The sequence below is a fragment of the Anolis sagrei genome, chromosome X (genome assembly GCF_037176765.1).
Source record: "Anolis sagrei isolate rAnoSag1 chromosome X, rAnoSag1.mat, whole genome shotgun sequence".
Classification (NCBI taxonomy): domain Eukaryota; kingdom Metazoa; phylum Chordata; class Lepidosauria; order Squamata; family Dactyloidae; genus Anolis; species Anolis sagrei.
The window spans coordinates 58,313,280-58,457,458 of record NC_090034.1 but is presented as its reverse complement, the minus strand read 5'-3'; the positions used below and the strand labels follow the sequence as shown (position 1 = coordinate 58,457,458).

Below are 144,179 nucleotides of genomic sequence, written 5' to 3'. Positions count from 1 at the left end.
AAAGATAATCAATGATCTTCAAGGCAAAACAAGTGACAAAAATCCATGAAATAAGGCACAAGAATCCATGAAACAAGGCAGCATGAAACACCCGATAACACAAATCAGGAGCTTGGCAAAAACTTGGTACATGAAACTAAGAACACTTGAAAGCAAGACTGTCATGAAATTGCAATGTTGACCCAACTGAAGCAAATCAATATAAAGCTTTTCCAGATCTCAAAACTGAAAGGAAAGCATTTCTCTTGACCTTACACCCAGATAAGAGTTGCTTATCTCTCTTGTCCTGTAAACGAACAGATCTTTGTGCCTGAGTACTCTTGTCTCTGTTTACAAAAGGCTTGCTTTCTATCTAAGCTCTCATTAACTTGACTCACATTAACTTCTGGACCTGACAAATCATCTTCAGACAGTTCCTCTGAGAAAGACTGTGAAGGGCCTCTCCCAGGAATATAACCTTGTGAATCTTCCAGAGACAGCTCCAGCCTCTCATCTGAGCTTAACTCAGGCCCAGGCAAACCCTCACCCCCACTGCCAAAAGGCCCAGGCCCACCATCAGCAACATCATACCCATTCCCATCATGAACATCAGACACAATCACAGGCTGAACAGGCTGGCTTACAACAGGTCCCTGTTGTACAATGACAATAAGGTTAGCCTATTATTCTATTGTATTTTATTAGACTCCCTTTGGCAATCAATGCTGGAGTTTGCTCCAAAGGAAGAGACCCCACAGAGACCTATGGACGGGTGGGAGGGCCTTACCAGCTTTTCTGCCTCCAGCAGCCCTTTCAGGAAGTCCACCTTGCGGGAATATTCATTCAGCACCTCTGGCGCGGGTTTGCTGCAAGGGGAACATCAACATTCACTGAAAACGGAGCCAAGGGTATGCCTTCCATTCCCCAATCCTCATGAAAGGGAAAGAGTTGGGGGACCAAGAGACCACACAATTCAGCTAAAAAAGGCAGCCCAGAAAAGGGATGATAGCAGATGTAAAAGATCTATTGAGCCAACTTCTCCCTCTCTCTGAGCCTGAGCAACCTGATAGGGTTATCAGTAGAAGGAAGGAAGAAGAGAGCCATGGATGTTGCTTAGAGCTCACAGAAGAGGCAGAATTATTATTATTAGTAAGCTTAGGAGACAGAACAATATTATTTGGCTCTCCTTATGGCTCGAGGTGGGGTACAATGTGTAGCTAACAAATAGGAGGCTCTCTGCATGCCCCAATAATCATGGCAGTTGAGGGATTCTGGGTGTTGCAGTCCCAAAAAGAGCTGTCTTCCCCCTAAGATCTGACCATGTTTGAAAAGACTCACCTGGAGTGATTCTTCAACGCAAGGAGCATTTCCTCCAGGGCAGCAACGTACTGAGGAAAAAAGAAAAAAGGCCCTGAGCCAAGGTTTCCCTGACCCTACGGATGGGAATTGCCATGGGAAAAGCATGCTTCCCCTCCCAGCATTATTATGGGATTGTGGAAGGAAATGTTCCAGAACCTTAGAAGGATTATTACTATTATTATTTCTTCTTACCAGCCTCTCCTCATGGTTCCCCTCATTTCCTATTATTATTATTATTGTTGTTGTTGTTTCTGATCTGGCTCTCTCCAGAATACTTATCATCTCCTATTATTTTTATTACTGATCTTCTAATATTAGTATTATTATTACCCGCCTCTCCCCATGATTCTCATCATCTCTAATTATTATTAATAATCTATTATTATTATTATTATTATTATTATTATTATTATTATTAACCTGCCTCTCATTATTTGTTACCCGCCCTTCCTCATGGCTCTCATCATCCTTTATTATTATTATTATTCTATTATTATTACGATTATTACGATGATGATGATTATTTTTATTTCTAAACTGCCTCTGCTCATGGTTCCCATCATGTCCAATAACAATAACAAAAGCAATAATTAATCTCCAGATGGCCTTTGGGGGTCCCTTGCCACTCTTAGGATTCGGTGTGGATCTCATGGTTCCCATCACAGTTAGGAAGTTCAGATGGAATCTCCTTTCTTGTAGTTTGAAGCCATTGTTCTGCGTCCTGGTCTCCAGGGCAGCAGAAAACAAGTTCGCTCCCTCCTCCCTATGACTTCCTCTCACATATTTATACATGGTCCCATCTTCTCCTCGAAGAGGCCCTATCGCCTCTTTGTTGTTCCTTTTTCTACTGACATAAGAAGCCCGTTTTATTATTTTTAATGCCCTTGGCAAACTTGAGCTCATTTTGTGCTTTAGTCTTGGGAACCTTTTCCCTACAGGAGTTGGCTATTTGTTTGAATTCTTCTTTGGTGATTTCTCCCTTTTTCCACTTCTTGTGCCTATCTCTTTTAGAAGTTCTTTGGACATCCATTCTGGCTTCTTTGCACTTGTCCTGTTTTTTCTCTTTGTTGGCACTGTTTGCAATTGCGCCTTGAGTATTTCACTCTTGAAAAACTCCCATCCATCCGTTACTTCCTTTGTCTTTTAGTATCTGAGTCCAAAGAATGCTGCTCAGTATTTCCTTCATTTTTTGGAAGTCAGCTCTCCTGAAATCCAAAATGCAGGTTTAATTTGTCTTGGTTTTGGCCTTTCTTTGTACTTCAAACTGCAGAAGCACATGGTCACTTGCCCCTAAGGATCCGACCACTTCAACTGCATCAATCAGATCCTCCGCATTTGTTAGGATGGGATCGAGAGTCGTAGATTGAAGGGAGAGGTTGACTCTAAGGTGGAATGCATCCAGAGGGCGACTCAAAGGATATAGGGTCTGGAGAACAAGCCCTATGAAGAGTGGCTGAAAGAGCTGGGAATGTTTAGCCTGCAAGTTAGAAGGCTGAGAGGAGACATGATCAGGGCCAGGGATCTAGATGTGAGGGGAAGTCATATTTATTTATTTATTTATTTTATTTACTTTGCTTATATACCACTGTTCTCAGCCCGGGGGCGACTCACAGCGGTGTACAACATAGAAAGAACAAGGTTCAAAATTCAAGACACAATCTAAAATATCAATCTAGCAATAACCAAAAACATCATCATCAAAAACATCAACAATATCAATAATACAAAAAGCCATTCACGTCGTGTCATCATTTAACCACAATCCAGTATCATTTTCCATTGTTCCATTCCTGTCGTCATTACCAATTATTGCACTTCTTGTTCGAACGCCTTCTTGAACAGCCAAGTCTTTAATTTCTTGCGGAATATCATCAGGGAAGGAGCCAGTCTGATGTCCACAGGAAGGGTGTTCCACAGCCGAGGAGCCACCACCGAGAAGGCCCTGTCTCTCGTCCCCGCCAGGCGTGCCTGTGAGGCAGGCGGGATCGAGAGCAGGGCCTCCCCGGACAATCTCAAAGTCCTGGTGGGCTCGTAGGCCGAGATGCGGTCAGATAGGTATCTTGGGCCGGAACCGTTTAGGGCTTTATAGGCCAACGCCAGCACCTTGAATTGAGCCCGGTAGCAAATCGGCAGCCAGTGGAGCTGGTACAACAAGGGCGTTGTATGCTCCCTGCGTCACACTCCTGTTAGTAACATGGGAGGAGGGAGCAAGCTTGCCCTGGAGACTAGGACGCAGTGGAATAATGGCGTCAATCTATAGGAAAGAAGGAACATGAGGAAGAACTTCCTGACTGTGAGAGCTGTTCAGCAGTGGAACTCTCTGCCCCAGAGTGTGATGGAGGCTCCTTCTCTGGAGGCTTTTAAACGGCGGCTGGATGGCCATACGTTGGGGGTGTTTTGAACACGGTTTTCCTGCTTCGTGGCAGAATGGGCTTGGACTGGATGGCCCACCAGGTCTTTTCCAATTCTATGATGCTATGACAATATCGTATTGGTCGCCCCAATCCCTGAGGAATCTCCATTTATTACTAATCTCATATTATTATTGGTATTGTTGGAGCCCCCGGTGGCGCAGTGGGTTAAACCCCTGTGCCGGCAGGACTGAAGGTCGCAGGTTCGAATCCGGGGAGAGGCGGATGAGCTCCCTCTATCAGCTCCAGCTCCTCATGTGGGGACATGAGAGAAGCCTCCCACAAGGATGATAAAAACATCAAAATCATCCAGGCGTCCCCTGGGCAACGTCCTTGCTGACGGCCAATTCTCTCACACCAGGAGTCACTCCTGACACGACAAAAAAATTGGTATTATTATTATTTCTTATCAGCCTCCCCTTATAATTATTGCTTCTCCCCTTACTGACATTCAACTTAGGAGGGTAATGTGCGCATGCGCACCGTGTCTGATTCGAGGGTGCCATGTGCGCATGCGCCTCGTTCCCTCTCGCTCCCATAGCAACCGCTCCCATAGCAACCGCCGGACCAACTCAACCCGGCGGACCTTCTCCAGCCGCCATTCTTCCTCCGGGTGGCGCCGCTCCGCCGCCAGCGCTTCGCAACGGGTCAGCAGCCGCACCAGCTTCAACTCCGACCGAGGCACGGGAGACGCGGCAGCCATTTTTGGGGACAAGTGGCTTCCAGTTTGAGGTTTCTGCTTCCGTTTTGGGACTGCCGCTTCCGGTTTTGTGATGCTACTTCCGGTTTATCTGTGACTGAAAGCGGTGAGAGCGTCGTCGTTGTCGTCCCTAGGCGGAGCAACTGGTTCTGGAGTTGCGCGCGCAGCCTCCTGTCTCTTCCGGCGCGGACCTCCATTGCACGGTGATAGAAGGTGAGTCCTGCGGAGGGGGGGAAACGGAATCGGCTGCCATCCTCGCTCGGGAGGCGGCTTAGCCTCCGTCCCAGGGCCCGGGGAGATGCAGCAAAGGCCCCTCTCGAGGGAGAGACCGGCCTCGAAGCGCTTCAGCGCCGTGAAACGGGCCCGTGTGGACACTCGCTCTTAGGCCAAGGCGGGAGAAGGCAACCAATCCTAATTGCCTCGCCGCTCATTCTGAGGGAGACTACGACCCCCAGAACCTCCCAAAAAGAAAAGCAGGGATTGGTTGGCTTTTGGGAGATGGTCCTGTTTCTGCCCGGCCACGCTGTAGGACCCATAGGATTGTTACTATCAGTACTATTACTGGGGAAGATAGTCTTTTGATTCTGTTCCTAGAATCCTAGAGTTGGAAGAGACCTGGTGTCTAGATCCAGGGAAGTCATGCTACCCCTCTATTCTGCCTTGGTTAGACCACACCTGGAATATTGTGTCCCATTCTGGGCACAACAAATGAAGAGAGATATAGACAAGCTGGAAATGTGTCCTGAGGAGGGCGACTAAAATGATCAAGGCTCTGGAGAACAAGCCCTATGAGGAGCGGCTTAAAGAGATGGGCATGTTTAGCCTGAAGAAGAGAAGGCTGAGAGGAGATATGATAGCCATGTATAAATATGTGAGAGGAAGTCACAGCTTGTTCTTTACTGCCACTTTTTTTCTGCCCTGAAGACTAGGACGCGGAACAATTGCTTCAAATTACAAGAAAGGAGATTCCATCAGAACATGAGGAAGAACTTTCTGACTGTGAGAGCTGTTCAGCAGTGGAACTCTCTGCCCCGGAGTGTGGTGGAGGCTCCTTCTTTGGAAGCTTTTAAACAGAGCCTGGATGGCCATCTGTCGAGGGTGCTTTGAATGCAATATTCCTGCTCCTTGGCAGGGGGTTGGACTGGATGGCCCATGAGGTCTCTTCCAACTCTGTGATTCTATGGTGGGCCATCCAGTCCAAACCCATTCTGCCAAGCAGCAGGAAAATCGCATTCGAAGTTCCCCTGCCTGATGGCCATCCAGCCTCTGCTTAAAAGCCTCCAAAGAAGGAGCCTTTGCCACATTCTGGGGCAGAGAGTTCCACTGCTGAACAGCTCTCTTTAAATATGGAAGTTCTTCCTCATGTTCAGGTGGAATCTCCTTTCTTTCCTGTTTGAAGCCATTGTTCCATTATGTCCTAATCTCCAGGGCAGCAAAAAAGGAAGCCTGCTTCCTCCTCCCCAGGACTTCCCCTCACACCTTGATCCCTGGCCCTCATCATGTCTCCTCTCAGCTTTCTTTTCTGCAGGCTAAACATGTCCAGCTGTTACTTAGTTCTATTTTATTTTGATACAGCCAATAAGCTAATCAATAAAACGTATTCCTATTCTTTGTTGATCATTCGTTTAGTCATTTTCGACTCTTCGAGACTTCATGGACCAGCCCACGCCAGAGCTCCCTGTCGGCCATCCATCCATCTTGCCCTTGGTCGGCCCCTCTTCCTTTTGCCTTCCACTTTCCCCAGCATAATTGTCTTCTCTAGGCTTTACTGTCTCCTCATGATGTGGCCAAAGTACTTCAACTTTGTCTCTAGTATCCTTCCCTCCAATGAGAAGTCGGGCTTTATTTCTTGAAGCATGGACTGGTTGGATCTTCTCGCAGTCCAAGGCACTCTCAGAACTTTCCTCCAAATTCCTATTCTATTTTATTATTATTATCGGCGGCCCTTGCAGTCTCTTTTATTTCTATATTATTATTATTAAATATATTATGTATTATTACTATTATTATTGGGAAGAAGGTCCTGGCATTGATAGCCCTTGGGCTCTCTCCTCATTCTATTATTTTTGTTATTTTTATTGTTATTATTAAATCTATTATTATTATTATTATTATAAAGTGCAGGCCAATCACCACTGGGACCACCATTACTGGCTTGTGCCAGAGTCTTTGCAGTTCTATGTTGTTGGGGAAGAGGGTCCAGGCATTGATGGATCTTGGGGTGCCTTTCATTCTATTACTATTATTAAATTATTATTGGGGAAGGAGGTCCTGGCATTTATGACCCAGGCCTCTTTTAAATACATTATATTATTATTATTATTGCGATTTTCTTGCAACAGCTGAGGATATGAGCCATGGTTTCATCAGCTTCCTTGCACAGTCTGTATTTTGGGCCATCCACTGATTTCTCGATCTTGGCCTTAATTGCATTTGTTCTGATGGCTTGCTCCTGGGCAAGAGCGTCCTTACATAAATTACCCTTGGAGTCTCTTTTAACTTACTACTACTAATTATTATTATTATTGGGGACTGCCCGACTGCTCATGGGAGGGAAGGATATTAGAGGCAAAAATGAAGTACTATTGCCACATCATGAGAAAACAGGAAAGCGTAGAGAAGACAACGATGCTGGGAAAATGTAAAGAAGAAGAAAGAGGGGCCAACCAAGAGCAAGATGGATGGATGGTATTGAAGTGACTGGCTTGACTCAAGGAGCTGCTGGTGGTGACGGCCAACAGGGACCTCTGGCGTGGTCTGGACCATGAGGTTACAAAGAGTCAGAAGCGACTGAATGAATAAAGAACAAATTACTGGGGAAGAGTGTGCTGGCAGTGATGGCCCTTGGAGTATCTTAAATCACTTATTTATTTATGTACGACATTTATATTCTGCCCTTCTCACCGCGAAGAGGACTCAGAGTGGCTTACAAGTGATACATACATACAATATATTATATTACTAGCATAGCACAGTATTAGTATTATTTATTCCCAGATTTTACTACACCACTAAACTGCAATATTATTAGTAGTATTACATGTAATATAAACTATAAAATTATATTATTATATTGAATTATTTATAGTTTTATATTATATTACAATATTTTGATCAATATATGTACATACGATATATTATAATTATTAGCATAGCAAAATATTATTCTATATTACTGTATTGTACTATACCACTATAATGGAATATTATTAGTAATATTTAATATACAATTTTATTATTAGTAGTATTATATTCTATTACATTATAATAATATTATTATAATGATATTTATGTCTTGCCTTTCTCTCTGTAGGGACTTCAGATCAATAGCTAGCAACATCATAACAATGTAAATTTATTCAAAGACAAAAAATGTAAAGAATGACATTGGTGGTGGGTGGATACAAACTTCCAATGCAATTAAAAGAGGCTCTCCTTTCTCCCTCAGCCATGGCGATCCGCTACCCAATGGCCGTGGGCCTCAGCAAGGGCCACAAGGTGACCAAGAATGTTTCCAAGCCCCGCCACTGCCGTCGCCGTGGGGTGAGTAGGGGGTGAAGGAAATATATTTCTTTAGGAAAAGAGAAGGATAATCTACTAGCAAATTAGCCTGTTTAAGAACTCAAAGCATGTCTCTTTACAGTATTTCCTGTTTGAATGTCACTCTATTTATTTATTAATTATTTATTGATGTATTTTATTCCCGATATTTCTATCCCGTTCCTTCTCAGCCCTCGAAGGGGGACTCGGGACGGCTTACATTTAGCAGCAATTCGATGCCACTACATATAACACAGCAATATAAGAACAATTAAAACAATAAGTAAAACGTTCATTAAAACAGTAAAAACAGTATTAATAGCCATATCATCATTCCAGTCAATTCCATATCCAATTTCATGTCCAAAGTGCTATGTATGTCAGTTGTCCAAAAGCCTGGTCACAGAACCACGACTTCAATTTTTTCCTAAATGACTGGAGGGATGGAGCCAATCTTATTTCTGTAGGAAGCGAGTTCTACAGGCGGGGCACCACTGGCCAATACTTTACTAATTGAGTGGGGTCCAGTGGTGGTTTTTATCAACAGCGGTTTTATAATGCTATGGAATAATGATTCCATAGCACTTTGTTCTCCAAATCACTTTACATTTTTTAGGTCTGCTTGTATGTTTTCCACAAATTCCCCATCACTTTTTCGCCCATGTTCCAGCATTATTTTCATTTTTAATTTTACATTTGGCCTTCCCACAGTTTTAATTGTGTGGTTTTATTGTTAATGTTGGTCTTATTGTTAATGTTGCATTATTTTATTGCCCATGTTTTATTTTAATTGCTTGTATTGTTATTATTGCTTGTATTGTTGTATTTGGGCTCGGCCTCATGTAAGCCGCACCGAGTCCCTTGGGGAGATGGTAGCGGGGTATAAATAAAGTGTTATTATTATTATTATAACCGCCTGTTTTAGGCTGGCTGGAATTCTGTCCTTCTGTAAGGAGGCATTAACCACCACCTTAACCCACTCTGCCAAACCCCCTCTGGCTTCTTTCAACAGCCAGGATGGGCAGGGATCCACAGAGATATAAACCCCACTTGCCTAGTTTCCAACAGACCTCACAACCTCTGAGGATGCTTGCCATAGATGTGGGCAAAACATTAGGAGAGAACGCTTCTGGAACATGGCCATACAGCCTGGAAAACTCGTAACAACCCATTATACAATTTAATACGTCCCTGTGTTACATTGGACATACTAAATATGTCCGTCTTAATTGGGACTTATTTTTGGGGTAAGGCTTCTATTACAAGCTTCATGCTAGTGTTTATTTTCTGGTTAAGTGTCATTTCCAGGGAAACTTAAATACTTCAGCTGTGATAACGAGAGGCATGGGGACACAGCGAATATTGTTATATTATTAGTATATTTTTATATGTAATGCGGTTTTTGTTCCTTAGTTATAAATGTTATTTCCCAGTTGGTTCTATCATAGAAACATGGACAAAGTTTATTAAACTGAAAAAAGTTTGTGTTTGTGGGAAGGACATCCTGCAGCACATGTTAGCAGTAGTATTTCAATGAATAATCTCATCATAGAGTTTCAACCTACTGTGTCGCAGCCATAAAAATGAAATTTCTGAAGTAGAATAACTAATTTCAAAGTAAGGACCACACAATTAAACAGGAAATAACACTTTCAAACCAGGAACAGAAAAAAATGAAATTTTGTTACATAGTATATAACTATTATTATTATTATTATTATTACCCTCTGCTCCTTTCAGTTTGAGGCAGAGCATAATATAGTTAAATACAGCTATAAAATCACATTTAAAAACATACCATATTTCATCTCATAATAGACGCACTCCATTTTTGGGAGTGGTGAAATTTGTATGATTGTGTTCCTCGCACAATAGTCACAAAGCCATTTAGGGCTGGTTCCTCCTTCCTTCTCTGAAGAATTAAACAGGAAATAACACTTTCAAACCAGGAACAACATTTGTAATGAGCAGGAAGGCCAGGGAAAGTCCATCTGGTTTGTATCAAATCTGCTTTTAAAGAGAGAGGACTAACCGAAACCCCCTTTTCTTTCTTTCCTGCCTAGCGCCTGACCAAGCACACCAAATTTGTCCGGGACATGATCCGGGAAGTGTGCGGCTTTGCTCCTTACGAGAGGCGGGCCATGGAACTGCTCAAAGTCTCCAAGGACAAGAGGGCCCTGAAATTCATCAAGAAAAGGGTGAGTCTCCTTCTCAGGAGGTTTCCGAAGGAAGAGGATGGTTCTGCCGGGGGGGGGGGGGGGGGGCTCGGATTGTGTTCTTCCTGCAGGACGGGATGGACCACATGTAGGATTCGGTGTGGGTCTCATGGTTTCCATCACCTCCAACTATTATTATTATTATTTGTAACCAGTCTCTCCTCATAGTCCCCATCATCTCCAATTTATTGTCTTACCTATCCTTCCTCATCGTTCCCATCATCTCCAATTATTGTCCATATTATGTCTTACCAGCCCTTCCTCATAGTTCCCATCATTCTCCATTTATTATTATTAATCCCATATTATTTGTCATTCACCCTTCCTCATAGTTCCAATCATCTCCAATTATTATTACTTGAAATCATTTATTGTTGTTATTTTTGCTTACCAGCTTCTTGTGGTTCCCTTAAATCTCAAATTATGATGATTATTATAACTGCTTCGAGCCCACTTCAGGGGAGATAAAGTGGGGTATAAATAAATATATTATTAGTATTATTATTTCTTACCTGCCTCTTCTTGTGGTTCCATCATCTCCAATTAAGCTGCTAATAATAATAATAATTATTATTATGATTTCTTACCTGCTTCTCCTCATGGTTCCCATCATCTCCAATTATTATTTCTTATTTCTATTGTTCTATTAAGATTTCTTACTACCTATAATAATAGGGTGGAATCCAAGGTCTTTATCTCCCATTCTTTGGAGGAAAGACAGGATCGAAAGGCAACGTGGGGAGGGAGGCCCCCATTCAACGGTGTTCTTTCCCAGAATCTTTAGCTCTCCTCTGTAGCCCTTCTTCGTTCATTCATTCTCACCCCTTCTGCTTTCCCTTCTTGCAGGTGGGGACCCACATCCGGGCCAAGAGGAAGCGTGAAGAGCTCAGCAACGTCCTGGCTGCCATGAGGAAAGCTGCAGCCAAGAAGGACTAAACAAACCCTCTGGCTCCCTCCACCTCAATAAAAGTTATTTCCTGAAAGAAAACTGTGAGCAGTTGTCTGTTAAAAAAACAAGGGATCCTCCTGGAGTAGCTTCCTCCGTGGAAGCTCCATCCATACATGTTTGAAGTTGTAGATTCCCTATTTTCAGTTGCAAGCACCCCGCTGCACAATGAAGCCATCCCATTTGCACCATTTAGAGCAGGGGTCCACAGACTTTTTAAACAGAGGGCCAGGTCACAGTCTCTCAAACTGTTGGAGGGCCTGATTATAATTTGAAAAAAAAAATGAATGAATTCCTATGCACACTGCACGTAGCTTATTTGTAGTGCAAAAAACACTTTAAAACAATACAATAATTAAAATGAATAATTGTAATAAATATAAGCTTACTAGTATTTCAATGGGAAGTGTGAGCCTGCTTTTGGCTGATGAGATAGGACTGTTGTTGTGTGCTTTCAAGTCATTTCAGACTTAGATTGACCCTGAGTGAGGGCTGGGTAAATGACCTTGGAGGGCCGCATCCGGCCCTTAGTTTGAGGACCCCTGATTTAGAGCAAAGGAGGCTTGTCGTTTGGGGGGAAATTAGTCTCTTCCTCCATAGAGACATATTGGTGAAGTTGTCAGCTAAGTTATGGGTTGCTGGTTGCAAGACTTATACAATAAAACTGTAAATCTTTTAAGACTAAAAGCTCAAAACTATATAAAACAATACAATGCTGCAGTAAAAAAGGACACGTACTCAGCAGCAATCAGTGGTGGTGGTGGTGATTATTATCATCATTATTATTGAGGAAGTGTGTCCTTTGTGTCCCTTTTAACTATTATTACAATGTTCCATGCTACTTCACGGTTTGCTTTTAACAGGCTCGCTGTTTTGTGGGTTTTTGAAAATATTAATATAAAATATATACGTCCAGTGGAGCCAGGGACCCCGGAAGTGTGTCAGCCTGATGTGCAGCAGGGAAGGCCTACCTCCCTGGCCTGCTGCTGCCTGCATGGCTCCAGAGGCTCTGCCGGGGTCTGCAGAGGCCAGGCAGGTAGGCAGGCGCCCTTGGGATGGGCTGGGAGGTGGGTAAGGAAGCGTGGGTAAGAAAATAATATATAAAATATAAAAATAAAAACGTAATGTTCGTTTGTGGGATTAACAGAACTCAAAAACCACTGGATGAATTGACACCAAATTTGGACACAAGACAACCAACCAAAGCAATCTATGTCCTTCACGCAAAAAAAAAAATTAACTGGAAAGAACTTAAACCCCCCACAAAGCTAAATGACTATACAACATGGAGATACCTCCGCTGGGCTGCTGGGAACTCACATGGGAGGGATGTGTGTGTTCATGTGCACACCTATATGCACACACACATATATCTACATACTTCAACTCCCAGAAAGCTCACCCATACTGAGCTATGGGAAGGAATTCTGGGAAAGATGTCCAGTATTCAAAGAAAGGACAAAAACAGGAAATGCACGCTTTGTGAGTTAGGAAAGGCTGTCCAGCAAGGCGCAATCAAAACACTCCCGAAAGATGGCCATCCATTTCTACTCTATAGCTACCCTGGGCTATAATATATCTACAATAATAATATCTATACATCTATCACAATAATATCTATAGTCTATAACGACAATATCTACATGTCTTAGGCAGAAAAAACGAAATGCAAAGATACAGAATGGGGGACAATGCCTGGCTTGAGAGCAGTACGTGTGAAAAAGATCTTGGGAGTCCTCGTGGACAACAAGTTAAACATGAGCCAACAATGTGATGTGGTGGCAAAAAAAGCCAATGGGATTTTGGCCTGCATCAATAGGAGCATAGTGTCTAGATCTAGGGAAGTCATGCTCTCCCTCTATTCCGCTTTGGTTAGACCACACCTGGAATATTGTGTCCAATTCTGGGCACCACAATTGAAGAGAGATATTGACAAGCTGGAATGTGTCCAGAGGAGGGCGACTAAAATGATCAAGGGTCTGGAGAACAAGCCCTATGAGGAGCGGCTAAAGGAGCTGGGCATGTTTAGCCTGAAGAAGAGAAGGCTGAGAGGAGATATGATAGCCATGTATAAATATGTGAGAGGAAGCCACAGGGAGGAGGGAGCAAGCTTGTTTTCTGCTTCCTTGGAGATTAGGAGGCGGAACAATGACTTCCAACTACAAGAGAGGAGATTCCATCTGAACATGAGGAAGAACTTCCTGACTGTGAAAGCCGTTCAGCAGTGGAATTCTCTGCCCCAGAGTGTGGTGGAGGCTCCTTCTTTGGAAGCTTTTAAACAGAGGCTGGATGGCCATCTGTCAGGGGTGATTTGAATGCAATATTCCTGATTCTTGGCAGGGGGTTGGACTGGATGGTCCATGAGGTCTCTTCCAACTCTGATTCTATATCTATATGTCTATAACAACAATATCTACATGTCTCTAATAATATCGGTATGTCTAATAATTATGTCTATATGCCTATAATAATATCTATAGTTAGGTAAAGGTTTCCCCCTGACATTAAGTCCAGTCATGTCCGACTCAGGTGTGGTGCTCATCTCCATTTCTAAGCCAAAGAGCCAGCGTTGTCCGTAGACACCTCCAAGGTCATGTGGCCGGCATGACTGCATGAAGCGCTGTTGCCTTCCCACTGGAAGGTAACCTATTGATCTACTCACATTTGTATGTTTTTTAACTGCTAGGTTGGCAGAAGCTGGGGCTAACAGCGGAAGCTCACGCCGCTCCCCAGATTCGAACCTGCAACCTTTCGGTCAACAAGCTCAACAGCTCAGCGGTTTAACCCGCTGCACCACTGGGAGCTCCTTAATATCTATATGTCTATAATAATATCCATATGCCTATAATAATATCTGTCTGCCAATAATATTTATACATCTTTAATAATAATACCTATATGTATAATATATATGTCTTATATATGTAAGTATGTATGTATAATAATATGTATGCATCTATAATAACAGCTATATAATATCTATAATAATAATTTTATCTATAGGTCTGTAATAATATTCATACATCTGTTGCCTGTTTTTGCTTGAAAGATAATTTAGCCCTGTGCTCCTTCTATTTTTTATCAGTTTTATATTAATTCATGCAATAATTTTGATACAAAATAATTAACATCTATAATAATACCTACATGTCTTTAATAATAATATTTGTGTCTATAATAATATCTATATGCCTATAATATCTATACGTCTATAAAAATAATAACAATAATAATATACCTATATAAAATCTTTGAACTGGGTTATATGGCAGTGTGGAGTCAGGTAACCCAGGGCCCTTCCACACATCCATATAACCCTTTGGCCTCGAGGAGACTGAAATGGGCCTATATTAGGTTGAGACTTTGCCACTTCAGTTGTGTATTGATAGCTTAGAAACCAGCTCTTCCTCTTTTCTTTCTTTCCCATTTCTCCACAACGGGCACAGCAACGCGTGGCTGGGTACAGCTAGTAATGTATAAATATTAAAATTAATATGGCGTTCCTACTTCGCGGAGGAGCCCCCGGTGGCGCAGTGGGTTAAAGCACTGAGCTGCTGAGCTTGATCAAAAGGTCGCAGGTTTGATTCCGGGGAGCGGCGTGAGCTTCCGCTGTCAGCCCTAGCTTCTGCCAACCTAGCAGTTTGAAAACATGCAAATGTGAGTAGATCAATAGGTACCGCTCCGGCGGGAAGGTAACGGCGCTCCATACAGTCATGCCGGCCACATGACCTTGGAGGTGTCTATGGACAACGCTGGCTCTTCGGCTTAGAAATGGAGATGAGCACCACACCCCAGAGTCAGACACGACTGGACTTAATGTCAGGGGACTACCTTTACCTTTACCTTACCTACTTCGCGGATTTTCACTTTTCCTGCATAATGGCAGAAGGGGGTTGGACTAGGTGGTCCTGGAACAGAACCCTCGGGATAAGTGAGGGAGCACATTATTATTATTATTATTATTATTATTATTATTATTGAGGCTAGATGCCCATTTTTTTGGACCTGCTTTGATGGTGCTCTTCCTGCACGAAGGCAGAAGGGGTTGGACTGGATGGCCGTTGTGTTCTCTTCCAAATCTATTGTTATTAATATTATTGAGGCTGGATAGCCATCTGTCAGGCGGGGGAGTGGGGGGGTGCTTTTATTGTGCTTTTCCTGCATAATGGCAGAAGGGGGTTGGATTAGATGGCTTTTGAGGGTCCCAACTCAATAATATTATTGAGACTGGATGGCGATCTGTTGGGAGGGCTCCGATTGTGCTTTTCCTGCATAGTGGCAGAAGGGTATTGGATTAGATAGCTTTTGAGAGTCCCAACTCAATATTATTGAGGCTGGATGGCCATCTGTCGGGAGGGCTTTGATTGTGCTTTTCCTGCATAATCGCAGAAGGGGGTTGGACTAGATGGCCTTTGAGGGTCCCAACTCTATTAATATTATTGAGGCTAGATGGTAATCTCTCAGGGGTGCTTTGATTGTGCTTTTCCTACATAATGGCAGAAGGGGGTTGGACTAGATGGCCCATGGGGTCTCTTCTGACTCTATTATTAATATTATTAAGGCTGCATGGCTATCTCTCAGGGGTGCTTTGTGCTTTTCCTGCATAGAAGAAGGGGGCTGCACCAGCTCTATTATTAATATCATTATGACAGAAGGGGGTTGGACTAGAAGGCCCATGTGGTCTCTTCCAACTCTATTATTATTATATTGAGGCTGAATGGCCCATCTGTTGAGATTGCTTTGATTGTACTTTTGCTGCATAGCAGAAAGAAGGGGGTTGGACTAGATTGCCTTTGAGGGACTCTGACTTTAAGGCCAACCTTCAGAACCAAACTTGTCATCCAAAATACCATAAATCAGGAAACAACTCGAAGGAGGCACACAGCAAATAGATTTCTCCTTTATCCGCACTTTCGCTGACCCGATCGCGCCGGAAAAAATACTTTTAATTGGTTCATCATCATTTTGGGTGCAAAATGCATCAAAGGCAGCAGGAAACCGAGCCCAAAGCCAGGGTCCTGAGTTCCGTAGCAACAGAGCAGTCCTTCTCCGTTGGAAGTGTGGCCTTTTTCTGACTCAGGACACGCTCGCAATGCGGGAGTCCGTCTTTGGGAAAACAATGTCAAAGATCTGGTCATAGTGCTCCACAAAGTGCACTTCCAGTCCTTCTGTGATGAAGGCAGCCAGGTCGGAGAAGTCCTTCTTGTTTTCTGAGGGGAGGATGATGCAGGAAACACCGGCACGCTTGGCCTGGGAGGGAGGGAGGAATGAATGAAGAAAGAGGATAAATAGATAAACAGGGACAGGGATTATAAATGCTAAGACATTTGGAAATAAATTTGCCTCTTTGGGTAACCATATCAAAACAATGACTTGAATTACTGAAGGTCAGGTTTTATATGAGGCTGGAATATTACATCAAGACGCCCACTGCAGTTGCTGCCTCCTTAGGAGGTTTTGGGGAGGGTGGACCACGGATGATGGGGTTCGCAGTACTTTCATCTACACACAGACTATTGCGAACCCCATCAGCCATGGACCTGCAACAAGCTTGGCAAGCAGACCCCCCCCCCCCTTTATGACCCACTTTACATCCTGGAAAGGTTTTGGGGAGGATGGACCATGCATGAAGGGATTTGCAGTACCTTCACCCACATACAGAGACTACTGCAAACCCCATTAGCCATGGATCTGCAACAATTTCTAATGGGTCCATTCATAACATCCAAAAACAAACAATGCAGTTGGAGTAGCAGTTTAAAAATGTCCCTGTTCTGACTAATATATAAATTCAACTTCAGAGCAAACCTACAGAACCGATCCTGTTTCTAACTGCCTTGAGGGAGGCTGGGCTTCTCCTTACCGCAATGGTCTTCTCCTTGATGCCTCCCACGGGGAGGATCTTCCCAGTCAGCGAGACTTCCCCTGTCATGGCCACGTTCTGCCGCAGGGGCCGGCCCAAGGCCAAGGAGAGTAGAGCCGTCACAATGGTGCAGCCGGCGCTGGGCCCATCCTTCGGGGTGGCTCCCTGTGGGGGAGGACAAGGGCAGCCTTGGTGGTGAGGCACCCCGAAGCCACAAAGCTGGGAACATAGACCTCAAGGGCCATACAGAGGCTTCCCCGAAAACAACTGGCTTCCAAATCATCTCCCATCCTTAAGGGCCCAAAGCTTGGTCGCCTTCACCACTGGTGTCTGGCGAATTCCACTGCCCAGGGGTGTCTTGTCAGAAATACTAAAAATTACCTAGGTATTTTTAATTACAAATATATGAGGGAAGCACTGAAAGAGTAAATAGGCTGAAGCCTGTTAGAGTAATTGGGCCAAAACGAGTGTTGTCGTGAGGAGAGTCAGTAGGCCGAAGCCTGCTAGAGTGAATGGGCCAAAACTAGTGTCGTCCTGAGAAGAGTGAGTAGGCTGAAGCCTGCTAGAGTCACTGGGCCAAGGCTAGTGTTGTCCTGAGGAGAGGGAGTAGGCCGAAGCCTGTTAAGAGTCACTGGGCCAAGGCTAGTGTCATCCTGAAAAGAGTGAGTAGGCCGAAGCCTGTTAAGAATCACTAGGCCAAGGCTAGTGTTGTCCTGAGAAGAGTGAGTAGGCCAAAGCCTGTTAAGAGTCACTGGGCCAAAGCTAGTGTCGTCCTGAGGAGAGGGAGTAGGCCGAAGCCTGTTAAGAGTCACTGGGCCAAGGCTAGTGTCATCCTGAAAAGAGTGAGTAGGCCGAAGCCTGTTAAGAATCACTAGGCCAAGGCTAGTGTCGTCCTGAGAAGAGTGAGTAGGCCAAAGCCTGTTAAGAGTCACTGGGCCAAAGCTAGTGTCGTCCTAAGTAGAGGGAGTAGGCCGAAGCCTGTTAAGAGTCACTGGGCCAAGGCTAGTGTCATCCTGAAAAGAGTGAGTAGGCCGAAGCCTGTTAAGAGTCACTGGGCCAAGGCTAGTGTCATCCTGAGGAGAGTGAGTAGGCCGAAGCCTGTTAAGAGTCACTGGGCCAAAGCTAGTGTCGTCCTGAGGAGAGTGAGTAGGCCGAAGCCTGTTAAGAGTCACTGGGCCAAGACTAGTGTCATCCTGAAAAGAGTGAGTAGGCCGAAGCCTGTTAAGAATCACTAGGCCAAGGCTAGTGTTGTCCTGAGAAGAGTGAGTAGGCCAAAGCCTGTTAAGAGTCACTGGGCCAAGGCTACTGTCATCTTGAGGAGAGTGAGTAGGCCGAAGCCTGTTAAGAGTCACTGGGCCAAAGCTAGTGTCGTCCTAAGGAGAGGGAGTAGGCCGAAGCCTGTTAAGAGTCACTGGGCCAAGGCTAGTGTCATCCTGAAAAGAGTGAGTAGGCCGAAGCCTGTTAAGAGTCACTGGGCCAAGGCTAGTGTCATCCTGAGGAGAGTGAGTAGGCCGAAGCCTGTTAAGAGTCACTGGGCCAAAGCTAGTGTCGTCCTGAGGAGAGTGAGTAGGCCGAAGCCTGTTAAGAGTCACTGGGCCAAGACTAGTGTCATCCTGAAAAGAGTGAGTAGGCCGAAGCCTGTTAAGAATCACTAGGCCAAGGCTAGTGTTGTCCTGAGAAGAGTGAGTAGGCCAAAGCCTGTTAAGAGTCACTGGGCCAAGGCTACTGTCATCTTGAGGAGAGTGAGTAGGCCGAAGCCTGTTAAGAGTCACTGGGCCAAAGCTAGTGTCGTCCTGAGGAGAGCGAGTAGGCCGAAGCCTGTTAAGAGTCACTGGGCCAAGACTAGTGTCATCCTGAAAAGAGTGAGTAGGCCGAAGCCTGTTAAGAGTCACTGGGCCAAGGCTAGTGTCGTCCTGAGAAGAGTGAGTAGGCCGAAGCCTTTTAGAGTCAGTGGGCAAAGGCTAGTGTCATCCTGAGGAGAGTAGGCCGAAGCCTGTTAAGAGTCAATGGGCCAAGGCTAGTGTCGTCCTGAGAAGAGTGAGTAGACCAAAGCATGTTATAGTCAGTGGGCAAATGCTAGTGTCGCCCTGAAGAGAGTGAGTAGGCCGAAGCCTGTTAGAGTCACTGGGCCAAGGCTAGTGTCATCCTGAGAAGAGTGAGTAGGCCAAAGCATGTTAGAGTCACTGGGCCAAGGCTAGTGTCGTCCTGAGGAGAGTGAGTAGGCCAAAGCCGGTTAGAGTCAGCGGGCAAAGGCTAGTGTCGTCCTAAGGAGAGTGAGTAGGCCGAAGCCTGCTAGAATCAGTAGGCCAAGCTACTGTCATCCTGAGGAGTGTGAGGTAAACCGCCATGTGAGAGAAGCTTTGTGTGAGACAGCTACAGTGTTAAGGCTGCTGTGTACAAAGCTACTATGTGTTTTTTTATTTGTGTTATGGAGCCTTGTTCTTGTAAATAGTTCAACTATATTATTTTACTACAAAGAAAAGTCTCCTTTGGAAGGGATAACACTGGTCTTTTAATCACTTTGGTCTACAGGTGCTGGGTCACGCTGCTGCTGCTGCTAAGTTACTCTGCTGTGCATTTATGAGGAGGGTCTTTTCTTATTAAGTCCCCTTGTCCTACAGGTCTTACCTCGGGGACGTGGAGGTGGAGGTGGGAAGAAGCCAGGAAGTCATTGCTGGGGTCGCGGCGCATGAGGAAGGCCCGGGCGAAGGTGTAGGCGATCTTGGCGCTCTCCTTCATGACGTCCCCCAGCTGTCCCGTCACCTCCAGGGAGCCCTCCTTGCTCTCCTTGTCCCGTGGGCGGCGCAAGGAGGTCTCCACAAAGAGGGTGGACCCACCTGGGAGGGAGACAGAGAATCATAGAATAATAAAAGCTGTAAGAGACCGCATGGGCCATCTAGTACATAAGGGAACCCTCAGTCACCACTTCCACAAACAAGACCCTACCTCGAGGTTTGAATGATACTATTGGGGCCAGAGGATTTAAAATGTCAATACCTGGATCCATCAGAGCAAATATGTACAAAATGTTCTACAGAAGCTATTGTATAACCCCAAGTGTACTGGAGTCTACACTTGTCAAGATGCCCAGATGTTCATAACAAAACCAAGGGGAGCAAGGTAGCTGTGCGATCACTCATAGTGGTGGGTCATTAATTAACGTATTATTACTATTATTGTTAAAGAGGGAACAGTGGAAGTCCCTGTCTCAGAGTGTTGTGGAGGCTCCTTACTTAGATGTTTTTAAACAGGTTGGATAGCCATCTGTCAGGAGGACTTTGACTGTGCATGGCAGGGGGCTGGACTGGATGACCCCTGGGGGTATCTTCCAATTCTATGGCTTACTATTATTTGAAACAAAACAAGATGAGTCCATAGCAAACAAGATCACTCTGCTGGCCGTTGTATTGGATCACACGTCGGACACTTCCCAAGTGTCTAGGACTGTGTGATGTATCAGCAAATAATGTGTGCAGATCTCTTTTGCAGCTGGCAGATGGTAATCTTGTCAGCGCCGATTGTGTTTAAGAGCAGGCCAAGGTCTTTAGGCACTGCACTCAGTGTGCCGGTCACCACTGGGGCCACTGTATAATTATTATTATTATTATTATTATTATTATTATTATTATTATTATTATTATTATTATCCGGGGAGAGGCGGATGAGCTCCCTCTATCAACTCCAGCTCTTCATGCGGGGACATGAGAGAAGCCTCCCACAAGGATGATTAAAAAAAACCATCAAATCATCCGGGCGTCCCCTGGGCACGTCCTTGCAGACGGCCAATGCTCTCACACCAGAAGCAACTTGCAGTTTCTCAAGTCACTCCTGACACGACAAAATATATTGATGGCCCTTGGGGTCTCTTTTGTCATCATCATCATCACCACCACCATCATAATTAAGGAAGAGTGTCCTAGCACTGATGGCCCTACTGGCTGTTAGGAATTGTGGGAATTGAAGTTCAAAAAACCTGGAGGACCCAAGGTGGCCCAGGCCTGCCCTTTGACTTGGGAACGAAACACCACTGCCTTCCCCAAATCCCAGCTTGTGGAGCCCTCTGTGTGATGGATAAATATGAAATGTGGGTTTGGTATGAATGGATTGGTATTGAAGAAGTATGAATGGGGCCTAATTGGGCTGAAGACACAATCCTAAATTACAGAGGCCTGGAAAACAACAACATTGCTGAACTGTAATTAAAAGTTGCTGATGAGAACTGTGACAATGATTAACTGTTGGCATTGCTGACTTGATTATCTCTGTGGTGGAAAATAACACGTTTACATTGTCAAAGACAAGGCTCCCCCAAACCTCTCCAGGACATAATCTGCTTCTTTCTCAGGGAAAGGATGAGTCTTGGAAGTTTTAGAAATACTGGAAAACTGTCCTAAGTGCAGGTGTTCTTCCCCAGGAGATGGAGGAAGAAAGATGATGTATACATGTGATGAATGAATGTTTATATGTGTAAGTATGACTGCTGAATAATTGTAAAATCCCCTTTATTTGTTAGCTGTAGTTTGTTTGTGTATCCAATGTAGTTATATAGAATCTGTATATGTAATGTCATTCCTTGTGCAAAAGGGTAAAGGTTGTTCTGAAATACCCTTTCACACTGAAACTGCAATAGAAAGAATACTTGTTTAAAAAATATTCACGACACCAGCTGCTCACCCATGGCGGTCCAGGCGAGGCCCATCACGACCCCTGGCGGGGTCAGGTCGTACATGCGGTCCACCGTAAAGATGGGCTTCCCCACAAAGTCCTGGAGGTTCTCGGGCGTCACCTCCACCTTCTCGGCTTCACCGCTGACGATCTTGTAGGCCGACTTCCGCAAGACCTGTGACCAGCCATATGAGGGAGAAAGGAGGGAAAGGAAGGAGGCCAAAATGAACAGATGTGAGATACTCTACTTAGGAAGAAAACATGAAATGCAAAGATACAGAATGAGTGACGCCTGGTTCAATAACAGTCCATGTGAAAAAAATCTAGGAGCCTTGGTGGACAAGTTGAAACTGAGCCAAGAGTGTGATGCAGCAGAAGCCAATAGGAATTTGGGCTGTATCCAAAGGGGTCTAGTGTCCAGATCAAAGGATGAAGTCATGGTGCTTCAGTATTCTGCTTTGGTCAGACCTCTTTACTTGGAATATCACTGGGTCCAATTCTGGGCACCACAATTCAGGAGGGACATTTATTTATTTATTTATTTACAGCATTTATATGCCGACCTTCTCACCCCGAAGGGGACTCAGAGCGGCTTACAAGATATATTTTCATACAATATATTATATTACTAACCGTCCCCTGCCACGCATTGCTGTGGCCCACATGGGGGTTCAGTGTGGGAGGTTTGGCCCAATTCTATTGTTGGTGGGGTTCAGAATGCTCTGTGATTGTAGGTGAACTATAAATCCCAGCAACTACAACTCCCAAATGTCAAAATTCTATTTTCCCCAAACTCCACCAGTGTTCACATTTGGGCATATTGAGTATTTGTGTAGAGTTTGGTCCAGATCCAACATTGTTTGAGTCCACAGTGATCTCTGGATGTAGGTGAACTACAACTCCAAAACCAAAGGACACTGCCTACCAAACCCTTCCAGTATTTTCTGTTGCTCATGGGAGAACTGTGTGACAAGTCTGGTTCAATTCCATCGTTGGTGGGGTTCAGAATGCTCTTTGATTGTAAGTGAACTATAAATCCCTGCAACTACAAATCCTAAATGACAAAATCAATTTTTAGAGTGAAGAACATACATTGGGTTGTTAGGTGTCTTGTGTCCAAATTTGGTGTCAATTTGTCCAGTGGTTTTTGAGTTCTGTGAATACCACAAACGAACATTTTTATTTATATAGATTAGCATAGTACCGTGATGGTGAACCTATGACATGCGTGTCAGCAGTGACACACATGGCTATTTTTGATGACACATAGTACAATATCAATATTATATATTACTATATTGCACAATACCATTATATTGTAATATTATTAGTAATATTACATGTAATGTAAATATATAATTATAATATTGTATTATTATTACTAGTATTATATTGTATGACATTATATTATTATAAATATATGTATACACAATATACTATATTATATTATTAGTAAAGACAAGACAACTCTAGGATTCTATATTATTATTATTATTATTACTACTACTACTACTATTATGCAGAGGCTGGATGACCATCTATTGGAGGTGATTGGCAGAAGGGGGTTGGACTGGATGGCCCTTGGGGTCTCTTCTAACTCTAGGATTTGATGAGTCCGGGATCATCCCCCATACGTACCTTCTCTACTTGCTTCTGGAGGTTTCTGACGCCACTCTCCCGGCAGTACTGTTTGATCAGGACAGTCAGCACCTCCGGCGTGATGGATGCCTTGCTCTCGTCTAGGCCGCACAGGAGTCGGGCCTGAGGGACCAAGTAGCGCTGCGGAGAGGGAAGACACAGAGGTCAGAGATGAGGACAAACCCCTTTCCTTAGTCCTACTCTTTCATATCTTCAGAAAGCTCAAGATATCCTTAAGGATCTATCTCATCCTGGATATTCTTTTGAATTGTTACTATCTGGCAGACAGCAGAGAATGATAAAAACAAAGATAAATAGGCTGAGGAGGAGCTTTGATTCTATATTGAAGATTCTATATCTATATCTATATCTAAGATTTCACACCCATGTAGCATTACGGGGTTGTGCAAGAGTAGTCCCATCATTTTATGCTATTGCTCCCTCAACGTTCCTGTCCCTGGATCCCCCGCCCCCACAAAGGTTTATTTCTCTGTCTCTCTATGAGTTCTCCCTTACAAACAGTTCTGCCCCTTTATCTCACCCTGAGTTTTAAAATCATTTTATGTACATACGGCCCGCTCTCTGTCATTATGTTTGGTTTCTATGTCTTGTTTATATTGTTTATATGCTTTGATGTTTTATACTTTATTGTTATGTTGTTTATTTTACAGCAATTTGTATTTTTGTACTGTAATTTGTTGTTCGGGCTTGGTCCCATGTAAGCAGCTCTAAGTCCCCGTTGGGGGAGATGGTGGCGGGGTATAAATAAAGATGATGATGATGATTATTATTATTACATCCATCCATTCACCAACACATTTCCGTTCTCTATCTATTCATCCATCCATCCATCTATCTATCTATCTACCTATCTATCTATCTATCTATCTCCCTATCCATCCATCCATCAATACATTTCTCTCCTTCTCTCCTTTTCTTCACATTTCTTTCTCTATGAAGCTGTCTGTCTGTCTGTCTATCTATCTATTTATCTATAGATCTATCTATCTATCTATCTATCTATCTATCTATCTATCTATCTACCCATTCATTCATTTATTCATCCATTCACCAACACATTTCTCTAACACTTTATCTATTCACCTATCTATCTGTCTATCTATCTCCGCACCCATCCATCCACCCACCAAACAATACATTTCTCTCCTTCTCTATCTCATCACCTGTTTCTTTCTCTATGAATCTATTTCCCTACCCATGCATCCACAAATGCCTTTCTCTCCTTCTCTCTCTTCACCTGTTTCTTTGTCTATGAATTGATCTATCTGTCAACTTGTCTGTCTGTCTGTCTATCTATCTATCTACCTAGCCATCCACCAATACATTTCTCTTCTCTCTTTCTATCTCTTCACCTGTATATTATCTATCTATCTATCTATCTATCTATCTATCTCCCCATCCATGCATCTACCAATACATTTCTCTTCTTTCTTTCTATCTCTTCACCTGTATATTATCTATCTATCTATTTATCTATCTCCCCATCCATGCATCTACCAATACATTTCTCTCCGTCTCTCTATCTCTTCACCTGTTTCTTTCTCTATGAATTGATCTGTCTATCTATCTATCTATTAGGCATGTGCAATCCATGGTTCTAAAGTACTTACAAAACTAAAGTTCTGGTGGTGAAAACTAGGGGGCGCTGTTGCTTTGCTTCTACAGTGTTGCTAAAGTTCTGGTGGTGAAAATTTCAGCACTCTAACAAAACTTTCAAAATTTCATTATTATGCCATTATTGGTGATTTTTATGACAGAACCTATTAGGAACTGTCATTTATAATGAAATTTTGAAAGTTGTTTTAGAGTTCTGAAAGTTTCACCACCAGAACTTTAGCAACACTGTAGAAGCAAAGCACCAGCGCCCCCCTAGTTTTCACCACCAGAACTTTAGTTTTGTAAGTACTTTAGAAGCATTTAGAACCATGGATTGCACATGCCATCTATCTATCTATCTAGATCTATCTATCTACCCATCCATCTATCCGTTTACCAATACATCTCTCTTCTCTCCCTATCTATTCACCTCTCTCTTTCTATTTCTCTCTCTCCATCCACCCACCAATACATTTCTCTCCTTCTCTCTCTCCCTCTCTCTCTCTCTTCACCTGCTTCTTTCATTATCATCTACCTCTTTATCCACCAACCCATCTATCTGATCATTTCTCCACCCATTCACCAACACATTGGCATTCAGGGCTGTGCAATGGCAATTAGAATGTGGAAGGCTGGGTGCTTTGTTTTTGTAATTCCTATATATTTAATGCATATTGGGAGTGGCATTTAATTTACAAAGACAATAAAGTTATTCTGTTCTGTTCTGTCTGCCTCATTCCAAAAATCCTACTCTGCTACTCTAAAACCCCGCCCTTCGTCTCCAGCCTGCTTTCTCCTCTGCATTGGTCAGCTCCAATGCCTGGGAATCTTCATCACTTAAAGGTAAATATCAACATTCAAATTTGAGCTTTGGAATGCATTAAATGGCAGAGCAGACCAAGGGGCCTCACCTCCGCAATGGCCAGCTTCTCCTGCGCTACGTATCCCGAGACGTTGATCATCTCCATCCGATCGCGCAGGGGCTCCGGGATGGTTTCGGTTACGTTTGCTGTGCAGATGAAGAGCACCTGAAAGGTGTTAGGGCATGTAAAAATCAGTTGGTGAGTGCGTTAACTGAAAAATGCAAAGCACTAAGCTGCCTGGTTGGGCTATGTCTGGGGAGCTAGCTGAGCCTGAGAGTTTTGGCAACAGTTACAATATCTAGACTTGAGCTGTGCAGGAGCTAGCAGAGAGAGAGTTTTGAGTTCTTGCTTCATGAGCTGCTGGAAGAAGATCACCCACATGGACACCATTTTGAATCTCAAAGGACATTGCGTGAGTCAATGCAACTGTTCACATGACTGTATCTATGTTGCTCTGCATTACAAAGAGTAACTTGTTCTTTACTGATCATCTTTTCTTTCTCTGGCAAGACAGTGTGTAGACTGATAAAACGTGAACTACACATAATTTTCGTTCGGCAAATCACACTGATTTCAATGGAGCATATTTGCAAGTAAATATATTATTTCTTCTCCAGCTATCACAGTGTTCAGAGCCCTGGACAACATACATTTATTGCCTGATTTCAAATAAAATTGCTTTCTAAAGCAATCATCTGGTTTTATCAGGACCAGCTAACACTCCCAACAAAGCATTCCCCCAGGCAGGAAGTAGTCAGGCTCTGAAGCTACAAGGCCATTAAATGCTAATCAAGCTGGCCAACTGCAACATTCACACTTGCCTGAAGCAGACAAGAGTTCTTTCTCCCACCCTAGACATTACTCCACAGACATATAAACCTTACTTGCCTAGTTTTCCAACAGACCTCACAACCTCTGAGGATGCCTGCCATAGATGTGGGCGAAACGGCAGGAGAGAATGCCTCTGGGACATGGCCACACAGCTCGGAAAACTCACAGCAACCCAATTATTACTGTTAATGGGTGGCTTTATATACCAATTGTTATGTTATAATGTGTACATTTTGGAAATAAAATAATCATAATTAGAAAATGTAACATTATTGCTGTTAATGGGTGGCTTTATATACAAATGTTAGAATGTGTACACTTTGGAAATAATAATAATAATAATAATAATAATAATAATAAGTGAAGCTGATGGAGAGAAAAAAAAAGAAAAGGCAGCATGAAACCCCTCAAACCACCCCCAGAACAGAAACAGGGCTGGTTTGAGGGACCCCAAAGGTCATGGAATGGAGATAGGTGGCCCCATAAGAGCACAAGGCGGGAAGGAAGGCCTACCTTGGAGAGGTCCACAGGGACGTCGAGGTAATGGTCCAGGAAGTTGGCGTTCTGCTCTGGGTCCAGCAGCTCCAGCAGGGCAGAGGAAGGGTCCCCTTGGTAGCCGCGGCCAATTTTGTCCACCTACAATATGGAGAAAAGATCTGCAGATGATACAACTGTGGTGGGCTTTACCTCTGAAGGGGAGGAGTCTGCCCACCAAGATGAGGTGGATAGGCTGCTCTCATCCTGCAGTGACAGGATCCCCCGGTGGTGCAGTGGGTTAAACCCCTGTGCCAGCAGGACTGAAGATCAACAGGTCGCAGGTTCGAATCCGGGGTGAGGCGGATGAGCTCCCTCTATCAGCTCCAGCTCCTCATGCGGGGACATGAGAGAAGCCCCCCACAAGGATGATAAAAACATCAAATCATCCAGGTGTCCCCTGGGCAACGTCCTTTCAGACGGCCAATGCTCTCACACCAGGAGTCACTCCTGACATGACCAAAAAAAAAAAAAAAACCCTGCAGGGACAATAATAATTGGCTTCTCAACATCAATAAAACCAAGGATCTTATAATAGACTAGCTGTACCCGCCACGAGTTGCTGTGGCCAACCTTCCCTCCCTCGTTCTCTCCTTTCTTTCTCTCCTTCCTTCCCTCGCTCTTTCCTTCCTTCCCTCTTTTTCTTTCCCTCCTTTCTTCCTTCTCTAGCTGTTTCTTTTCTCGCTTCCTTTGCTCTGTGGTTCCATCCTTCCTTGTCTCTTTCCTTCCTTCCCTCCCTCCATCTCTCTTTCGTTCCTTCTCTCCTTCCTTCCATTTCACTTTTTTATTTCCTTCTCTCCTTCCTTCTCTACCTTTCTTTCCTTCCTTCTCTCCTTCTTTCCCTCTTTCCCTCCCTCCTTCTTTCCTTCTCTACCCTTCTTTCCTTCCTTCCTTCTCTCCCTCCTTCCTTCCCCCTTTCTGTGTATGTGTTTTGTGTGTGTATATGCATATATGTGTGTTTGTGTATATATATGTGGTTTTGTGCATGCGTTGTAATGCTTTTTTTGGGGGGGTGGCTTTATAAGTCCCTTCTGCTGTGTTTTTCAGTGTTTTTATGAGTGATGGCCACTCGTTGGCCTGAGAGTTGTATTGTGTCCAAATTTGGTGTCAATTTGTCCAGTGGTTTTTGAGTTATGCTAATCCCACAAACGAACATTACATTTTTATTTATATAGATTAGAGAAGGAATAGATCGGAAATTCAACCTATAAATGGAGTTCGAGCGAGGGGCCAGTTTTAAGTCCTTGGGTGCTACATTGTTCAGAAAGACTTGCAGCTGCGTTGGTGAAGAGGGCCCAGCAGAGATAGTATCATTTATCCAGCTATTCACCAATACATTTCTCTCTTTCTCTGTATCTCTTCACCTGTGTCTTTCTCCCTCTCTATCTATCTATCTATCTATCTATCTAACCATCCACCCACCCACCAATACATTTATCTTCTCTTATCACTCTCTCTCTTCACCTGCGCCTCTATCTGTCTGTCTGTCCGTCCATCCACCCGTTTCTCTATCTCTTCACCTGCACCACTATCTATCTATCTATCTATCTATCTATCTATCTATCTATCTATCATCTATTCATCCATCCATCCACCCATACATTTCTCTATCGCTCTATCTCTTCACCTGTGTCTTTATCTATCTATATACCTACTGACCTACCTGTCTCCCTATTCATCCACTCACCAGTATATTTCTCTTTCTCTATCTTTTCACCTGTGTATCTATCTATCCACCCATCCATCCACCAATACATATTTTCTCTATCTCTTCATCTGCGTCTTTCTCTATCCATCCACCCATACACCAAATTTCTCTATCTCTGTATCTTTTCACCTGCATCTTTCTCTACCTACCTACCTACCTACCTACCTACCTATACATCTATCCATCCATCTATCCATCCATCTATTCATCCACCAATACATTTCTCTATCTCTTCACCTGTATCTCTTATCTACCTACTTTCTTACCTGTCTCCCTATCCATCCAATCACCAGTATGTTTCTCTTTGTCTTTTCACCTGTGTCTCTATCTATCCATTCACCAATACAATTCTCTATCTATCTCTTTACCTGTATCTTTCTTTATCTAGCCATATGTTCACCAATACATTTCTCTTCTCTCTCTTCACCTGTATTTCTCTATCTATCTATCTATCTATCTCTCCATCCATCCATCCATTCACCAGTACATTCCTCTCTTTCTCTGTCTCCTCATCTGTGTCTCTATCTATCCATCCACCAATACATTTCTCTTCCCTATCTATCTCTTCACCTGTGTCTCTATCTATCTATCTATCTATCTATCTATCTATCTATCCATGAACTAATACATTTCTTTCTTTCTCTATCTCTCTTCACCTGTGTCTTTCTCTATCATTTACCCATTTATCCATCAACCCATCTATCTGATAATTCATCCGTCCATTCACAAATACCTTGACTTTAGGGGCTGTGCAATAGCGATTAGAATGTGGAAGGATGGGTGCTTTGTTTTGTAATTTGTGCATATATAATGTGTATTGGGGGTGGCATTTGATTTCATCATACAATGCACAATGACATATCGAAGACAGGCCTCAACGGAGTGCTCAAGGAAGCCCTCAAACCGCCCCGACCCTTTGGGGTCTTGTGTTGCCACCGCTTTACCTCATCAATCAGGATGAGGGGGTTCTCCGTCTTGGTCTTCTTCAGGCACTGGATGATCTTTCCCGGCATGGCGCCCACGTAAGTCCGCCTGTGAAATCCAAAGAGAGGCCACACTTGAGGTTTCCGGAGCTGGCAGAAGGGGGTTTCATTAGGTTCCCCACTAACTATAGAAGTTTCTCAACCTAGGGGTCGGGACCCATAGGGGGACGCGAGGGAGGTTTCACCAAAGACCATCGGAAAACACATATTTCTGATGGTCTTAGGAACCCCTTTGGCGGAGAAGGCTCTCCCGCCTGTCCTTCTCTTTCTTTTTGATGTTGGTAAATTGCAACTCCCAGAATTTTTTAAAAAATTATTTGGGTATTGGTGCCAAATTTGGTCCAGTGAATGAAAATACATCCTGCATATCAGATATTGATATATAATGATTCATAACAGAAGCAAAATTAGTTATGAAGTAGGAATGAAAATAATGTTATGGTTGGGGGTCCATAGGATGGGAACCACTGATCTATCCAATCTATCTAATGTATCCTATCTATCTATCCATATCCTATCTATCTATCTATCTATTTATATATCTATCTAATCTATCCTATCCTATTCTATCTACCTATCCCACTTCTATCTCTTGATCACACAACATGAATGAAAATACATCCTGCATATCAGATATTGATATAAGGATTCATAACAGAAGCAAAATTAGTTATGAAGTAGGAATGAAAATAATGTTATGGTTGGGGGTCCACAGGATGGGAATCACTGATATATCTAGTCTATCTAATGTATCCTATCTATCTATCCTATCCTATTCTATCTACCTATCCCACTTCTATCTCTTGTTCTCACAACATAAAGAGACAATATAATTCCAAATTCATAGCATTTGGCACAAGAAGGATGCAAAGGGGAGGGAAGCGCCCACACTTGACTCGAGGTGGGAACACGTACTCGGCACTGGAGGAAAGTGTTGCTCGAAAAAGGGCTGTTTTTAGGGCACAAATGCCAGGAAAGGAAACAAATCTTTCCTATCCCCGAGTTAGGGTTTTACTTTAAGAAGGACAATCACAAACACGCCCAGGACAGGTTCTCAATACAGAAAATCAACTCCATCTGTGGTTGGATGCAGAGTTGTGGGTCAATGCCATGGGTCGACTCTACTATCGGTGAGGCTAAAACTTGGATCCAAAAAGCTATATTGTTCTCAACGGCAAGCAAAGGAAGTTATTGGCACACAGACCGGTGGCTGGTTGTCACACTCCATTGCAACTGATCGCCTTGAGGTTCATGCACTCCAGATCCCATAATCGCAGACCACTGGATAAGAAAGTACCCACCAACAAAGGAGAGTTCACCACCAAAGACCTCACCTGTGCCCTTTGATTTCGGCCACGTCCGTCATACCGCCGACGCTGAAGCGGAAGTATTCCCGGTTGAGGGCCCGGGCGATGGAGCGAGCGATGCTGGTCTTGCCGACCCCCGGGGGCCCATAGAAACAGAGGATCTTGCCCTGTGTGGAGCCCCGCAACTGGCTGACAGCAATGAATTCCTGCAGGAGGAAAGGCCAGAGCTCAAGAGGAAGAAGAAAAAGCAGAAAGGGAGCTCCTCCGCAAGAAGGTAGAGAGAGCATCTTAACACACATGCCTTTTGATTTTAGCCTTGCTACAGATGCAGAGAGAGGGACTTGTCTGACTGACAATGCAACCTTGGTCTTTTTAGGCCTGTTATGGTTCTCTGAGACTTCAAAGGAATGCCTTTATAGGAATCCATGTCACGGATGGAAATTACAACCATCTGGCATCATCAAGGCCGAGAAAGGAGAGGAAGCCACAAGTGTTGTAGCCTGGTCAGATTCAGAGTGCTCAGAAGATGAGGAAGGAGATGCTGGGATAAATTCGGAGGGCCCAGAGGAGGGTAGAAGTGGCCTGGAGAGAGTTGTTTTGAAATCTCCTGGCAGTTCTCATGAGACTGGAAAAAGCGATATCAGTTCTCATGAGAACCTGCCAGAAGTGCAGGCTGAGAGAAATGTGGGGAACACATGTTTTTCCAGATCCAGGCGCTTCGAAGGCAGAGCGTACAACAAAGACAGACGACTCTCTTTTCTCAGAGGCTTAGAGATAAGGAGAGGAAAAGCAGGTGTGTGAGCAATGATGTCATGGGACCGATTGAGGCCACACATAAAGTGGATTCTGCTGGCACAATTTTTTGTGAGAGCAATGTTGTATTCTCGGTTCTTGGTCCTACGTTTTTGGAATTCATGTTTCTAAGTTTGTTCCTGATTCTAGTTCATGTGTGGCATAAATTGCCTGCTTTGTATTCATGCTATCACGTTTATGGATACATCTGTGGATTGACTCTTGCGACTGTATTTGAAAGGATTCTGGACTCTTGGCTATATTGGAAATAACTTTTGGAACTTTCTCTTTTTTAGATTTGCTTATTTTTATATACTCTTCTCTAAATAAACTTATATGGACAGAGTGTGGTTTGAGGTGAAAAAGTGTTTTAGGGCTCTAGTGCAATAGCAACATTTGAAGAGTTGTGATGTAGACAGCTAAAGCTGGGAACATAGGCTCCTTCCACACAACTGTATAAAAATCCAACACTGAACTGGATTATATGGCAGTGTGGAATCAGATAACCCAGTTCAAAGCACATATTGTGGATTATCTGCCTTGATATTCTGGGTTATATGACCATGTGGAAGGGCCCTTAGTGACATGGGAACATAAACGAGGGAGTTGGGATGAGAGGGAGGGAAGAATGTTGCTTGGGGATATAGTCATGCTCTTCATGCCAAATCCTCAGAAGTAACTTTCTCTCTGAGCTGTATTGTTCTGGAAATGATGGAATCTATTTCAAGCCCTTATTGAGAGTAGGTTTCATCCTAGAGATCAGCAGTTCTTGACACATCCAAAACTCATTCCGAATACAAGAGATCCAGTCCTGTTTCTATACCTTCTCTATATCAGTTCTCTGTTAAAACTGTCTGTTAGTATACACTCTCTGACTTGAATGCATTTGAGGAAAAGTAGGATAAGAATAAATAAAGTTCTTCTGACATCTACTGCATTTGATGGGGACTGTGCATTACCAGACGTTCACGCTGTACTACTTATGTGATTTCAACTGTGTGCCTTAATGCAGGCTGCCTCACTCTCCTAAGAACTGTATTCAACGGAATGAATTTGTTAAGATCAGTCCCTAACGGCTTGATAGGTGCCTGGTCTGAAGAGGAGGACTGCAGGAACCCATCTGACCAGACTACATACAGTGATACCGTGACTTAAGAGGTTAGTGTGTTCCGTGACTGAGCTCTTAACTCAAAACTCAAAGCATATTTCTCCATTGAAATGCTATTAATCCCTTCTGGCCACCCAAAACCCTGCCCTATATTTTTGTTATTTTTTTTAATAAGAATATGTACTTTATATCTCCCTACCTCTCTTGCTCTCTCTCCATCTCTCTCTTCATGACGCCAAACAGACCAGGAATAAAAGCCACACAAAATAACAGACCTAAAATTCCTGAAATCAGACAAGAGCAAAGCGGACAGCAATTTCCCAAAGCGGACAAGAGTACGAGGCCTGGAGGCTGCTCCCTTGAAGCCCGAAATCCCTGTCCTCTCATGCTCTTGCTCCCTCTGGTCCTTGCTCTTAACTCAAAATACTGCTTGTATGTCAAAGCGAAACCCAGGCCAAGCAATGGCTCTAAATTCAAAACACTCTTAAGTTGGGATGCTCTTAAGTCGAAGTTCCACTGTATATACCTAAATGCCAAACCAAGGAGGAAAGCTTCAGAGGTGAGGGATGGACAGCCAGCCATTCCCATCTGGCTGTCCAAACATGATGGGAGTTGGGCCTCGAGAAGTGACCATATGCGCCTTCACTGTGCTTTCCTGTCCCAGAGCTCCCTGCCCACGGACTCCCCTCACCAGCACTCTCTTCTTGACGTCTTCCATGCCATAATGGTCCTCCTCCAGGACGGCCTGAGCGCGGACCAGGTCCAGGTTCTCTTCGCTGCACTTGCCCCACGGGATGGACGTCAGCCAGTCCAGGTAGTTGCGGGTGACGCTGGAAGAGACAAACCCATGTCAGTGTTGAGACCAGGAAATGTAAAGTGCATTTCACACAGACGACGAAGTTGAAGAATGGGTTAGAAGGAGCAGGAAGGAGAAAGAGTGAAGGAATGTGGGAAATGTTTTCTCGCTAAGTATTACCAGGACAAGGCATTTGGGTGAGAGGTAGAGAGTTAACCCGACAGTGATGGAAGAAGGAAGAAAAGTGCAAAGGAAATGTTTTCCAAAACACAATTGTTTTCAGAACACAAGGATTGTTTACAGAAGAAAGAAAGAGAAATGCTGAAAGATAGAGTTGAGAGAGAAAAGGCTGAGAGGGATAATTACAGACAGGAAAGAGGGGGAGAAAGGAAGATTTGATTTGCATGTGTGCATCAATCTGAGGCTATAAAACCCATGATGCAGAAACTGTCAAACATGGCACTATCTTGATGCCTTCTTGGCTTGACTTGATTGCAAATCACTCTGTAGAATTCTGTAGAATTAAACTATTGTATTTTTAATCTCGATCGTAGTCTTTGATCGGGAAATGAAAGAGACTAGAGATATTGGGACGCTGTGCATCAACACTTTTGGTGCCCGAACAGGGACCCGAGAAAATTCTCAGTCTTTCCCTCAAGAAGACTCGAAGTGGCTTAATTTAAAAGCATCCGCATACAATTTAAAATATACAAATATGCAAACATTAAAATAGAATCAAATATAAACAGTATTACAAAATTCAGTTAAAATCCATTAAAACATAACAAAAGTTAACATTTTAAACGTATAATAAAAATTAATGAGACAAAAAAATCTTTAGCCCTCCTAAAGCATATTTCTGTATGCTACACAGTGAGTTTCTGCTGGATATGAGTTCTGGGCACTCTGCAATATTTTGTTAGCATTTCCCTAACCGATAGTTAGCTCAGTAGATATAATCATCATCATCATCTTTATTTATACCCCACCTCCATCTCCCTGATGAGGACTCGGGGCAGCTTACATGAGGCCAAGCCCAACAACACGATACAATAACTAAAATCAAAACACACACAATAACAATAAGGCATGTACTGTTATCTTATTCCTCCTACAGTGGCTTTCAACATACTTTTACCCACCCAATTCTCCAAAGAATTTCTGGAAGAACTGATGAGTTTTACATACACTATTTTCTGGCAGGTCAGAATCCAATGGCAACAGTTAAAGTGGCCAATTTTTTGCTGACAAGCATTTGCTTGTTAGCAAAAAATGACATCATAAACTTAGGGGATTTTTTGTTGTTATTATTCATTTGTTCAGTCGCTTCCTACTCTTTGTGATGTCCTGGACCATTCCAGGCCAGAGCTCCCTGTCAGCCGTCACCACCCCCAGCTCCTTCAAGGTCAAGCCAGTCACTTCAAGGATACCATCCATCCATCTTGCCCTTGGTCGACCCCTCTTCCTTTTTCCTTCCATATTCCCCAGCATCATACTCTTCTCTAAACTTTCCTGTCTTCTCATGATGTGGCCAAAATACTTCATCTTGGCCTCTACTATTCTTCCCTCCAATAAGCAGTCAGGCTTTATTTCCTGAAGTATGGATTGGTTGGATCTTCTGGCAGTCCAAGGCACTCTCAGAACTTTCCTCCAGCACCACAGTTCAAAAGCACCTATCTTCCTTTGCTCAGCCTTCCCTATGGTCCAGCTCTCACATCCATAGGTGACTACAGGGAATACCATGGCTTTGACTAGGCGGATCTTCATTGTCAGTGTGATGTCTCTATTTTATCGAGATTGGTCATTGCTCTCCTCCCAAGAAGTAAGTGTCTCCTGATTTCCTGGCTGCAGTCTGCGTCTGCAGTAATCTTTGCACCAAGAAATACAAAGTCTGTCACAGCCTCCACATTTTCTCTTTGCCAGTTATCAATCATTCTGGTTGCCATAATGTTGGGTTTTTTTTCATGTTTAGCTGCAGCCCAGCTCTTGCACTTTCTTCTTTCACCTTGATTAGAAGACTCCTCAGCTCCTCCTTGCTTTCGGGCATCAAAGTGGTGTCATCTGCATATCTAAGGTTGTTAATGTTTCATCAATTCTGACCCCAGCCTTGCATTCGTCAAGACCCGCACATCGCATGATGTGTTCTGCATACAAGTTGAATAGGTTGGGTGAGAGTATGCCATATGCCTTTCTCAATCTTGAACCAGTTTCTTGTTCCATGCTCAGTTCTGACTGTTGCTACTTGGTCCTTATACAGATTCCTCAGGAGAGAGACAAGGTGATTTGGTATGCCCATACCACCAAGAACTTACCCCAATTTATTATGATCCACACAGTCAAAGGCTTTAGAATAGTCAACAAAACAGAAATAGATGTTTTTCTGAAACTCCCTGCCTTTCTCCATTATCCACCGGATATTGGCAAGGGAATTTTTACCTGTATTTAATTTTATTTTTATATAATCTTATTAATTAATATTCTCCTTTCAGTTCTCTTTGTTTTACCTGATCTATTGATTGTAATACATTAACTGAGGGTAATTTTGGGGGCGCAGATACCACCACACTGGCCACTCACTGGCCCAGATACCACCACACTGGCCACTCACTTGAATTCAGAGGAGTGATTGTCCAGGAGGCCCAGCTTGTTGAGCTCCTCATCGATGACCTCCATGACATGCGGTGGCACCAGTAGCTCCTTCAGTCGCTCCCGGAACTTCTCCTCGATGGCATCCTTGTCCTCCTTCTCCAGCCCCAGTTCCTTCTTGATGATCTTCAGCTGCTCTTGCAGGAGGTACTTGCGGTGTGTCTGCTTGATCTTCTCCTCTACCTGCCGGAAGGGGGGGCGGCAGTTGTGAGCAATCCTCCAACATCCACAACGGACCCCCAATCCACTCCCATAAGGGCGGCTGTTGTCTGCACAACCACTGCTTGGGTTCTCTCACCTCTCTCCCGAGGCGCTGCTGGAGCTTGCTGAGCTCGTACTCCTTCTTGAGGAGGGAGAGGGCTTTGTAGAGCCGCTTTGGAATCTGAGAGAGAAGGAAACGGGGAGAAAACAAAAGTCACCTCAGAGCCATCCACCACCTGGATCTGAAGGGCTGGGGGCCTGCCTCTCTTCTGTTGTTGGATGGGTTTGTGAAATGATGTATAGTTTCCAAATCACAACCTCCCTGAACCACTGCAAGCTGGATAGCAAGTGTTCAGAAGCAAGCAAAACACAGCAGAGTCATTTCACAGCAAAAACATGCTTCAGCCTGCGTTCAACTGCCAGCATCGGACCTTATCTACACACACTGTTTAGTAAACCCACGGATTCAGAGGCTTTAATCTTCACCATTGCAATACATACTAATGTACAAGCAGGATACACAGGTCCACTTGTACTTCCAAACAATGAGTTTTCAAATAATCATATACAACACAGGTAGATACTCACACTGAGTTACACAGGAGAGAGAATGATGGATTCTTTCATCCTCCTTATATTGCCACCTGTTGATAGGTTATCAGTAAAGGACAACCCCTTTGCAATGACACTGGCCAATGCAACCCCTTTGTAATAACCCTCACATGTCTATGGCTATGGCTCAGCCATTACCATATTCCTTTAGGGTGACATCATGACATTTCACACTCATACCCAGGTACTCTCAATTTTCCACATGTTCATCAAACAGTATTTTACGTGACTAGAAATGCTGTGCCATTTCTATCTAACATCTTCTCCCCCTCCTTACGTTGGTCTCCTCCAGGATGTCCTGCAGCTCATGCGACTCAGCCCCTGTCAACGCGGCCCCCATGTCGCTCAGGTAGATGGGGTTGTCGACCACACGCTGGCCCGCCTGCATCATTTGGAGCACAGACTCCCTGCAAGGAGGGGATGCAAGTCAAAGGGGGGCTGGATATGGCCCAACAAAATCTAATACCATTATTATTACTACAGCCTACCCACTCCACTCTCTCATATACAGAGATACCTTGAGTTAAGAGTTTAAGTCATTCCGTGACCAAGCTCTTAAGTGAAGTCACTCATATCACAAATCAAATTTGCCTCATTGAAATTCTATTAATTTGTTCCAGTCCTCTGACCTCCCCTATTTTTGTTACATTATTTTAAATAAGAAATTGTACTTTGTAAATAACTAATTATGTATCAATGACCTCCATGACATGACATGTTGCATGCACATTCACATGCAACAATAAAAAAGTCAAATTTAAAATGGTAGAAGCACAAAGTTGTGGCAAGTGAAGAAGAAGCAGACACATCCTTTTCTTCTTCCTCCTGTCCTCCTTCTAGCCTCCCTCCCTCTTTTGCTCTCTCTCCCTTCAAGAAGTCAAACATACCAGGAATAAAAACCATACAAAATCAACTAACCCAAAGTTCCTCAAAGCAGGCAAGAGCAAAGCAGGCAGCAATCACCCAAAGCGGACAAGAGCATGAGGCCCGAGACCCGGAGGCTGCTCCTTTGAAGCCTTAAAGCCCTGCACTCTTATGCTGGCACTCTCTTTGGCGCTTCCTCTTAACTCAAAATGCTGCTCATATGTCAAAGCAAACCAGGGGTTGAGCGACAGCTCTTAACTCAAAATGCTTTTAAGTTGAGACGCTCTTAAATTGAGGTTCCACTGTATGTAATATATTATACAGAAGATATAACACACACAGAGAGAGTAATCAACCGAACCCTAATAGGCCCATCGAGAGTCAAATGTCACCCCATTGATTATTTATTTGACACACAAAGAATGATAGAGGCCTGCCATTCCTGGCAAGAAGGAAAACATACCTGTACAGAGGATTCAAGGCAATTATGTCCCGGATCGTCTTGACGATTTCCGCTGTCAAGGCCTGTGAACAAAGACACCAAGGACACAAATCAGAGGGAAGCTGGGAACGGAAGGAATGATGTTGCCTTGTAAGGGGGCACTGTTTTCAAGGCTATTTTAAGTGCCTTTATTATATTTGAATCTGTTTTTACCACGCGGTTAATATCCATTCTAAATAAGCTGAAGTGCCTCTTCTAAGGTTTCAATTATTGCTGTTGAGAATTTTATATAAGTATATTCATGATTAATTATGAAATAAGGATGACGAGACACATCTCAGTGACTGATATAACCATGAAGTAAACTCAAAAACTGTGGCACAGACACTGAGAATTGGGAAGCTCTGGCCCTTGAGCATGCTAACTGGAGGTCAGCTGTGACCAGCAGTGCTGTGGAATTTGAAGAGGCACGAATGGAGGACAAAAGAGAGAAGCGTTCCAAGAGGAAGACTTATCAAGCAAACCTGACCGGGACCGCCTTCCACCTGGAAACCAATGCCCTCACTGTGGAATAACATGCGAGTCAAGAATAGGGCTCCACAGTCACCTACATATCCACTACCAAGACACCGCACTTGGAAGGCCATCATACTCGGATAACGCAGGATCGCCTAAAGTATGTAACAACTATATAGCAATCTCAGTCAGCAGAGATGAAATAATGTAATAGCTGATTGGTCAATAATTGTATAAAATGGGGGACAACAAATGTAAGCCCCCCTGCCCCCCGCCGGTGGGTCAACATTGCTGTAACACCAGTCGGTGTTGTTGGTGTTTTGTTGGGAGATACATCAAAGCATTGATTGTGAATAAAATCAAAGGAGAGATCGTGTCATTATACAGACTGTTTTCATCTTGCTGAACTACAAGAATGATATAGTCTTTCTGTTTTGAGAAAGATACTACTGCTGTCTTCATGTCTGCTGTTCATATCAGGCAAACTCCATATTTGCCAAGAACCCGAGTTATGTATACATGGACTACATCTATATAAATAAAAATTTAATGTTTGTTTGTGGGATTAACGTAACTCAAAAACCACTGGACAAATTGACACCAAATTTGGACACAGTACACCTATCAGGCCAACAAGTGACCATCACTCATGAAAACACAGTGGAAGAGACTTGAAAAGCCAATTTTTTTTAAATACATTATAACGCATACGCAAAACTATATATACACATATACACAAATATATACACACACACATATACACACACACAAAACACAGGCTGGGCCACAGCAACGCGTGCCAAGGAACGGCTAGTGCCAAGATAAAAATACCTAACAAGTACCAGGACCGATCTGAAGCCAAATGATATTCTGGCACCTTTGCTGGAACTCGTTCCGCATTTGGCTCTGCCCAGCACTAGGCTTCCCCAACCCTAAACCAAAGAATGGCTTCATTGCTATGAATCTGGCTCAAGGAGGAGCTCGAGGAAGTCCCTGCCAAGCTTCAATGTGATGAGTGCATTGATTGAAATTGTATGACTGGGGTCTTGCTAAGGGCCTATTAAGGAATGGCAAAGATGATGACAGCATCCTAAGAAATCTGGAACCTCGATAAAATAGTGAAGAGTAGAGACATCACACTGGCAACGGAGATCCGCATAGTAAAAGCAATCGTATTCCCCATAGTCACCTACAGATGTGAGAGCTGGACCATAGGGAAGGCTGAGTGAAGGAAGATAGATGCTTTTGAACTGCGGTGTTGGAGGAAAGTTCTGAGAGTGCCTTGGACTGCGAGAAGATTCAACCAGTCCATCCTCCAGGAAATAAAGCCCGACTGCTCATTGGAGGGAAGGATATTAGAAGCAAAGATGACGTATTTTGGTCACATAATGAGAAGACAGGAAAGCTTAGAGAAGACAATTATGCTGGGGGAAATGGAAGGAAAAAGGAAGAGGGGCCAACCAAGGGCAAGATGGATGAATGGTATCCTTGAAGTGACTGGCTTGTGACGGTCGACAGGGAGCTCTGGAGTGGGCTGGTCCATGAAGTCACGAAGAGTCGGAAGTGACTGAATGAACGAACAACAAAATAATAAATGTAATAATAATAAAAATAGACTAAAATAGAATAAATAAATAAATAAATAAATGGTCCACAGAATGGCTGTGGTGGCCAGTAACAGACTGCAAGATGGACAGCAGGGTTTTGGATGCGGCAGCACTTACTTTATTGCAGCTGTGGCAACAGGCAGGCATGGGTGGTGGCCATGCCAGGCAGCGGCATGCACTGGGCCTTTTGCTGGCTTTAGTAGCAGTGGCGGCAGCACCAGAGCCTCGCTTGTGGGCTCTACTACCACCGCTCATCCACCGCCTCCTCTTCCTCCCTGGCCAGCTGGCTGGAGGAGCAGTGGTAGTGGCAGCAAAGGCAGCGTCAGAGACTCACCTGCGGGCTCTGCCGCCGCTGCCGCTCAGCCTCTGCCTCCTCCTCCCCCCTGGCCAGCTGGCTGAAGGGAGGGGGGGGAGCGGCAGTAGCAGCAACAGCAGCAGCACCGGAGCCTTGCTTGCAGGCTCTGCTGCCACCACCACTCATCCTCTGCTTCCGACTCCACCCTGGCTAGCTGACCGAGGGAAGGGGGAGGAATGGCGGTAGTGGTGGCAGCAGCACAGGAGCCTCACTTACAGGCTCCACTGCCACCGCTGCTCATCCTCTACCTCCTTCTCCTCCTCACTGGCCAGCTGGACGAAAGAGCAGCGGTAGTGGCAGCGGCACTAGATCCTCACTTGCAGGCTCCAATGCTGCCGCTCATCCTCTGCCTCGTCCTCCTCCCTGGCCAGCTGGTCAAGGGAATGAGGAGGAGTGGAGGTAGTGGCGGCAGCACCGGAGCGTGGCTTGCGGGCTCCACTGCCGCTGCTACCGCCACTCATCCTCCTCTGCCTCCTCCTCCTTCCTGGCCAGCTGGCTGAGGGGAGGGGGACGAGTGGCTGTAGCGGCAGCAGTGGTACCAGTGCCTTGTTTATGGGCTCCACTGCCGCCGCTGCCACCCGTCCTCTGCTGCTTCTTCCTAGTCAACTGACCAAGAGGCGGAGGAGGGGCAGCGGTAACAGCACAGCAGTGACACTGTACCCTGGCCTGCAGGCCCTGCTGCCACCGCCACTACTCCTCCTCCGGCCTGCTCCGCATGGAGGCGAAGGCCGGCCAGCTTAGGCGCTTTGCCTCCAAGCTCCGCTGCCCAGCTTGACTCGATTATAAGCCAAGGGAGGCTTTTTACAGCACAACAAAGGGCTAAAAAACCCGGCTTATATTTGAGTATATGCAGTACAGTAGTCTTCTTTGAACAATAACATATCGGATTTACTTACATACTTCTTGTATATGTTCAGTATACAGTCACATAGTCTTTAATAATAATAATAATAATAATAATAATAATAATAATAACACTTTATTTGTACCCCGCTACCATCACCCCATGAGACTCGGTGCGGCTTACATGAGGCTGAGCCCAAATACAACAATACAAGCAATAATAACAACAATACAAGCAATTAAAATTAAAAAAACATAGACAATAAAATATCCAACAATTAACAATAACACAACACACAATTAAAAACAGTGAGAAGGCCAAATGTAAAGTTAAAATTTGGAAATGATGCCGGGACATGGGCGAAAAGGTGAAAGTGTCGTTTGTGGAAAACGTACAAGCAGACCTAATATGTAAAGTGCTTTGGAGGACAAAGTGCTATGGGATCATTATTCTGGGAAGGCACACTGGAACAACCACATCTTCAAACTCCTCCTAAAGACTGCCAGAGTTGGGGCCTGCCTGATGTCCTTAGGGAGTGAGTTCCAGAGTCGAGGGGCCACCACCGAAAAGGCCCTCTCTTTCGTCCCCACCAAATGCGCCTGCGATGCAGGTGGGATCGAGAGCAGGGCCTCTCCAGATGATCGAAGAGATTGTGTGGGTTCGTATACAGAGATGCGGTCACGCAGGTAGGCGGGTCCCAAACCGTTCAGGGCTTTGTAGGTAAGAACCTGCACCTTAAATTGGGTCCGGAAAATGAATGGCAGCCAGTGGAGCTCCTTGAACAGGAGGGTTGACCGCTCCCTGTAAGGAGCCCCAGTTAACAACCTGGCTGCTGCCCGTTGGACCATCTGGAATTTCCGAGTCGTTTTCAAGGGCAGCCCCACGTAGAGTGCATTGCAGTAATCCAGTCTAGAGGTGACTAAGGCGTGGACCACCTTGGCCAGATCCGCCTTCCCGAGGTACGGCCCCTCCCGGCCACCACCGATGCCTGAGCCTCAAACGTAAGTGAAGAATCCAGGTTGAACACTGTGAAAGCCACCCACTGCATGGCTATCAGCCTCCTCCCAGTAGACTCATATCAAGGAAAGGTTTCATGGGAACCACTACTCCTCTAAATATTCCTCCACCAACAACAGCCTCTGGGCAGCTAAAGCAGGAAATCCCAACTGGATGGCCCCCCACGAGAGTCTTCCTCTAGTTGCAAACCAAGAATGAGCAACTTGGAAGTCCCTGAAAAGACTCAGAAGAGGGCAGATCAAAAGACAATATGGCTAAATGGAACGACCTAGAAGAAGCCTCCACCTTGTGCAATTGTGGAGCAGAACAAACAACTCAGCATCTGTAATCTTGCCCATAATGCCCTGCCTCATGCACAGAGAAAGAACTGTTTCAAGTTATAGACAATGTGGTCACTGTTGCCCATTTCTGGTCTAAAATTATTTCGCTTCTTGTTCTCCCCTTGTTTTACCAGTTTTAAACTTATTTATTTATGCAATGCTTTTGACAAGAAATAAATAAAAATAAATAAATAGTATCTTACTATAAATAAAAAGTATTTTTAAAAGAACATTTTTAAGGTTCAAAACGTATTCATGGCATATTCTAACCCATCCCAAACAAACGGTAGACTGTCTGACCTTGACTTCCTCGTTGACCTGGAATTCCTCGTGGGCCACGTTGTCCACTTCCACCATGAGGACTTCCCCCGGGAGGGCCTCAGGTCCCTCCAGCAGCACTTCGCTCGGCGGGGCCTGTTCCTGGCTCTCCGATTGCTCCCCAGCCTCCCGTCTGGTGCGCTTGGGCTTCCGTCGGCCCTTGGGCTTGGGCTCCGCAGCCTCCTCGGCCTCCACATCCAGCTGCCGGTTGATACGGATCCTGGGAGATGAAACATGTGCATGTTACGTATTGTCAAAGGCTTTCGCAGCCAGAATCACTGGGGTGTTGTGTGGTTTCTGGGATTTCTGGCCAATGTGTTCTAACAGCATTTTCTTCTGATGTTTTGCCTCCATCTGTGGCATCTGCAGAAAATCTGATGGCGGTAAGGCAAGTGGAGTATATATATCTGTGGAATAATGTCCAGGGTGGGAGAACCATTGTCTATTACCCAAGTGTGAAGGGTGTAATTAGCAAGCTTGGTTTGCAAGTGTCTGAGTCCGATCCCTCCATTAGCATGTGAGTAACTGAAATGACTGCATAGTCCATATTAAGGGCATCTGCCTTTGTTCCCTTTGAAGTGTTTACTGCTTGGAGACATCCTTTGCCTGGGTGGTGTTCATTAGCCTCTCCCCGGATTCAAACCTGTGACCTGTCGGTCTTCAGTCCTGCCGGCACAGGGGTTTAACCCACTGCACCACCGGGGGCTCCTATAACAAGATTAGTACACAGCAAACAAGATCACCCTTAATTGCTTGCTGCCTGGAGAGACAATAATAATAACAATAATAACAACAACTATTATTATTATTATTATCATTATTATTATCATTATTATAGAAGTAGCCTGGGCTTTGTTCCCTTTGAAGTGTTTACAGCCTTGGAGACATCCTTAAGTTGGGTGATGTTCACTAGCCCTTGATTGCTTGCTGCCTGTAGACATAATAATAATAATAATTATTATTATTATTATTATTATTATTATTTTATAGAAGTAGCCAGGCCTTTGTTGCCCTTGAAGTGTTTCCTGCCTGGAGACATTTTTTGTATGAGTGGTATTCACTGGCCCTTGAATACACATATTTAAAAGATACATACATATTTTGTCTCTACGGGACCCTTCAGTTTACAATCTCTAACATTATTGAAAAGAGATAATTCACATTTATTAATCAGACCCCCTAGCCTCCTTTGCTATCTACCAGGAGGGCTTTGAGTCTGTGTTCCTTTATGGCAGAAGGGGATCCCTTCCCAATGCTATGATTTACCTTCGGTGGCCCATGACGATCATCCGCAGCCGGTCACCGAGGTCCTGCATTTCGTGGATCTGAACAAAAGTCCCCGTGTCGTAGACTTCGTCCAGGCTCTCCACGACATCTGATTCATTGCTGGCAAGAGAATCAGAAGAGAATAACAACAGAGGATCCCAATTTCCCCCAATTATATTAGCATGTCATGCACCTTCAAAGGAATGACTTCAGATGAATCCATGTCACAGATGGAAATTTACAACAGTAGAGGGATTACATTCAATGGCGCACTAGATTCGAGGAAATATGAGTAATTTTCTCTCCAGCCTGTATGGATCTGGATAATAAAGGAATCTGTTTCCAAGCTTTGCTGCTGAGTGGATTTCATCCTAGGCATGTACAGAGCAGGACATAGCATTTGATTTTGCCATGTGGAAAACGATGGGACTCTAAAAAATAGCCAGGAGGCCTCCCTTTGAGCGGGAGAAAATGTAATTTCATGAGAGAAAGGCCAAGCACCATTCCCTCCATGTTCCCAGGGCTGTATTGGTGTCCGTCCTTCTTGAAAAGGATGAGGCAAACTTACTTATCGTCCTTCTTCAGGAAGACGCCTGCATAGGGCTGGGCCAGACTGACCTTCCTCCTCAGCAGCTCCACCAACTTTTTGTTTTTCACCTGAGAATCAAATAAAAACACATTTGTGAGATGGATGCAAAGAAATGGGAAGCTTCAACTCAGGTCTACCCTTCCTCAGAAAAATAAGCCAACCAGCAAAATAAGCTATACACGTAATAAAAGTGAAAATATGCCTCTCTGTGTGTGGCTGGGGTGTCCACTTACACAGATAAGCTCCTGCCCCCACAAACAGCTATAGCTCCCACTCCTCAGGAGACACCAGTGGCCCTCCCTCCAATGACATTGCAGGTTATAAGCGCACCATGAACATGTCCAAGAGCCCTGCCAATGTCCTCCACAAACACCAAACTGTCCACCACCCAAGGGAAGACTTTCATACAGGGATCATTCCATCATAGATTTTCTGTTTTTCCTCCACCACAGACAACCAAGTGTTTCTGACTCTCTCCAGTCGTGTGGAATTTGCATGACCCTCCCCACTGCCTCTCCCTTAACTTTTCCCTATTCTTTTCTATGGCACACAGCAAATAGAGGAATTGCTCAGCAACTAAACATACTAGAGAGGTTTGAGGAGAATTCACTGTAACTCCTCCAATGATGGACCTGGAGCTAATAACTTGGCACATGGCACTCCCATGACCAACAAAACATACTGGAGGGCTTTGGAGGGATTTATAGAAGTTGTAGTTCACCTATATCCAGAGCGCACTATGAATCCAAAGAAGATGGATCAGGACCAAACTTGGCATGCACATCCGATATGCTCAAATTTGAATACTGGTGGGTTTTGAGGGGAATTGGCTGGGACATTTTGGTACTGGGATTTATAGTTATAGCACTGTGAACACAAAGACCGATGGATCTGGACTACACTTGGCATACATACCTATTATTATTATTATTATTATTATTATTATTATCTTTATTTGTACCCCGCTAGCATCTCCCGAAGGACTCGATGCAGCTTACAAAGGCCAAGGCCTCAATACACAACATAACAATACAAAACCTAAAGCAAATTAAAAACAATTAAAGCAATATAAACAACAAGCAATAAACAATACACTAAGACACAATAAAACTGGGCCGGGCCAGAGTAATGGGTACAGAATTAAAAGTGATGGTGTGACATGTGGTATATATAATATGCTGAAATTTGAGCACTGGAGGGGTTTGGGGGGATCTTACCTTCCTTTCTGGGAGTTGTAGTTTACCCACAACCAGAGAAACTGTGACCTCCACTGATGATGGACCTGGACCAAACTTGGCACACAGAACCCCCATGACTAATGCAACCTACTGGACAAGTCTGAGTGGACTGACTCAGAATAATGGGAGTTGTCGTTCACCCTATAGCCAGAGAGCACACTGAACAACAATAATGATGCACCTAGAGCAAATGTGCCCAACATAACAAACTTTAAGTACTGATGGAGTTTCTTAGGGTTAACCAGGCATGATGTGAGTTGTAGTTCACCCACAACCTTATGCATTTTGTACAATTAAAAAAACTGGGTTTTTCAAATAACACGGCCAACGTCGGGTACCCAAGCTAGTATAATAATAATAACAATAATAATAGATACATAGCTGCTTGGAGTATCCTTTGGAAAAGATAAAGTGAGGTATAATAATAATTATTATTAATATTAATATCAATAATAATAATAATAATAGATACATCACCACTTTGAGTCTCCTTTGGGAGAGATGAAGTGGGGTATAAATAATAATAATAATTATTATTATTATTATTATTATTATTTTGTGTCAGTATAATAATAATGATACACACCTGCTTGGAGTCTCCTCTGTGGAGAGAAAAGGCGGGAATAATAATAATAATAATAATAATAATAATAGATACATAGCTCCTTTGAGTCTCCTTCAGGAGAGATAAAGCAGGGTATAAATAAATATAATAATAATAATAAATAGACATAATAATAAGAAATATTATAAATTATAATAAATATTATAAATAAACATAATAATCTCCTATGAAGGCTAGCACAACATAAAGTAACTTTCTCCTATTCTAAAGTAACCTCGCCCCACATCAATGACAATGACATTAACAATACTCTGCTTTCCTTTCTTCATAAATACACCTTGCTTTTTTCTCTTGACGATGACAATGAATACATATACGTATGTCCTGATTTTCTCTCTATTTATGAGAATTATTATTGTATTGACTTATACCCTGCTTTTCTCTCTTGATCGAGACCCTTTTCCGGATTTTTCTGAGGGAAAAATTAAAAAAAAGTGGGGAGGAAGGCCTTTTGTGACATTCCGCAGAATCTTTGAGAATTGTTCCATTCATTTGGCCCTTTTTTTAGCAGTTGGAAAAATACATAAATTTGAAACCAAGTTGACAAAGATAACCTTGGGTTGAAGAGGAGAAGGTCAGCAGTCACATTTTCCTCACAAATATAGAAAACAAAGAAGCAATTATTGGTTCGGTGAAGCCAACGTCTCTCCTCAAAGGAGGAGCAAAGGGCAACGGAGATGATGAAACAACACTGAAATCTCAATCAATGACTAACTAACTTGGGAGTCAATTCTAACATTGATGAGACCACCAGAAATATAGAAGGATATCTTGGTACTTCTAAGGATGAAAGGAGCTTATTACAAAGAAAAATGCTCTTTGGAGAAAGGAGGAAAGATCTGAGTTCCAAAGATCTCTATTTCAGCTGTTCTAAACTGCCAAAAGTCCTTGAAGAAGGAGAGAGGAATGAAGAGAGGAGCTCTAGAGACGTCAGTTTTATACTTTGTAAACTGCCTTGCTTTCGGGGAAGGAAGGATGAGCCACAAAAGGCTCTGCAACTATTATGCAAGGAACACAAACATATCAATTTCCCCAACCGAAAAATAGGGGTGAGACTATTATGTGATGGTGACTATTACACAATGTAACAAAATATGAAAACATTTTCTGGTTTGAAAGTGTTATTTCCCGTTTACTTGTGCGGTACCTACTTTGAAAGTAATTGTCATACTCCAGAAACTTTGTTTCTGTGGCCACAAACTACGTTAAATTGGTCGAGACTCAATAAGATATTCATTGAAAAACTAGAGCAAAATCTCCTGCAGGATGTCCCTCTGCCAAAATAAAATTTATGTCGTTTAATAAACTTTTTCCATGTCTTTAATGATAGAACCAATTAGAAAATGACATTGATAACTCAGGAAGAAACAAATGTGTTACATGGTGTAATTTGACAAATTCCATGACTGAAGGCCACAGAGAGAGAGAGAAAAACAAGGCTCAAGGACTAAGCAAAATCTGATACTGTGGGCAGAAAGCTCCAGTTAGAATGAATCCTATCCAAGGTCTTTGTGCTCAAATCCTTGAGATGTTCAGTTTGTATTATTATTGTTGTTGTTGTTATTATTATCATCTTTGTAACTATGAATGCATCTATCTATTCATGTAACTACATATGCATCGTTCGTTGCAACTATCTATCTTTGCATCTATTTATATCTATCTATACATCTACCTATCTGTGCACCTACCTATCTCTGCATCTATTATCCATCTATGCATGCATCTATCTACCTTTCTCTGCATCTATCCATCTATCTATGCATGCATGCATCTAACTCTGCATCTATCCATCCATCTATCTCTGCATCTATCTACCTATCTATCTCTACATCTATCCATCCATCTATCCAGCCATCAATCTATTGCTGCATCTATCTATCTCTGCATCTATCCATCTATTTACCTATCTGTTTCTGCATCTATTTATCTCTGCATATATCTATCCATCAGCCTATCTATCAACCTATCTATCTCTGCATCTATACATCTCTGCATCTATACATCTTTTTACCTATCTGTCTCTATATTTATTTATCTCTGCATCTATCCATCCACCTATCTGTGCATCTATCTACCTATCTAGTTCTGCATCTATCTATATCTGTCTATGCAACAATCTATACCTCTATCTATCTGTGCTCCTATCTGTCTGTGAATCTATTATGCATCAATGCCTGCATCTACCTATCTCTGTATCTATCTGCTATCTATCTGTGCATCTATTTTTCTCTGTATCTATCTATCTCTGCATAGATGCAGAGATTTTGGCCTGCATCAATAGGAGCATAGTGTCTAGATCTAGGGAAGTCATGCTACCCCTCTATTCCGCTTTGGTTAGACCACACCTGGAATATTGTGTCCAATTCTGGCCACCACAATTCAAAAGAGATAATGACAAGCTGGAATGTGTCCAGAGGAGGGTGACTAAAATGATCAAGGGTCTGGAGAACAAGCCCTATGAGGAGCGGCTTAAAGAGCTGGGCATGTTTAGCCTGAAGAAGAGAAGGCTGAGAGGAGATATGATAGCACTGTATGAATATGTGAGAGAAAGTCACAGGAAGGAGGGAGCAAGCTTGTTTTCTGCTTCCTTGGAGACTAGGACGCGGAACAATGGCTTCAAACTACAAGAAAGGAGATTCCGTCTGAACATGAGGAAGAACTTCCTGACTGTGAGAGCCGTTCAGCAGTGGAACTCTCTGCCCCGGAGTGTGGTGGAGGCTCCTTCTTTGGAGGTTTTTAAACAGAGGCTGGATGGCCAGCTGTCAGGGGTGATTTGAATGCAATATTCCTGCTTCTTGGCAGGGTGTTGGACTTAATGGCCCATGAGGTCTCTTCCAACTTGATGATTCTGTGATTCTATGCCCCAGGAGTGTGGTGGAGGCTTTGAATCAGAGGCCATCTGTCAGGGGTGATTTGAATGCAATATTCCTGCTTCTTGGCAGGGGGTTGGACTGGATGGCCCATGAGGTCTCTTCCAACTCTTTGATTCTATGATTCTATGGGATCCTGTGGAGCCACTCACCTCGAGAATCTTGATAAAGCGCGGGAAGACGGGGTTCCTAGCCACGGCGACGAGGGGCACCTGTGGGACGTGTTCGGGGACCATGAGGGGCGCCAGCGCCGTCACGACCGGAGGGGTGCCATCGCCGGAGCCAGCGCCCTCCCCTCCGGATTCGCTCCCCTCAGGCCCGTCCCCGGAGGAAGAGGAAAAGGAGGAGGCGCCGCGGGAGAGCAGGAAACGGCGCGGAGAAGAGGCCCACTCCGCCCACGGGAGCCTGGGGCCTCGAGTCAAGGCCAGCCGGCCGCGGCAAGCTCGTAGCGGGGAGGAGAAAGGCGGCGCTCGCCCGCAGCGCCACAGAAGACGGAGCGCGCGTGCTGCTGAGGCAGCAGCCGCCGCCATCTTGCCGGCGCGCGGAATGACAAAACTGCGCTGCGTCGGGACGTCATCACGCACGCTGACGCCGGGAGTCAGGCAAGCAGGCCGACTCGAAAGCAAACTGGCGTCAGACGTCATCACGCACGCATGACACTAGATTTGCTTTGACCACTTGGAGTGCCTCTGGTGTGGCTGAGAGAAGGTCCTCCTCCATGGGGCATGTGGCAGGGCTCAGGCTGGTAGGTGGCCCGTGGTTTGCTCTTCTCCACACCCGCATGTTGTTGACTCCACTTTGGAAGCCCCATTTCCGAAGGTTGGCCCTGCCCAGCCTTCTGTGTGCCCAGGAGGGAGTCTCTCATTTGATTGAGCTTCCAGGTTTTAGCCTGCCACTTTTGGACTCTCGCTTGCTGAAGTGTTCCTGTGAGCGTCTCTGCAGATCTTAGGAAGCGGTGACCAGGGGAGCATTCGCACACCTAAAACTTGTGTGCCAGCTGCGCCCGTACCTTGGGAAGCCTGACTTGGCCACGGTATTATTATTATTATTTATTTACAAGGAGAACCCGGTGGCGCAGTGGGTTATTTATTATTATTATTATTTACCTTATTTATATACCGCTGTTCTCAGCCCGAAGGCGACTCACAGCGGTTCACAACAAATACAAACAGCAAAAATTCAGTGCTACAGTATAGAAACAGTTAACAACCTAACACATTACACAATTAATAAACAGTTACTACAATACCCATTCACTGTCGTCTCGTCATCAAAAACATGTTCCAGATTCGTCATCCATTGTTCCATTCCAGTGTTCATTAACCAATCATTGCACTAATTATTCGAACGCCTGCTCAAACAGCCAGGTCTTTAGGACAATGGGTTTATATATCTGTGGAATGGCTGGGGTGGGGCAAAGAGCTTTTCTCTGCTGGAGCTAGGTGTGAATGTTTCAACTGTTGTAATTTTAGAGTGAACAAAATCTGGCTACCAGTATTAAAAAAACTCTAAAATTACAACAGCAAAACAGCAGAGAGGAAACAACCAGGTACATCTTAACACCTCTCAACAAAAGATTTTCCCAGTCTCAGCCAGGCCTTCAAATGCTAATGAAGGTGGTCAGTTGAATCATTCACACCTAGCTCCAGCAGAGAAAAGCTCCTTGCCCCACCCCAGCCATTCCACAGATATATAAACCCATTGTCCTTATTCCAACAGACCTCACTACCTCTGAGGATGCTTGCCATAGATGCAGGAGAAACGTCAGGAGAAATGCCTCTAGAACATGGCCCTATAGCCCAAAAAAACCCACAAGAACCTAGTGATTCCAGCCATGAAAGTCTTCGACAATACATTATTATTATTATTACTATTATTATTATTAACTTTATTTGTTTCCCGCTAGCATCTCCCGAAGGACTCGATGCGGCTTACAAAGGCCAAGGCTTCAAAACACAACATAACAATACACAACCTAAAGCAAATTAAAAACAGTTAAAGCAATATTAAACAACAAGCAATAAAACAATACATCAGGACACAATAAAACTGGGGCCGGGCCAGAGTAATGGGTACAGATTAAAAGTGCTGATGTGACAGGTGATATGTAAGGATTATAGGGTAAGTGCAGTGTGCCAGCAATTTTAATTTCTAATAAAGTGCTTCTGGGACTTGTTGGAGTTTTCCTATTCTGGAAAGGCACATCGGAACAGCCAGGTCTTCAAGTTCTTTCTGAAGACTGCCAACGTAGGGGCCTGTCTAAGATCTTTGGGGAGGGCGTTCCAAAGTCAGGGGGCCACCACAGAGAAGACCCTGTCCCTAGTCCCCACCAAACGCGCCTGCAACGCAGGTGGGATCGTGAGCAGGGCCTCTCCGGATGAATGAAGTGAGCGCAAGGGTTCATAAACGGAGATGTGGTCACGCAGGTAGGATGGTCCCAAACCGTTTAGGGCTTTGTAGGTTAGCACCTGCACCTTAAATTGGGTTCAGAAGATAAATGGCAGCCAGTGGAACTCCTTGAACAGGAGGGTTGACCTCTCTCTGTAAGGAGCACCAGTTAACATCCTGGCCGCTGCCCATTGGACCAGTTGAAATTTCTGAGCCGTTTTCAAGGGCAGCCCCACGTTGATGGGAGTGAGAGCAGGGCCTCCCTGGATGATCTTAAATTGCGAGGTGGGACATAGGGGCAGATGCGTTCGGACAAGTACGCTGGGCCTGAACCGTATAGAGCTTTATAGGTCAAAATCAGCACTTTGAATTGGGTTCGGAGATGGACCGGCAGCCAGTGGAGCTGGCATAGCAGGGGGGTGGTATGCTCCCTTTATGCTGCCCCAGTTAGTAATCTCACTGCCACCCGTTGAACTAACTGAAGTTTCCGAACCGGCTTCAAAGGCAGCCCCACGTAGAGCGCGTTGCAGTAATCTATTCGGGATGTAACCAGAGCGTGGACCACCATGGCCAGATCAGACTTCCCAAGGGTTACTTTTAAAAAGTCAAATTGCAATTGTACAAAATACATAAGGTTGTGGGTGAACTACAACTCATATCATGTCAGATTAACCCCCGAAACTCCATCATCACTTAAAGTTAGTTATGTTGGGCAAGTTTGCTCTAGATGCATCATCGGTGGGGTTCAGTGTGCTCTCTGACCGTCGGGTGAACTACAATTCCCACTATGGTGAGTCAGTCCCCTCAAATCCCTCCAGTAGATTGAGTTAGTCATGGGGGTCCTGTGTGCCAAGTTTGGACTAGGTCCATCATCGGTGGAAGTCAGTTTCTCTGGTTGTGGTTGAACTATAACTCCCAGAAAGGAAGGTCAGTTTCCCCCCAAACCCTTCCAGTAATCAATTTCAGCATATTGGGTATGCGTGCCAAGTTTGGCCCAGATCCATCGGTTTTTGGGTTCACAGTGTTCTCTGGATGTAGGTGAACTACAACTCCTCCAAATCCCTTCAGTATGTTTTGTGTGCCAAGATTGGTCCAATTCCATCTTTGGTAAAGTTCAGAGTGCTCTTAGATTGCAAGTGAATTATACATCCCAGTACCTACAACTCCTATAAATCATGGTGAATTCTCCCCAAAACTCTCTAGTATGTTGAGTTGGTGATTAATTCCTCTGTTGTGTGCCATAGAAAAGAATAAGAAAGGGTTGAGAGGCAGTGGGCAGGGTCATGCAAATTCCACACCAATGGAGAGAGTACGAAATACTGGGTTGTCTGTGGTGAAGGAAACACATAAAATCTGGATGAAGTTGTGCCTTCTCTTGGGTGGTGAGCAGTGTGGTGTTGGTGGAGCACATTAGCAGAGCTCCTGGACATGTTCATGGTGTTCACTATAACCTGCAGTGTCATTGGAGGGAGGACCATTGGTGTCTCCTGAGTAATGGGAACTATAGCTGTTTGGGAAAGTCTATTAAACTGCAAAAACTTTGTTTCTGTGTGCTGTAACACATTTTGTGGTACTTTTTCAACGAACATCTCAACTAATACAACATAGACTGTGGGACAAAAACGGAAGTTTCTGGAGGAGAACTACTTTCAAAATAACGACCGCACAACATAGTTAAATACATCTATAAAATTACATTTTTAAACATACCATATTTAATCTCATAATAGTCACACACCCTTTTGGGGGGTGACAAAATTGGTATATTTGTGTTCCTCACATAATAGTCGCAGAGCCATTTGGGGCTGGTTCTTCCTTCCTTCTCTGAACAATGAAACAGGAAATAGCACATTCAAGCAAGAAACAAAAATGTTTTCCAATTTTGCTACATAGTGAAATAGTCTCAACCCCTTTGTTTTATGAGTGGGGAAATTGACATTTTTGTGTTCCTTGCATAATAGTCGCAGAGCCATTTGTGGCTGATCCTTCCATCCCCCAAGGATTCCAATGTTTTTGTGTTCCTTGCACAATAGTCACAGAGCCATTTGTGGCTGATCCTTCCATCCCCCAAGGATTCCAATTTTTTTGTGTTCCTTGCATAATAGTCGCAGAGCCATTTGTGGCTGATCCTTCCATCCCCCAAGGATTCCAGTGTTTTTGTGTTCCTTGCATAATAGTCACAGAGCCATTTGTGGCTGATCCTTCCATCCCCCAAGGATTCCAGTGTTTTTGTGTTCCTTGCATAATAGTCGCAGAGCCATTTGTGGCTGATCCTTCCATCCCCCAAGGATTCCAGTGTTTTTGTGTTCCTTGCATAATAGTCACAGAGCCATTTGTGGCTGATCCTTCCATCCCCCAAGGATTCCAGTGTTTTTGTGTTCCTTGCATAATAGTCACAGAGCCATTTGTGGCTGATCCTTCCATCCCCCAAGGATTCCAATGTTTTTGTGTTCCTTGCACAATAGTCACAGAGCCATTTGTGGCTGATCCTTCCATCCCCCAAGGATTCCAATGTTTTTGTGTTCCTTGCATAATAGTCGCAGAGCCATTTGTGGCTGATCCTTCCATCCCCCAAGGATTCCAGTGTTTTTGTGTTCCTTGCATAATAGTCACAGAGCCATTTGTGGCTGATCCTTCCATCCCCCAAGGATTCCAATGTTTTTGTGTTCCTTGCATAATAGTCGCAGAGCCATTTGTGGCTGATCCTTCCATCCCCCAAGGATTCCAATGTTTTTGTGTTCCTTGCACAATAGTCACAGAGCCATTTGTGGCTGATCCTTCCATCCCCCAAGGATTCCAATGTTTTTGTGTTCCTTGCATAATAGTCGCAGAGCCATTTGTGGCTGATCCTTCCATCCCCCAAGGATTCCAGTGTTTTTGTGTTCCTTGCATAATAGTCACAGAGCCATTTGTGGCTGATCCTTCCATCCCCCAAGGATTCCAGTGTTTTTGTGTTCCTTGCATAATAGTCGCAGAGCCATTTGTGGCTGATCCTTCCATCCCCCAAGGGATGGAAGGGACTGATTCTGACAAATCCCCAGTCTCATCAAGAGACTGGGGATTTCTCAGAGGACGAGGGGGATGATGGGTTTCTAACTGAGGATGTGTGTGATCGGAGTGCATTGCAGGCCTTAGATCAGTGTAGGCTGTTAAAGATGAGACAGAGGATGTCTTGGATTCCAATGTTTGTTCCTTAGCAACAGGGAAAAGGGAAACTGGTGAAAGGTCCATTTATCTTGGGAATCAGCCTTCAGCTGAGGGGAGTTTTCCCATGATATCAAATTAGATCTCCAGACGGAGGGAGTGAAGGATAGAATAATTAGGCATTCAGAGAGACTCCCATGAGAAATCCTTGAAACCTAGATTTGTGAGGCATGATCTTATGGCTTCTTGGTCAGGCTTGGGCTTAAATTAAGTGATGATTACTTGGTGTCTCTCAGAGCAGACGTCGCCAAAAGATTTGAGTTTCCTGTCTCAGCGCTCAAGCTCATGATTCAAATTTCCTGTGTATGCCTATGTTCCTGAAAGAGATTTGCCTTGGAAAAAGTTCCAGCTTTCATAGTTATAGATTTCTGCCTGTGATCTTGGCTTCCTTGATTTCATGTACCTTGCCGTTTTTGGACTACTGCTCTTTCGTATATGAACTACTGTTATTTTATAGCTCATTTTCTACTGCTCCTTTGGAAAATTCCCTTTCCCCCTTTGTACATGCTTTTCTTAATAAACTGATGTAGACCATCCTCTAACAAATTGTGAACATCCTGCAGCTCCTCCATGACATGATGGCAACAGTCTTGGACAGCAATGGCTCCCAAAGCGACCCATTTAAGGTGGAATCAAGTGTCAAACAGGGATGTGTTATTGATCCAACTTTATTTTCCATCTTCATCGCTATGATGTTGATAGGAAGCTTCCCACTGGAGTGGAAATCATCTCTCGGACAGACAGCAAGCTATTTAACCTCAGCAGACTGAAAGCCAAAACCAAGGTTACAACATCTATTATAGAACTCCAGTATGCTGATGACAACATCATCTGTGCGCATTCAGAAGAAGACCTACAAGCCACTCTAAACACCTTCACAGACGCATACGAGCAGCTCGCCCTGTCATTAATCATCGAGAAAATCAAAGTGCTATTCCAGCAGTCACCAACCAGTCCCTCTCCAATGCCAGAGATACAGCTTAATGGTGTAACATTAGAAAATGTTGACCATTTCCGCTACCTTGGCAGCCACCTCTCCACCAAAGTCAACATTGACACTGAAATTCAACACCCCCTGAGCTCTGCGAGTGCAGCATTTTTCCAAATGAAGCAGAGAGTGTTTGGGGGCCGGGACATCTGTAGGGAGACCAAGGTGCTTGTTTATAAAGCTATTCCCCTCCCAACCCTGCTATACGCTTGCGAGACGTGGACTGTCTACAGCCGTCACATGCAACTCCTGGAACGTTTCCATCAGCGCTGCCTCCGGAAAATCCTGCAAATCTCTTGGGAAGACAAGCGGGCAAATGTCAGCAAAGACCACCCTCATTGAAGCGATGGGCCTCCGCCATCAACTCCGCTGGACCGGCTACTTTGTCCGGATGCCCGACCACCGTCTCCCAAAGCAGTTGCTCTACTCTGAACTCAAGAACGGAAAATGGAATGTTGGCGGACAGGAAAAGAGATTTAAAGATGGGCTCAAAGCCAACCTTAAAAACTCTGGCATAGACACTGAGAACTGGAAAGCCCTGGCCCTTGAGTGCTCCAGCTGGAGGTCAGCTGTGACCAGCAGTACTGTGGAGTTTGAAGAGGCACGAATGGAGGGCGAAAGAGAGAAACGTGCCAAGAGGAAGGCACGTCAAGCCAACCCTGACCGGGACCGCCTTCCGCCTGGAAACCAATGCCCTCACTGCGGGAGAAGATGCAAATCAAAAATAGGGCTCCACAGTCACCTATGGACCCACCAACAGAACACCGACCTTGGAGGACCATCATCCTCGGACTACGAGGGATCGCCTAAGTAAGTAAGTGGTGTTGGGTGAAAGTGTCTCAAGGCTAGAGTGCAACACTATCAAATGGAGGTCTCTGGAGCTCCATTTTTCTTCCTCCTTCTTCAAGGCTTTACGGCAGTTTAGAACACCTGAAATGGAGATCTTTGGAACCCAGATCTTCCCTCTTTCCTCCTTTCTCCAAAGAGCTCCATTTCAGATTTTGGAAACGGTCCTTTCTTTCTTAGGAAGGAGGAAGAAAGGAAGAGCAGAGCTCCAGAAACCTCGATTTTATAGTTTTCAGACTGCCTTGCATTCAGAGAAAGAAGTAGGTAGATAAGTCAGAGAGAATCAGCTGCAAATGGCTCTGTAGTCTGTTTAAGGCTGGATAATCCCTCCTTCTCTTCCTCCTCCCCATTTAAAGTTAAAGCATTTTAATTTTTTTGAAAAAACACACAGAAACTAGAGAATCAACTGCTATATTTTTTTCCTCACGTAATAGTCGCACCCTTTTTGATGAGAGAAAAGGGGGGAAAGTGCGACTATTATACGATGAATACAGTATTTTGTTGGACTCCAACTCTGTGACTATGATATTCATATTGAAATATGGTCCTGAAGAGCAAAGTAAGACAAATAACAACAAGCCTAATTCAATGTTCTTGAATTCTGATATCCAGTTTTAAAATCTCACTTTATTCTTTATCACAATCAGAGCTGTTTCAAATAGAAATAGAGGGAAGAAAACATAATACGGAGGTGGTCTGTTCCATAAGAGTTGCTCTTGTTCTTACAATGCAAATAAATATTGCTTGGGAAAAGAATACACAAAGGCAATGGAGGCGGCTCAGTCGCCGAGCATCGACTATCATGGACTGCATTGTGAGCAAATAATATACTGTGTTGCTTTGGAACAAAGTCCTAATACCTAAAGGCAGAGCAATTCCTAGAGTGGGAAGGGACCCCTAAGGGCCATCCAGTCCAACTCCCTTCTGCCATTAAGGAAGACACAATCAAAGCCCTCCCGACAGATGGCCAATGGCCACCCAACCTCATAGGCATTACAAAGCTCATGGAGAGTAATAGGGCTATGGAATCATACAGTCCTAGAATTGGAAGAGACTCCCCAAAGGCCATCCAGTCCAACCACATCCTGCCAAGACACCATGAAAGCCCTCCCGACAGATGGCCACCCAGCCTCATAGACATTACAATGTTCGTGGAGAAACAGGGCTGTGGAATCATACCATGCTAGAGTCGGAAGAGATTCCCAAAGGTCATCCAGCCCAACATCCTTCTTCCGTTGAGGAAGACATAATCTAATTCCTCCTGACAGATGGCCATCCAACCTAATAAGCATTGGAAGGTTCATGGAGAAAATAGGGCTATAGAATCTTACAGTTCTAGAGGTGGAAAAGAAACCAGTTCAACCCACTTCTGCCTTTTCTGGACACCATTTGATCCCTCCCGAAAGATGACCATCCAACCTCATAGACATTAGAAGGCTCGTGGAGAAATAGGGCTATAGAATCAGACAATCCTATACTATGAGACTTTCCAAGGCTTGAAAATAACCTCCACCTGTGCAATTCTATATGTGTGTGTGTGTGTGTGTGTGTGTGTGTGTGTGGAAGTGCTTTTATTTCATGCACTTATGTGTAAAGCCAGGATTCTCACCCTTTGGCCCTACCAACAAATACATGGCATGCCTCTCCCCCAGGAAGCATGGGGAAAAGGCACAGAAGAGGAAGGAGCAATCCCAATCCTGCTGAATGGAGCATCCATGGCCGAGAGCAGTCTACCCCAAACTCCGGATGGTTCATTCGCTTACTATAAGGATACTCTGAAGAGCATCTCTGCAAAGAACCAACCCTTGAGATCCCAACAAAGGCACCCCTGTTAACCCCAAAATCGGCCCCATTTTGGCTTGGCTTCCTTATAAGTGCTATAAAGAGTGTTTGAAACCATTGGCCACAAACAATAATAATAGTAATAATAATAATGGTGATAATTATAATTGGCACAAGGTTTAAATAAGTCGGGACGAGAGCAAAATTTCTGTCCCAGGATTTGGGGTTTCATTTCCCTCCTCTGGCTCGTTTCGGCTTTTTTGCAGCAGCGTTCAAGGAAGAACAAAGAGAGATGCGGGAAGGAAATGGGCTCATTCATTCGTTCAGCTTCCTCTCTCTTAAAAGTCATGGTGCTTGGAGGGATGGCGCCCAGCCCGTGTCACATGGAGGTCTCGCCGCCGAGGGGCTTGTGGCCGTCGCTCTCCTGGTAGATCAGGTGGTAGGGCTTCTCGTTCTCCTCCAGGACTGAGTTGCTGAGCTCTGAGTCGTGCAGCTCCAGCTCATGGCGGGACAAGTGCTCCACGATGCCGGCCCCCAAGGAGTCCCCCAAGACGTTGATGGTGGTCCTCAGGCGGTCTCTATGAGGGAAAATGGGATTATTATAGCATCACGACCATCATCATAATCACCACCATCATTGTCATCACTATCATCACCATCAGCACCATCATCATTGTCACCACCATCACCGTCATCACACCATCACATCACCATCGCCACCGTCGTCATCATTGTCATCATCGTCATCACCAGCACTATCATCACCACTGTCACTAGCACCAGCACGATCGTCACCATCATCATCAGCACCATCACCACCATCACTGTCACCAGCACCATCATCACCACCACACTGTCACCATCATCATCATTGTCATCAGCATCATCATCAGCATCACATCATCACCACCACTATAATTGTCACTGACACCAACAGCACCACCATCATTGTCACCACTGTCATCACCACCACCATCATCATCGTCACCACCACAACCATCATCACGATCATCACCAGCACTATCATCACTGTCATTGTCACCACCACAACCATCATCATCATCATCATCACGATCATCACCAGCACCATCATCACCATCATAGTCACCACCACAACCATCATCATCATCATCATCATCATCACCATCATCACCAGCACCATCATCACCATCATAAGTCACCACCACAACCATCATCATCACGATCATCACCAGCACCATCATCACCATCATAGTCACCACCACAACCATCATCATCATCACCAGCACCATCATCACCGTCATAGTCACCACCACAACCATCATCATCATCATCATCACGATCATCACCAGCACCATCATTATCACCATCACCATGTAGCCACCTCAAGCCATGAGGAGAGGTGGATAAGAAATACAATTATTATTATCATCATCCATCACTACCACCACCATCATCACCATCACAGTCATCACCATCATCATGTAACCCACCTCTAGCCACAAGGAGAGATGGGTAAGAAAATAAATTATTATCATAATCACCATCACCACCATCATCATCACTACCATCGTCACCATCCCTCAATCAGGTTTAGGACTTAAAATATGTGATTTGTTGTGTGGCTTGGAATTGTAGAATCACACTTACAGGAACCAGTCCACGGCCATGATCAGTGTGATGTCTTCGGTCGGCAGCCCCACAGAGGTAAGCACAATCACCATGGTCACCAGGCCTGCTTGCGGGATGCCGGCTGCCCCGATGCTGGCCGCCGTGGCCGTGATGCTGCGAGAGAGGAAAAGGGGTTGTCAGACAGGGACCCCCAAGCCTGTCTTTTAACACATTTATTAGCTTACAAACTTGGCCTTGCCTAGGCGGGATCGAGAGAAGGGCCTCCCCAGACGATCTCAAGGTCCTCGTGGGCTCATAGGCCGAGATGCGGTCCGAAAGGTATTTTGGGCCGGAACCGTTTAGGGCTTTGTAGGATAACACCAGCACCTTAAATTGGGCCCGGTAGCAGATCGGCAGCCAGTGGAGCTGGAACAACAAGGGCGTTGTGTGCTCCCTGCGTCCCGCTCCAGTTAGTAACATGGCTGCCGTGCGCTGGACTAGCTGAAGCTTCCGGGCCGTCTTCAAGGGCAGCCCCACGTAGAGAGCGTTGCAGTAGTCGAGGCGGGATGTGACCAGAGCGTGCACCACCGTGGCCAAGTCAGACTTCCCAAGGTACGGGCGCAGCTGGCGCACGAGCCTAAGCTGTGCAAATGCTCCCCTGGTCACCGCTGAGACCTGGGGATCCAGGCTCAATGATGAATCCAGGATCACACCCAAGCTGCGAACCTGCGCCTTCAAGGGGAGTGCGACCCCATCCAGCACAGGCTGTAACCCTATACCCTGCTCGACCTTGCGACTGACCAGGAGTACCTCTGTCTTGTCTGGATTTAATTTCAGTTTGTTCGCCCTCATCCAGACCATTACAGCGGCCAGGCACCGGTTCAGGACCTCGACAGCCTCCTTAGTAGCAGGTGGGAAGGAGTGACAGAGTTGGACATCATCTGCGTACAGATGACACCGCACCCCGAAACTCTGGATGATCTCACCCAGCGGCTTCATGTAGATATTAAACAGCATGGGGGACAATATAGAGCCCTGTGGAACCCCACAAGTCAAAGGCTGTGGCGTTGAACAGGAGTCCTCCACTAACACCTTCTGGGTACGACCCTCCAGAAATGACTGGAGCCACTGCAAAGCAGTGCCCCCAAGACCCATTTCCGCAAGGCGCCCCAGAAGAATACCGTGGTCAACGGTATCGAAGGCCGCTGAGAGGTCCAGGAGCACCAACAGGGACATACTCCCCCTGTCTAGCTCCCGGCGCAGATCATCCACTAAGGCGACCAAGACCGTCTCGGTACCATGTCCCGGTCTGAAACCAGACTGTGCCGAATCCAGATAATCCGTGTCTCTCAAGAATACCTGGAGTTGTGAGGCCACCACGCTTTCCATGACTTTGCCCAAGAAGGGAAGATTGGAAACAGGCCAAAAGTTGTCAAATTTAGTGGGGTCCAATGATGGTTTCTTCAACAGCGGTTTTATAATAGCCTGTTTTAGGCTCGCTGGAATCTTGCCTTCCCGAAGGGAGGCATTAACCACCACCGTTACCCACTCAGCCAATCCCCCTCTGGCCTCCTTCAGAAGCCAGGATGGGCAGGGGTCTAGGATGGACGTGGTGGGCCTCATTCCTCCAAGTATCTTGTCCACATCCTCGGGCTTCACAAACTGAAAAGAATCCATCAAAATAGGACAAGCAGGTGCTCGTGTCACATCCTCGGAGACTGCATTTAACGTGGTGTCCAGCCCAGAACGGATCAAAGCGACTTTGTCTGCAAAGAACCGAGCAAAAGCTTCACAGCGCGTGACCGAATTGTCAGGGCTCCCGCCTGAGGTGGCGGGAGTTAAAAGACCTCTGACAATCCGAAACAACTCCGTCAGACGGTTTTTTGCAGACGCAATAGTGGCCGCAAAGAAAGTTTTCTTTGCGGCTTTTATTGCCGCGGCATATGCCCTTAGAAAGGACACAAACCGTGCTCGATTTGGCTCGCTTGGGTCCGAGTGCCACACGCTCTCTAGTTCCCTCTTCCTTCGCTTCATCACTGCCAGCTCCTCAGTAAACCAAGGAGCTGGTTTAGCTCGGCTACTTGAGAGGGGACGTTCCAGAGCGATCATGTCAATTGCCCTGGTCATCTCCCCATTCCAGAGAGCGACCAAGGCCTCGACATGGTCACCTACCGAGGTGGCGGGAAAATCCCCAAGAGCTGTCAGGAATCCATTTGGATCCATAAGCCTCCTGGGGCGGACCATCTTAATGGGTCCTCCACCTTTGCGGAGGTTAGGGGGCGCAGTGAGTCTAAATCTGATCAGGAAGTGGTCGGTCCATGGCAACGGAGAGATGGACAACTCCTCCACACCGCCACCCTGCTCCCATCCCTGGCAGAAGACCAAGTCCAATGTATGTCCAGCACAGTGGGTGGGGCCAGATATTTGTTGGGACAGCCCCATGGTTGCCATGGCAGACATGAAGTCCTGAGCCGCTCCTGTGAGGGTCGCCTCGGCATGGATGTTGAAGTCCCCCAGCACAAGAAGCCGTTGAGACTCCAACGCCAGGCTCGAGACTACCCCCGCTAGCTCAGGTAGGGAGACTGTAGTGCAGCGAGGTGGACGGTACACTAACAGAATCCCTATTCTGTCCTGGTCACCCACCCTCAGGTGAACGCATTCAAAGTTTGTGGTCTGCGGGATGGGGCTCCTGGTCAGATGGATGGAATCTCTATAGACCACTGCGACCCCGCCTCCCCGTCCTCCGGATCTCGGTTGGTGCTGTACGGAGAAGCCTGGAGGACAAAGCTGGGTAAGATTTACACCTCCAGCTTCATCCAACCAGGTCTCCGTAATGCACGCCAGATCTGCCCGCTCATCCAGGATTAGGTCCTGGATCCAGGTCGTTTTTCCGTTGACAGATCTGGCGTTCAACAGTACCACCTTCAATCCAGAGGGCCCACTCACCTGGTTACACCAATTTACCTTAGGAGACCGGTTGGGAGTTGTTAATGTAGATAAGTGGTCCGAATTAGGCCGAATTTGAGGTCTCCTTTTTCCGCATCTCCCCCTCCCCACCACGACCTCTATGGGGGCCCCTCGGCTAGTGGAACACCTCCCCTCCTCCATGCCGCAGTCCAAAACCAAGGTCTTAGTTTCTGTTTCGCTAATTGTTTGGTTTGTTGGCCCTTGCTAACTCCCTTGCTTCCCTTTCTCCCCCCTCCCCGCCTCATTATTGTTCACAGGCTCCAGCCCACTTCCTCCCTTGTCCCTTCCACTGGTCAACAATAACAGGGACAATACAAATAGGGGGATGGGGAACCACATGGATAAAATAGAATCAGATGGGGATAAGCGAACCAGCTACAACAGTTAGATAGTTCATAAAGTGCAAGAGTCTTAAAGTGCAAGCCTACCTTCTTTCTCTTTCCCTCCCTTCGCACCTTTTGCCCTTCTCTTATTTCCTTCCAATCTTTCCCTTATTTTCTTCTTTCCATTCTTTCCTTCTCCTTTCCTTTCTCCCTTCTCCAGAACTCAGAAGGAATACTTTCTCTCTTCTCCACCTCTGAGCGGTCCAACCTCACATTGTCTCCATGTTAACATGGCTCTCTTTGCGGTCTTTCCTTCCTTCTCTCCTTTTACTTTTGTTCCCTCGTTCCCTACTTTTTCCTTTCTTTCATGCTCTTTTTCTCTTCCCTTCCCTTTTTACTTCTCCTTCATTCCCTCCTTTCTCTTTTGTTCCTTCCTTCTCCTTCCCTCCTTTTTCTTTCCTTGCTTACCTCTTTTTTCCTTCTCCCTCTCTTTTCTTCCCTCCTTTTTCCTTTCTTTCACATTCTTTTTCTCTTCCCTTCCCTTTTTAATTCTCCTTCATTCCCTCCTTTCTCTTTTGTTCCTTCCTTCTCCTTCCCTCCTTTTTCTTTCCTTGCTTACCTCTTTTTTCCTTCTCCCTCTCTTTTCATTCCTCCTTTTGCCTCCTTTTCCTTCCCTCCTTTTTCCTTCTTTCTAATTCCCATTTTCTCTTTCCACCCCTCCTTTTTCCTTTTCCTTCCTTTCCTAATTTTTCTCTTTTGTTCCTTCCTTTCCTCCTTTTTTCCTTCTCCCTTTCTTTTCTTCCATAGTTTTTCCTTCTCCCTTTCTTTCCTTCCCTCCTCCTTGTTCCTTCCTTCCCTCCCTTTTCCTTTTCCCTTTCTTTTCTTCTCTACTCTTTCCTTTTCAATCCTTCCTCCTTTTTCCTTCTCATTTTCCTTCCTTCCCTCCTTTTTCGTTCTTCCTTTTCTTTTCTTTTCTTTTCTTCTCTTCTTTTCCTTCTCCTTTTCCTTCTTTCTTGTAGGTGAACTACAACTCCAAAACCCAAGGACACTGCCCACCAAACCCTTCCAGTATTTTCTGTTGGTCTTGGGAGAACCGTGTGCCAAGTTTGGTTCAATTCCATCGTTGGTGGGGTTCAGAATGCTCTTTGATTGTAGGTGAATCACAGCAACTACAACACCCAAATGACAAACTCAATTTTTTTGAGTGAAGGACATACATTGGGTTGTTAGGTGTCTTATGTCCAAATTTGGTGTCAATTCGTCCAGTGGTTTTTGAGTTATGTTAATCCCACAAACAAACATTACATTTTTATTTATATAGATATGTATCTATTTATGTATGTATATTCTCCCAATATGGGGGAAGTGTGCCATCCCAGGGTGTACCCCTAAAAATTATGAGTGGATATCCTCAAAAACCCTTCTCGGGAGGACAATGCTGCTTCTTAACCCCATCAAATGGTAAATACCCCAAAACAGGAGGTTCTCGGCTAACTGGGACTCAAGCAGTTGGGACCTGCAAGACAACTGAAGCAATAATATTCCACACCCAAAACAAACACCTACCTTATGGTGATGATTTGCCCGAAGTCGAGCTCATAGTTGTTGACTTGTGCGATGAAGATGGCGGCCAGGGCCTCATAAAGTGCGGTCCCATCCATGTTGATGGTGGCCCCGACAGGCAATACAAACCGGGTGACCCTTTTGTCCACCCCGTTGTTCTCCTCCAGGCAGCGGAAGGTGACCGGCAGTGTGGCCGAGCTGGGAAATGACAACAGGACGGTGTGGTAAAGCAAGTATTTGAATGGGAAAGCTAATAATCTGCAGTGACCCAAAATGACTTTATAGTAAATGTAAGTGTTTGAGCTAGAAAAGAAGCTCAAAAAAATGAGTAAGTAAATAAAACTTGCTTGCTATTCCACCCTATCTCCCCATGGGGATTCAGGGGAGCAGGATTATTACAAAATAGAGAAACCACAAAGCATGATAATATGGACACTTTGGCAATCGAAGTGAGGATCAGTTGATCCATGAACTAAACTCTGTAAATGGATAAATGGAGGACAGCAGGGATGCCTCCTTACTGGTTCAACTGCACCTGGGAGATTGTCCCTTCGACATGATAAATTTATTATTATTATTATTACTACTACTACTACTACTACTACTACTAGCCGTCCCCTACCACGTGTTGCTGTGGCCCTGTTTGATGATTTGGAAAATAAAGTAATGAGAAAGTGTTGGTTTAAAATAGATGTAATTTCTTTATGCTTGTGGGTAAACAGTATTTTATTATGTTTTCTTGCCCTAGTGAAGGGAGTTGAACTGGATGGCCTTAAGTCTTTTCTTTTGGTCATAGGGGTTCTGTGTGGGAAGTTTGCCCCAATTCTATTGTTCGTGGGGTTCACAATGCTCTTTGACTGTAGGTGAACTATAAATCCCAGTAACTACAACTCTCAAATGTCAAGGTCTATTTCCCCCAAGCTCCATCTGTGTTCCTAGTTGGGCATATGGAATATCCGTGCCAAGTTTGTTCCAGATCCATCATTGTTTGAGTCCACAGTGCTCTCTGGATGTAGGTGTACTACAACTCCCAAACTCAACGTCAATGCCCACCAAACCCTTCTAGCACTTTCTGTTGGTCAGGGGAGTCCTGTGTGCCACGTTTGGTTCAATTCCATCACTGGTGGAGTTCAGAATGCCGTTTGGTTGTAGGTGAACTATTTATTTATCGTGTCATCAGCAACCATTGTATTACAATTCTAACAGAGCAAAACAAACACAGAGATTAAAAAGAAAAAGAAGAAAAAAAGAAGAAAAAAAACCACACAGATTTTGTAAATTTGGTATTTGGTTAAATGTCCTTTGACCAGTATCTGGCCACTTGGAGTGCCTCTGGGGTTGCCGCAAGAAGGTCATCCATCGTGCATGTGGCAGGGCTCAGGGTGCATTGCAGCAGGTGGTCACTGGTTTGTTCTTCTCCGCACTCGCATGCCAAGGATTCCACCCTGTAGCCCCATTTCTTAAGATTGGCTCTGCATCTCGTGGTGCCAGAGCGCAATCTGTTCAACTATAAATCCCAGGTGAACTATAAATCCCAGCAATTACAACTCCCAAATGACAAACTCAATATTTTTTTAGTGATGGCCACTCCTTGGGTTAGTAGGTGTCTTGTGGCCAAATTTGGCGGCAATTTGTCCAGTGGTTTTTGAGTTATGTTAATCCCACAAATGAACATTACATTTTTATTTATATAGATTATGTTTATTTATATCCCACTTTTTCTCTCCATACGGAGAACGCCACAAATGACAGAATTGGGGGAAACTTCCCACACAGAACCTCCATGACCAACAGAAAATACTTAAGGCCATCCAGTCCAACTCCCTTCACCAGGGCAAGGAAACGTAATCAAAGCCCTCCTGACAAAGAGCCATCCAGCCATAGATATAGATAGATAGATATGATTCACACACACACAGAGATATAGTATCATTGATTTGAAAGGGGCCCCTAAAGAAGGACAATTCTATGTTGCATGTTCCAGAGTGGGCAAACCAGACACTCTCCACATCAACACAGACAAAGAAACAAGAAGAAATATTTTTAACCCACAAGCATTACATATATTAGAAACCAACACTTTCTCATTACTTTATTTTCCAGGTCACAAGACTGGGCCACAGCAACGCGTGGCAGGGGACAGCTGGTTCATTAAAATAATGTTTAATAAAATAAAATAAAAAATAAAATATTAAATTATTTTCAAAATAAAATAAATAATAAAATAAAATAATTTTTCAAATAAAATAATATGAAATATAATAATGATGATAATAAAATAATATTAAATTATTTTGCAAATAAAATAATGTGAAATAAAATGAATAAATAACTAATTAATTAATGTGAAATAAAACAATAGTATATGACATTTAAAAATAAAATAAAAATAGGAAAAAATGAATAAAAGATAAAAAAAATAGATGAAAAATAACAAATAACATGAAATTATTGTATAAATAAATAAAAGAATAATATTAAATAGATAATATTACATTATTTGGAAATAATAATAATAATGTAGCCAGGATAAGACAACTTCCTGCATTATGCACAGGTTTCAACTGATCCTGTACCTATTTTGCAATGTTCTTACACCTTTGTTCATATCCATCTTGTATCGCACATTGTACTACGTTTTATCAACTATTAATCTGTTTGCAGTTGTGCATCTTTTTACTGCTGAGCCAACTGGTTCTCTGAACTGTAATAAAATCTGATTGATCGATCGATCGATCGATTGATTGATTGATGAGCCCTAGAGCAGAATCCTCACCTGGAGGAGGTGCCCATTGCAGTAACCAAGGCCTGCAGGAGCCCAGCCACGAAGCGCCAGGGGTTCTTGTGGGTGATGACAAAGAAGATGAGGGGCAGGACGCAGAGGCCGTGGATCAGCAGCCCCACAATGACCGTCAGTGTGTACATCCCCAGCTGGCCCCCCATCACCGTCAGGTCCTCCATCTCCAAGATCTTTCCGGCGATCAGGAAAAGGATGCCAATGGGGGCGTACCTGCCAGGCAAGAGCAGTCATTCCCAACATCATCTATCTGTCTCTGCATCCATCCATCCACCCACTCACCCACCCATCTATCTCTGCATCTATCTATCTATCTATCTATCCATGTAACTCTGCATCTGTCTGTCTATCTAATCCAATGATGGGCAACCTTTTGAGTTTGGTGTGTCAATACTCGCCAAAAAACCGAGCATAACTCGAGTGGGGTGTCACTTCGAGAAAACCCATAATTTCATGGTATTTATAGTTTAATAAGAAAAAATATATTATTGTAATATATAACTGTATTTAATAAACCAAAAACTAATTATTTAAGTATATCTCGGCATTATAGAAAAATGCTGGTGTAGGAGCCGAGGATGAAATGTCCTTCTTGGGATGCGGCCCCATCTTCTCTGTATGCGGCCGCATGCGGCTGTGTGTCATCGAAAATGGCTACGTGTGTCAGTGCTGACACACGTGTCATAGGTTCGCCATCATGGATCTTATCTATCTATCTATCTATCTATCTATCTATCTATCTATCTAACTCTGGCTCTGTCCGTCCGTCCGTCCGTCCATCCATCCATCCATCCATCCATCCATCCATCCATCTATCTATCTATCTATTTCTGCCTCTATCTATCTGTCTGTCTGTCGATGTATCTATGTAACTGTCTATGCATCTGTTTATCTGTGCATCTATCTACAGTATATTTATATGTGCAGCATATTCACCTATGCATCTATCTGTGCACCTATCTGTCTTTGCATCTACCTATAATAATAAATAAACTTTATTTATACCCCGCCACCATCTCCCCGATGAGGACTTGGAGCGGCTTACATGGGGCCAAGCCCGGACAACATATTACAGCAATAAAATCAAAGCATAAAAAACAAATAACAACAACATCATCAAAGTACATTAATAATAATAATAAGAAAAAGCAGTCTTAAAATAACATTCTAATAAACACAATCACGATAGCGATAACGATAACAATGGGCGGGCCATATGTACAGGATAAAACAATTTAAAAACTGTGATGAGATAAAAAAGGAGCTAGACATAAACTTAAGTTTATATCATGAATACTTATGGATACTAGAGTGGATGAAATTAAAAAATGAGAAGTTACTCTCCCTAGAAGGCTTTGATTTAAGGGCAGGATGGCACTCTTATGTCTGGTATAATCGTGAGAAGAAGGAGAAAGGTTTTGGCAATCACTTTATAAGATCGGCGCTATTGAGGACATGGTTAAAGTATAAAGAAAATTTCTACTCGGAATATCTCCCATGGAAGAGAAACAGAGGAGACTGCTAGGTTGGATGTTATGGCCAACATATAAGGATTTATTAATTAATAATACAACAACCCTAAAATCTTATGAAAATATTAAAAAAGAATTTAAAAATATTACTTGGCTACATTATATGCAAATAAATGATTATTATAAACAAGATAAAAAGGTTGGTTTCAATTTGAAAGTCACAACCTGAGACAAAATCCTTCAAACAGAGAAAAAATTAATAACAAAAATCTATGACAAATTACTGGAATGGTCAACTGAAACTGAACTAATAAAAAAACTGCATGGTTAGATGGGCAGAAAATATAAGAAGACCTATTAATTTGAGAGAATGGCAAATAATTTGGAATAAGAAGTTAAAATATACATATGCAATGGATTTAAAAGAAAATTGGCTTAAGATGTTTCATCGATGGTATGTCACACCAAAAAAAATAGGATTAATGTATAAAAATATGGACAAAAATGTTGGAAATGCCATGAGGTAAAGGGTAGTTTCTTTCATATGTGGTGGTCTTGTAAGAAAGCTCAAAATTATTGGAAAAATATACATGAAGAAACACAAAAAATATTGGGAATATCTTTTCCCAAGAAAACCTGAATATTACTTATTAAATATTACAGATTCAGATCTTATTTTAAATCCAAACATGGATATTTTATTTACTTATATCTCGACGGCAGCAAGGATTTGGAAAATGGACAATATTCCGGAAACAGAAGAGTGGACAAATAAGCTGCAGGAGATCAAAGATATGGACAAATTAACCTTTTTTTTTTAAGAAGAGCTTGGGAAAACCGATAAAAGAGACAAACCAGTCATCGTGTGAAAAGTATTTAAAGGAAAGAAGTCAAGAGGACAAATAATAACAAAATTATTCTCGAAATTTCCTAGATATATGAGGTAGAAGAAAAAATCTCATAGAGAAACAAGAAGAGACAATTCAAAATTGAAAAAGCAGAAATATAAGCAAAGACACCGAATGGAAGTCAAACAAATCTTATGTGTTTTGTGTCGTTTTTGGTGTTCTTTTTGGTGTTTTTTGGGGGGGTTGTGTTTTTTGGGGGGGGTTGTTCTCTCTTTTTTTCTTTATAATGATTTCTAAAATTTCCTACTATGTTCCCCCACTTTCCCTATAAATCTTTCTTTTTAAAGTATTTATAAAACTTAATATAACTGGATTCAAAAAAAAGTTGCAAGACATTTACGGGGATTTATAAGGTTGAACTTCCTATTTGGGGGGAGCGAACTCCAGTAACAGAAAAGCGTTGAAGGGTGCAAAATGTCATGGTGTGCACCTACTCACCAAAGGCGCAGCGGAAGAGCATCTATCTATTCCTCCCTCTAATCTACCTATGTATCTCTCTCTCTCTCTCTCTCTCTCTCTCTGCATCTACCTATCTATCCATCCATCCATCTATATTTGCTTCTATCTGCCTATGTATCTATGTAACTCTCTGCATCTATCTATCTATCTATCTATCTTTGAATCTATCTATCTATCTATCTATCATCTATCTATCTATCTATCTATCTATCTATCTATGTAATTCTCTGCATCTATCTATCTATCTCTGCAGGTATCTATCTCTCTTTTTCTGAAGGGGAATGGACTGCGTGTCACATGAGGCTAACTTCCAGTTCTAGGACCCTATGGTCCTATAAGGCACAACACACAAGCCTCTGTGTGTGTGTGTCTTCCCTAGAGTTGGAAGAGACCACATGAGACATCTAGCCCAACCCCCTTCTGCCTTCATGCAGGAAAAGAACAATCAAAACACCCACAAAAGATGCCCATCCAGCCTCTGCTTAAAAGCCTCCAAGGAAGGAGCCTCCACTACACTCTGAGTCAGAGAGTTCCACTATTAAACAGCTCTTCTTACAGTCAAGAAATTTTTCCTAATATTTCTCCTTTCCTGTCATTTAAACCCATTGCTTCACTGGGTCCTAGTCTCTAGGGCAGCAGAAAGGAAGCCTGCTCCCTCTTCCTTATGGCATCCTTTCACATATTTATACATGGCTCCTCTCATGTATAGGATAATGATGATTATAATCATAGTAATAATAATAATATAGTAAATCTATCTTCCTGCCTGGCATAATAATAATAATAATAATAATAATAATAATAATAATAATGATGATGATGATGATGATGTAGCAAATCTATCTTCCTGCCTGGCAAAAGGGTGTTGGCCTGGATGGCCCTTGGAGTCTCCTCCAGCTGTACGAGCTGATAATTTTAAAGCATTTAACGCTTCTCCTCCTGCTGTCACAAGAAATTTAATATGCAGATTTGATAAATGTGGATTTGTTATATGATATGATATGAACTGAATGAAAGAAATGAATGAGTGAGAGCTAATAATTTTGAAGACACCATTCTAAAAGAACAAGGCCTGCAATGACTAACTCTACCTGCATGCTGGATTGTAATTAAAAGTTGCTAATGAGAACTGAGAAAAATAAACTGTAATAAGAACTGTGACGGTGATAAGATAAATGTTTACATCTGTTTACATCTGTCAACATTTGCTGACCAGAAACCAGATTAACTCTGAAGGCTGTGAAAGACAATGCTCTTTCAAGTCAAACCCAGAACACAATAGTTAAGTTTTGGTGTTATGGAAGTTTTGGAATTGTGTGTTGGCAGGCTGCAGGGAAAGCAGGGTCTGGCCTAAGAGATGTTCTTCTCCAAGAGACAGCAGGAGAAATGGTGATGTATGCATGAGGATGAATGCATGTTTATATGGGTGTGAATACTGAATTAAAATATAACCTTTCTTTGTTTGTTAGGCTATATAACTAATGTAGTTACATAGAATCTGTACGTCCAATGTCGTTCTTTGTGTAAAAGTTCTGTATAATTTCTGATATAACCTCTCACACTGGGAATCGCAATAAAAAGAACCTATGCTTTAAAGTTATTGTAAAGTTATTCGTGACACTGCTCACCAGATGATGACGGAGACCATGCGCAGGATGGCTTCGTTGAGGCAGTCAAAGAACTCCCGCAGGGCCTGACCCTTCTGCTTCATGTTCCCAATGACCAGCCCAAAGCATATGGAGAAGACCACCAGGCCCAGGGCGTTGACCCCGTTGACTGACCCCGGGCCGGGCACCACCTCCTCCTCCTCGTGGGCCACCCCTGCCGCCCCCCCAGCCAGCGCCTGCGTCACGTTGCGCCAGACAGTCGTGGCCTCCTCCAGCAATGCCGGAGTGGAGGAGGAGGAGGCATTGAAGGCACCGTTTCCGAGGCTGAGGTTTTGTAGCAGCGGAGGACGAGGAACAGCAGCAGCATCTGAGAGGCTTTTCCCAGCAGTCCGGTTGACCAGGCGGAGACTGTACTGCGTCTTGTACTGAAAGGGAATGTTGGGAAATCACCCTTCAAGCCACCCAGAGCATTTGTCACTCTGATTAAGTACTGTTATTTCATCGCATAACACTATAATTAATGTGTAGTAAAGGTAAAGGTTTTCCCCTGACATTAAGTCCAGATGTGTCCGACTCTCCAGGTTGGTGCTCATCTCCATTTCTAAGCTGAAGAGCCAGCATTGTCCATAGACACCTCTAAGGTCATGACTGCATGGAGCACCCTTACCTTCCCACTGTAGTGGTACCTATTGATCTACTCCCATTTGCATGTTTTTGCACTGCTAGGTTGGCAGAAGCTGGGGCTAACAGTGGGAGAGCATGCCTCTCCCCGGATTCGAACATGAGACCTTTCAATCAGCAAGTTCAGCAGTTTAACCCACTGCGCCACCGAGGGCTTCTAATTAATGTATATAAACAATATAATAATTATAATATAATAATTATTATAGTGTAATATATTATATTGTAATAATGCCATTTTGCCCAAAAGATGCCTGTCAAAGATATGGGCGAAACGTCAGGAGAGAATGCTTCTGGAACATGGCCATACAGCCCAAAAAACTCACAGCAACCCAGATAGATAGAGATAATACTATATAATATAATATTTTATTTTAATTAATGCATATAAATAATATAATAATATAATAAATTGTTACATTATATTATATCTATCTATCTGGGTTGCTGCGAGTTTTCCAGGCTGCATGGCCATGTTCCAGAAGCATTTTCTCCTGACGTTTCGCCTACATCAATGGTAGGCATCTTCAGAGGTTCTGTTGTGTGTTGGAAACTAGGCATGTGGAGTTTTTATCTTTGTGGAATGGTGTCCAGGGTGGGAGAAAGAACTCTTTGTCTGTTGGAGGCAAGTGTGAATGTTGCAATTGGCCACCTTGATTAGCCTTTATTGGCCTTGCAGCTTCAAAGTCTAACTGTTGCTGTCTGGAGGAATCCTTTGTTGGGAGGTTGATATCCTCCTCATTTGAAGTTAAGGCATTTTGGTTTTTTTTTTTTTAATGGAGATAAATTCCAATATTTTTTTCCTCATGTAATAGTCGCGCCCCCTTTTTTGATGAGGAAAAAAGGGGGAAAGTGTGACTATTAGGTGACTATTAGTAGTCTGTCTGACACAAAAAAGCTAGCCTGCCATCCCTGACTATGATATTCATATTTATTTATTTATTTATTTACGACATTTATATGCCGCCTTTCTCACCCCAAAGGGGACTCAGAGTGGCTTACAAGATATATATATATATATATATATATATATATATATATATATACACACACACACATACAATATATTATATTATTAGCATAGTACAATATCAGTATTATATATTACTATATTGTACTATACCATTATATTGTAATATTATTAGTGATATTACATGTAATATAAAATATATAATTATAATATTGTATGATTAGCATTAGTATTATATTGTATTACATTATAATATTATAAATATTATATGTATATACAATATACATATATTAAATATGGTCCTTAAGAGCAAAGTAAATAAGCCTAACTCAATGTTCTTGACTTCAAGTTATATCATGTTTTAGGGAAGGCAACATAAAGCAGTCTGGATAGGACAAGAGGAGGAAGAAGAAGAGGAAATGTGAGCAAATGCAACCATTTCCTTACCTGTCTGAAGCAGGCTTCTACAAGGTTGGGTGGAAACATGTTCCTATAAATCAAAACAATTAAATGCAATTACAACGTTTGGAAAAAAAGGTATTTTAGTCACTTTTTTGTTGTTGTTCTCTTTTGTTGCCTAAAGATGAAACAGAAATAGATATGGAGAAATCGATATTTCAATTATATATTTAAAAGATTGTGAGGGTGTTCAACTAGAATGCCATTAGATGTAGACGTTGATGTGCAATGTCCTCAAGGGGAGAAGCATGGTGTTGGTTAAAGTTGTTATAGAGGATATATAGAATTTTAAAATAATATTCTACTGGAATGTTATTAGATGCAGGAGGGAAGAGTCACAAAGAGAGCCATGTTAAAATTATTATTATATTTTATTATTATATACTATTATATTATCATCATCACCATCATCTTTCTGAAATTGTAACCAGAATTATTATTATTATTATTATTATTATTATTATATTACTTTATTGTGTATATATAGTTATAATTATCACCATCATCTCTTAAATTGTGGTGCCTAGAATTATTATATATTATTATAATATTTTATTACAGTATCTTATTGTTATTTATTTTAGTATTATATTTTATTATTATAGATATGATATTACTATTATTTTATTTTTATCAACATCTCTCTTAAACTGTGGCCTCCAGAATTATTATTATACATTATTGTATTTTATTATTATATTATTATTATATTTTATATATTTTATATTATTATATTATTATTATAATCGTCATCATCTCTCTTCAGTGGTGATGTCCAGAATATTACTATATTATATATTATTGTATTTTATCATAGTCTATTATTATTATTATTATTATTATTATATTTTAGTATTACATATTATTATAGTATATTATAATGACATTATCATCATCATCATCTCTCTTTGTGGTGTCCAAAATAATAATAATAATTATTATTATTATTATTATTATTATTATTATTATTATATTTTTGGTTTTTTTGGTCGTGTCAGGAGCAACTTGAGAAACTGCAAGTCACTTCTGGTGTGAGAGAATTGGCCATCTGCAAGGACATTGCCCAGGGGACGCCCGGATGTTTTGATGTTTTACCATCTTTGTGGGAGGCTTCTCTCATGTCCCCGCAATGGAAAGCTGGAGCTAATAGAGGGAGCTCATCCATGCTCTCCCCGGATTCGAACCTGCGACCTGTTGGTCTTCAGTCCTGCCGGCACCGGGGTTTAACCCACTACACCACCGGGGGCTCCTTATATTGTTATTATATTTTATATGTTATTATATTTCATTGTTATATATTTCATTATTGTTGTTATTATTATATTATTATTATTATTATCATCATCATCATCCTCTTCCATTGTAGTGTCCAGACTACTATATAATATATTATTATCATATTTTATTAAGGTATTTGATTATTATGATATATTTTAGTATTATATATGATTATATTATATTATAATTATTATCATCATCTCTCTTAAATTGTGGTGTCCAGCATTATTATTATATTTTATTATTATATTATAATTATATGTTATATATTATTGTTATATTTTATTATAATATATTATTATATAATTGTTATATCATCATTATATTATTGACTAGAATATAATTAGATGTAGGGGTGCTTTGAATGCGATTTTCCTGCTTCTTGGCAGAATGGGGTTGGACTGGATGGCTCATGAGGTCTCTTCCAACTCCAGGATTCCAGGATTCTATGCAGAGGCGCCAAGGGGGGGAAGTGAGGTGCACGTTCCCTCAGAGATGGACTAGATGGCCTCTTGGGGGCCCTTCCAGCCCTATAAGCCTAAGAATGGCATGGAAACGCCTTGGGACCCCAAACAACCATCTCACCGGATGAGGTCCATGAAGGCATCGGTGGTGTGGACTTGCTCGATCTTGCCTTCGCGATGGAGCTTCTCCTTGCTGCCTTTTCCTGGGTGGATGATGAGGACCATGAAGATCCCAATGAAGACGGCAATGATGGTGGTCATCATGTAGTAAATGACGGCCCGCATCCCCATCTTGCCCGAGGCACTGCCGTCCAGGGAAGCCATACCTGGGATAAAAAGCCAAAAATGATTCCTAAATGTTGGAAGGGAACCCTAAGAGCCATCCAGTCTGACCCTGCTTCTGCCAGTCCAATCCACAATGGCCACCCAGCCTCAAGATAGAATATTTGGCGGCCCTTTGGGTATGTTATTTCATTTTTTTAAATTGGATTGTATAAGTAGATTATAACATGATGATTATTGATTGATTGATTGGGTGATCCCCAACCCATCTAAAACACAGACATGTGCCTTTCATCTCAAGAACAGAGAAGCATCCCGAGCTCTGAAAATCACCTGGGAAGGAATCCCACTGGAGCATTGCAACGCACCCAAATACCTGGGAGTCACTCTGGACCATGCTCTTACCTACAAGAAGCATTGCCTGAACATCAAGCAAAAAGTGGGTGCTAGAAACAGTATCATACGAAAGCTGACTGGCACAACCTGGGGATCACAACCAGATACAGTGAAGACATCTGCTCTTGTGCTGTGCTACTCCGCTGCTGAGTATGCATGCCCAGTGTGGAACACATCTCACCACACTAAAACAGTGGATGTGGCTCTTAATGACACATGCTGCATTATCACGGAGTGTCTGCGCCCTACACCACTGGAGAAATTACACTGTCTAGCCGGTATCACACCACCTAACATCCGCCGGAAAGTGGCAGCCAACAGTGAAGGGACCAAGCCAGAGACATCTCCAACTCATCCCCTGTTTGGGTATCAGCCAGCACGTCAACGACTTAAATCCAGACATAGTTTTCTAAGATCTACAGAGACACTCACTGGAACACCTCAGCAAGCGAGAGTCCAAAAGTGGCAGGCTCAAACCCAGAACCTCAACCAATGGCTGATACCAGATGAGAGACTCCCCTCCTGGGCACACAGACGACTGGGCGACTTGGAAGGCGCTGAACAGACTGCGCTCTGGCACCACGAGATGCAGAGCCAACCTTCAGAAATCGGGCTACAAAGTGGAATCCTCGACATGCGAGTGCGGAGAAGAACAAACCACAGACCACCTGCTGCAATGCAACCTGAGCCCAGCCACATGCACAATGGAGGACCTTCTTGCAGCAACACCAGAAGCACTCCAAGTGGCCAGATACTGGTCAAAGGACATTTAATCAACTACCAAACTCACACATTTTGTATTTTCTCTGTTTGTTTGCTTTGTTCTGTTAGAAATGTAATATAATTGACTGGCTGCCCTGACACGAGAAATAAATAAATAAAATATTGAGTAATTAATGCAAAGTATTGAATAGACCATATGAATGAGATACTATGGATACAATATAGAAGTCCAACCTGTGATGAGACTGGAGACAATGAGCGGCAGCACCAGCATCTGCAGCATCCGCATCAGGAGCTCCCCGGGGAAGGAGAAGTACTTGATCTGCCGGTAGCTCATCCGGTACGGGCGCAAAGCCAGTGCCAGCGTCACACCTGCGCCCAGGAAAAAGGGAAACCATCATTACAGTTGTGTCATGAAAAGGCCCTTCCCCACCAGACCTCAGTCTCTCTGTGGACAACAAGTGGAATGTGAGCCAAGAGTGTGGATGCAGCAGCTGGAAAGGCCAATGGGATTTTGGGCTGCATTCAAAGGAGTCTTGCGTCCAGATCGAGGGAAGAAGTCCTGGTGCCATCCTCTCTGACTAACAGACCTCTTGACCTAGAATAAGACTGTGTCCCATTCTGGGCAAAGCAGTTCAAGAGATAATGATGATGATGATGATGATAGCCTTATCCACTTGGAATAAAACTGTGTTCAATTGTGGACAGCACAATTTAAGAGAGTTAATAAACTGCTTTGAGTCCCCCTAAGGGTGAGAAAAGCGGTATATAAATACTGTAAATAAATAACAAATTAATAATAATATCATCATCATCACCATCATCATAGTAGTAATAATAATGTAATCATATTATTTCTACTACTAGAAGTAACATGATTACTTACTACTATTACTACTACTACTACTACTACTTATTATTATTAATATTATTCAGCTGGAATAAGACTGCGTCCAATTTTGGACACCACAATTTAGGAGAGATAATGATGATGATATAATGATACTACTACTGCTAATGATAATAATAATAATAATAGACTTATTCACCTAGAATATGACTTCATTTAATTCTGGGCAGCACAATTTAAGAGATGATGTTGATGATAATAATGATAATAATAATAATAATAATAATAATAATAATGTAATCAAATTATTATTAATAATAATAATATTAATATTCTTATTCAGCTGGAATAAGTCTGCATCCAATTATGGGCACCACAATTTAAGAGGAATGATGATGATGATGATGATGATGATATAATGATATTACTATTACTACTACAACTAATAATAATAATAATAATAATAATCATCATCATCATCATCATCATCATCATAGACTTATACACCTGGAATAAGACTGTGTTCAATTCTGGGCAGTACAATTTACGAAAGATGACGACGACGACGACGATGATGATAATAATGTAATCATATTACTACTAATACTAATAATACTCTTATTCAGCTGAAATAAGATTGTGTCCAATTCTAGGCACCACAATTTATCCACCTGAAATAAGACTATGTTCAATTCTGGGCAGCACAATTTAAGAAAGATAATAATAATGATATGAGGATTTAAAGATCGAACTGCAAAGACTCTGGCACAAGCCAGTCAAGGTGGTCCAAGTGGTGATCGGCACATGGTGTGCAGTGCCTATAGACCTTGGCCTGCACTTAAACACAATCGACGTTGACAAAAATTACCACCTGCCAGCTGGACGCATTATTCGCCGATACATTTCACAGTCCTACACACTTGGGAAGTGTCCAATGTGTGATCCAATACAACAGCCAGCAGAGTGTCTGCTGTGGACTCATCTTCTTGTGTTTATAATAATAATAATAATAATAATAATAATAATAATAAGTATTGTATTATCCGGCTTTCCTCATTAATTTTGTCAGCACTTATTGTTTTCAAGTGAAGGCCAAGGTCTTGAGGCACTGCACCCAGTGTGCCAATCACCACTGGGACCACCTTAACCGGCTTGTGCCAGAGTCTTTGCAGTTCGATCTTTAAATCCTCGTATTGTGTCAGCTTTTCTAGTTGTTTCTCTTCAATCCTGCTGTCACCTGAGATTGCAACTTCAACGATCCATACTTTATTTTTTAACATGATCACAAGGTCAGGAGTCTTGTGCTCCAAAATCCTGTCTGTCTGAATTCGGAAGTCCCAGAGGAGTTTGCTGTGTTCATTTTCCGTAACCTTTTCAGGCTTGTGATCCCAGCAGGCAGATGTGATTTGTGACACAAGTTCCAATGGATCATCTGAGCAACGGTGTTATGCCTCTGCTTGTAGTCTGTCTGCGCGATCTTCTTGCAGCAGCTGAGGATGTGATCTATCGTTTCTTCTGCTTCCTTGCAGAATCTACACTTGGGATCTGTCGTCAACTTTTCAATTCTCGCTTTGATGGCATTTATTCTAATTGCTTGTTTTTGGGTTGCAAGAATCAGGCACTTGGTCAACTTTTTAAAAGTTCTATTTGAAGTGACAGCTCCCCTGGTGGCCGGAATTTGAAGCATACCCTCATGAAGCTGGAAAGTTAATACTTATTTATTTATTTATTTATTTACTTTGCTTATATCTCAAGCCCGAAGGCGACTCACAGCGGTTCACAAACAGTAAAAACAGTAGAAACAGCAGTGGTTCCATACAACATATAACAATTGACTTAACACATTATCCATAAATTACCAATAAGCAATTACAATGCACAATTATTACAAAAAACAACCGTACCCAATCTTCTCATCATATACGTCTGTCTATATATGTTGCGTGTCTATGGCATTGAATGTTTGCCATGTATACGTGCATTGTGCTCCACCCTGAATCACCTGCGGGGTGAGAAGGGTGGAATATAAATACTGTAAATAAATAAATAAATAAATAAATAAATAAATAAATAAATAAATAAATATTTGTGAGCCACAGCCATGTTTTTTCTTTGTCAATTTGGCTCTCAATTTTTCCCAGGAACTGTCCATGGAGTGCCTTCTTTGGCCAGTTTTCTCATCTGCTCTGGATTGTGTTTTAACAGTATTCCCTCTTTGTCTTTTGCACTTTAAGCAGTTTTCTACTATTGACTTCCCTCAATGTTGGTTCTTAACTGTCTTTCACATAATCTGCCAGTGTTTGTTTCTCTTCTTCTACCATTTGCTTCATTTGCAGAAGCCCTCTTTTTGCCTCCTGATTTCTTGGCCAGGTAAAGTCTGTCGACATCACTACGCAGGTGTAATAAGTAGTGGATGGTCATCCGTTTTGTTGTTTTTCTGACCCGATCATCCAGCTCTGCCTGTGTCCAGTTCACAATTCCAGCAGTGTATCTGATGACAGAGATGGTCCAGGTGTTGATAGTCTTGAAAATATTTCCGCCATTTAATTGGCTCTTCAAAACCTTTCTGGCCCTTTGGACATATTCTTTGGTGACCACATTTTTCACATGCCCATGCTTGATATTGCCCAACTGTAGTATGTCCAGATATTTATAGGATTCAGGCTGATTGCGTTTTATGGTTTGCCCATTTGGCATCTCTATGCCCTCACTGTGAATAATTTTCCCTTTGTTTAATGCCACTGTGGCACATTTGTCTAGGCCGAACTCCATACTGATGTCAGTGCTGAAGATTCCTACTGTGTTGCTCAGCGACTGGATTTCAGTTTCTGATTTTCCATAAAGCTTTAGATCATCCATGTATAGCAAGTGGGAAAATTTTGGTGAATTTCTTGCCATTTAGTAGCCCAGGTTTGTTTTCTGTAGAATTACTGACAAAGAGATCATTGCAATGATGAACAACAGTAGTGACGGTGAGTCGCCCTGGAAAATTCCTCTCTTGATGTTAACAGTTCCATAGCTTTCGTTGCCCACAAACAGCTCAGTTTTCTATTGTTTTATTAGATTTTCAGTGAACTTTCTAATATTTTCACAAACCCCGATGACATCTAGACATCCAACAATGTGGCAGTGAGTCAAATTTTTTTGTAATCAAGCCAAATTGTATAGAAGTTTGTTTCATGGTATTATTGTTGTTGTTGTTGTTGTTATTGCTATTATTATTATTGATTTATTATTGAGGCTGGATGGCCATCTGTTGGGGGTGCTGTGATGTGCTCTTCCTGCATGAAGGCAGATAGGGTTTGGACTGGATGGACCTGGAGGTCTCTTTCAACTCTATTATTATTATTACCAACAACAACAACAATAATAGCAATGTATTGTCGAAGGCTTTCATGGCCGGAATCACTGGGTTGTTGTAGGTTTTTCAGGGCTATATGGCCATGTTCTGGAGGCATTTTCTCCTGACGTTTCGCCTGCATCTATGGCAAGCATCCTCAGAGGTAGTGAGGATGCTTGCCATAGATGCAGGCGAAACATCAGGAGAAAATGCCTCCAGAACATGGCCATATAGCCCTGAAAAACCTACAACAACCCAATAATAGCAATAATAATAGAGTTGGAAGAGACTCCATGGGCCATCTAGTTCAACCCCCTTGTGCCTTCATGCAGGAAAAAACAATCAAAGCCCTCCCAACAGATGGCCACCCAGTCTCTGTTTCAAAGCTTCCAAGGTAGGAGCAGCAATGTGGCTGCACCACTGGGGAGGTCATAGTTAAGTAACCTGATTATGATCCTTTTCTGATTTCCCTTTGCAAAACGTTTTCCCCGTGGACACACGTCACGCCAAAGCAACCCATGACCGGCTTAATCCCTGGCAGAGCAATCCTTCCAACCCCAAATGAGGCCTCGTTAGCCGGCCGCTCCACTTCTGCCAGGTCAGAGACACAATCAAAGCCCTCCCAAAAGAGAACCAGCCAGTTTTTAAGCATGGATTTCCAACTCGTGCCAATGGCACCTATCTGTCTGTGCACCTATCTATCTACCTATCTATTTCTGCATCTGTCTGCCAATGCATCTATCTGTCTGTTGTTGTTGTTGTTGTTGTTGTTGTTGTTGTTGTTGCTGTTGTTGTCCAAGTTCTTGCTTAAAAATCCCCAGAGAAGTCTATTCTACTGTGGAACAGCTCTCACTATCAGGAAGTTCTTTCTAATGTTTAATATGTAGTCTCTTCTCCTGTCGTTCTAATCTGTGCCCAGAACAACTGAAAGGAACCTTCCTCCCCCTTCCATGTGACCAACTTTCCAATAATGGAAAAATCACCTTCGAGGTGCCTTCTCTCAGGCTTCTCCTATTGACGCAGCCGAGAAAGGTATTTGCCTTTTCAGCTGCAACATCACCCTGTTGGTTCCTGTTTGATTAAGATTCCTTTCATAGAATCCTAGAGTTGGAATGAACCTCTAAAGGCCATCTAGTCTAACTCTCCTTCTGCCTTCATGCAGGAAAAGCACAATTAAAGCACCCCAGACAGATGGCCATCCAGCCTCAACAACAATAATATGGCTTTTGTTCGACTAAGACCCCTTTCATAGAATCCTAGAGTTGGAGAGGACCTCTAAAGGCCATCTAGTCCAACTCCCTTCTGCCTTCATGCAGGAGAAGCACAATTAAAGCACCCCAGACAGTTGGCCAACCAGCCTCAACAACAATAATATGGCTCGTGTTCTACTAAGACTTCTTTCATAGAATACTAGAGTTGGAGAGGACCTCTAAAGGCCATCTAGTCCAACTCCCTTCTGCCTTCATGCAGGAGAAGCACAATAAAAGCACCCCAGACAAATGATGATCCAGCCTCAACAATAACAATAATATGGCTCATGTTCGACTAAGACTTCTTTCATAGAATCCTAGAGTTGGAAGGGACCTCTAAAGGCCATCTAATCCAATTCCCTTCTGCCTTCATGCAGGAGAAGCACAATTAAAGCACCCCAGACAGATGGCCAACCAGCCTCAACAACAATAATATGGCTTTTGTTCGACTAAGACCCCTTTCATAGAATCCTAGAGTTGGAAGGGACCTGTAAAGGCCATCTAGTCCAACTCCCTTCTGCCTTCATGCAAGAAAAGCACAATGACGATCCAGCCTCAACAATAATATGGCTCATGTTCAACTAAGACTTCTTTCATAGAATACTAGAGTTGGAAGGGACCTCTAAAGGCCATCTAATCCAACCCCCTTCTGCCTTCATGCAGGAAAAGTACAATTAAAGTACCCCAGACAGATGGCCATCCAGCCTCAATAACAACAACAATAATAATAGAGTTGGAAGAGGCTCCATGGATTATCTAGTGCAACCCCTGACATTCCTACCGGCTGTTAGGAATTATGGGAATTGATGTCCCATACACATGGTGCCAGACAAACAAGGACACCCCCTTATTTGTCTTGGCCCCAAAGGGGACCCCTTTGTTACCTAGCAGGACAGCAGAGATGGTGAGCAGGACGAAGGCGTTGCGGTGGAGGCAGGCCCGGAGGCCATCCCGTGTGAAAAGGCCCATACGCATGCGCTTCCGGGCATGGGCGGCCCGCTTGCCCAGGGCATGGCGCAGTCGCTGGGCCCGTCCTCCAGAGCCCAACCGCTTGGAGGAGCCCTCGTTCAGGAAGAGGCTGTTGGCATGGCTCTGGCGGTCACCCATCGTTGGGCTCAACATCCTTCGGCCGCCCAGAGAAGCTGCGGAAAGGAAGAAAGAGAAAGAGACGTCACCAGCAGTGCCAACTCAATGGGATTGAGTGCTGCAAAGCTGGGACTTAGCATGCCCCGCGTGACCCAGAAACACAAGGAGGGTGTTGTGTTGGGACGGTAGAGGCCAAAAGGCCTTTCCTGGCACTTCTGCCCAGTAAGCGGCCCTTTTTCGGACAACGCCAAGTATGTGGTCCCTCCTCGAGACCAATGTGGGCACTTTCTTCCCACGTGCATCTCTCTTGTGCTAAATGCTATGGATTTGGAATTTTGTTGTCTTTTTGCATTGTGAGATCATGTGGATAGATAAGATAGGATAGATTAGATAGATAGATAGATAGATAGATAGATAGGATAAATTAGATCAATAGATTACATGGATAGATAATATATGATAGATTTGATAGGTTAGATTATAGATAGGATAGGATACATAGATTAGATAGACAGGATAAATTAGAAACAGATAGAAAGATTGGATAGATAGATAGATAGATAGATAGATAGATAGATAGATAAGATTAGAGATAGATAGATAGATAGATAGATAGAGAGATAGATAGAGAGATAGAGAGATAGATATGATGGATCAGGCATCCTCAAACTGCGACCCTCCAGCTGTTTGGGTCTCCAACTTTCAGAAGCCCTAATGAGCTTGTTCAGTTTTCAGGAATTCTGGGAGTTGAAGGCCCAAACAGCTGGAGGGCTGCAGTTTGAGGATGCCTGTGATAGATTATAGATGGACAGATAGATAGATAAGAGATAGATAGGTAGATAGGCTAGATTAGATAGATTAATAGGTTAGATTAGACAGATCGATAGAGTAGATTAGATAGATAGGTTAGATTAGATGGATAGGACAGATTTTAAATAGATAGATAGATCGATAAAATAGGATAGATTAGATTAGATTAGAAACAGAAAGATAGCATATATTAGATAGGATAGATTACATAGATAGGATAGCATAGATTAGATAGGATAGAGGATAGATAGATAGACAGACAGACAGACAGATAGGATAGATTAGATAGGATAGCATAGATTAGATAGGTTAGAGGATAGATAGACAGACAGATAGATAGGATAGAATAGATAGATAGAATAGCATAGATTAGATAGGATAGAGGATAGAATAGAATAGAATAGAATAGAAAGATAGATAGATAGGATAGATTAGATTAGATAGATAGGATAGCATAGATTAGATAGTATAGAGGATAGATAGACAGACAGACAGACAGAAAGATAGATAGGATAGGTTAGATAGAAAGGATAGCATAGATTAGATAGGATAGAGGATAGATAGACAGACAGATAGATAGGATAGATTAGATAGATAGGATAGCATAGAGGATAGATAGAATAGATAGATAGGATAGATAGATAGATAGATAGGATAGGATAGGATAGGATAGATTAGATAGATAGGATAGCATAGATAGGATAGAGGATAGATAGAATAGATAGATAGATAGATAGATAGATAGATAGGATAGAGGATAGATAGATAGATAGATAGATAGATAGATAGATAGAATAGATAGATAGAATAGATAGATAGGATAGGATAGGATAGATTAGATAGATAGGATAGCATAGATAGGATAGAGGATAGATAGATAGAATAGATAGATAGATAGATAGATAGCATAGGATAGATTAGATAGATAGGATAGCATAGATAGGATAGAGGATAGATAGATAGAATAGATAGATAGATAGGATAGATAGATAGATAGATAGATAGATAGATAGATAGGATAGTATAGATAGGCTAGAGGATAGATAGATAGATAGATAGATAGATAGATAGATAGATAGATGGATCCATAGATAGGATAGATTAGATAGATAGGATAGCATAGATAGGATAGAGAATAGATAGATAGATAGATAGATAGATAGATAGATAGATAGGATAGATAGATAGATAGATAGGATAGGATAGGATAGATTAGATAGATAGGATAGGATAGATAGGATAGAGGATAGATAGATAGAATAGATAGATAGATAGATAGGATAGGATAGGATAGGATAGGATAGGATAGATTAGATAGATAGGATAGCATAGATAGGATAGAGGATAGATAGATAGAATAGATAGATAGATAGATAGGATAGATAGATAGATAGATAGATAGATAGATAGATAGAGGATGGATAGATAGATAGATAGATAGATAGATAGATAGATAGATAGACAGATAGTTAGATAGGATAGATTAGATAGAAAGGATAGCATAGATAGGATAGATAGATAGAATAGATAGATAGATAGGATAGATTAGATAGATAGGATAGCATAGATAGGATAGAGGATAGGATAGATAGGATAGCATAGATTAGATAGGATAGAAGATAGACAGACAGACAGATAGATAGGATAGGTTAGATAGACAGGATAGCATAGATTAGATAGGATAGAGGATAGATAGATAGATAGATAGATAGATAGATAGATAGATAGATAGATAGATAGACAGACAGACAGACAGACAGATAAGATAGATAGGATAGCATAGATTAGATAGGATAGAGGATAGATAGATAGAATAGATAGATTGATTGATAGATAGATAGGATAGATTAGATAGATTGATAGGTTAGATTAGATAGGCTAGATTATAGATAGATAAGATTATAGATACACAGATCAGCCACCTAGATTAGATAGATAGGTAGATAGATTAGATACAGACAGATTAGATAGATAGACAGAAAGATGACATAGATGACATTGATCGATCGATCCATAAGCAGATAGAATAGATAGAACAGATTAGATAGGATAGAAATGATAGAAAGATAGGACAAATTAGATAGGAGAGAGCGGGATAGGATAGATAAATAGATAGTTTCGTTATTGATTAGTCCACTGACCAAATCAACAATAAAAGACAAACCAAAAACAAAAAGTACACACAAATAGACACGAATCACTATCCTCAAACTCCACTAATAGTTAACAAAAATAAATTAAAACTCAATAATACTGGATTAAATAATAAATTTGGTAAAATGAGATTAAATTACAAGATGAAAGCAGGGAGAGGAGAGTGACAGGTTTAAAAGAATCTGCCGGGGATAATAATAAATAACAACCATAATTAGAATAGGGGTAAATCATTGCAAACAGTGGGCTCCTTGAGACCGGAGACTGGCGCTGCATCTATACGGTAAAATTAATGCAGTTTGATGCCACTTCAATGGCTATGGCTCAATGCGATATATTCACAAGATCTTTCCGACCAAAAAGTAATGGGAGTCCACAGCATTGAGCAGTCGAAAAGTGGGACCAAACTGCATTAACTCTACAGTGTAGATGTCCTCCTGGCTTTTGATTGTACTTTGTGGGATACGTGTGGGTCCATTAATAACCTATCTAAAAATAAGCCTGCACAGCTAAGCATTGCATAGGAATACTATATGGGATTGAGGAAGGGAAACTTGTCAAGACGCAGAGAAATTCCCTTTTCGTCCCACAAAGGTAAGAATAAATAATAATAACAATATAATAATAATTATTAATAATAAATATAATAATAAATATTATATTATTACAATTTAGTATTATTATTTGATACATAAGGAGCCCCCGGTGGCGCAGTGGGTTAAACCCCTGTGTCGACAGGTCGCAGGTTCGAATCCGGGGAGAGCGCGGATGAGCTCCCTCTGTCAGCTCCAGCTCCTCATGCGGGGACATGAGAGAAGCCTCCCATAAGGATGGTAAAAACACCAAAACATCCAGGCGTCCCCTGGGCAACGTCCTTGCAGACAGCAAATTCTCTCACACCAGAAGCAACTTGCAGTTTCTCAAGTCGCTCCTGACACGACAAAAAAAAAAATTGATACATAACAAGATTCGTATACAGCAAACAAGATCACTATGCTGGCTTTTGTACTGTGATCTTGTTTGCTGTATACGAATCTTGTTATGTATATAATAATAATAATAATAATAATAATAATAATAATAATATAATTAAGAATAAATATAATAAATATATTATAACATATTGTTATTCTTATTAGTTGATATATAACAAGATTAGAATGCAGCAAACAAGATCACTATGCTGACTTTTGTACTGTGATCTTGTTTACTGTATACGAATCTTGTTATGTATATAATAATAATAATATAATTAAGAATAAATATAATAAATATATTATAACATTGTTATTCTTATTATTTGATACATAACGAGATTAGAACGCAGCAAACAAGATCACGATGCTGACTTTTGTACTGTGATCTTGTTTGCTGTATACTAATCTTGTTCTGTATCTAATAATAATAATAATAATAATAATAATAATAATTATTATTATTATTATTATTATAGCAGCTCAATATTACACATATCTGATGCTATGGATTCGATGCCCACAAAGGGAAGAATCAATTATTATTATTGTTGTTATTATTATTATTATTATTATAGTTATTATTATTACTAAAGAATAATAATAATACATATTAAAGTGTATTAAATATTTGAATAGGATCCGACTGATAATCTTTCTACTCCCTTGCCTCCAAAGGAAACGATCAAAAGGGTCCGTTCCGCAAATAAGAAAACTGAGACCTAAGGAAAGAGACGAAGGCATTTGGGGATACAAATGCCAACTCTCCACGCAAGCCGAGAAGTATTTATGAAAGCAGCTGCCGGGAGGGAAACTCGCCTGCTCGGCCAATGGGACGGGAAAAGCCTCCCCCCCAAAAAGTCTATGGAGAGAGACCCTTGACCCACCTGGCACCGCTCTCTGCCTCTCTGCCCTCCTTCCTTGGGGACCGTCCTCAATTCTTCTGGCAAAAAAGAAAAGAAAGAAGGGATTAAAGGTATGTTTGGAGGGGAGGAGACTCTGGCGGGTACCTGTGCCCAGATGCCAAAGCCGGGATTAACCCCCTCCTGGCCCACCTCCCAAAGCCAGCAGGAAAAACCACCACCTCCCTCCCTTAGGAATAGGAAGGGGAGCTTGGGTTGGAAGGGACACCTAGAGGTCATCTAGTCCAGCAGAGGAACCCACCCCTGGGAGCTGGACATCTAACAATCACACGACGGTAACAAGCCACTCATAGCACTTTTCACTCTGATGGAGTATTGTATGTTATCGCATAATATAACAAATAATAATATTCTATTCTATATCTATATATATATAAATGCTCTGTGCATAATGAGTACCTTATAAACAAAAGAACCATTGAACGAAATCACACCACATTTGGCAACAAAACGTCTCACTACACAAGGAGTGACCATCACTCAAAAAGTTATGAATTTGTCATTTGGGAGTTGTAGTTGCTGGGATTCATAGTTCACCTATAATCAAAGAGCATTCTGAACTCCGCCAACGATGGGATTGAACCAAACTTGGCACACAGGCCTCCCATGACCAACAGAAAATACTACCAGTGTTTGGGCATTGACCTTGAGTTTGGGAGTTGTAGTTCACTTACATCCAGAGAGCACTGTGGACTCAAACAATGATGGATCTGGATCAAATTTGGCACAAATATTCCATATGACCAAATATGAACACAGATGGAATTTGGGAGTTGTAGTTACTGGGATTTATAGTTCACTTACAATCAAAGACTATTCTGAATGAACCCCACGAATGACAGAACTGGGGCAAACTTCCCACACAGAACCCCCATGACCAACAGAAAATACTTAAGGCCATCCAGTCCAACTCCCTTCACCAGGGCAAGAAAACGTAATCAAAGCCCTCCTGACAGAGAGCCATCCAGCCATAGATCTAGATAGATATACATGATTCACACACACACAGATAAAGTATTATAGATTTGAAAGGGACTCCTAAAGATGGACAATGATATGTTGCATGTTCCAGAGTAGGCAAACCAGACAATCTCTACGTCAACACTGTCAAAGAAACATCAAGAAATACTGTTTACCCACAAGCATAAAGACATTACATATATTAGAAACCAGCACTTTCTAATTACTTTATTTTCCAGATCACCAGACTGGGCCACAGCAACGCGTGGCAGGGGACTGCCAACAATGGAATTGAACCAAACTTGGCACACAGGACTCCCCTGACTAACAGAAAACACTGGAAGGGTTTGGTGGGCATTGACCTTGGGTTTTGGAGTTGTAGTTCACCTACATCTAGAGAGCACTGTGGACTCAAACAATGATGGATCGGGACCAAACTTGGCACGAATATTCAATATGTCCAAATATAAACACAGATGGAGTTTGGGAGAAATAGACCTTGACATTTGGGAGTTGTGGTTACTGGGATTTATAGTTCACCTACAATCAAGGAGCATTCTGGACCCCACCGACAGAATTGGGGCAAACTTCCCACACTGACACCCCCAGGCGTCCCAAACCCTAGGTTGAGAAATGCTGCTTTAAGGCCATCCAGTCCAACTCCCTTCACCAGGACAAGAAACCATAATCAAAGCCCTCCTGACAAAGGGCCATCCAGCCATTCACACACACACACACACATATGTATATGACAGATGCAGTATCCAAGATATGAAAGGGACTCCTAAAGAAGGACAATGATATGTTGCATATTCCAGAGGAGGCAAACCAGACAACCTCCACATCAACACTGACAAAGAAACAACATGAAACACTGTTTACCCACAAACAGAAAGACATTACATATATTAGAAGCAAACACTTTCTCATTACTTTATTTTCCAGATCACCAGACTGGGCCACAGCAACGCGTGGCAGGGGACAACTAGTCCATAATAAAAGTGGAAATGTGTATGTATGTGTGTGGCTGAGGTGCCCACTTCCACAGACAGGCTCCCGCTTCCACAAACAGCTTTAACCCATAGTGCTGAGAAGCCACCAAAAGCTCTCCCTCCAATGATATTTCAGGTTATAGCGAGCACCATGAACATGTTGCCCAACCCCTGCCAATGTCCTCCCCAAACACCATACTGCCCACCACCCAAGGAATGCTTTTATTTGGGGACGATTTCATCCTAGATTTGACGTGTTTCCTCCACCACAGACATCCCAGTGTTTCTGACTCTCTCCATTGGTGTGAAATTTGCATAATCACACTCACTGCCTCTCCCTTAACCCTTTGCTCTCTTTTCAATTCTGTCTGCACAACAAACAGAGCAGAACTGATCAGCAACTAAGCATACTGGAGGGAGTTGGGGGATTGTCTCCACATGATGGAAGTTGTAGTTTGCCCTGCATGAAGCCAGAGCACTGTGACCCCCACCGATAATGGACCTGGACCACGTTTGGCACATTGACAATGGACCTAGACCACATTTGGCACACAGAACTCCCATGACCAAAGCAAAATACTGGAGAAGTTTGGGGGGATTTATAGTTGTTGAAGGTACTGGAATTTAAAGTTCACCTGCAATCAAAGAGCACTCTGGACCCCACCGATGATAGAACTGGACCTAACTTGGCACACAGAGCTCCCAAGACCAACTGAAGTACTGGAGAGATTTGACAGGACTGACCCACCATGGTGAGAGTTGTAGTTCATCCTGTAGCTGGATATCACACTGAACCCCACCCATGATGCATCTAGAGCAAACTTGCCCAACATGACAAACTTTAAGTACTGATGGAGATTCTCGGAGTTAACCTGGTATGATGTGAGTTGTAGTTCACACACAACCTTATGCCTTTCGTACAATTAAAAAAATGAATTTTTCAAATAATCCAGGCAACGCTGGGGACCCAAGTTAGTATGTAATACAACACGATGTTAACAAGTCACGCATAGCACTTTTCACTCCAATGGAGTACTGTATTTCATTGCATAATATAATATAACAAATAATACTTAGAAAATATAACTATATAATCTATATAAATAAAATTGTAATGTTCGTTTGTGGGATTAACATAACTCAAAAACCACTGAACGAACTGACCAATTTTGGACACAATACACCTATCAGGCCAACGAGTGACCATCACTCATTAAAACACTGAAAAACACAGCAGAAGAGACTTAAAAGGGAAAAAAACAAAAATACATTACAACGCATACGCAAAACCACATATAAACACAAACACACATATATATACACACATATATGCATATATACACACACAAAACACATATACACAGACTGTGCCACAACAACGCGTGGCAGAGGACAGCTAGTGATTAATAATAACATAACAATAACTAATAATATAACAATATAATAATATAACAACATGATGTAGCACTTTTCACTTAGATGAAGTACTATCGTTGATCACATAATATATCAAATAATCATATAATTAATAATCATATAATTAATATAATTATAACATCATAATAAGAAGTGATATAACATTATAATAGTAATAACAATACAATGTAATATAACAACAACACGATGTAACACAATGTAACAAGCCACCTATAGCATTTTTCACAACGTCTGAGGATGCTGGCGAAATGTCAGGAGAGAATGCTTCTGGAACATGGCCAGACAGCCCGAAAAACTCACAGCAATCAATTTTTCACTCTGAAGAAATACTGTATTTCATAACGTATCATATAAAAAACAATAATTGTATAATATAACAATATAATAAAAATAATATCATTATAGTATAATATAACAAATAACAATTATGCAATATAATATAAAAATAAAATAATAATATTGATGATGATGATGATGATAATAATATTAATTGAATTGGAAGAGACTACATGGGCCATCTAGTCCAACCTCCTTCTTTCTGCCAGGCAGGGAAAGCATAATCAAATCCCTCCTGACAGATGGCCATCCAGACTTTGTTTAAATGCTTCCAAAGAAGGAGCTTTCACCAGACTCTGAGGCAGAGAGTTCCACTGCTGAATGGCTCTTCTTACAGTCAGGAAGTTCTTCCTAATGTTCAATGGAATCTCCTTTCCTATGAATTTAACCCATGGCTCTATACTGTCCCAGTCTCCAAGGCAGCAGAAAGGAAGTATTCCTCCCTCTTCCTCATGACATCCGTTCACATATACATACATGGCTCCTCTCATGTCTCCTTTTCTCCACCTCCTCTTCTGCAGGCTAAACAGACCCAGCTCTTTATGAGACTCATTAGAGGGATTATTCAGGATCTACAGACCTTTGATTATTTCAGCCACCCTCCTCTGAACATCTTCCAGCTTAAGAGTAGTAGTAGTAGTTGTTGTTATTATTATTATTAGAAACACAACAAGATTAGTACACAGCAAACAACATCACTATGCTGGCTGTTGCATTGGATCACTATTATTATCATCATTATCTTTCTTACATATCATTTTATTACATATTATTATATTACATATTATTATTATTATTATGTGCTTTTCTGAATAGAATAAATATTTTAAAAAGGTAGATTTATTACATATTATATTATTATTATTATTATTATTATTATTATTACATATTATGTGCTTTTCTGAATAGAATACATATTTTAAAAAGGAAGATTTGCGTGAAACCCTAAGGAATGGATTGACAACACATTGGATAGGATACCATACTTATTACATATTACTTTATTATATTACATATTTATATTACACATTACTAATATGTAATATAAATATAATAATAACATGTAATAAAATAATAAGTATAATAATAATAATAATATATTACTATTGTATTATATTATTATTATTATTATTACTATACTTATTATTTTATTACATGTTATTATTATATTACATATTATTATATATAGTATTATTATATTGCATATTAGGTCCAAGCTTTAAAAGTATTTGTTCCATTATCTACTGTCTCAAAGAGGAGAAATTATTATATTGCACATTATTATTTAGATATTATTATTAAATTATTATACTACACATTATTACTTATATATTATTATATTATGAAATTATATTAGTATTATTATTATTTATATATTATTACATTGCATATTGTTATAATTTATATATTATTATTACATTATTATATTACATATTATTATTTAGATATAATTACATTAAGATATTACTTATTATTATTTATATTATTATATTATATTCTTATATTACATATTATTAATAATAATAATATATTATAGTATTATTATCTCTCTTAAATTGCTTTGCCAGAATTGGTGATATTCCAGGCAAAGAGGTCTGACCAAAGCAGAATAGAGAACCACCATGACTTCTTCCCTCGATCCAGACATTATTCTGCTTTGGATGCAGCCCAAAATCCCATAAGGCAGTATGTGGCAGTCACGTTAGAGACACTATGTGCAGACCCACTCTCCCCACTGGCTTTTGCCCCCCAAATGCCACACAAAAGCCCTTTGCAGACAGGACAACACTCACCGGGGTTCCCCTGAATCTGTAATGTAAAAGGGCTCTGCGTCGTTGTCAGTGTCCCCGAGGCGCCTGGAAAACAAAGCAGAAGAGAACATGAAACGGTGTCAGCAGAGGAGAAGAAGAAGGAGAAGAAGCGTGGCATCAGTGCGCTTTGAGCGTGGGAGGGGGAGATGGATGTGCCCAATCTGCGCTTTCGGAAGGGAGCCGTTTCCATGGAGGAAGGGAAGAAGAGAGCCCAACACAGAGAGATGCAGATGGGAAAGATTCCCTTCCTTCCTTCCTTCCTTCCTTCCTTCCTTCCTTCCTTCCTTCCTTGCTTTCATCTTTCCTTCCTTCCTCCTTTTCTTCCTTCCATCCTTTCATCTTTTCGTCATTCTTTCCTTCCTTTCATCTTTCTTCATTCCATCCATCCATCTTTCCTTCCTTTCTTCTTTCCTTCCTTTTTATCCTTCCTTCCATCTTCCTTTCATCTTTCCTTCCTTCCTTCCTCCTTTCCTTCCTTTCCTTTCTTCCATCCTTTCACCTTTCTTTCCTTCCTTCCTTCCTTCCTTCCTTCCTTCCTTCCTTCCTTCCTTCCTCTTTCCTTCTTTCCTCCTTTCCTTCGTTTTCTTCCTTCCTTTTTCCTTCCATCTTTCCTTCATCTTTCTTTCCTTCCTTCTTTTCTTTAATCTTTGCTTCATTCCTCCCTTCCTTCCTCCCTTCCTTCCTTCCTTCCTTCCTTTCATCTTTCCTTCCATCCTTTTTTCCTTTTTTAATGTTTCTTTCCTTCCTCACTTTCCTTCCTCCCTTTTGTTCCCTTCCTTTCATCCTTCCTTATTTCCTTTCATCTTTCCTTCCTTCCTTCCTTCCTTCCTTCCTTCCTTCCTTCCATCCATCCTTCCTTCCATAGGCACGTGTTATTGTTGTCGAGCACTGCCCCCCCCCCCCCGGAGTCAAAATATTAAATTTTCCAACTTAGTACTACAGCGGAGAGTTCTGCAGGTAATGGGAGCTTGGAGTTTCCTTAACTGGCTTTGCCAAAGGTCCAGCAGCAGCTACTAGAGCCTAGGATGCTTTTCGAAACAAACTCTCCCTATTTGAATAGTGATATTGTTACCTAACCCTTATAAACATGAACCTTGATGTGTTCCCCTCTACATCTGCTTCTTTGTATCTCTGTTTGTCTCTTGGGTCTTTTCCCTTTGCTTTCACTCTCCGCAGCCAGCCCTGGTGGCTACATGGCCCTCAGAGTAGGACTCTCCTTCCCATTTTCCTTGTATTAACCTCACCTAGACCCCACTAAACCCTGTGTCATCTCGTCTCCCTCGTGGATACCCAGACACCCATTCGCAGGGTTCCCCTCGGTATCCACAGACCCTTGTGTATGTATTTAAGTCGGCTTGAGTCACCTTCGGGTTCGAGAAAAGCGGGGTAAAAATATCATAAATAAATAAATATGTTATATTTTGTACCTTGATATAAAATCCTTTTGGAGACGTTTGCCCCCGACCAAGTCCTTGTGATGAACTTTCGCCTACATCTCCTGACCTGGGAATTCCATTCAGCTGTTCTTCCTGAGCATCATCTACATATGAAGGACTCAAGCACCCATCACTCTCGGTCCAGTCCATCTATACTGGTCCCATAGACCCCCGACTGTTCAAAGGACAACAGGATCCATTTGCGGGGCCAGCAGAGAGTGTTTGAGGACCGGGACATCTGTAGGGATACCAAGGTGCTTGTTTATAAAGCTATTCCCCTCCCATCTATAACATCTGTTATAGAACTCCAGTATGCTGATGACAATGTCATCTGTGTGCATACAGAAGAAGATCTACAAGCCACTCTAAACACCTTCGCGGAAGCATACACGAAGCTTGGCCTGTCACTGAACATCGAGAAAACCAAAGTTCCAGCAGTCACCAGCCAATCCCTCCCCAATGCCACAGATACAGCTTAAGGGTGTAGCATTAGAAAATGTTGACCATTTCCGCTACCTTGGCAGCCACCTCTCCACCAAAGTCAACATCGACGCCGAAATACAACACCGCCTGAGCTCTACAAGTGCAGCATTTTGCCGAATGAAGCAGAGAGTGTTTGAGGACCGGGACATCCATAGGGATACCAAGGTGCTTGTCTATAAAGCTATTGTCCTCCCAACCCTGCTATATGCCTGTGAGACGTGGACTGTCTACAGATGTCACATGCAACTCCTGGAACGATTCCATCAGCGCTGCCTCCGGAAAATCCTGCAAATCTCCTGGGAAGACAAGCGGACAAACGTCAGTGTGCTGGAAGAATCAAAGACCACCAGCATTGAAGCGATGGTCCTCCGCCATCAAGAGAGAAACATGCCAGGAGGAAGGCGCGTCAAGCCAACCCCGACCGGGACTGCCTTCCACCTGGAAACCAATGCCCACACTGCAGAAGAAGATGCAGCGCAAGAATAGGGCTCCACAGCCACATGCGGACCCACAAGGAAACCCATAATGGAAGACCATCTTACTCGTCCAACGAGGGATCGCCTAAGTAAGTAAGTAAGTAAGTAAGTAAGTAAGTAATTCCCCTCCCAACCCTGCTATATGCCTGCGAGACATGGACTGTCTACAGACGTCACATGCAACTCCTGGAACGATTCCATCAGTGCTGCCTCCGGAAAATCCTGCAAATTTCTTGGGAAGACAGGCGGACAAACGTCATTATGCTGGAAGAAGCAAAGACCACCAGCATTGAAGCGATGGTCCTCTGCCATCAGCTCCGCTGGACTGGCCACGTTGTCCGGATGCCCGACCACCGTCTCCCAAAGCAGTTGCTCTACTCCGAACTCAAGAATAGAAAACAGAATGTTGGTGGACAGGAAAAGAGATTGAAAGATGGGCTCAAAGCCAACCTTAAAAACTCTGGCATAGACACTGAGAACTGGGAAGCCCTGGTCCTTGAGTGCTCCAGCTGGAGGTCAGCTGTGACCAGCAGTCCTGCAGAATTTGAAGAGGCACTAATGGAGGGTGAAAGAGAAAAACGTGCCAAGAGGAAGGCGCGTCAAGCCAACCCCAACCGAGACCGCCTTCCACCTGGAAACCAATGCCCTCACTGCAGGAGAAGATGCAGATCAAGAATAGGGCTCCAGTACACTGATCCTCTCCAGCAAAGGATCACCGCCTTGTCGGGGCGCTGGAGCTTGAGCACCTCAATGATGTCATGAGCAAAACCATGAAGGGCCACCCAAGACGGGACGGTTGTGGCAGAGAGGTCAGACCAAGCGTGATCCCTGGGGAAGGCAATGGCAAACCACTCCAGTATCCTTGCCAAGAAAACTAAATGGACCAGTACAACCAGAGATATGTCGATATGCCATTGGAAGATGGGACTCCCAGGTCAGAAGATGGCCAAAATGCTACTGGGGAGGAGCAGAGGATAAGTTCAACTAGCCCCAGATGTGATGACGCAGCTAGCTCAAAGCCGAAAGGAAGGCTAGCGGCCGACGGTACTGGAGGTGAACGACGAATCCGATGCTCTAAAGATCAACACACCATAGGAACCTGGAATGTAAGATCTATGAGCCAGGGCAAATTGGATGTTGTTATTGGTGAGATGTCAAGACTAAAGATAGACATTCTGGGGGTCAGCGAACTGAAATGGACTGGAATGGGCCACTTCACATCAGATGACCACCAGATCTACTACTGCGGACAAGAGGAACATCGAAGAAATGGAGTAGCCTTCATAATTAATAAGAAATTCGCTAAAGCGGTGCTTGGATACAACCCAAAAAATGACAGAATGATCTCAATTCGAGTGCAAGGAAAGCCTTTCAACATTACAGTGATCCAAATATACGCCCCAACCACAGCTGCTGAAGAAGCAGAAGTAGATCAGTTCTATGAGGAACTGCAGGACCTACTGGATAATACACCAAAAAGAGACATTATTTTCATTACAGGAGACTGGAATGCCAAGGTGGGAAGTCAAATGACAACTGGGATCACAGGCAAGCATGGTCTGGGAGAACAAAATGAAGCGGGACGCAGGCTGATAGAATTTTGCCAGGAAAACTCGCTGTGTATAACAAACACTCTCTTCCAACAACCTAAAAGACGGCTTTACACATGGACTTCACCAGATGGTCAGCACCGAAATCTGATTGACTACATCCTTTACAGCCAAAGGTGGCGGACATCCATCCAGTCGGTGAAAACAAGACCTGGGGCTGACCGTAGCTCAGATCACGAACTTCTTATTGCCCAATTTAGAATAAAACTAAAGAGATCAGGGAAAATACACAGACCAGTTAGATATGATCTCACTCACATTCCGAGCGAATATACAGTGGAAGTGAAGAACAGATTTGAAGGACTAGATTTAGTAAACAGAGTCCCAGAAGAACTATGGACAGAAGTCCGCGACATTGTTCAGGAGGCGGCAACAAAGTACGTTCCAAAGAAAAAGAAAACCAAGAAGGCAAAACGGTTGTCTGAGACACTGGAAGTAGCCCAAGAAAGGAGGAAAGCAAAAGGAAACAGTGATAGTAAGGGGAGATATGCCCAGTTAAATGCGCAATTCCAGAGGTTAGCTAGAAGAGATAAGGAACTATTTTTAAATAAGCAATGCATGGAAGTGGAAGAAGACAACAGAATAGGAAGGACAAGAGACCTCTTCCAGAAAATTAGAAACATTGGAGGTAAATTTCAGGCAAAAATTGGTATGATAAGAAACAAAGATGGCAGGGACCTAACAGAAGCTGAAGAAATCAAGAGAAGGTGGCGAGACTATACAGAAGATCTGTATAGGAAGGATAATAATATTGAGGATAGTTATGATGGTGTGGTGAATGAATTAGAACCAGACATCCTGAGGAGTGAGGTTGAATGGGCCTTAAGAAGCATTGCTAACAACAAGGCAGCAGGAGACGACGGGATCCCAGCTGAACTGTTTAAAATCTTAAAAGATGATGCTGTCAAGGTGATGCATGCCATTTGCCAGCAAATATGGAAAACACAAGAATGGCCATCAGACTGGAAAAAATCAACTTATATCCCCATACCAAAAAAGGGAAATGCGAAAGACTGCTCCAACTTCCGTACAGTGGCCCTTATTTCTCATGCCAGTAAGGTAATGCTCAAGATCCTGCAAGGAAGACTCCAGCAATACATGGAGCGAGAGTTGCCAGATGTTCAAGCTGGGTTTAGAAAAGGCAGAGGAACGAGAGACCAAATTGCCAATATCCGCTGGATAATGGAGAAAGGCAGGGAGTTTCAGAAAAACATCTATTTCTGCTTCACTGACTATTCTAAAGCCTTTGACTGTGTGGATCATAATAAATTGTGGCAAGTCCTTGGTGGGATGGGCATCCCAAGCCCCCTTGTCTCTCTCCTGAGGAATCTGCACAAGGACCAAGTAGCAACAGTCAGAACTGACCACGGAACAACAGACTGGTTCAAGATTGGGAAAGGCGTACGGCAAGTCTGCATCCTCTCACCCAACCTTTTTAACTTGCATGCAGAACACATCATGCGATGTGCAGGGCTGGATGAATGCAAAGCTGGGGTGAAAATTGCTGGAAGAAACATTAATAACCTCAGATATGCAGATGACACCACCCTGATGGCCGAAAGCGAGGAGGAGCTGAGGAGCCTTCTAATCAAGGTGAAAGAAGAAAGCGCAAAAGCCGGGTTGCAGCTAAACGTCAAAAAAACCAAGATTATAGCAACAAGAATGATTGACAACTGGAAAATAGAGGGAGAAACCGTGGAGGCTGTGACAGACTTTGTATTTCTAGGTGCAAAGATGACTGCAGATGCAGACTGTGGCCAGGAAATCAGAAGACGCTTACTTCTTGGGAGGAGAGCAATGTCCAGTCTCGATAAAATAGAGACATCACACTGGCAACAAAGATCCGCCTAGTCAAAGCCATGGTATTCCCTGTAGTAACCTACGGATGTGAGAGCTGGACCTTAGGGAAGGCTGAGCGAAGGAAGATCGATGCTTTTGAGCTGCGGTGTTGGAGGAAAGTTCTGAGAGTGCCTTGGACTGCGAGAAGATCCAACCAGTCCATCCTCCAGGAAATAAAGCCCGACTGCTCACTGGAGGGAAAGATACTAGAGACAAAGTTGAAGTACTTTGGCCACATCATGAGGAGACAGCAAAGCCTAGAGAAGACAATTATGCTGGGGAAAGTGGAAGGCAAAAGGAAGTGGGGCCGACCAAGGGCAAGATGGATGGATGGCATCCTTGAAGTGACTGGACTGACCTTGAGGGAGCTGGGGGTGGTAACGGCCGACAGGGAGCTCTGGCGTGGGCTGGTCCATGAGGTCACGAAGAGTCGGAGACGACTGAACGAATGAACAACAACACACTGATCCTGGAAGACGATCCTACTCGGCCAACGAAGGATCGCCTAAGTAAGTAAGTAAGGCTCAGTCACCTGGACATTACAATACCATTCATCACCTGGCATGACTACCAGTACACCAGGAGGTCATGTCCCGTTGTCCCACTCTGACATTTCCCCTTTCCCAGGAACAGACTACATCATCCTGTCAACATGGACACTATTTCTGCTTTTAGACTCAATGGACAGCAGTGCCAGAGGCGCTGGACCCCTTCGCTGGAAACTCGTATCGCTGTTATCCTTACAATAAAATGCATGGGACTTGATAGCCCCTCTTTGTTCCATCTGTCATTGGGACAAAGGTGATTCACTCAGAACTCTTTACACTCCTTTTGTCTCTAAGCTTTCCTGTCTTCTCATGATGTGGACAAAGTGCTTCATCTTGGCCTCTACTATCCTTCCCTCTAATGAGCAGTCGGGCTTTATTTCCTGGAGGATGGACTGGTTGGATCTTCTCGCAGTCCAAGGCACTCTCAGAACTTTCCTCCAGCACCACAGCTCAAAAGCATCTCTCTACCTTCACTCAGCCTTCCCGAAGGTCCAGCTCCCACATCCAAAGGATTACACTGTATAAAATATGTTTTGCAATGTTATGGTGTCTCAGCTTCCTTTGGCGGATTACCGTGAGCTGACATCACTTTCAGATGATTGAATAAAACACCTTGGTGGCTTCTTCTTCAACTTGGTGAGATTTCTTCATTGGGGAACATTGGGCTTCTTTGTCTTGCCAGGCACACAGAGCTACACGGTGGATACCAGTAAGCTCTTATCAGGACTTGGTATCTGTGCTTCGAGTTTCGCTATCCGCAGCACGGATCTCACTATCCGCAGCCACTTTAAATTGCTCTATTTTATTATAAGTTGCAGAGACAAGGGATCATAGAATCATAGAGTTGGATGAGACCTCTTGGGTCATCCAGTCCAACCCGCTGCCAAGAAGCAGGAACATTGCATTCAAAGCACCGCTGACAGATGGCCATCCAGCCTCTGTTTAAAAGCTTCCAAAGAGGGAGCCTCCACCACACTCCAGGGCAGAGGGTTCCACTGCTGAACGGCTCTCACAGTCAGGAAGTTCTTCCTAATGGAATCTCCTCTCTTGTAGTTTGAAGTCATTGTTCCGCATCCAGGGGCGGTTCAACCCATTATGCAAACTAAGCATTTGCAGTATAGTTGATTTTGCCCAGGGGTGCTCTGGAGGCGCTCTTGGGGGAAAATAGATCTTGACATATGCGAGTTGTAGTTACTGGGATGTATAGTTCACCTAAAATCAAAGAGCATTCTGAACTCCACCAATGATGGAACTGAACCAAATATGGCACACAGAACTCCCATGATGAACAGAAAATATATATCAGTGATTGGTTGGGGGGCGCCAAAATACTGTTTGCTTACAGAGGGCCGCCTCTGTCCGCGTCCTAGTCTCCAGGGCTGCAGAGAACAAGCTTGCTCCCTCCTCCCTATGATTTTCTCACCTATTTATACATGGCTATCATGTCTCCTCTCAGCCTTCTCTTCTTCAGACTAAACATGCCCAGCTCTTTAAGCCGCTCCTCATAGGACTTGTTCTCCAGACCCTTTATCATTTTAGTCGCCCTCTTCTGGACACATTCCAGCTTGTCAATATCTCTATTTACTGTAATTGTGGTGCCCAGAATTGGACACAATATTCCAGGGAAGGAAGGATTAGGAAGGAAGGAAGGAAGGAAGGAAGGAAGGAAGGAAGGAAGGAAGGAAGGAAGGAAGGAAGGAAGGAAGATGCAATCTTGCAATGCAATGCAATGCATTGCAGTGCAGAATATGCCATAGACACGTGTTATGAGTTGCAGAGACAAGGCAAGGAAGGAAGCAAGGAAGGGGATCCCCTAAATAAGCAATCTCGCATTGCATTTTATTGCATTGTTCAATTCAATGCAATGCAATAAAAGCCATTGGAAGAAACCCCCCTTTCTCTTTTTCTTATCTGGGCCACGTGGAGAGGCTTTTTGTCCACGTGGGAAAAGGGAGGAGAGAAAAAGGAAGAGAAACCCACAAGTACAACATAAAATCCATTCACTTACCTTGGAGGGAAGGAAGGAAGGAGGGGGTCCTGATCTAGGGAAGGAGGGGAGGGGGATTCTGGCGCCTCCTCTGCGCGCGCCCCCCGAAGTCCCCGCCCACCTGGAACCCCAAAGCCCGCCCCCTCCGCGGGTCGCCATGGAAACACACCCCGCCTCCTTAAAAATTCAACACCTTTTGGGGGGGCTTCCAAAGTCTAAATGATAGATAGATAGGTAGGTAGGTAGATAGATAGCACAGCATAGATAGATAAAAGGATAGAGAGAAGGAGATAGGAGAGATTGATGGCTAGGATAGCATAGATATATAAGTGTATACATAGAAAGATAGATTAGATTGATAGCACAGAATAGATAGAATGATAGGATAGATAGAGGATACAGAGATAAATTATGGATACTCCACCTCAGACATCAGAAGAGCTGCAAGACCGAGAACAAGCAGGAAAAAAGCCAATGGGATTTTGGCCTGCATCAATAGGAGCCTAGTGTCTAGATCTAGGGAAGTCATGCTCCCCCTCTATTCCGCTTTGGTTAGACCACACCTGGAATATTGTGTCCAATTCTGGGCACCACAATTCAAGAGAGATATTGACAAGCTGGAATGTGTCCAGAGGAGGGCGACTAAAATGATCAAGGGTCTGGAGAACAAGCCCTGTGAGGAGCGGCTTAAGGAGCTGGGCATGTTTAGCCTGAAGAAGAGAAGGCTGAGAGGAGATATGATAGCCATGTATAAATATGTGAGAGGAAGCCACAGGGAGGAGGGAGCAAGCTTGTTTTCTGCTTCCTTGGAGACTAGGACACGGAACAATGGCTTCAAACTACAAGAAAGGAGATTCCATCTGAACATGAGGAAGAACTTACTGACTGTGAGAGCTGTTCAGCAGTGGAACTCTCTGCCCCAGAGTGTGGTGGAGGCTCCTTCTTTGGAAGCTTTTAAACAGAGGCTGGATGGCCATCTGTCAGGGGTGATCTGAATGCAATATTCCTGCTTCTTGGCAGGGGGTTGGACTGGATGGCCCATGAGGTCTCTTCCAACTCTTTGATTCTATGATTAGATAGATAGATAGATAGATAAGAGGGTAGAAAATATATTAGATTGATTCAATAGTACAAAGATAAATAGAGAAGGGGATAGATAGACAGACAGACAGACAGACAGATAGATAGATTAGATTTATAGTATAGTATAGTATAGATTGATTGACCGGATGAGTAGATAGATAAGATAGACTAGACTGAAAGCATAGGAGAGATAGATGAATTGATAAGATAGATAGATAGATAGATAGATAGATATGAGGATAGATAAATTAGATTAGATTGATGGGATACATCAACTGATTGATTAGATAGATGGATTCAATAGTATAGATAAATAGGAAATTGGATAGATAGATAGGATTGATAGCATAGTATAGATAGACTGAGGGACAGGATGAGTAGATAGATAAGAGGATAGGTAGATAGATTAAATTGATAGCATAGGATAGATAGATGAACGGATAGGAGGGATAAGATAGATAGATAGATAGATAGATAGATAGATAGATAGATAACAGGATATATTAGATAAATAGATAAATTAGATTGATAGCATAGGATATCTCAAATAGAATGGATTAGATTTTGGTTTTGGTCGTGTCAGGAGCTCAAGTCGCGTCTGTTGTGAGAGAATTGCCCGTCTGCAAGGACGTTGCCCAGGGGACGGCCGGATGATTTGATGTTTTTATCATCCTTGTGGGAGGCTTCTCTCATGTCCCCGTATGAGGAGCTGGAGCTGATAGAGGGAGCTCATCCGCCTCTCCCCAGATTCGAACCTGCGACCTGTCGGTCTTCAGTCCTGCCGGCACAGGGCTTTAACCCACTGCGCCACCGGGTGCTCCATGAGGATAGATTAGATAAATAGATAGATAGATTAGATTGATGGCACAGGATATTTAAATGGATAGGATAGATAGGTGTGTCCCTGTTGGTTCTCTTAGACCTCTCAGCGGCATTCGATACCGTTGACCATGGTATCTTTCTGGGACGCCTCGCAGGAATGGGGCTTGGGTGTACTGTCCTGCAGAGGCTCCAGTCCTTCCTGGAGGATTGCTCTCACAAGATGTTGTTGGGGGACACCTGCTCAGCCCTGCAGCCTGAGTAGGCCAAAGCCTGTTAGTGGGCCAAAGTTGCATCACCCTAAGGAGAGTGAGGAGGCCAAAGCCTGTTAAAGCCAGTAGGCCAAAGTTACGTTACCCTGAGGAGAATGAGGGGGCCGAAGCCTGTTAGAGCCAGTGGGCCAAAGTTGCGTTACCCTGAGGAAAGTGAGGAGGCTGAAGCCTGTTAGAGTCAGTGGGCCAAAGCTAGTGTCGTCCTGAGGAGAGTAATTAGACCGAAGCCTGTTAGAGCCAGTAGGCCAAAGTTATGTTACCCTGGGGAGAGTGAGGGGGCCTAAGCCTGTTAGAGCCAGTGGGCCAAAGTTGCGTTACCCTGAGGAAAGTGAGGAGGCCGAAGCCTGTTAAAGCCAGTGGACCAAAGCTAGTGTAGTTCTAAGGAGAGTGAGGAGGCCAAAGCCTGTTAGAGTCAGTGGGCCAAAGCTAGTGTCATCCTGAGGAGAGTGAGGAGGCCAAAGCCTGTTAGAGTCAGTGGGCCAAAGCTAGTGTCATCCTGAGGAGAGTGAGGAGGCCAAAGCCTGTTAGAGTCAGTGACCAAAGTTGCGTCAACCTGAGCAAAGTGAGGAGGCCGAAGCCTGTTAGAGCCAGTGGGCCAAAGCTAGTGTCGTCCAGAGGAGAGTGAGGAGGCCAAAGCATGTTAGAGTCAGTGGGCCAAAGCTAGTGTCGTCCAGAGGAGAGTGAGAAGGCCGAAGCCTGTTAGAGCCAGTGGGCCAAAGCTAGTGTCGTCCAGAGGAGAGTGAGGAGGCCAAAGCATGTTAGAGTCAGTGGGCCAAAGCTAGTGTCATCCTGAGGAGAGTGAGGAGGCCAAGCCTGTTAGAGTCAGTAAGCCAAAGCTAGTGTCATCCTGTGGAGAGTGGAGGCCGAAGCCTGTTAGAGCCAGTGGGCCAAAGTTGCATTACCCTGAGGAGAGTGAGGAGGCCGAAGCCTGTTAGAGCCAGTGGGCCAAAGCTAGTGTCATCCTGACGAGAGTGAGGAGGCCGAAACTTGTTAGTGTTAGTTTGCCTCAGTGAGAAGACTCCTCAGTCTGTGTGAGGAGGCCTCTCTATGAGGTAGTTCTCACAGTATGAGGAAGGCCTGATAGGAGAACGCCTGGTATGAGAGAAAGGCCTGAGTGTAAAGCTGTGTGTAAAGCTACTATATAAAGCTCTTGTGTAATTTCAGTGCGAGAGGAGGCTCTGTGAGAGCGAAGCTGTTAATCTGCATGAGGAAGAAGTCCAGCATGGAAGTAAAGAAGGCAGTATAAAGGACTTTATTTGTGTTGTGGAAACCTTGTTATTATAAATAGTGCAAATATGTTATTTTACTACAAATAAAAGCTTTAACATTGGTGTGTGTTTTTTTGTTCTTTTGGCGACCGGTGCTGGGTCACGCTGCTGCTAATAATCTACTCTACTCTATATTTATGAGGGGGGTCTTTTGTCAATAAGCCCACTCACCCAAGAGGGACGCAGGTTCACAGCTTGGGAGTCCTCCTGGATTCATTGTTGAGCCAGGAACCCCAGGTCTCAGCGGTGGTCAGGGGAGCTTCTACACAATTAAAACTTGTGTGCCAGTTGCACCCGTACCTTGGGAAGCAAGACTTGGCCACAGCTGTCCACGCTCTGGTTACATCAAGAATAGACTACTGCAATGCACTCCATGTAGGGCTGCCTTTGAAGACTGTTCAGAAGCTTCAAGGGGTCCAATGGGTGGAAGCAAGGCTGCTCAATGGAGTGACGTATAGGAAGCATACAACTCCCCTGTTACGTCAGCTCCACTGGCTGCCAGTCTGCTACCGAGCGCAATTCAAAATGCTGGTTTTGACCTCAAAAGCTCTAAAGGGCTCCAGTCCAACTTACCTGTCTGAACTGGTTAGCGAGTTAAGATCTGTGGGGAGGCCCTGCTCTCAGTCCCACCCCCATCACAAGCGTGGCTGGTGGGGATGAGAGACAGGGCCTTCTCTTGTGGAACTCCCTCCCCAATGATATCAGACTGGACCGTCATTCCTGGTGTTCAGGAAATAAAGTTTTATTTATCGTATCAGAAGCGAACCAAAGGTACAGTTGTAATGTATTTAAAAAAACAAAGTTTAAAAAACTTGGCATTACACTAAATGTCCTCCAACCAGAAGCTGGTCACTTGGAAAGCCTCTAATGTTGCTATAAGAATGTCCTGTATGTAGCAGGGCTCAGACTGCATTGTAATGGGTGGTCTGTGGTTTGCTCTTCTCCGCTCTCGCATGACATGGCCTCCACTTTGTGACCCCATTTCCTAAGGTTGGTGCTGCATCTCATGTTGTCAGAGCATAGTCTGTTCAGCACCTTCCAAGTCGCCCAGTCTTTTGTGTGCCCAGGAAGGAGTTTCTCATCCAGTCCCAGCCATTAATTGAGGTTCTGAGTTTTAGCCTGCCACTTTTGGACTCTCACTTGCTGAGGTGTTCTTATGAATATCTCTGTAGATCTTAGAAAACTATTTCTTCATTTAAGGCAGTGGCATGCTGGCTGATATCCAATTAGGGGATGGACTGGAGATTACAGGTTGCTATTTCCCGATGGATATCAGGTGGTATGATACTGGCTAAGCAGTGTAAATTCTCCAGAGGTGTAGGGCGTAGACATCTTGTGACAATGCGGCATGTCTCATTAGGAGCCACATGCACTGTTTTAACATGGTGAGATGTTTTCCACACTGGGCATGCGTACTCAGCAGCAGAGTAACAAAGTGCAAGGGCAGATGTCTTCACTGTGTCTGGTTGTGATCCCCAGGTTGTGCCAGTCAGCTTTCATATTATATTATTTCTAGCACCCACGGTTTGCTTGATATTCGAGTTGTGCTTCTTATAAGTCAGAGGATGGTCCAGAGTGACTCCCAGGTATTTTGATGTGCTGCAATGCTCCAGTGGGATTCCTTCCCAGGTAAACCTCAGACCTCGAGATGCTTGCCTGTTCTTAAGGTGAAAAGCACATGTCTGCATTTTAGATGGATTAGGAATCAGCTGGTTTTCCCTGTAATAGGCAGTAAGAGCACCGAAAGCTTTGGAGATATTTTGTTCAACCATCTCCCTGCTTGGGCGGTGATGGATAAAAGTTAAGACCTGGATTTGCAATCTGGTGTTTGGGTAATGCAATATAAAATCAGCACAATGTAGCATACAAAGGAAGACCTTGGCCCTGGATATGATGTTTTAATGATTTCATGTTATTTATCTATTTTAATTGTTTATTGCATTGATATGTTGCATTTTATGTTGTTGATTGTGGGGCATTGAATATTGCCATTTGTACACTGCTCTGAGTCCCTTGCAACGGTGAGAAGAGCGGAATAGAAATAGAGTAAATAAATAAATACATAATTAACAATAACTCCATTATCCCCAACTTCCCTCTTTCTTTTTCCCCCCTGACTTTCATAATTTTCCCCTTGTATATGTGTGGGGGGAAAAAACCCCGGAAATGTGTTCATATATATATGTGTGTGTGTGTATACACACACACACAATTAATAATAATAATAATAATAATAATAATAATAATAATAATGCAGACCTGATAAAAAGTCCTTTTTAGGCCCAGTTAAATAATGGCCACCTGAATCCCAACAGAGGAAACTCCGAGACAAGAAAGAGACCAAGTTGATTAACAGGCTAATTAAAATCCCAATCAAAATGCCCCAAATGCAGAGAAGGAAGACTAGAGGACAAAGGAGGAGGATGGGAGGAGAATAAGGTTTATTGCTTTTCCTCCCCTTCTTTCTTTTTGGGACAGTCTTGGCAGGCAACCTGTTCAAAGTCACAGCGGCTTCTGGGTCGTGTCCCTCTGGATATGCCAAGTGTCTATCTATCCAAACAAGCGCAGCGGCCCCAAAATAGACAGCCTGCGGGTGTCACGTTCCAGGCCCAAGGGCGACCTTAATACGGCTGCCTTGGCTGGGGATTTCAAGCCACCCTCTATGCAATTGAGAGGGAGAGGGAGACTTCTAGGACAACTGGAAGGGACGAGGAGTAGAAACTTTTCTCATCCCGGCGAGAAACTTTTTTGTGTGGTTTTCTGGGCTATACGGTCAATGTGATCTGGCAGTATCTGCAGAGGATCTGATAAGAGTCAAGCACACTCATACACACACCCCTGCAATAATGTCCAGGTAGGAGGAACCATTGTAAAGGTGGCACCGAGCAAGCCTGATTTGCAAGTGTTTGAGTGGGATCCCTCCATTAGCATGTGAGTAACTGAGAAGATTGCATAGTCAGTTAGTGAGGGCATCTGCCTAGAAGTAACCTGGCCTTTGTTCCCTTGGAGTGTTTGCTACCTGGAGACATCCTTAGCCTGGGTAGTGCTCACTAGCCCTTGATTGCTTGCTGCCTGGAGGACATATATGATGATGATGATGATGATGATGATGATGATGATGATAATTTTAGAAGTTGGCTTGCCTTTGTCCCCTTTGCATTTTTACTGCATTGGAGACATCCTTAGCCTGGGTGGTACTCACTAGCCCTTGCCTGGAGACAAATAATAATAATAACAATAATAATAATTTTAGAAGTAGCCTTGCCTTTGTTCCCTTTGCATTATGTCTTGGAGACATCCTTCACCTGGGTGGTGCTCACTGGCTCTTGCTTGCTGTCTAAGGATGGAGACATTCTTAGCCTGGGTAGTGCTCACTAGCCCTTGATTGCTTGCTGCCTGGAGGACATATATGATGATGATGATGATAATTTTAGAAGTTGGCTTGCCTTTGTCCCCTTTGCATTTTTACTGTCTTTGCATTTTTACTGCCTTGGAGACATCCTTAGCCTGGGTAGTGCTCACTAGCCCTTGATTGCTTGCTGCCTGGAGGACATATATGATGATGATGATGATGATAATGATGATGATAATTTTAGAAGTTGGCTTGCCTTTGTCCCCTTTGCATTTTTACTGCCTTTGCATTTTTACTGCCTTGGAGACATCCTTAGCCTGGGTGGTACTCACTAGCCCTTGCCTGGAGACAAATATTAATATTAATATTAATAATAATTTTAGAAGTAGCCTTGCCTTTGTTCCCTTTGCATTATGTCTTGGAGACATCCTTCGCCTGGGTGGTGCTCACTGGCTCTTGCTTGCTGTCTAGAGACATAATAATAATAATAATAATAATAATAATAATATAGAAGTAGCCTGGCCTATGTTCCCTTTGCATTGTTTGCTGTCTTGGAGACATTCTTTGCTTGGGTGGCATTCACTAGCCCTTGATTGCTTGCTGCCTGGAGGAATAATAATAATAATAATAATAATAATAATAATAATAATAATAATAATAATGCGGTTGTCTGGCGTTGTATATTTCTGCCGCTACTGTTACTGTTCTTTTGTACTTTGATTCTGTAGCCCACTTGTCGATGGATGTCCAAAATCAGCAGCATCCATCACGATCCTTTTTATCCTGGGCGTCGACTGAGCCAGTATAGACTTAATTTTGGTTTGCTTCTCCCTAGTGCGAATGGGTTAGGTGCTCTTAGTTCCACTCCTCAGCTGAGACCTCTCTGACTTGGTTGGACCTGCTGGTACACTACTGCCAGCACAGCTCTCAGCATCTTTGGAGCAGTTAAGCTCCCCACCATGACAATGTGGCACTCATCAGGGTCCTAAACGCTTGGGAAGTGTTCAACTTGTGATTTTGTGATACGAAATCAAGCATATATATCTCATTTTCTGTGTCATACTGTGTTTTTGTGTCAGTAAAATAATAATATTATTTTATAAGTAGCCTGGTCTTTGTCCTCTTTGCACTGTTTCCTGCCTTGGAGACATCATTTGCCTAGCTGCTGCTCACTACCCCTTTACTGCTTGCTGCCTGGAGACATCATTATCATTTTAGAAGTAGCCTGGCCTTTGTTCCCTTTGCAGTATTGTTTGCTACCTGGAGACATAATAATAATAATAATAATAATAATTATTATTATTATTATTAATAATAATAATCTCGTGGTGCCAAAACGCAGTCTGTCAGTGCCTTCCAAGTTGCCCAGTTTTCTTTGTGCCCAGGAGGGAGTCTCTCATTTGGTGTCAGCCATCCATTGAGGTTCTGGGTTTGAGCCTGCCATTTTTTGGACTCTGGCTTGCTGAGGTGTTCCAGCAAGTGTTTCTGTACATCTTAGAAAACTATTTCTTGATTTAAGTTGTTGGCGTGCTGGCTGATACCCAAACAGGGGGTGGGCCGGAAATGTCATTGCCTTGGTACTTTCACTATTGGTTGCTACTCTCCGGCGGATGTCAGGTGGTGCAATACCGGCTAAACAGTGTAATTTCTCCAGTGATGTAGGGCGCTGACACCCCGTGATAACGTGGCATGTCTCATTAAGAGCCACATCCACTGTTTTAGCGTGGTGAGATGCGTTCCACACTGGGCATGCATACTCGGCAGCAGAGTAGCATAGTGCAAGGGCAGATGTCTTCACTGTGTCTGGTTGTGATCCCCAGGTTGTGCCAGTCAGCTTTTGTATGATATTGTTTCTAGCACCCACTTCTTGCTTGATATTCAGGCAGTGCTTCTTGTAGGTCAGAGCACCAACCAGGTTAACTCCCAGGTATTTGGGTGTGTTGCAATGCTCCAGTGGGATTCCTTCCCAGGTAATCCTCAGAGCTCGGGATGCTTGTCTGTTCTTAAGATAAAAAGCACATATCTGTGTTTTAGATGGATTATGGATCAGCTGGTTTTCCCTGTAATAGGCAGTTAGAATACCTAGAGGCGGGTGGTAATCCTTTGTGATATTATACATTTTTTTCAGTAGGAGGCGGTGGTTTACAGTATCATACACTGCTGACAGGTCTATGAAGACAGCTCCTGTGATCTGCTGCCTTTCAAAGCCATCTTCTATGTGCTGAATCAGGTTCAGCACTTGCGATGTGCAGCTTTTGCCTTTCCTGAAGCCAGCTTGCTGTAGAATCAGACAATTTTTTTCCATAATTCTATGCAAAATAAGTATCTCTGGAACTTTGTAAAGGTGGCACAACAAGGAGATTGGTCTATAGCTTTTTGGATAATTACAGCCTTTGCCTGGTTTCAAGATGGTTATGACTCTTGCTTCCCTCCAGGGGCTACAAAGTGGAATCCACGCCATGCGAGTGTGGAGAAGTGCAAACCACTAACCACCTATTGCAATGCAACCTGAGCCCTGCCACATGCACAATGGGGGACCTTCTTGCAGCAACACCAGAGGCACTCCAAGTGGCCAGCTACTGGTCTTTTGCAACTGACAGATGGTAATTTTGTCACTGCCGATTGTTTTTAAGTGCAGGCCAAGGTGTTTAGGCACTGCACCTAGTGCCCATCACCACTGGGAGTATTATTATTATAGAAATAGTCTGGCCTTTGTTCCCTTTGCATTGTTTACTGCAGGCGTCCTCAAACTTTTTTAAACAGAGGGCCAGGTCACAGTCCCTCAAACTGTTGGGAGGGCCGGATTATAATTTGGAAAAAAAAGCCATGAATTAATTTCTATGTACACTGCACATATCTTATTTGTAGTGCAAAAACATTAAAAAAAACAATACAATAATTAAAATGAAGAACAACTTTAACAAATATAAACTTATTAGTATTTAAATGGGAAGTGTGGGCCTGCTTTTGCCTGCTGAGATAGGGTTGTTGTTGTTGTTGTGTGCTTTCAAGTCATTTCAGACTTAAGTTGACCCTGAGCAAGGGCCGGGAAGATGACCTTGGAGGGCTGTATCCGGCCCCTGGGCCTTAGTTTGAGGACCCCTGGTTTACTGCCTTGAAGGCATCCTTAGCCTGGGTGGTGCTGACTAGCCCTTGACTGCAAGTCAGGCTTATATGGCTACTATATGTCAATTCTGTATCTATATTTGGTGCAAGTTGTTTATATTTTTTGTTGTTCAGTTGTTTATATTTTATATGTTTGTCTTCTAATTACTGTATCTCAGTATTAATATCAAATCAATAAAGAATTGATAGTAAAGCATGGGGTATACTATGAGTTAAAGCTACATTTATATCTAGTGCTACTATACATCAATAAAGAGTTGATGACATAGCATGGGGTATACAGCGAGCTAGGCCTATATTCATTGCTATTGTCAATGTATCTTTTAATCATTAGTACATACTAAGTAAAATAAAATAAAATAGTAAAGAGCAGAGACATCACCCTGGCAACAAAGATCCGCCTAGTCAAAGCCATGGTCTTCCCTGTAGTAACCTATGGATGTGAGAGCTGGACCTTAGGGAAGGCTGAGCGAAGGAAGATCAATGCTTTTGAGCTGTGGTGTTGGAGGAAAGTGCTGAGAGTGCCTTGGACTGCGAGAAGATCCAACCAGTCCATCCTCCAGGAAATAAAGCCCGACTGCTCATTGGAGGGAAGGATACTAGAGACAAAGTTGAAGTACTTTGGCCACATCATGAGGAGACAGCAAAGCCTAGAGAAGACAATTATGCTGGGGAAAGTGGAAGGTAAAAGGAAGAGGGGCCGACCAAGGGCAAGATAGATGGATGGCATCCTTGAAGTGACTGGACTGACCTTGAAGGAGCTGGGGGTGGTGATGGCCGACAGGGAGCTCTGGCGTGGGCTGGTCCATGAGGTCACGAAGAGTCGGAGACGACTGAACGAATGAACAACAACAATACATACTAACTCTCAAGCAATCAGAAACTACGAGGGTTATCCAGAAAGTAAGGTTAAAAGGCACATAGCTCTCACAGGGAATTTTCTAGGGGGAATTTGTTCTCACTGCCATGTAGTGGAAAGTCAGCGGAAGCAAACAAGCAGTGCCAGTCATCAGTAGCTCATCAACTGGTGTTGTGGTGACGGTTAGACATGAGCGTCCTCATTCTTTTTTCCTCCAAGTGTGAAGTTTGCGCTGCAATACGCTACCTAAATGCTAAGGGCATGAACGCTGCTGCGATTTAGCATGAAATCATTTCAGTTTATGGTGAGGACATGACAAAATGGGTACGGAATATATTGTGAGACCATGAAGAATCTTCACAGAGCCATCCAAAACAAACATCATGGGATGCTGACCGCGGGAGTCTGTCTCCTTCATGACAATGTGTGTTCGCACAACACCATTCATGCAACACAAGAGTGGTTGACTTCATTTGGTTGGGATGTTTTAAGCCATCCCTCTTGCACGCAGTGACACTCATCTGTTCACTAAATTGAAGGAACACCTGGGTGGGAAACACTTTGCCTACGATGACGAGGTGAAAACCAAAGTGACAAACTGGCTGAAAAAGGCAGAGGGAAACTTCAAAAACTTGTCCCACGGATGACAAAATGTATTAAACTTAATTGCGATTATGTGGAAAAATAATGTAATACCTATGCTGCACTCCATGGAAGTTTCATTAAAATATATTCATTCTTTGTATTTCAAAAAAATATTGTAACCTTATTTTCCGGATATCCCTCGTACCTTCATCTGGCACCTAGCCATCCCCAAAGGTTAACTGAAGAGTCGACTGGTTTGCATGTTCTTGCTCTTATTTGTATATTGTGTGACAGAAGCCAGTTCTGGGGAGAAAGAGGACTCATACCAAAACAACCCACCATGAGGGAAGGACCACAAAGTAGTTTATTTATGTGCACATTCATTCTTTGTAAGAGATGCATGTCATGGGCCTGCTCCTCTCACCCTCAATAAGTCTCTTACATCAAACAAGAGGTTCAGTTGATGGGAGGTCCGACCAGCCGCCAACCTTCCTTCTTGCCAATTTTGACAAAGGCTGCCAGCGTGCCCAGGCCGAGGCAGGAGGCAGTGCCAACGCCAAAGTTGCGAGCTGGAGAAGAAACAGAGAGAAAGGATGTCAGGATCACCATATCATGGGACTGGCTGCTTCGGTTCTCTCCCTTAAAGAAGGGAGGTAGGGGGAAGGGAGGCTGGGTACAGGGAACATAGTGCAAATAAGACATCTGTTTTGTGAGGGAAATTCCAGTTAACAGATTATGGACACAATGTTTGGCCACTAGGGGTAGATGGGAGTTGGGCTGTTATATTACAGGGTATTTCAGCGGGAAACTTTAGAACTGTCTTTCAGGCACCGAGGAAAGAAGGAAATAAATCATTTGTCTCCAGCATGTTGTTGTTGTGAGATTGATTTCAAATCCAAGATCTTCCAGAGTCTTACAAAGGAGGCCCGGTTACACAAACAGAGGCAGCCATGATATTGACGCAGGAGGATCCAACCAATGGTTACCAACCTCTCGCTCCCAAGAGAGCACCCGATGCGCAGCCCCCAGCGAAGTAGTTCCATGGGTCTTCGGGGGTGTCCCGGATCTCAGCGCTGAGGCAAGTGGTCACCCCAAAAACAGCCCCCAAGGTAGCTAGGAGACAGCAACAACAGAAAAGAAGTCATGGGAAGAGAAATCCTGAGCGGGCTGAATCGGGAGGAGGAGCAAAAGCCCAACAATACCACAGAAACAATACCCACGTTTCATAGGATCACAGAGTTGCAAGAGACCGCATGGGTCATCTACTGCAATCCTCTTCTGCATTCATGCAGGAAAAGCACAATCAAAGCACCCCCAACAGATGGCCATCAAGTCATAATCATAATAATAATAATAATAATAAGAGTTAGAAGAGACTACATGGGTCATCATGGGTCACTTAGTCCACCCCCTTCTGCCTTCATACAGGAAAAGCACAATCAAAGTACCGCTGACAGATTATCAATATTTTTATTATTAATAATAAATAATAATGATACATAGGTAGGTAGTCCCCTGAAATTAAGTCCAGTCATGTCTGACACTGGGGTGTGGTGCTCATCTCCATTTCTAAGCTGAAGAGCCAGCGTTGTCCGTAGACACCTCCATGGTCATGTGGCCGGCATGACTGCATGGAGTGCTGTTACCTTCCCACCGGAGCGGTACCTATTGATCTACTCACATTTGCATGTTTTCGAACTGCTAGGTTGGCAGAAGCTAGGGCTGACAGCGGAAGCTCACGCCGCTCCCCGGAATTGAACCTGCGACCTTTCGATCAACAAGCTCAGCAGCTCAGTGCTTTAACCCACTGCGCCACCGGGGGCTCCAATGATACAAGGGGTACAATGACACAATGATACATAGGTAAAGGTAAAGGTTGTCCCCTGACATTAAGTCCAGTCATGTCTGACTCTGGGGTGTGGTGCTCATCTTCATTTCTAAGCCAAAGAGCCAGCATTGTCCATAGACACCTCCAAGGTCATGTGGCCGGCATGACTGCATGGAGCGCCGTTACCTTCCCGCCGGAGCGGTACCTATTGATCTACTCACATTTGCATGTTTTCAAACTGCTAGGTTGGCAGAAGCTAGGGCTAACAGCGGAAGCTCACGCCGCTCCCCGGAATCGAACCTGCGACCTTTCGATCAACAAGCTCAGCAGCTCAGTGCTTTAACCTACTGTGGGGACTCCCACGATACATACACACATATAAATTATATATCTTTTCAAAGCATTATTTATAATAAAGATATAAAAATGTTATATATATACCGACATATTATGAATAAAGTTGTATATTTATATATTATAAATTATATATATATATGTATTCAAAACATTATTTTAAATTTATTTAATCCCCATGATCAACAAAAAATATTGGAGGTCTTTGGAGGGATTTAGAGGAGTTGTAGTTCACCTACATCCAGAGCACACAGTGAACCCAAGAAATGATGGATCTGGGCCAAACTCAACATACATACCCAATATGCCCAAATTTGAATACTGGTGGGTTTTGAGAGGAATTGGCCTTGGACATTTTGGAGTTGTAAGCACTGGGATTTATAGTTCACCAGCAATCAAAGAGCACTCCGAACACCACCAAAGATGGAATTGGACCAAACTTGGCACACAGAGCCCTCATGATCAGCAAAAAATCCTGGAAGTATTTGGGAGAAATTCCCCTTGATTTGGGGAAGTTGTAGTTCACCTACATTCAGAGAGCACTGTGATGTGCACACACACACATATATATATATGTCTACACTATAGAGTTAACTCAGTTTGACACTGCTTCGGCTCACCCATGGTGACGGTGGCGCTGGTGGCCCTCTGGATGGCATGCAGCGCTGTTTCCGACGGAAACAAGATGATGTGGTAAATGGAGCCCACGAGGCCTGAAGGAAAAGCGAGAGAAATGCGTCACTTGAAGACATCCCAATACTCTTAAAGGCAAACAGTGAGGTATCTATCTATCTATCTATCTATCTATCTATCTATCTATCTATCTATCCCTATTCCACAAAGGAAAAGCCTCCTCACCCACGGCGGCCCCGAGCCGGCCCGTGAGCCAGGTCTTCTTCGCACACTCCGTGCCCTCCGGGATGTCCCAGTAGCCGGACATCTTTCACGCTCGGAAGACCGCCTCAGAATGGCAACTCTCGCGGGAGCCCAGGCGAGAACATAGCACGGACCAATCCCCGCTCGAGGATGCTCGAAGGGGCGCGGTTTGGTGGCGGGAGCCGATTGGTCGGCGTCAATCCCTGGCCTTCCCATTGGAGGAAGGCGAGTCGTGGGCGGGGCTTTGATGCGTCGGTTTGGGCTGGGCATTCTCCCCAGAAAACGATCCTGGATGACGGGGCGTGGCTATGACGGCTTCCCATTGGTGGCTTCGATGGGGGGGGGGCTATTCTCCGCCCTTCCCGTTGGAGGAGGGAAAGCTGTAGGCGGGTCTTAGGCTGGACATCCTCCTCAGAACGCTAACGGCTATTGTCCGCCCTTCCTATTGGAGGAGGGAAAGCTGTAGGCGGGGCTTAGGCTGGACATTCTCCTCAGAACGTTGACGGCTATTCTCCGCCCTTCCCATTGGAGGAGGGAAAGTTGTAGGCGGGGCTTAGGCTAGACCTTCTCCTCAGAACGCTGACGGCTATTCTCCGCCCTTCCCATTGGAGGGAAGGTGATGTGGATATGACGGCTTCCCATTGGTGGCATCGATAAGTGGGGCTACTCTTCGTCCTTCCCATTGGAGGAGGGGAAGCTGTGGGCGAGGCTTAAACTAGACAGTCTCCTCGAAACGCTATCCTGGATGACGGGGCGTGGCTATGACGGTTTCCCATTGGTGGCTTCGATGAATGGAGGCAACTTTCCGCCCTTCTCATTGGAAGAGGGGAACCCGTAGGCGGGGCTTAGAATGCTATCGTGGATGATGGGGCGCGGCTAGGATGGCAACATTGATGAGTTGGTGTTCCTCTCCGCCCTTCCCATTGGAGGAGAGGGAAGCTATAGGCGGGGCTTGTGCAAGCTACGACTCCGATTGGCTATGCTGGCACGGCTAGGGCGTGTTGTCATTGGGCAGACTCAGGAGGCCCCGCTCCTGGGCGCGTCCCTGGCAGCGGATTGGGTGGGCGGGAAGGGCGTGGCGCAGTAGGCCGCGGTCTGCGCCGTCGCTACTGCCTGCCATGTCCTCGGCGATCCGGGAGGCGAACGCGCACTTGGCGGCGCTGCACGGGCGGGTGGCGGAGCTGGAGCGGCGGCTGGCGGTGGCCGAGGAGACCGTGCGGGAACAGGCCCAGAGCCTCATCCGGAAGGACGGCCAGCTGCGCCGCGCCCTCAGCGAGCTCCGCCAAGGGAAGGACAGGTGCCCCACGCGCCCCGCCCTCTCTCCCTCCCTTCACCTTTCTCTATCCAGTCATCCATTTCTCTTCTCTATCTCTATTCATCTGGATCTCTTTCTCTATCAATACTTTTCTCCTCTCTCTCTCTCTCTCCATCCATTCACAAATGCAGTTCTCTTCTCTATCCATCTACCTACCTCTCCATTCATCCACCATTGCATTTCTCTTATCTATCTATCTATATATCTATCTAGAAAACCAAGATTATGGCAACAAGAATGATTGACAACTGGGAAATAGAGGGAGAAAACGTAGAGGCCGTGACAGACTTTGTATTTCTAGGCGCAAAGATGACTGCAGGTGCAGACTGTGGCCAGGAAATCAGAAGACGCTTCCTTCTTGGGAGGAGAGCAATGTCCAATCTCGACAAAATAGTAAAGAGTAGAGACATCAGACTGGCAACAAAGATCCGCCTAGTCAAAGCCATGGTATTCCCTGTAGTCACCTACGGATGTGAGAGCTGGACCTTAGGGAAGGCTGAGCGAAGGAAGATCGATGCTTTTGAGCTGTGGTGCTGGAAGAAAGTGCTGAGAGTGCCTTGGACTGCGAGAAGATCCAACCAGTCCATCCTCCAGGAAATAAAGCCCGACTGCTCACTGGAGGGAAGGATACTAGAGACAAAGTTGAAGTACTTTGGCCACATCATGAGGAGACAGCAAAGTCTAGAGAAGACAATTATGCTGGGGAAAGTGGGAGGCAAAAGGAAGAGGGGCCGACCAAGGGCAAGATGGATGGATGGCATCCTTGAAGTGACTGGACTGACCTTGAAGGAGCTGGGGGTGGTGACGGCCGACAGGGAGCTCTGGCGTGGGCTGGTCCATGAGGTCACGAAGAGTCGGAGACGACTGAACGAATGAACAACAACAACATCTATCTATCATTACCTGGAGAGATCAGGAAAGCCTCTACACTAGAAACGTTTAAAAAGAACCTTAAAACCTGGCTCTTCCACTGTGCCTTTGGCGAGTAGGTGCACAACACTATTGCTCCCCTCAACACTTCTGTCACTGGAGTACACGCCCCCCAAATGGGAAGTTTAGTTTCACAACCCTGTGTTTTTATGAGCTCCCTGCAAATAACTTGCTATTTTTATCTCATTTGAGTTTTTTAACATATTATCCTGTACATGTGGCCCGCCCACTGTTACCACGATTGTGTTATTGTAATGTTATTTTGTTACAGTATTCATATCTTTTTTTTCTATGTAATTTTGATGATGTTGCTTATTTATTTATTTATTTATTTATGTATTTACAGCTTTTATATTCCGCCCTTCTCACCCCGCAGGGGACTCAGGGCGGATTACAGTGTACGCATATATGGCAAACATTCAATGCCAATTTTGACATACAGACATAGACAGAAGCTATTTAACTTTTTCTGGCCGCCAGGGGAGCTGTCGCTTTCATCGTCCATCTGTGACGCTGATGAAGCACTTCCGCATTCCCCGCATGCTTCCCCGCTGGAATGCTTTGCTGGAGTCTTCTTTATGGCCTCATGTTGTTGTTTATTCGTTCAGTCGTCTCCGACTCTTCATGACCTCATGGACCAGCCCACGCCAGAGCTCCCTGTCGGCCGTCACCACCCCCAGCTCCTTCAAGGTCAGTCCAGTCACTTCAAGGATGCCATCCATCCATCTTGCCCTTGGTCGGCCCCTCTTCCTTTTGCCTTCCACTTTCCCCAGCATCATTGTCTTCTCTAGGCTTTGCTGTCTCCTCATGATGTGGCCAAAGTACTTCAACTTTGTCTCTAGTATCCTTCCCTCCAATGAGCAGCCGGGCTTTATTTCCTGGAGGATGGACTGGTTGGATCTTCTCGCAGTCCAAGGCACTCTCAGCACTTTCCTCCAACACCACAGCTCAAAAGCATCGATCTTCCTTCGCTCAGCCTTCCCTAAGGTCCAGCTCTCACATCCGTAGGTTACTACAGGGAAGACCATGGCTTTGACTAGGCGGATCTTTGTTGCCAGTGTGATGTCTCTACTCTTCACTATTTTATTGAGACTGGACATTGCTCTCCTCCCAAGAAGTAAGCGTCTTCTGATTTCCTGGCCACAGTCTGCATCTGCAGTAATCTTTGCACCTAGAAGTACAAAGTCTGTCACGGCCTCCACATTTTCTCCCTCTATTTCCCAGTTGTCAATCATTCTTGTTGCCATAAACTTGGTGTTTTTGATGTTTAGCTGCAACCCAGCTTTTGCGCTTTCTTCTTTCACCTTGATCAGTTAATTTAGCCTCCCCACACTTTAAGGTGGTACCTTATTTTCATATTTGACAGATGCTACTGTCTTTTGGGTTGCAAAGGTCGACAACAGGCTACACACAATTGGTTGAAAACCCACTATAACCCGGGCTGGCTTCAAACTCATGACCTTTTGGGTCAAAGTGATCTTAATGCAGCTGAAACTCAGCCTGCTGCGCCACAATCCCGGTGCTATGCTAATAATATAATATAATACAATATACTATTAATAATAATACAATGTTACAATTATATATTTTATATTATATGTAATATTACTAATAATATTACAATATAAGGGTATAGTACAATTTAGTAATATATAACTGATGTGCTATGCTAATAATATATAATACAATACTATTAATAATAATAATGCAATATTATGATTATGCTATTCTAATAATATAATATAATACAATATATTACTATTAGTAATAATACAATGTTATAATTATATATTTTATATTATATGTAATATTACTAATAATATTGCAATATAAGGGTATAGTACAATATATAATACTGATAGTGTGCTATGCTAATATAATATATTGTATATTGTATATGTTTTGGTTTTATTTTGCTGTAACATGTTGTCCGAGTTTGGCACCATGTAAGCCGCTCTGAGTCCCCACTGGGGAGATGGTGGCAGGGTATAAATAAATATTATTATTATTATTATTATTATTATTATTATTATGTACTAGCCGTCCCCTGCCACGCGTTGCCGTGGCCCTCATGGGGGTTCTGTGTGGGAGCTTTGGCCCAATTCTAACATTGGTGGGGTTCAGAATGCTTTTTGATTGTAGGTGAAGTATAAATCCCAGGAACTACAACTCCCAAATGTCAAGATTCTATTTTCCCCTAACTCCACCAGTGTTCACATTTGGGCATATTGAGTATTAGTGTAGAGTTTGGTCCAGATCCATCCACAATGCTCTCTGGATCTAGGTGGACTACAATTCCAAAACCAAAGGACACTGCCCACCAAACCCTTCCAGTATTTTCTGTTGGTCATGGGAGAACTGTGTGCCAAGTTTGGTTCAATTCCATCGTTGGTGGGGTTCAGAATGCTCCTTGATTGTAGGTGAACTCTAAATCCCAGCCACTACAACTCCCAAATGACAAAATCATATTTTTTTTAGTGAAGAACATACATTGGGTTGTTAGGTGTATCATGTCCAAATTTTGTGCCAATTCATCCAGGGGTTTTTGAGTTCTGTAAATACCACAAATGAATATTACATTTTTATTTATATAGATTTCTTTATTCACCTGTGTTTTTATCTATCCATCCATCCATTTCTCTTCTCTATTTGCCTGTCTTTATCTATCTCCCCATCCATCCAGTCACCAATACATTTCTCTTCTCATATTTTTTTTAGTGAAGAACATACATTGGGTTGTTAGGTGTATCATGTCCAAATGTCCCTGTCCATCTATCCACCAATACATTTCTCTTTATCTAATCACCTATCTTTCTCTCTCCCTCCCCATCCATGTATCCATCCATCCACCAGTATCTCTTATCTCTTCACCTGTATCTTTATCCATCCATCCATTCCTCTTCTCTATCTATTCACCTGTCTTTATCTCCCCATCCATCCATTCACCAATACATTTCTCTATCTCTTCGCCTGTCTCTATTTACCTATCCATCCATTTCTTTTGTCTATCTTTCACCTATGTCTTTATCTGTCTCTGTCTTTCCACCTCTCCATCCATCTGTTTACACATCTATTCACCAATACATTTTTCTTTCTCTACCTTTCTATCACTTCACCTGTGTCTTCCTCTGTCCTCTACCTATTTGTCCAACCCATCTATCTGATCATTCATCCATCCATTCACCAACACATTTCTCTGTGTATCTATCTCTTCACTTGTGTCTGTCTATCATGCTATCATTTCCCCATCCATCCACCAATCCATCTCTCTTCACCAGTGTTGTTCTCCAATCCATCCCTCTTCTCAATCCCGTCGCCTGTGCCTCAGATGGAATAGCTATCTAGCATTTCCCCATCCATCCATCCACCAATACATCTATCTCTACCTCTTCACCAGTGTTTTTCTCCATCCATCCATCCATCCCTCTTCTCTGTCTCAATTGTATCTTTCTCTATATACCTATTCATCCACCAATATATTTCTCTCTCTCTTTCACCTGTGTTTTCCTCTATTGTCTACTCCTTTATCCACCAGCCTATCTATCTGACCATTTAAGCCATCCTTTCACTAATACATGGGCATGATGGGGTCCCTATATATATTTGCTTCCTTGCCTGGCTGCTTTGACGCTCTTCTCCCTTCCTTCTAGCGAAATCTCGGCCCTGGAGGAGAGGCTGCGTGTCTCGGAAGGAGAGTCCCAGCGGCTGTGGGGCCTCCTCCAGGAGAAGGACCTGCTTGTGGCCCAGCTCCGCCACCGCAGCCGCTTGCTGAGCAAGATCTGCCGCAGCCGCCCAGTGCTGGACAACCTCCTGGCCTACATGGCTGAAGGGGAACGCCTCAGTCCCGTCCACAGTGGTCGCACCTCCCCCGACCCCCTCCCCGCCGCCCTGGATTTGAACTGCGTCCCGGACCTCGATTCCGATGGCGGGAAAGACTTTTCTCTCTCCACGGTGGACAACGACGATGACAACAGGGATTCTGACCAGACTTTGTTTGGCACAACCGTGTGAAATGCTTCTCTGGATATCTTTATATATTCCCTGCATTCCATCAGCCCCACACCCCACTTTTCTAGGACAAGTCCTGGTATTATCTATTACAGGGAATGTGGATATATTAGGAAGGGGTTGCTCTCCCATCTGGGGAAAAGGGATTTGAAGGGAGCGGAAATCCCATTACAGACAAGGGAGATTTTGTAGGTTTGTTCTTCAGTTGAATTCGTATGTAAGTCGGAAGAGGGACATTGCTTAAGTATAACTCCAGCCATACACACACACACACACACACACACATATATATATATACACACACACATGCTTTGGAGACCGTAGGGGTAAACACCACTGTGGGGTTTGTTTTGTTGTTGAGATATATAGATAGATAAGCTTTGGACAGACAGCATAGGGAAGGGTTTGTGTTGTCTGTCAGGACTGGCATTACAGAAAGGGGCAACAATCCTTGTGGAGGAGGCAGATATGTTTAATCTTCATAAGGTTAATGGGAGCTTCTGTTGTTTTGTTTTGTTGTTGTGTCAGGAGCGACTTGAGAAACTGCAAGTCACTTCTGGTGTGAGAGAATTGGCTGTCTGCAAGGACGTTGCCCAGGGGACGCCCGGATGATTTGATGTTTTTATCATCCTTGTGGGAGGCTTCTCTCATGTCCGTTGTCAGCTTCCGTTGTGCAAACAAGGATTGGTGCTAAACTTTCATTGGGGACCCACTTTTCTCCCTGATAATAACTCTTCCAGGAGAGGATTTCCCTTCCTAGAGGTAGATTTCTTTGACTTTTTGGTGTCCACTCCATTGTTCTTAACGGAAATGTTTGTAACTCGGAGGCAGCCTGTACATACATCTTGAATCTGCGGCCCTCCAGCTGTTTGGGCCTCTTAATTCCCAGAAGCCCCTATTGCCAGATTCCTTCTCCCTCCAAATCCCTTTGGAAAAGCAGCCTATTCCACAATATGTTGGACTTGATCTTTCCTCAAAGCGGCAGAATGAGCATAAATTTAGTGCAAATGTCAGGGACAAATTTGGAATAGGTCAGTTGGTGTTCTGGTGTGGTTTACCAGGCTCTACAACCAATGTGCGCTAGCAATGTCTCCGATTTCCTCTGTTTTGCCTGCATTTGTGTTTACTGGCATCTTCGGAGGATCTTTTGCTTTCCCTCCGTTTCTTGGGTCTCTCTGTCCCCCAGGTTTGGTGGGAGATGAGTGTTCAAATTGAGAGGATCCGTTGATCTGTTCTCCCCATCTTGCAAAAAATATGATATGTTGGAGTTTTGTTACTAAATTAAATCTACACAGGAGTCTATTGTATCAACGGGAGTGTGAAGAAGGATGGTATTATAATACATATTCTCTAACATATAAAGGAATTCCATCTACAATATCTTCTATTCCAAAAGCAAGTGGATTCTTATCATCGGGTGTCAATCTTTCTGTCTTCTTGTCCCATCTTTTTTTCCTATTTTCTCCTCCAAGCCTGTATAATAAGCGTTCCTTCTAATTATTTCATCACTTTACTTATACATACTCTGTTTTCCCTTTCATTTTAATAATATCTACCCGTTTACATATCCCAGAGTCAGTTTCTTTTGTTAATACATTAATAATACATATGTAAATACATATTATATTAGTCTATCTTCTATGCAGATTCTGATACACAAACACACATCTCAAAGTTTCTTTTGTTAGAATGTTAGTAATGCATATGTAGATGATCTCTGGTTAAAAGGCATAAACTCTGTAGACTGTTACTAGAACAGCATGCCGATATCGTTTTAATTCAGGAGACCCACTTAAAAAAAGGATAAGATGAAATTGTTGAACCTAAAAAGTTGGAATTCTCAATATGAATCGAGAGGAAGAAATAAATCAAGAAGAGTGGCAATTATAATAAAGGATACAAAATGATTTGAGTTAGAGAAAAAGATATCGGACAAGGAAGTTAATCCATAATGATAAGGGGGAAACGAAATATCAATGATATTTCCATTGTAAGTGTTTACGCTCCAAACAAAAATCAGTTAAGATTCCTAAACAGAGTATGCGCCAAACTTTTAAAAAGTAATGTATATGTGAATACTTACTATATCAGTCTATCTTCTGTGCAGATTCTATGTGTGTGTGTGTATACACACACACACACACACACACATGTATACATACATATCAGAGTCTTTTGTTAATACGTTAATACGTTAGTAATACATATTTATTATATTACATATAATGCAGATTCTCTCTGTGTGTATATATATATAATATCCACATCATTGAAATTTTATACATTTCATTTATGATGTCTTCATATATATATATATATATATATATATATATATATATGTATATATAATGCGCACATACATATTTCAGAGTCAATTTCTTTTGTTAATACGTTAGCAATACATACGTAAATACTTATACTAGTCTATCATCTACGTAGATTCTCTCTATATATATTCATATATGTGTACACATCAATTATCTCCAGTCTTTTGAGTTTTAGAATGCAAAATGCATTTATATAGTCATATTATTTTTGTTCACAAATCCAGTTACTTATTTGTTATTTGTTGTTGCCATATAGATTTTAGCCTTTTATTCCTGGTGCCGAGAGTGTCTTGCATTTAAAGTCGACGAATGGGATCCCGTCGGGTCCCCTGAAGATGCCAGTCACAGATGCAGGAGGAAATGCTGCTAGAACATTATTTAGGGAATAACACTGGGAGCATCAAATCCCAGACTGCTTTGTTGCAGCATTGCCTCTCATTTGGGGTGGGGGATAGGTTTGTTTCTTTCCCTCGATGTTCCTTTGCCATTCTGAACGGTCACAACCCCCCCCCCCCCCTCGAGGCTTATTGGCCATATATACGGGTGCATTTCCAAGAAAGTGACTACTACCTCGTTGTATCAGGGCTTTTGCTTGGACAACGGCTCCCAGAATTCCCCAGTCAGAAGGGTTGGATGATGGGAGCTGTAGTTCTTTCAGAACTGCGGGAAAAAGTCGCAAATGGGACACTCCTTTGGACTCTTCATTCTCGTTGACACCAGCAGTGGACAGCCACAATTTGGGAAGCCTGCCTTTGTTTTAAAGCGCAACCTGGGTCTTTCTGCCAGGCTTGATGTGTTTGTCATTATTATTATAATTATTGATTTTGGGGTGAGAGCCAAATGACTTTTCCAATTTTGAGGAGTGGTTTCAAGGAAGTCGAAAGTCACGCTGACATCCTTTTTAGGGAAATAAATAAAATGTCTGTTTCCGGGGAAGACGAGGAAAACAGCCCTTTGAATTATCCTGTTTATAAATTGATTTTTCAAAAAAAATATCTCATAGGTTGTCTTTTGTAAACCCTCATAACACAGACTTTCAAATACAGGTCCTGCACCCAAATGTTGCAACGTTTCTATGTCATCCAGGCCGATTTCCTTCCTTTGAGTTGAATTGTAATATGTTTTCCTTCCATTTGGTTTGGGAACACCTACTGGCCATAGAAAATAAAGGGAACAAACAATGGCAATGAAATATGCCAGGTGGTCTCTCTTCCAGCCGTAGTAGTAGTAGTAGTAGTAGTAGTAGTAGTAATAATAATAATAATCTTTTATTTATAACTCGCTACCATCTCCTGAAGGACTCGGTGCGGCATACAAGAGGCCGAGACCCAATACATCAACACCGTATTCTTTTCCCTATTGACTATGGTGGGGCTCTTTGCCCCTATACACACACACACACACACATATTAGGGCTGTGTAAAACATTGTGATTTGTACGTTGGGTGTACTTTGTAAGATTCATACTTACGAAGTGATATTTCGAAACGTTGGGGGTGCCCATGCCAAAAAATTGAGATTCAAAACACTGACCTATATCTCTCAGAAGAGTTACTTAAGTCTCATAAGTGGCTTCAGGTCTCCGTCTCAATCTTGAAGTGAGCAGAATTCTGTAGTTCAGGGCAGGGCCTTTTGAATTCTCTGCCACAGGGTTCCTCGCCTTCCCAAACTACATTTCTCAGAATTCCTCCCTGAAAGTTTTGGTGTTTTTCTCTAAAGACATTTCAAGATAAAAAGGGATTGTTGGGAGTTGAATCAATCCTGTGAGATAGGCAAAGCCGAGAGGCAGTAACTGCAAAGTTTACCTAATATATTGTCGAAGGCTTTCATGGCTGGAATCACTAGGTTCTTGTGGGTTTTTTTCGGGCTATAGAGCCATGTTCTAGAGGCATTTCTCCTGACGTTTCGCCTGCATCTATGGCAAGCATCCTCAGAGGTCTCAATCTTGAAGTGAGCAGAATTCTGGGAAATGTAGTTCAGGGCAGGGCCTTTTGAATTCTCCGCCACAGGGGTCCTTACCTCTGAGGATGCTTGCCATAGATGCAGGCGAAACGTCAGGAGAAATGCCTCTAGAACATGGCTCTATAGCCCGAAAAAACCCACAAGAACCTTTACCTAATATGTTTGCTATTATTATCTCAAAGGCTGGATGGGCATCTGTTAGGGGTGCTTTGACTTGCTTTTCCTGTTTTGCAGAATAAAGAATATTTGACTGGATGACCTATTGGGTCTTCTAGTGAAATAGCACTGTTAAGTTTACGTTGGTGAAAATTCCCTAAAAATCAGTATGCCCTGGTTATGTTGTATCATTGAAAATAGAAATTCAAGGAGCTAGCTCTTGTTGTTTTTTAAAATGCTGTTTATATTTTTTTTTAAAAATTACCAAAAATCGGTGGATGGGTGAAACGTTCAGAAACTTTGAGGGTTAGCATTGGCCAATGTGGTCTACCATGGTAGCAAGTTTCATCCAGATAGTTCTAAAAATGGAGGAGAAACGAGCCCCGGAATCTTCCCCTCCCTTATGAAATTATCCAAAAAAGTAGTGAAAAATTCGTTATAGTTACGATACAGACCCCTAAAGATATTTTAGAAACACTTTAGAAATGATTCGCTGCCACCCTCGTAATTTAGTAATGAGTATTGAAACATTTTTTTCATTGATATATACACACACACACAGATATAGTAGAGTCTCGCTTATCTGACAGATAGTGAATCATCTGAGCAATGGTGTTATGCCTCTGCTTGTAGTGTGTCTGCGTGATCTTCTTGCAGCAGCTGAGGATGTGATCTATTGTTTCATCTGCTTCCTTGCAGAGTCTACACTTGGGAATCTGTCGACGACTTTTCAATTCTGGCTTTGATGGCATTGGTTCAAATGGCTTGTTCTTGGGCTGCCAGAATCAGGCCCTCGGTCTTGTGATCCCTTTTTCAGAGTGCCATCTTTTATTTATTTGTTTGTTTGTTTATTTGCCATATTTATACTCCGCCTTTCTCTAGCCCAGCAGGGGGACTCAAGGCGGATTACAATGGCACATACACAGTGCCTCAAAACAACAAATTCACCTTAAAATAGTTTTAAATTACAACATAATTGAATGTGGAATTCGCTTCCCGGGGAAATTAGGTCATCGTAATCCCTCCTCCATGCGCTCCATGCAGTCATGCCGGCCACATGACCTTGGAGGTGTCTACGGACAACGCTGGCTCTTCGGCTTAGAAATGGAGATGAGCACCACACCCCAGAGTCAGACATGACTGGACTTAATGTCAGGGGACTACCTTTACCTTTACCTAATCCCTCCTCACCTTTAGGAAAAAGGTTAAAACGTGGTTGTGGGACCAGGTCTTCGGGCAATCAGGTTAAAGGACAATTGATAATGTTTGACTATGGCTTAGAAGAGGATTTGAATAGGTTAAATGGAGTAATCATTAGTATATGACTAGCTAAATAGCCACCAGACTGGCAATAGCTAAATAGATCGTAAGTATACTGTTTTAGTTTTTATTTATTAATGTTTATGTTTGTAATTGTTATATTTGCTATTTTGCATTTTATGATGCGGCATTGAATTATTGCCAATTGGAAGCCGCCCTGAGTCCCCCTAAGGGTTGGGAAGGGCGGGGTAAAAATGTTCGAAATAAATAAAATGGTTAAAGTAAATTCAAAGTTAAACTACACCATCCAGAGTTCAAGGTCTAAGGCCATTCCAAAGTCAAATTGCACATAATTCTATATTCGGCATACTGCATTGCCCTAATTTTCAAAAGCCTGCTCCAAGAGCCAGGTTTTGACTCTCTTCCTCAAGGCTAGTAGGGAGGGGGCTGATCTGATGTCGCTAGGGAGGGAGTTCCTCAACCGAGGGGCCACCACTGAGAAGGCCCTGTCTCTTGTCCCTGCCAGCCGTACTTGTGAGGCAGGTGGGACCAAGAGTAGGGCCTCTTCAGATTATCTTAGTCTCCAAGCTGGTTCATAGGGGAAAATACTTTCGGACAGGTAGCCTAGGCCAGAACCGTTTAAGGCTTTATAGGCTAAAGCCAGCACTTCAAATTGTGCTCAGTAGCAGACTGGCAGCCAGTAGAGTTGACGCAACAGCGGAGTTGTATGTTTCCTGAGTGCCGCTCCAGTGAGCAACTTGGCTGCCGCTCGCTGGACCAGTTGGAGCTTCCAAACAGTCTTCAAATGCAACCCCACGTAGAGCATGTAGCAGTAATCTATACGAGATGTAACCAGAGCATGGACCACAATGGTCAAGTCAGACTTCCCAAGGTATGGGCGCAGTAAATAGTATGCATAAATGGGTAAACCTTGAAATATCCTTCTTTTAGCTCTCAAAATATTATCAGTTATGCTTAATGAGATATTCAATCAAAGAAAATTGATCAGGTTATTATTTTCCCCAAAAGCCATGGCTTTTTAACTCAGTGTTTCTATGACAATGATTCACGCCCCCTCTGATGTAAAACAAGGGAAGTTATTATATTAATATACAATCTATATATATAAATATGTTCTGTGCGTAATGAGTACCTTAAAAACAAAAGAACCAATGAACGAAATCACACCAAATTTGGCAACAAACCTCTCACTACACAAGGAGTGACCATCACTCAAAAAAAATATGATTTTGTCATTTGGGAGTTGTAGTTGCTGGGATTTATAGTTCACCTACAATCAAAGAGCATTCTGAACTCCACCAATGATGGAATTGAACCAAACTTGGCACACAGAACTCCCATGACCAAAAGAAAACACTACAAGGGTTTGGTGGGTATTGACCTTGAGTTTGGGAGTTGTAGTTCATCTACATCCAGAGAGCACTGTGGACTCAAACAATGATGGATCTGAACCAAACTTGGCACGAATACTCAATATGCCCAAATATAAACACAGATGGAGTTTGGGGGAAATAGACCTTTGGGAGTTGTGGTTACTGGGATTTATAGTTAACCTACAATCAAGGAGCATTCTGAACCCCACCAACGATGGAATTGGGCCAAACATCCCAATCAGAAACCCCAATGACCAACAGAAAATTCTGTGTTTTCTGGTGGTCTTTGGTGACCTTTCTGACACCCCCTGGTGACTGTCCCCCGGGGTCTTGACTTCCCAGGTTGAGAAATGCTGCCTTAAGGCCATCCAGTCCAACTCCCTTTACCAGGGCAAGAAAACATAATAAAAGCCCTCCTGACAAAGGGCCATCCAGCCATTCACACACACACATATATGTATACGACAGATGCAGTATCAAACATTTGAAAGGGACCCCTAAAGAAGGGAAATGATATGTTGCATGTTCCAGAGTAGGCAAACCAGACACTCTCCACATCAACACTGGCAAAGAAACAGCAAGAAATATTGTTTACTCACAAGCAGAAAAACATTACATGTATTAGAAATCAACACTTTTCTCATTACTTTATTTTCCAGATCACCAGACTGGGCCACAGCAACGCATGGCAGGGGACCGCTAGTATATGAATAATATCTTAATAAATACAATGTGAAATACACCCTTAAAATACTACCAAAACCATTAAAATGCTACATAGTTCAAAACCAATTAAGTCACAATATAATCCTGCAGTGTATAATCTGCTAAGTATTTGTTCCCATTTTCTGTGCTCTTTTCACCCCGGACTGTTTTGATAAACAGGGCATTATATCTGAACTCTGGGATTCATTAAATCCTGCCTGGGGATTATTGGAGGCACTTTGCAAACGAGCCTCTTTTCCGTTGAGGAGGATCGCCATGGAGACGACAAGTAAACAAACAAAACAACGCCAAGCGGAAAAATCAGGTAAGCACGAAAAAGGACAGACGAGAGATCGAAAGCTCGATTACGGAGGTCTGTGCTTACGAATCGAATAGGAAGAAAAGGTCAAACGGAGTGCCACAATGGAAGCCATGGCAAAGCTGAGGGGCAAATGCTTACAAAGAGGTGCCTCAGGTATCAAAGGCCTGGCCAGGTAAGTTTTTTTGGGGGAGTGAAGGGAAATTTAGGGGGCTTAATTCATAGAATTATAGAATAATAGAGTTGGAAGAAACCACATGGGCCATCTAGTCCAACCCGCTGTCATGCAGGAAAAGCACAATCAAAGCACCCCCGACAGATGGCCACCAACCCTTTGTTTAAAAGCTTCCAAGGAAGGAGCTTCCACCACACTAAGAGGCAAAGAGTTCCACTGTTGAACGGCTCTTCTTACAGTTAGGAAGTTCACTGGAATCTCTTTTCATGTCATTTGAACGCATGGCTCATTTGAGTCCGAACTTCAGAAAACAAGCTTGTTCCCTCTTCCTTAGGACATCCTTTCACATATTGGTACACAGCTATCATGTCTCCTCTCAACCTTCTTTTCTGCAGGCTAAACAGACACAGTTCTTTAAGACGCTCCTCTTAGGAATTAGGAGTTTCAGAATGTTTTGGTCATCCACTGATTTTTTAGGATTTTTAAAAAAGTGTTTACAAATCAAAGGAGGAGACCAGCTTTGCAGAAAGCCACCTGATTGGCTGACAAGGAAAAAACAAAACAGCATGCAGCTGCTGTGATCAATCACTTTAGCCCCCTCTATTGGGTTCAAGGCTCTGTTCTCCTTCATTTTTATGGCTATTAGGATGAAACTCAGCACACTTGTAGGCAACCTTAACGACTTTAAGCCTGCCATGTTTCCGAACATTTTGGTTATCCACTGATTTTTAAAGGAATTTTAAAACATTTTTACAAATCAAAGGAGGAGACCAGTTTTGCAGAAAGCCATGTGATAGGCTGACAAGGAAAAAATACAGCACACAGTTGCTGTTGTCAATCACATCAGCCCCCTCCACTGGTGTCACTGGTATATTCTTCAGAATTAACAGTCTCAAAGGTACAGATTATCCAGTTTCTCGCTTGCTTGCATGCTGGTCACTTCTGTGGCGAGAGTATCAGCCGTCTACGAAGATGTTGCCCAGGGGACGCCCGGATGTCTTGCAATCCTGCAAGGAGGCTTCTCTCATGTCCGCCATTAATGTGCCATTACTGCTCAAGCAGGGAGCTTTGAGACGGTAGAACAGAAGCTCTCCGAAGCTCTAGGTGCTCTTACTGCCTATTACAGGGAAAACCAGCTGATCCCTAACCCACCTAAAAAACAGACATGTGCCAATCATCTCAAGAACAGAGAAGCATCCCGAGCTCTGAAGATCACCTGGGAAGGAATCCCACTGGAGCATTGCAGCGCACCCAAATACCTGGGAGTCACTCTGGACTGTGCTCTTACCTACAAGAAGCACTGTCTGAACATCAAGCAAAAAGTGGGTGCCAGAAACAATATCATACGAAAGCTGACTGGCACAACCTAGGGATCACAACCAGATACAGTGAAGACATCTGCCCTTGCGCTGTGCTACTCTGCTGCTGAGTATGCATGCCCAGTGTGGAACACATCTCACCACACTAAAACAGTGGATGTGGCTCTTAATGAGACATGCCGCATTATCATGGGGTGTCTGCGCCCTACACCACTGGAGAAATCACACTGCTTAGCCGGTATTGCACCAACTGACATCCGCCGGGAAGTAGCAGCCAATAGTGAAAGGACCAAGGCAGAGACATCTCCAGCTCATCCCCTGTTTGGGTATCAGCCAGCACGTCAATGACTTAAATCTAGAAATAGTTTTCTAAGATCTACAGAGACACTCGCTGGAACACCTCAGCAAGTGAGAGTCCAAATGTGGCAGGCTCAAACCCAGCACCTCAACCAATGGCTGATACCAAATGAGAGACTCCCCCCTGGGCACACAGAAGACTGGGCAACTTGGAAGACGCTGAACAGACTGCGCTCTGGCACCACAAGATGCAGAGCCAACCTTCAGAAATGGGGCTACAAAGTGGAATCCTCGACATGCGAGTGCGGAGAAGAGCAAACCACTGACCACCTGCTGCAATGCAACCTGAGCCCTGCTACATGCACAAGGGAGGACCTCCTTGCAGCAACACCAGAAGCACTCCAAGTGGCCAGATACTGGTCAAAGGACATTTAACCAACTACCAAACTCACAAGTTTTGTATTTGTCTGTTTGTTTGCTTTGTTCTGTTAGAAATGTAATATAATGGACTGGTTGCTCTGACACGACAAATAAATAAATAAATACATAAATAAATCCAGTTTCTCCTCGTCTCTAAAATAAAAACACAAACTGCATATTTGTAACTACAGTAGGGCAATGTCAAAGATGGTGACTCGCTCAGAGCAGTCCAAACCCCACATGGATGAGACTAGAGATATTTACAAAACAATGCTAGATCAACTAAAGATTCTAACAGTAGAAATCATTAAAATGAATGAAAAAAATGGAAGGTTGGAAGAAAGGATTGGAGCGAGTCAAACAGAAGTAAGGAAGAAGAAAAATCTCCTCATCCATCTCAGAATTTAAAGACAGACAAGAGAGTCAGGGGAGAAAAATAACAAAAATTGAAGGAAAAGAAAAAGAAATACAAGAAAAATTACTAAGTGCAAAAACTCAATTCCAGAAATTCAATTTAATGCAGCGGTTCTCAACCTTCCTAATGTCGTGACCCCTTAATACAGTTCCTCATGTTGTGGTGACGCCCAACCTTAACAATATTTTCATTGCTACTTCACAACTGTAATTTTGCTTCTGTTATAAATCACCTTGTAAATATTCGATATGCAGGATGTATTTTCATTCATTCGGCACAAATACTCAATACGCCCAAATTTGAATACTGGTGGGGTTGAGGGGAGGACTGATTTTGTCATTTGGGAGTTGTAATTACTGGGATTTATAGTTCACCTACAATATCAAAGAGCATTCTGAACTCTGCCAATGATGGAATTGAAACCAACTTGGGACACAGAGCTCCCATGACCAACAGAAAATACTAGAAGGGTTTGGTGGGCACTGACCTTGGGTTTTGGAGTTGTAGTTCAACTACATCCAGAGAGCACTGTGGACTCAAACAAGGATGGATCAGGACCAAACTTGGCACGAGTACTCAATATGCCCAAATGTGGATACTGGTGGGGTTTGGGGAAAATAGACCTTGACATTGGGGAGTTGTAGTTGCTGGGATGTATAGTTCACCTATAATCAAAGAGCATTCTGAACCCCACCAACGATAGAATTGGGCCAAACTTCCCAAACGGAACCCCCACGACCAACAGAAAATACTGTGTTTTCTAATTGTCTTTGGCGACCCCTCTGATATCCCCTCGTGACCACCCCCCCAGGGGTCCCGACCCCCAGGTTGAGAAACACTGGTTTAATACATGTAAAGAGTAATAGAGGTAAAGAATAGTTGCAATAATGATAACTTTGTTCACCTCTCTCGGCCTCTGCAGGTTTTTCCGCATCCTGGACGACAACGGGAGTCGTTCGCTGGACTTGGAGGAATTCCGGAAAGGCCTGAACGAAGCTGGAGTGGCCCTGGACGAGGGAGAAGCCGAGGAGGTTTTCCACCTCTGTGACAAAAACAAGAACGGGACCCTCGACTTCGAGGAGTTCCTGCAAGCCCTACGGGTGAGGACGCGGAACACCGTGCATGAGTGCATTCGTTTACATCGAAACTGAATGGTCTTTGAAGACCCAGAGGATGCAAAGCTAGGGAAGAACATGGCAAAGCCTTAGTGGGAGAGCCTATATTGAGTAGGGTTGGGAGTGGAGTAGATGTCTTTTGAAGGCCCCTGGAATGAGGATTGATCTAGAACTGAGCTCCAAAGAGGGTTGCTCGAGGGCATCTAGTCCCACCCTTCCAATGCCAGTCCACTATCTGGAACTGAGCTCCAAAGAGGGTGCTTCGAGGGCATCTAGTCCCAACCCTTCAATGCCACTGCATTATCTGGAACTGAGCCACAAAGAGGGGTCACTCAAGGACATCTAGTCAAACCGCTCTAATGTAGATGCATGATCTGGAATTGAGCTCCAAAGAGGGTCCCTCAAGGGCATCTAGTCCACCCATCCAATGTCACTGCATTACCCGGGACTGAGCCCCAAGTAGGAGTCTCTTGAGAGCATCCAGTCCCACCTCTCTAATACAGATGAATGATCTGGAACTGAGTACCAAAGAGGGACCTTCAAGGACATCTAGCCCCACCCCTGTAATGTAGATGCATGAACTGGAACTGAGCCTCAAAGAGCCCCCCTTGAGGGCATCTAGTCCCACCCCTCTAATGTAAATGCATGATTTGCAACTGAGCCCCAAAGAGGGGTCCCTCAAGAACATCTAATCCACCCCTCCACTGCCAATGCATTATCTGGATCTGAGCCCAAAAGAGGGACCTTCAAGGGCATCTAGTCCCACCCCTGTAATGTAGATGTATGATCTGGAACTGAGCCCCAAAAAAGGTCCCTCAAGGACATCTAGTCCCACTCCTCCAATGCCGATGCATGATCTGGAACCACCGTTCATTCGTTTCAATCAGAAGAGAAGGAGTTTCCAAGGCTCAGAGGGTGCAAGGCTAGGGAAGAACACGAGGAAGGGCTTAAAACTGCCTGAGAGTTTGGTGGAGTCTCCTTTGGAGGTTTTCAAACAGAGGCTGGACGGCCATCTGTCAGGAGGAATTCATTGGTGGCCTCTTGCTTGGCAGAAGCGGGCTGGCCTGCGTGGGCTTTGGAGACCTTTTCTAACTCTAGGATTCTACTATTCGATAGACTTACTTTCTAAAACAGGGGTCTTCAAACTAAGGCCCGGGGGTGGATATGGCCCTCCAAGGTCATTTGCCCGGCCCTTGCTCATGGTCAACCTAAGTCTGAAACGACTTGAAAGCACACAACAACAACAACAATCCTATCTCATCAGTCAAGAGCAGGCCCACACTTCCCACTGAAATACTAATAAGTTTATATTCATTAAAATTGTTCTTCATTTTTAATTATTGTATTTTTTAAAGTGTTTTTGCACTATAAATAAGATATGTGCAGTGTGCATAGAAATTATATTTTTTTTTCCAAATTATAATCCGGCCCTCCAACAGTTTGAGAGACTGTGACCTGGCCCTCTGTTTAAAAAGTTTGAGGACCCCTGTTCTAAAAGAACCTGCTAATGTCCATAAGGTTGGATTGGATGCCCTTTGGGGTTCCCTTCCTCCAAGGTTCAGGCCCCGCCTTGCCTTTCTGCAGCCCCCCATGTCCAAGGCCAGGACGGAGGCCATCGGGGCGGCCTTCCGCAAGCTGGATCGGACAGGCGACGGGGTGGTGACGGTGGAGGACCTGCGGGGTGTTTACGACGGGCGCCAGCACCCCAAGTTCCGGAGTGGGGAGTGGAGCCAGGACCAGGTCTTCCGGGCCTTTCTGGACAGCTTTGACTCCCCTGATGACAAGGACGGGAAGGTAGGCGGGTGACCATGCATGCACTCAAAACACTCATATTCTGACCCTATTTCTTCCATTCTAATGCACACCCTTTCTCCGCACATATAAAAATGGGGTGCGTCTTAGAATCTCCGTGCTTTTCTTATATTAAAAAGGTAGCGTCTATACCCCTGCTTTCCTTCATTCTTTCTCTTTCCCTTCCTTTATACCTTTTTCCCATACATACCATTTCCTCTTTCCTTTCCAACTCCTTTTTACTTTCCTTCCCTTCTTTTCCTCTTTGTTCCTTTTCTTCTCTTTCCTTTCTCCCATATCTCTCTCCCCCTTTCATCCCTTTTTGCTTCCCTTCCCTTCTTTTTCTCTTTCTTCCCATCCTTTTTCCTATACCTTTCCCTTTCCTTATTTCTTTCTTTCCTTTTCCCATACCTTTTCTTTTTTCCTTCCCTTCTTTTCCTTTCTTCCCTTCCTTCCTTATTTCTTCTCCCCCTTGTCTTTTTCTCTTTTCTATCCTTTTTACTTTCCTTCCCTTCTTTTCCTTTCTTTCCTTCCTTCCTTATTTCTTCTCCCCCTTGTCTTTTCCTCTTTCCTATCCTTTTTACTTTCCTTCCCTTCTTTTCAGCTTCCTTTCCTCCCTTCCTTATTTCTTTCCTTTTCCTCATACCTTATCTTTTTAATTTCCTCCCCTTCTTTTTCTCTTTCTTCCCTTCGTTATCTTTCTTTACTTTTCCGTATACCTCTCCCCATTTCCTTCCCTTCTTTTTCTTCCCTTCTCCCCCATACCTTTCCCTCTTTCCTTTCCTTCCTCTTTCTTCCTTCCCCTCCTTCTCTTTCTTTCCTTTCCCCCTACTTTTCCCTCATTCCTTTCCTTTCCCCTTCTTTCATTTCTTCTCTTCTCTTTTTTTCTTTTCCCCATACCCTTTCCTTATCATTTTTCTTTCCTTCACTTCTTTTCCTTTCTTCCCTTCCTTACGTCTTTTCTTTTTCCTATACCTTTTCCTGTACTTTTCTTCTTTTTCTTCATTCCCTTCCTTATCTTTCTTTCTCTTTCCTTTTCTTTTTCCTTCCCTTCTTTTCCTTTTGTTTTTACTTCCTTTCCTTTTCCCTATACCTTTCCCCTTCCTTTTCCTTTTTACTTTCCTTCCCTTCTTTTCCTTTCTTCCTTTCTCCATACCTTTTCCTCTTTCCTTGTCTCTTTTTTACTTCCTTTCTCTTCTTTTCCTCTTTCTTCCCTTTCTTTTCCTCATACCTTTTCTCTTTCCTTCCCTCTTACTTTCCTTTCTTCCCTTCCTTTCTCTTCCCTTCTTTCTTTCCTTTCCCCCCATACTTTTCCCCTTTTCTTTCCTTCCCTCTTTTTACTTTAGCAACCAGAAACAACATTTATCTGGCATTATTATTATTATTATTATTATTATTACATTTTATTATTTACTAGCTAGGGGACCCAGCGATGCCCATGTTACTAGAGAAAGACATTGTTGTTTTGGGAAGTTTGTTTTGGGGTGTTAGGTAATATCAGTTTGGTAATTGGTAGCAATATTTATTAGAAAAATAAATATTTCCTGGTTTTTTTTTTTATGAATGCTTCCATTAGAAAATATATAAAGATGTGGGTGAACTGCAATTCCGAAAATCGTGGGCCAATCACTCCAAACCCCACCAGTATTCAAAGTTCTCCATGTCGGGTCTATGTGCTAGGTTTGGTCCAGATCTGACATTGGCTGGGTTCAGTGCTCTCTGGATAAGGGTGAACTACAATTCCCGGATCAGAGGTCATTAACCCCATCTATCTGTTGTGTGTTCATAACCTTGACAAGCAAGATGTGTAATACCTGCCATGCTTTCAGATCACGGCCGAAGAGTTCCTCAACTACTACAGCGGCGTCAGCGCCTCCATTGACAGCGATGACTACTTCGTGGAGATGATGAAGGTGGCTTGGAAATTGTAGTGTGGACACTCAGGCCGCTGCATCCCTGAAAGTAGAACAAGTTAGCTTAGCATGGATTGCCTCTTGGGCTGCATTTTCACTTGCTTACGGTCAGGCTTGCTCCCATTTTTCTATTATACCTAAATAAAGCACACTAAACTTTAGTCCTTGTCTTGATTTCTTGTCCAAACTAGTGGGTGATCCTATATTGAGTGGGGTTGGGGTGGACTAGATGACCTTTTAAGGTCCGTAATCTTGAACTGAGCCCCAAAGAGGGGTTGCTTGAGAGTATCTAGTTCCACCCTTCTAATTTAGATGCATTACCTGGAATGGAGTCCCAAAGAGGGGTCCCTTGAGGGCATCTAGTCCATCCATCCAATTAATTAATTGGAATGGAGCCCCAAAAGGGTCCCTCAAGGGCATCTAGCCCACCCATCCAATTCATTAACTGGAATGGAGCCCCAAAAGGGTCCCTCGAGGGCATCTAGCCCATCCATCCAATTCATTAACTGGAATGGAGCCCCAAAAGGGTCCCTTGAGGGCATCTAGCCCACCCATCCAATTCATTATCTGGAATGGAGCCCCAAAGAGATTCCTTTGAGGGCATCTATTCCACCCCTCCAATGCATTATATAGAACTGAGCCCTAAAGAGGGTCCCTCAAAGGTATTTAGGCCACCCCTACAATGTATTGTTTGGAATGGAGCTCCAAAGAGGCTCCTTTGAGGGTATCTAGTCCACCCCTCCAATGCATTATATAGAACTGAGCCCTAAAGAGGGTCCCCCAAAGGCATTTAGGCCACCCTTCTAATATATTATTTGGAACGGAGCCCCAAAGAGGCTCGCTGGAGGTTATCTAGTCCCATCCCTCCAATTACAAAACATTAGCTGGAACTCAGCCCTAAAGAGGGGTCCCTCAAGGGCAGCTAGTCCAGCCTTCCAATGCATTATCTGGAACTGAGCCCTAAAGAGGGCCTCTTAAGGGCATCTAGTCCATCCATCCAATTCATTATCTGGAATGGAGCCCAAAAAGGGTCCCTTGAGGACATCTAGTCCCACCTCCCATTGCAAAGCATTAGCTGGTACTCAACCCCAATTAGGGCCCCTGGAGGGCATCTAGTCACACCCCTCCAATGCATTACTTGGAACTGAGCCCCCAGGGGTCCCTGGAGGGCATCTAGTTCCACCCTCCCAATTGCAAAGCATTAGCTGGAACTCAGCCCCAAGGAGGGTCCCTCGAGGGCATCTAGTCTCATCCCTCTAATGCATTATTTGAAACTCAGCCCCATGGGGGTCCCTGGGGGCTTAGTCCCACCACTCCAATGCCAACTCATTGGAACTTCCCTCCCCGCCTTCCCAAAATAATCCATTCCTTCATGAAGCCGCTCTGACCCTGAACGTCAGTCACATAAATCCGCAAATTCCTTTCTTGAAATCTTTTTATTCGGCTCGATCTGAGGATTTTTTGCTCCATCATCCACAGAATGACAACTGTATTTCCATCCTCCTCGACGAACTTGCCTCCTGGAAAAGACCCAATGTGTTTAGATCCTAGCGATACGTTGCCCAGCATCCCCTCCCTGTGGTTTCCATACCGATGCCTCCCCCAAACGTCAACACTCCCAAATCTCAACTGATATCAATCCATAGTTTTCCTGCTATCGGCAATGAGGAAACAACTGGCGACGACACCCAAAAGCCAACCGGAGTTTTTGTTACAAGTTCTTATTTTTTTAATGTAATTCCCAAATACATCTGATATGACAATTGTACAGAAACCTTCCAAACACACAGGCTTTTGTCTTTTTTTTTTCCTTTCATCCCTCCGACATCTTGCGGGAAACGAAAGTCTTCTTTTTTCCTCCAAGTATTCTGGGGAAAAAAATCCGAGGATCCGACGACATGAGGCAGAGAGAGAGTAAAACGCCGAAATGTCTTTTTTGTTGCCATTCCGAGGCCAAACAAACTTTGGAAGGAATAACGTTTCGTTGGAAGAATGTGAAGATCCCTGCAGAGAAGCCATCTAGTTTTGGGCCCTAAAGGAACCCTTCCCAAAGTAACAACAAAAAGTCCTCCCAAACAGCCTCGTATTATAAAAAGGTACATTACGACTTCCCCAAACTATCTCCCAGCAGTTAGAGTGCCTTGCAGACATTAGTATCAATATCAAAACGGATAAGGTTGGGGATACTGGAAATTGCAACCCAACCACACCTGAATCCCATTGGGAATGCCATTCCCGGCCATCCCCAACCTTTCTTGCAAGGCTTCAAAGTGAACCTACGTCCTTTATATCTGTGGTATAAAACCCCACCGGTTTCCAACGAGTCACTGTGATAGGTTGGGGACGATGGGACGGCCATCTACGTCCCTCCCTTCAAATGCACCACACGAACTGAAAACCTTACGAAATGCGGATCTGGAATACGGCTCCTTCACAGCCGTTTAGAAGAGATTGGATTTATATAAAAATACTTAAAATCCCCCAAAAATGTTGTGTTTCCATCTTGTCAAGGTGACAAATTCTCCCCCCCCTCCCCCCAATGCCTGAACGAAGCACCCGCCTCGCCGTACTCAAGCCTCACTCCAGCAGCCGGGCAAGGTGAAAACAAAGCACGTTAACATCTGTTATACATACATATATATATATATGTACATAAGTATATGTGTGTGTCTATATATAATATATGGCCATATATACACAACACACACACATATATATACATACACATAAGGGCTTCGCTCTCCCGACGGTACAAAAGAGGGAATAAGTCCTTTCCAAATGACGGGTTTGAATTTTGTCGAAGTCTTGCTTGTTTGTTTACAAAGGGAAGAAGCGTTTGTTTACAAACCAGAACAAGGAACGACAAGAAACAACAACCAAAGAAATAATAATAATAATAATAAAGTAACCCAAAAAAATAAAGAGGAAGGAGTTGTTAAGCAAGGTGGTCATGGATTTCAAAAGTCTTTCATATTCCCCGAAGAAAAGAACGGGAGTTGTGGTTTGTGTTTGAAAGATAGGAAAAGATGAGGCTCGAGGAGAGTGGGGACCGGAGTCTTCCAATGGGAATTTGAATGAGGGTCCAGGGAAAGTTTCGGGGATCCGAAAAGCGAACACAGGCCTTCCTCTGCCCACCATCGACGGGGTGTGTTTATGCAATATGTGGAAGGGAGGCAAGAAAACGGCATCTCCCCCTCCCCTCGGCTCATCAATATGATGAGCATTTCGGTTTCAAAGTGTCCAGGCCCCAAGTTCCAGCCAGTTTTTGTCTTTATATTGTCCAGAAGTCTGCGGTTGTTTTTGCTTTGTGGTTTTTTTTAATACGGACCGGTTGGAAGTCCCGCCTCGCCCCCTTTCCCCACTCCCTCCCCCAAGAGTCCAACACGCCAAAAAAAAGGGGGAGCAGGGAGGGAGGGGTTAGAAAAGGGGGGGGGGGGGAAGGAGGAAAACAAAAAAACAAAACAACCAGAAGCAGAGTCCTTAAATCTCTGAGCGTCTCGTCGTTGCCGTCCGAGGGCAAGAGTCAGTCAGGAGGAAGGGGTTCGTGATGGCGGCCATCTTCTTACACCCCCCCTCCCCTCAGATCCCGGTGCACGGCCGCTATGTGCTGCTGGGGGTCTGGCCCTCGGCTTCGTCAACAGGACCTGTGGGGAGAGATAGAGAAGGGGGAGCTTTGAAATGGTTGAACTGAAGCTCTCCGAGGCACTCTTCCTGCCTATTACAGAGAAAACCAGCGGATCCCTAATCCATCTAAAATGCAGACGTGTGCTTTCCATCTTAAGAACAGACAAGAATCTCGAACTCTGAGGATTATCTGGGAAGGAATCCCACTGGAGCATTGCAGCACATCAAAATACCTGGGAGTCACTCTGGACCGTGCTCTGACTTACGAGAAGCACTGCTTGACTATCATATGTATTTTTGTATTATATTGAGGCTTCAAATTGTGGCCGGTTTTGTAAGCCGCCCTGCGTCTACCACCCTCAGGGGTTGAGAAGGGTGGGATAGAAATATTGGAAACAAACAAACAAACAAACAAATATTAAGCAAAAAGTGGGTGCTAGAAATAATATCATATGAAAGCTGACTGGCACAATCTGGGGATCACAACCAGACACAGTGAAGACATCTGCCCTTGTGCTTGGCTGCTCTGCTGCTGAGTACGCATGCCCAGTATGAAATATGTCTCACCACATAATAGAAGACCTACTAAATAATATAGAACAATGGCTACAGAAAGTAGAAGAATTTGGCGCGATATCAGGCTTTAAAATAAATGGGGACAAATCAATGCTATT

General features: G+C 43.4%; 7 protein-coding genes across 16 annotated transcripts in view; 2 read left to right on the top strand and 5 right to left on the bottom strand.

Annotated features, from left to right (window-relative positions):
* USE1 (unconventional SNARE in the ER 1) overlaps positions 1-4,475 on the bottom strand; it is a 13,832-nt gene extending 9,357 nt beyond the window's left edge. The window contains exons 1-3 of the mRNA XM_060784866.2: positions 4,336-4,475; positions 1,318-1,367; positions 767-845 (exon numbers count right to left, since the gene is read on the bottom strand). Coding sequence (XP_060640849.2) covers positions 767-845; positions 1,318-1,367; positions 4,336-4,452 — 246 coding nt within the window. The 5' untranslated portion in view covers positions 4,453-4,475. The remainder of the gene's footprint in view (positions 1-766; positions 846-1,317; positions 1,368-4,335) is intronic.
* An 88-nt stretch (positions 4,476-4,563) lies between these two features.
* On the top strand, positions 4,564-11,193 carry RPL36 (ribosomal protein L36). The gene is made up of 4 exons (XM_060784867.2): positions 4,564-4,662; positions 7,898-7,992; positions 10,053-10,187; positions 11,052-11,193. Exons 2-4 carry the CDS (start codon positions 7,900-7,902, stop codon positions 11,139-11,141), a joined length of 318 nt encoding a protein of 105 aa, XP_060640850.1. The 5' UTR covers positions 4,564-4,662; positions 7,898-7,899; the 3' UTR covers positions 11,142-11,193.
* Positions 11,194-16,035: 4,842 nt separating this feature from the next.
* LONP1 (lon peptidase 1, mitochondrial) lies at positions 16,036-50,755 on the bottom strand. The gene is made up of 18 exons (XM_060784865.2): positions 50,342-50,755; positions 45,433-45,521; positions 44,865-44,984; positions 43,581-43,818; positions 38,643-38,704; positions 37,593-37,722; positions 36,801-36,884; positions 36,465-36,685; positions 33,752-33,890; positions 31,188-31,366; positions 29,815-29,902; positions 27,142-27,264; positions 25,846-25,962; positions 23,318-23,458; positions 21,689-21,854; positions 19,643-19,851; positions 17,015-17,179; positions 16,036-16,401 (listed from the first exon to the last, which is right to left on the bottom strand). The coding sequence occupies exons 1-18, from the start codon at positions 50,717-50,719 to the stop codon at positions 16,228-16,230; spliced, it is 2,823 nt and encodes a 940-aa protein (XP_060640848.2). The 5' UTR covers positions 50,720-50,755; the 3' UTR covers positions 16,036-16,227.
* Positions 50,756-58,222: 7,467 nt separating this feature from the next.
* LOC132780977 (excitatory amino acid transporter 1-like) lies at positions 58,223-103,753 on the bottom strand. 5 transcript variants are annotated; one of them, XM_067473538.1, is made up of 12 exons: positions 103,660-103,753; positions 95,242-95,304; positions 89,688-89,743; positions 84,661-84,918; positions 78,571-78,708; positions 77,057-77,261; positions 75,182-75,224; positions 73,105-73,508; positions 68,617-68,850; positions 65,844-66,038; positions 61,027-61,161; positions 58,223-59,975 (listed from the first exon to the last, which is right to left on the bottom strand). In XM_067473538.1, exons 4-12 carry the CDS (start codon positions 84,896-84,898, stop codon positions 59,777-59,779), a joined length of 1,791 nt encoding a protein of 596 aa, XP_067329639.1. In that variant the 5' UTR covers positions 84,899-84,918; positions 89,688-89,743; positions 95,242-95,304; positions 103,660-103,753; the 3' UTR covers positions 58,223-59,776. The 5 variants fall into 5 exon arrangements, with proteins under 5 accessions (XP_067329639.1, XP_067329640.1, XP_067329641.1 ...); XM_067473539.1 differs by having other exon boundaries at positions 89,688-89,740; XM_067473540.1 differs by lacking the exon at positions 103,660-103,753 and adding an exon at positions 96,687-96,711.
* An 11,595-nt stretch (positions 103,754-115,348) lies between these two features.
* NDUFA11 (NADH:ubiquinone oxidoreductase subunit A11) lies at positions 115,349-118,236 on the bottom strand. The gene is made up of 4 exons (XM_060784870.2): positions 118,043-118,236; positions 117,805-117,897; positions 115,993-116,115; positions 115,349-115,571 (listed from the first exon to the last, which is right to left on the bottom strand). The coding sequence occupies exons 1-4, from the start codon at positions 118,122-118,124 to the stop codon at positions 115,459-115,461; spliced, it is 411 nt and encodes a 136-aa protein (XP_060640853.2). The 5' UTR covers positions 118,125-118,236; the 3' UTR covers positions 115,349-115,458.
* An 876-nt stretch (positions 118,237-119,112) lies between these two features.
* On the top strand, positions 119,113-140,042 carry LOC132780980 (calcyphosin-like protein). Of its 3 annotated transcripts, none has more exons than XM_067473534.1 (4): positions 119,113-119,357; positions 135,985-136,162; positions 137,762-137,971; positions 139,798-140,042. In XM_067473534.1, exons 1-4 carry the CDS (start codon positions 119,179-119,181, stop codon positions 139,897-139,899), a joined length of 669 nt encoding a protein of 222 aa, XP_067329635.1. In that variant the 5' UTR covers positions 119,113-119,178; the 3' UTR covers positions 139,900-140,042. The 3 variants fall into 3 exon arrangements, with proteins under 3 accessions (XP_067329635.1, XP_060640855.2, XP_060640854.2); XM_060784871.2 differs by lacking the exon at positions 119,113-119,357 and adding an exon at positions 132,274-132,611; XM_060784872.2 differs by lacking the exons at positions 135,985-136,162; positions 137,762-137,971; positions 139,798-140,042 and adding an exon at positions 123,956-126,207 and having other exon boundaries at positions 119,117-119,357.
* A 1,631-nt stretch (positions 140,043-141,673) lies between these two features.
* RANBP3 (RAN binding protein 3) overlaps positions 141,674-144,179 on the bottom strand; it is a 58,271-nt gene continuing 55,765 nt past the window's right edge. For all 4 annotated transcript variants that reach the window (XM_067473530.1, XM_067473531.1, XM_067473532.1 and 1 more), the window contains one exon: positions 141,674-143,525. In XM_067473530.1, the coding sequence (XP_067329631.1) occupies positions 143,482-143,525 (44 nt within the window). In that variant the 3' untranslated portion in view covers positions 141,674-143,481. The remainder of the gene's footprint in view (positions 143,526-144,179) is intronic.

Coding starts and splice junctions, on each gene's coding strand:
- LOC132780977 (XM_060784869.2), bottom strand. CDS start 95,330: ATGTTCTCTTCTGCTTTGTTTTCCAGGCGCCTCGGGGACACTGACAAC. Junction 77,262..78,570: donor TGTCTCCAGTCTCATCACAG/GTTGGACTTCTA, acceptor TTTTTATCCCAG/GTATGGCTTCCCTGGACGGC. Junction 68,851..73,104: donor ATGGTCTCCGTCATCATCTG/GTGAGCAGTGTC, acceptor CTTGCCTGGCAG/GTACGCCCCCATTGGCATCC.
- NDUFA11 (XM_060784870.2), bottom strand. CDS start 118,124: ATGTCCGGCTACTGGGACATCCCGGAGGGCACGGAGTGTGCGAAGAAG. Junction 117,898..118,042: donor CCGGCTCGGGGCCGCCGTGG/GTGAGGAGGCTT, acceptor CTTTTCCTTCAG/GCCTCGTGGGCTCCATTTAC. Junction 116,116..117,804: donor CAGCGCCACCGTCACCATGG/GTGAGCCGAAGC, acceptor GCTGTCTCCTAG/CTACCTTGGGGGCTGTTTTT.
- RPL36 (XM_060784867.2), top strand. CDS start 7,900: ATGGCGATCCGCTACCCAATGGCCGTGGGCCTCAGCAAGGGCCACAAG. Junction 7,993..10,052: donor GCCACTGCCGTCGCCGTGGG/GTGAGTAGGGGG, acceptor TTTCCTGCCTAG/CGCCTGACCAAGCACACCAA. Junction 10,188..11,051: donor TGAAATTCATCAAGAAAAGG/GTGAGTCTCCTT, acceptor CCCTTCTTGCAG/GTGGGGACCCACATCCGGGC.
- LONP1 (XM_060784865.2), bottom strand. CDS start 50,719: ATGGCGGCGGCTGCTGCCTCAGCAGCACGCGCGCTCCGTCTTCTGTGG. Junction 44,985..45,432: donor TTCCTGAAGAAGGACGATAA/GTAAGTTTGCCT, acceptor TTCTCTTGCCAG/CAATGAATCAGATGTCGTGG. Junction 16,402..17,014: donor TCAAGGAGAAGACCATTGCG/GTAAGGAGAAGC, acceptor CCTCCCTCCCAG/GCCAAGCGTGCCGGTGTTTC.
- LOC132780980 (XM_067473534.1), top strand. CDS start 119,179: ATGTCCTCGGCGATCCGGGAGGCGAACGCGCACTTGGCGGCGCTGCAC. Junction 119,358..135,984: donor CTCCGCCAAGGGAAGGACAG/GTGCCCCACGCG, acceptor CGGCCTCTGCAG/GTTTTTCCGCATCCTGGACG. Junction 137,972..139,797: donor CTGATGACAAGGACGGGAAG/GTAGGCGGGTGA, acceptor CCATGCTTTCAG/ATCACGGCCGAAGAGTTCCT.